Consider the following 121,896-nt stretch of genomic DNA (forward strand, 5'->3'; position numbering starts at 1 on the left):
TTTTGATTAAACTTTCTATAGAAATAAACTTTTGACAAAATTTTCTGTAGAAATAAAATTTTGACAAAATTTTCTATAGCAATAAAATTTAGACAAAATTTTCTATAGTAATAAAATGTTGACAACATTTTGTATAGAAATAAATTTTTGACAAAATTTTCTATAGAAATAAAATTTTGACAAAATTTTCTATACAAATAAAATGCTGACGAAATTTTCTATACAAATAAAATTTTGACAAAATTTTCTATACAAATAGAATTTTGACAAAATTTTCTATCCAAATAACATGTTAACATTTTATTTATGTGTTAGAAATAAAATGTTAACAAAATATTCTATGGAGATAAAATTTTGACAAAATTTTCGATAGAAATAAAATTTTGAAAAAATTTTCGATTGATATTGATTAAATTTTCTATAGTGATAAAATTTTGTTTAAATTTTCTATAGAAATAAAATTTTAACAAAATTTTCTATAGAAATAAAATTCGACAAAATTTTCTATAGAAATAAAATTTTGACAAATATTTTTTTATAGGAATAAAATGTTGACAAAATTTCCTAGAGAAATTTGTACCAAATTTTCTGTAGAAATAGTGACAAAATTTGCTATAGAAATAAAATTTTGACAAAATTTTCTATAGAAATAAAATTTTGACAAAATTTTCTATACAAATAAAATGCTGACGAAATTTTCTATACAAATAAATATTTTCTATACAAATAAATAAAATTTTGATACAATTTTGATTTTGATTTTCTATAGAAATAAAGTTTTGACAAACTATTCTATGGACATACAATTTTGACAAAATTTTCGATAGAAATAAAATGTTGACAAAATTTTCTATAAAAAAAAATTGTGACAAAATTTTCTATACAAATAACATTTTGACCAAGTTTTCTATCGAAAAAAAAATTTCTATAAAATAATAAAATTTTGACAAAATTTACTATTGAAATAAAATTTTGTTAATATTTTCTAAAGAAATAAAATTTTGACAAAATTTTCTATAGAAATAGAATTGTGACAAAATTTTCTATAGAAATAAAATTTTGACAAAATTTCTATACAACTAAAATTTTCTACAGAAATAAATTTTGACAAAATTTTTTATACAAATAAAATGTTTACAAAATTTTCTATAGAAATAAAGTATTGACAAAATTTTCTACAGAAATAAAATTATGACAAAATTTTTTATAGAAATAGAGTTTTGACAAAATTTTTTATAGAAATAACATTTTCTATAGAAATAAAATTTTGACAAAATTTTCTATAGAAATAGAATTTTGACAAAATTTTCTATAGAAATAAAATCTTTACAAGATTTTCTATAGAAATGAAATTTTACAAAATATTCTATAGGAATATAATTTTAACAAAATTTACTATAGAAATAAAATTTTCTATACAAACAACATTTTGACCAAGTTTTCTATAGAAATAAAATGTTCTATACAAATAAAATTTTGACAAAATTTACTATTGAAATAAAATTTTGTTAAAATTTTCTAAGGAAATAAAATTTTGACAAAATTTTCTATAGAAATAGAATTGTGACAAAATTTTCTATAGAAATAAAATTTTGACAAACTTTTCTATAGAAATAAAATTGTGACAAAATTTTCTATAGAAATAAAATTTTGACAAAATTTTCTATACAAACAAAATTTTAACAAAATGTTCTACAGAAATAAATTTTGACAAAATTTTCTATAAAATAAAATTTTGACAAAATTTTTTATACAAATAAAATGTTTACAAAATTTTCGATAGAAATAAAGTATTGACAAAATTTTCTACAGAAATAAAATTGTGCCAAAAATTTTTATAGAAATAGAGTTTTGACAAAATTTTTTATAGAAATAACATTTTCTATAGAAAACAAATTTTGTCAAAATTTTCTATAGAAATAACATTTTTACAAGATTTTCTATAGAAATAAAATTTTGACAAAATATTCTATAGAAATATAATTTTAACAACATTTTCCATAGAAATTTACTATACAAATAAAATTTTGACAAAATTTACTATAGAAATAAAATTTTGTTAAAACTTTTTAAAGAAATAAGATTTTGACAAAATTTTCTATACAAATAAAATTTTCTATAGAAATAAAAATTTGACAAAATATTATAGAAATAAAATTTTGCGAAAATTTTCTTAGAAATAAAATTTTGACAAAATTTTCTATAGAAATAGAATTATGAAAAAAGTTTCTATAGAAAAATCTTTTGACTAAATTTTTTATCGAAATAAAATTAACAAAATTTTCTACAGAAATAAATTTTGACAAAATTTTCTATAATATAAAATTTTGACAAAATTTTTTATACAAATAAAATGTTTACAAAATTTTCTACAGAAATAAAATTGTGGCAAAATGTTTTATAGAAATAGAGTTTTGACAAAATTTTTTATAGAAATAACATTTTCTATAGAAAAAAAAATTGTTTTTTTTTTTTGATCTCAGCTTAAAGCCATGCATTGACTAAACTACAAGTGTAGCTTAACCAACAGAGGAAAAGTATGCTTGTCAAATTTATTTGGGAAAAGCCCTATAGACTGCAAGATGGTTGGATGTACAGCTGTTTCGGAATTACCACATTCCTCATCAGCATCCTCTACTTGCAGCAAAACTATCAACCAATTATCAGAATAAATTCGGGTAATTCACTCAACCCAAAGTGAACTACACTTGAACCTCCCGAAAAAGGGTTTGATAGTCGGCTACTGCCTAAACAAATTTGCCAGCATATCTCTTTTCCTTTTGACAAAATGGTCTATAGAAATAGAATCTTGACAAACATTTTCTATAGAAATAAAATTTTTGCAAGATTTTCTATAGAAATAAAATTTTGACAAAATATTCTATAGAAATATAATTTTAACAAGATGTTCTATAGAAATGAAATTTTCTATACACATAAAATTTTGACAAAATTTACTATAGAAATAAAATTTTGTTAAATTTTTCTAAAGAAATAAGATTTTGACAAAATTTTCTATACAAATAAAATTTTCTATAGAAATAAAATTTTGACAAAATTTTCTATAGAAATAAAATTTTCTATAGAAAGAAATTTTGACAAAATTTTTATAGAAATGAAAATTTGACAAAATGTTATAGAAAAAAAATTTTGCGAAAATTTTCTTAGAAATAAAATTTTGACAAAATTTTCTATAGAAAGAGAATTTTGAAAAAATTTTCTATAGAAAAAATTTTTGACTAAATTTTTTATCGAAATAAAATTTTGACAAAAATTGTCTAAAGAAAAAAATGCAATTTGCATTTGTGTAGTTTAAATTAATCTTATTTAATTTTTGTAATGTTTTATTTTTTGTTTTAATTTAATTTAATTTAATTGTTTATATTTACATTAGTTGTTTTATTTATTTTTTTTTTTTTTTTTGTAAAACTGATTCAGTTAATTCAAATTCGTGATTCTCACAAATTAAAAGTAAAAAAAAAAATTGCCAATGCCATGACCATTGTAACACACCATATGAAACATTCTCAAATGAAGATATTTTTTAAATAAACAATTCATATTCCAAAAGAAAAAACTCCCAAAAGATGTATCCATGATTATTTTTATATCTCAGATTGAGTTTCAAGTGCCCAAAGGAAAAAATCAAATGGGAATTTAAAGTTGAATGTACTTCATCATCGTCACTCTAAAACAATGAAGAATACAAGCATAATGAATAATATGCAATTTGCCTATAATCAAATTACACATGCTAAGTTTCAAATAAAGGGATTATGGTGGTCCTTATGGTAGATAAGACTCAAGAGGCAAATTTCATGGTAAATCAAATTAAGAAAAGTTTTGTGAAAACTACCATCTACAGTTCAGTAATTATGATACTCAAGATGGGTTATTAAAATGGGGTGAAAATGATTTCACTACCAATAAAACACTTGAACTCATGTTGGAATAAATTTAACAGTCATGGTAACACAATGCACCCCTATATTCTACAAAATTGGCCTTCACTTAGCAAGAGCCCACTAGATTTTTTGCTTGTGTTTGGTTGTAAAAGCCCTGTTGTCCAAAAATATACAAAATAAAATTAAATATAAACAAATCAGCCATTAGTTTTCTCAGAATTCCCCTCGTCTATTACAAAATTTAGTAAAATCCCATTGACTCGACATACTAATCGAACAAACGACCACCTTCATTGCTTGCCCCCATGATGATGATGATGACCTCAATTGTTGTGAAACTTTGTAACAAGATTTGTGTTGCCAGCAAAAAAAAACCGCTTAAACTATTGTGGTTTACCACTAAACCAAAATAGTTTCATCTCATTATGGTCCGCCGTATTGCGGTGAGTGCTCTAAGTAATTGTAATATGAAACATGTGTAGTGTTTTTTTTTTTTAGTTTAAATTTAATTTTTAGATATTTATTTCAATATTTTGACATTGCTTTGATTTAGTTGAATTTCAATAGCTTTTCATCTTTTTTGTTTTTTTTTTTTTGGTTTGGCAACAGATGCTGTACTCAAAATTTTGTAATATTTTGTTTTTCTTTTAGAAAATGCCGACAATTATGAAAAATTACAAAGTTCTTAGAATATTAAATTTGTAACAAGTATATACGGCTGTAAGTTCGGCCATGCCGAATCTTATTTACCCTCCACCATGGATTACGTAGAAACTTCTACTAAAGACTGTCGTCCACAATCGAATTACTTGGGCTGTGGTAATACTTGCCGTTGGCGACGTATCTTAAAACTCTTCTAAATTGTAAGTCAGTCCACACGGTGTATAGTTAGAAACAAAACAAAAACAATAAATACATACATATATAATTCATATACATATATAATGATCGGTATATATAGGGGAGTCTATAAATAGTTACGAACCGATATGAACTGTTGCGTGGTTGTTGTCGTTGTTGTAACAGTTTTTAATGTAGTTTCATCCATTTTGTTCTATGCTTGTGTAGTTCAGCTGGTAGCCAGATCAAGGAACTCTGCGACAAGGATGGGGAGTGTCCAGAGTGATCTGGTAGTGAGACGGGTAGGCTTAGCTGGGCAAGCAAAAAGGTGACGAGTGTCATGTGGCCCTTGATTACATATGGGACACACGTCAGCTACGCTGCTATCAATCACTTATAAGTAGGAATTGAGGCGGCTGCACTTGCCTCATCTTAGTCGGGCCAAAACTACCCGTGGTCTGCCGTGGGAGGTCTCTCCTCTGGTGCTATGGGCGGCGGTCGGACTCCGAGAACAGGATTAACCTTGTAGTTTCTCACCGCTTCAGCTACAGTATCCTCATGAATCATGTTCAGACCTGTCTGGTTGCTGCCTTATCTAGAGGCTCTCTCTGGATCTCGGACTCTAGAAGGTGAAGATCAACCCTTACATTCCTGGGTGGAGGTTGTCTATCCACAAGATGGTGATTCGGATGACAACTTCGATGGCAACCCAAGCGGTACTGCTTTGACAACATGTAATTGTGTCGACGCACTGGGATGATCTTGGTCTCCGCATAAAGGTGATCCAGGGGTGTACTGCGGAGACATCCTGTTGCGGTTCTAAGGGCAGCGTTCTGACAGGTCTGTATGTTATTCCACTGCGTATCGCTCGTTTGAGGTGTCCGCACTGGCGCTGCATATTTTACCACTGACCGGCCAATTGCCTTATATGTAGTTAACAAGGTTTCTTTGTCCGCACCCCAAGTGCTGCCGACAAGCGACTTGAGGACCTTGTTTCTACAGCAGAGCTTATCACAAATTGCAGTGGCATGGACGGACGACTTATAAAGGCTGCCGAATGTGACCCCGAGAATCTTGGGGTAATTTGTTGTTGGAATTGTTTCGCCATCGACTCTGACATTCAACTGCCTGCGTACTTCCGCCGTCCATGTAGTGAATAGTGTGGCTGAGGATTTGGTGGGAGATGTCCTCAAATTTCTTGCAGTGAAATAACTGGTGAGATCAGCGAGGTAGACATTTAATCGATAGCAAATGTCATCAACAATGGGCCCGGATGCCATGATTGTGCAATCGTCCGCATAAGACACAATCTCGACGACGTCAGGAGGGGGTGGAATCGTGGACAGGTAGAGGTTAAACAGTGCCGGAGATATCACCCCGCCCTGGGGAACTCCCTGTTTAACTCTACGGGGTTTTGACTTCTTGTCCCTGAATTCCACGTACGACTGGCGTCCACACATATAATTCAGAACCCAACGCTTCGTTCCTGCCGGTAGGGATGTGTTCTCGATGTCCTCGAATAATGTGGCATGGTTGACCGTATCGAACGCTTTCGATAGATCAAGCGCCACGAGGACCGTCCTATGACACGGCTTGGGCTGATTAAGTCCCCTATTGATATGTGTCGAAATGGCATGTAAGGCTGTCATCGTACTATTTACCTTACGGAATCCATGTTGATGGTGGGCAGCTGGAAATTTCTCCACAAGGCTGGGGGGGGAGTAGTGCCTCAAGTGTCTTGGCTACTGGCGAGAGAAGGGATATCGGTCTGTACGATTCACCTTTACTCGAATCTTTGCCTGGCTTCAGTAGTGGAATCACTCTTCCCATCTTCCAGACATCGGGTATAATGAGTGATTCCAAGGACAAATTGAGGAGTCTGGTCAGGTACTCAACTCCCAGTATTCCCAGATGCTTCAGCATTAGCATTGAAATTCCGCCGGGGCCTAGCGCCTTAGATGGTTTCGCGCTGTTGATGACATTGGTAACTTCGGCTGCGGTAAATTGTGGTGTGTCGTCGGCTCGGAGACCACGTATGCGACGAGTGGCTTTCCTTTTCGCTCTATCACTCTCGGGATGCTCGACAAACAGTCGGTTGAAGTATTTGGCGCATCTCTTCGGATCAGTCACAGTCACGTCGCCAAAGGTGACTGAAATCCCATCATCCCTTGTAGCGGGGTTCGAGAGGGCTCTCACTGTTGACCACAATTTACCAGTTCCTGTGCCTAAGTTACATTGCTTCAGGTGCTCTAACCAAGTGTTCCTCTTGTGCTCGTCGACTATCTTACTAATCTCTAGATTTAGTTCTCTGATTCTAGGATCAGCAGGATTAGCACGACGGCGTTCATCACGCTCGTCTGCGAGTCCCGCCGCTTCGGCTGGGAAGTTGGGCCACACTTGGGCAATTCGACCAGCGGGTATGAAGCGAGCGGCTGCTGCGATGATGATGTCCCGGAACGCCCTCTGGGCAACATGAACATGAGAGGGGGACGGGAGCTCACTGAAGCGGCAATCGGTGCGTGGTAATTAGGGAGTCAGAATTGAAATGAAATTTTCTCCTTCAATAGGCTCCGGATGTCAAATCGGTTTATATAGGGGCTGTATATAACAATGGACCGTTATGGACCAATTTTTGCATGGATGTTAGAGGCCTTATAACATATAAACATCACGTACCGAATTTCAACCGGATCGGATGAAATTTTCTCCTTCAAGAGGTTCCTGAGGTCAAATCTGGGGTCGGTGTATACGGGGGCTGTATATAATAACGACCGTTTTGGACCAATTTTCGCATGGTTTTTAGAGGCTATATACTTACACCACGTGCCGAATTTCAACCGGATCGGATGACATTTTCTTCTTCAAGAGGTTCCAGAGTTCAAATCTGGGGATCGGTTTATATAGGGGCTATGTATAATAATAGACCGTTATGGACCAATTGTTGCATGGTTGTTAGATACCATGTACCAAATTTCAATACGATCGGATGAAATTTGCTCCTCCAAGAGGCTCTGGTGGTCAAATCGGGGGATCGGTTTATATGGGGGCTGTATATAATAATGGACGTTTTGGACCAATTTTCGCATGGATGTTAGAGGTTGTATACTAACACCACGTACCGAATTTCAATCGGATCGGATGAAATTTGCTTCTCTTAAGGGCTCCGAAAGCCAAATCTGAGGATCGGTTTATATGGGGGCTATGTATAATTATGGACCGATTTGGACCAATTTTTAGATGATTATTAGAAACCACATACTAACACCACGTACCAAATTTTAGCCGGATCGGATGAAATATGCTTCTCTTAGAGGCTCCGTAAACCAAATCTGGAGGTCAGTTTATATGGCAGCTATACGTGAATGTGGACCGATATGGCCCATTTGCAATATCATCCGACCTACATCAATAACAACTACTTGTGTGAAGTTTCAAGTCGATCGCTTGCTTCGTTCGGAAGTTAGCGTTATTTCAACGGACGACGGACGGACGGACATGCTTAGATCGACTCAGAATTTCACCACGACCCCGAATATATATACTTTATGGAGTCTGGGGAGCAATATTTCGATGTGTTACAAACGGAATAACAAAGTTAATATAACCCCCCCCCCCCCATCCTATGGTGGAGGGTATAAAAAATAGAGGAAGGGATATATCATATAAATAGACGTTTTCATTTTTTTGCCCCACGTTGGCTGCCGATTCACTATTTAGGTATAGATTTAACCTCTGTACTCAATCGTTTATTATAATTTTTTTTGTTCTACAATATGACGACCATTATGAAAAATTATAAAGTTCTTAGAATATTAAACTTATGGCTTAGTCAATAAATTTTTATTTTTTTTTCAAAATTTTTAAATTTAGCAGTTGTGTACAAAAATATGTTTTTATTTCTATTAATTCCATTAGAGCCTATTTATAATCTGTAGTATGAATATAGATCAAAAAACAAATTCAAAAATCTTGCAATTTTTTTCTTTTCAAGAAAAATAGTAAGGCGATTGGCTTTTTATTGGGTCAAGACTACAGTTTTAATAGAATGAATTTTCAAGGTTTTGCGAATTTTCACATAATACATGCACCCGATTTCAGTACTTTGTTTTTGTTATAGCCCTTGCAAAAATAAAACAATAATAATTTCAATCATATATATATACTTTGATATATATCAAGATAGTTGCTTAAAAAAAATTAAGAAAAATATATTCAAGGTCAACTATCATAGAAAATGCCACGCGATTTCTAAACACTAAAACTATAGGATAGGGAGGGAAGATTGATAAATTATGAAATGAGGGGCATGAAAATTTACTAAACATGTGCCTTAACTTATGAAATCATTCCAAAAAAAAAAAAACAATAAGTAAAAACAGAACAAAAAAACAGAATTTATAACGTAAATAAATTATAATATATTTTCGAAATAATGCATAGTATGGCAGCAGGCAGGCAGACCGACGGACATCTATATATTCATAAAAACCAAGACCTACCATTTTGATCAATTTGAAAAAAAATCTCTATGTGATTCTCGATAATATTTTGTGTTTTTCTTTTTCGGTGTGAAAATATATACCTTTAGGGAACCGGCAACATGTTTATTTTCATACATAAATTAATCTACCACATGCTATAGTCGCCAAAGCTATTAAACACGCAATTTTTACTGAATAGCAAAATTAATTTTCCACGTTCTATGAAATTTTTGTAAATTATATTTTTTGTTTTTGTAACAAAAAAATAAAAACATTATGGGAAAATTAATGTCTACAATTATGAACAAAGAAAAAAAATAATAATTATGGGGGGTTCTCTAATCTCACATGAGTCACAAAATGAGAAAATTTTTCTTTGAAACATTTCCATAATAAAAAATAAGCAATGAGATCCTATTTTGGGCGAAAACTCCGAAATAAAATATATAAAAGTTTCTTAAATTAGCATAGACATGCACAAAGAATTGCCTCACAAAAAATCACAAAAGAAAGAAACTTCCCCATTACTTCCCCACGTTGGGCGCCAAAAAACTTTTAACGAAGTAAAACACTTTACACAGGTGAAACGTATCCACTTGGATGTACAAAAACAATTTTCTAAGGAGTGTTCCAAGATAATTGCAAGACATATTTACAAAAAAGGTCTATCAGTTTAATCTGGGCTTTCTTCAATTAGCATAGACATGGACAAATAAAAAAAATTACAAAAGTAGGATTTTAACCAACACTTCCCCAATACTTCCCCACGTTGGGCGCCAGAAACCTTTTAACGAAATAAAACACTTTATACATGTGAAACGTATCCACTTGGATGTACAAATACAGATTTCTAAGGAGTGTTCCAAGATAATTGAAAGACATATTTACAAAAAAGGTCTATCAGTTTAATCTGGGCTTTCTTCAATTAGCATAGACTTGGACAAATAAAAAAAATTACAAAAGTAGGATTTTCATTTATTTCATTTCATTTATTTATTTATGTCTATGGATTACATAACCCTTACAGACTACGCATAATATTTCATTAAAATAATAGTAAATAATAAATAATAAAAAAATGTAAATACAATAACCTTTAATGTATTAGGGAGTATAACAAATGTTTCAATTTATACTTAGTAAAAGTAAAATCCAAGAACTCGTTATAAGTATTAAAAAGTCTCATTGCCTTAGTTAATGGCTCATTTGTAGCATAAGAAGTAGAATGTGTATTTATATGAAAAGGGTAATAGTACCGAAGAGAACGAGGTGGCGTATTGAAATTAATAAGATGCAAAAGTTCTGGACAATCAATAGAAGAACTTACAATTCCTTGCAAGAATACCAACGAATCAATCTCTCTACGAGAGCGCAAAGACTGCAACGAAATCAATGCACATCTACTCACATACGATGGCATTGGATGTGAAAAATTAAGGGATTTCAAAGCAAATTTGACGAATTTCTTCTGTACACTTTCAATGCGATTAATATGCTTCAAAGCATTAGGGCTCCAAACAAATGAACAGTACTCTAACTTAGAACGAACATAAGCACAATACAAGATCTTCTTGGTATACGGGTCAGCAAACTCATCAGCATTCCTTCGAATAAAATATAGACTAGAATACGCTCTAGGAATAATATAATTCAAGTGATCCGAAAAATTCAATTTAGAATCAAAAACAACTCCTAAATCCAATTTTCCATTCACAGATTCTAACAATTGGCTACATATAGTATAATCAGATATAACAACATCCCTACATCTATGAAATACTAATTTCTGGCATTTTTTAAGATTAAGTGGAAGCCCATTAACCAATGTCCAGAAAGACAATCTATCTAGATCCTCCTGCAATTTAATTACATCAACAGAGTTCCTTATGCAACTAAAAATTTTTAAATCATCTGCGTACAATAGATAATTGGAATGGAGAAAACAACTAGAGACATCATTAATATAAATATTAAAAAGTAACGGCACAAGGACACTTCCCTGTGGTATTCCAGACTTCAGAACATAAGACTGGGAATAGCAACCTTCACAGTCTACAACACACATTCGGGATGACAAATAAGACCTTAACCAACACAACAATTCATATTGAAAACCAATTTTAGATAATTTATGTAATAGGAGATTATGAGGAACTTTATCAAAAGCCTTAGCAAAATCAGTATATATCGCATCAATTTGACGCCCTTTTTCAAAATTCGAAATGCAAAACTGTGTGAAAACCGTCAAATTAGTAACTGTTGACCTACCATGGAAGAATCCATGTTGTGCAGGACTTATGTAAGCCCTAAGCATAAATAACAATTTATCATTAACAATATGTTCTATTAGTTTGGCAACATTAGATAATTTAGATATAGGTCTATAGTTTGTTACATTACTCTTCTGACCCGATTTATAAACAGGAACTACAATAGTATACTTCCATTTCTGCAAGAAAAAACCAGACTTCAATGATTTAGAAAAAATAATCTTTAAGGGCAATATTAAAGATCTTGAGCATTTCCTTAGTAGAAACGATGAAAGTCCATCAACATCATTACGAAAAGATATTGAAAGTTTATCAATAGCCGCCAGGACATCATTATCATCAATACAAATCTTAGAAAGATTATCACAAGAAGAAATATCAGTAAAATTAGCTTCATCGAATGTTATCAAATTTTCATTGAAGTTCGACATGAAAAATTTTCTGAAAAGTTCCGCCGATTCATACATCGAATTAGAAGACACGCCGTCGAAGGCAACAGTAGCAGGAATAGATGAAATACCTCTTTTCGACTTTATAAAAGACCAAAACCGTTTTGGATTACTTTTAATAGAATCATTATAACCCAAAATATACTGGTTATATAAAAATTTGTTCAAAAAATTAAATTCTCTACTATAATGGTGATACATTTCCTTATCGCCTTGAGCATTACTAGACTTAAATTTATTATAATATTTATTTCTAAGATTCTTTAACCTTTTCAAACCTCTGGTGTACCAAGGGAGCCTATGCACCCTAGGCTTAGCTCTAGGAACATTGTCCAACAAAATATTATTGACAATACCAAGAAAAGTCTCATAACAAATAGCAACAATATTACTGTCCAATATAGAAACCCAATCCACAGTTTCAAAAATTCTGTTTAGCATATGGAAATCACAATTATCAAAATTGTAACCTCTATCACGACTCTCTTGCACAGGTACATATTGATAGAAATCTATCAGCAAATTTAATGCCATGTGATGATTATTAGGTGGAGCAAGTGGAAAAACACATTCCAAAACTGAACTGACCAAATCAGCACTCACAAATATCAAATCCAGCATCTTCAATAATTTATTGAACACACCGTTTATCTGATGCACATCCAGACTGAATAGAGAATCTAAAAAGTAAATTTCATAGTCCTTATTGACATTAGACGGCATATAGTACTCAGCATCATAAGCCTTAGACCAAACCACAGAACTCAAATTAAAATCTCCTACGTAACAGCATCTATCAGAATCTAGCATACAATCAGTAAAATGTAAAAAGTTTTGAACATGGCCTCGATATAAAGTTTCAGAAGAGTTAGGAGGAATGTAAGAAGCACAAATAAATAATCGTCCATTCAATGTATCAACAATAACTGACAATTGGTCAAAAATTAAATTCCCATCTTCTAAAGGAACAAGCTTGGAAGTGATATATTTTCTTACCGCTATCAATACACCACCTCCTCTACTACATCCAGTAGTTACACTATCTCTATCTTTTCTATAAACAGTAAACAAGTTAGGATTAAAAAACTCATTATCATAAAATTCACTTGTCAACCAAGTTTCAATTATAACATAAATATCAAAATCACATTGCGATGTGAAACAACTAAACAAAGATGATTTAGTTCTCATTCCGGAGACATTATGATAATAAATACTTAACGAGTTAGATCTCAGATTACATCCTTTGATGACTTTTTTGCACGAAAATCCTTAAAAGGCCTAACTTTAACATTTGTTGTCCACAGTTGTGGCTTAAACAAATCAGAATAATAGACTGGGGAGATTCCAAGTTTAAAATTGATAAATTTTAAATCATTAATAGACACATCTTTTTTAACCAACTTATAGCAAGACAAATTACTTTTATCTATTTTCAAATATTTAGCTACATATTCAATTATATCATTCTCCGTTACAGTCGATTTAAATGCAGACAAGTGTACCCATCTTCTCTTAACTACTACATCAAGCTCACAATTAGTATTATCACCAACAACAACGCCAATATTTCTATTACGTCTCTTCGTTACATTCACAGGCAAAGCATCATTTAAAACAGATGGGAGCTTATCAACCTTAGATACAGGAACAACATTTCCAAGTTGCATATTATCTACAGCATAATCTTCAATAGCTTCTCTGTTATAAGGCATTCTCACATTCTCTGTCATAGTCACATCAGCAGCAACAACATCATTGGACCCAACATTAGAGATAACATAATTCTCTTCCCTTGTTGTAGTCTCAACAGTCATAGGCACATCAGCAGCAGCAGCAACAACATCATTGGACCCAACATTAGAGATAACATAATTCTCTTCCCTTGTTGTAGTCTCAACAAAACTCAAAGCTTTATCAGCAGCAAGAGTAACTCCATTTAGATTAGGAGATAAACTCAATTCATTACTTACTCTCAGCGAGAGCGGAGGAGAACTATTGGATAACATACTATTACGATCCAAACAGGTTTTCTCAGATAACTGAGCCACTTGTGAAGTATTGTTATCCAAGTTATTATTAATAAACTTAGATAACATGCGTTTCATTTCTTGTAAGTCATAAGACATAAGGCTTATTTTTTTCAACAAATCACTTGACGCATGCAGACAATTGTCACAATTGTATACTATATTATCAAATTCTGCAAGAGCAGAAATAACTTTATCATTATCAACATTTGCACAAAGTTTATGAAATTTTCTTTTACAAACAAGGCAAACTATTTCACAGTTCATTTGAATAGTTTTAAAGCATTTTGAACACATATAACTATGCGGCTGCATTTTATACACAACTGATCAGAACGAGTGACACTAGCTGACTGATTTTAACCAACACTTCCCCAATACTTCCCCACGTTGGGCGCCAGAAACATTTTAACGAAGTAAAACACTTCACTCAGGTGAAATATGCCCACTTGGAAGTACAAATATACCACTTGGAATTACAATACATTAAAAAAAATACGAATGCAAAATGTATTTGAATGTCTTGCGTTGGGCGCCAGTCAATTACAATAATAATTAGAAAAACTACTCATTCATTCATAAAAATATTTAAAACATTTATTAAAAGGAATAACTATGTAAATTTGTATCAACCATGCGTTGGGTGCCATCAAATTTTTAAATAAATAATTTTTCTTTATTTTAAAATAATATTTTGTCGGAAGTTTATTTGTTTGATTTTATTTCTATAGAAAATTTCATCGAAATTTTATTCCCAAAGAAAATTTTTCTGAAATTTTACTTCCATAGACTATTTTGGGGAAATTTTATTTTCATGGAGTTTTGCACTTTTTGCCTTCAGCTCGGTATCAAATGACCATCGTTTATAGTCACATGAAAAATGTTGTCGATACTTTTTGATAATTTTGTATCCTACAAAAAATATTAATTCATACATATTTAAAATTTTATTAACAAAAAGATAACTATGAAAATCTGTTTCAACTATGCGTTGGGCGCCATCAAATTTTTAAATCAATTATTTTTCTCTATTTTTAAAGAACATTTTGTTTATTTTAAAGTTTATTTCTTTAGAAATTTGTGTGATTTTATTTCCAAAGAAAATTTTGCTGAAATTTTTTTTCCAAAGAAAATTTTGCTGTATCAACCATGCGTTGGGCGCCATCAAATTTTTAAATCAATTATTTTTTTCTATTTTTAAAGAACATTTTGTTTATTTTAAAGTTTATTTCTTTAGAAATTTGTGTGATTTTATTTCTATAGAAAATTTAATCGAAATTTTATTTCCAAAGAAAATTTTGCTAAAATTTTATTTCCAAAGAAAATTTTGCTGAAATTTTATTTCCATAGACAATTTTGGCAAAATTTTATTTCCATGGAGTTCTTCTCTTTTTGTCTTCAGCTCGGTAACAAATGGCCATCGTTTAAAGTCATATGAAAAATGTTGTCCATTTATGTTTCTAAAAAATTTGTTTGTCACATTCATTTTATTTATTTTTTAACTATTCAGTCTATTGAATACATTCCTTACAGACTAGCAATTCTACAAAAATTGAAAAATCTAATTCTAAGTTATTATTTAAGTAATTAAATTCCCTTAAAATTTGCTCCAATTCTTTGGCGAATTTTGTTAAAATTTATTTTGTAACAAGTTTTTATCTATATTTTATGTATTTAGAATGTATATATATATATATATTTTTTTTAATGTTTTAGTTGAAGTGTTATTTTATAAAATTTTCTTTCGAATTTTTTTTACCATAGCAAGTTTGGTAGAATTTTATTTCTAGAAACATTTTGCCGACAAATTGTTTCTAAAAAGAGTTCAATTTGTAGTTTTTTTTCATAAATTTTGTTTAAATTTTTATTCTGTAGACAGCCCCACGTTGGGCGCCAACCAATTTCATTTTGATTAAGATTGAGTTCTTCGCTATAAAATTGTCATCTGTTATATTATCATATAAAAAATTGTGCCGATAAATTGTTTCTAAAAAGAGTTTTTTTTATTTTTTTAAAGTGTTTTAGTTAAAATTTTATTTTATAAAATTTTCTTTCGAATTTTTTTTTACCATAGCAAGTTTGGTAGAATTTTATTCCTAGAAACATTTTGCTGACAAATTGTTTCTAAAAAGATTTTTTGTTAAATTTGTATTTTTTTATAAATTATGTTTAAATTTTTATTCTGTATGCAGCCCCACGTTGGGCGCCAGACAATTTCAGATTGATTAAAATTGAGTTCTTTGCTATCAAATGGTCAACTGTTATATTATCATATAAAAAATTGTGCCGATAAATTGTTTCTGAATAGAGTTTTTTAGTTTTTTAAAGTGTTTTGGTTAAAATTTTATTTTATAAAATTTTCCTTCGAATTTTTTTTTTACCATAGCAAGTTTGGTAGAATTTTATTTCTAGAAACATTTTGCCGACAAATTGTTTCTAAAAAGAGTTTTGGTTAAATTTGTATTTTTTTTTACATAAATTATGTTTAAATTTTTATTCTGTATGCAGCCCCACGTTGGGCGCCAGGCAATTTCAGTTTGATTAAGATTGAGTTCTTCGCTATCAAATGGTCATCTGTTATATTATCATATAAAAAATTTGCCGATAAATTGTTTCTAAAATGAGTTTTTTAGTTTTTGAAAGTGTTTTAGTTAAAATTTTATTTTATAAAATTTTCTTTCGAAATTTTTTTTACCATAGCAAGTTTGGTAGAATTTTATTTCTAGAAACATTTTGCCGACAAATTGGTTGTAAACAGAGTTTGTGTTAAATTTGTACTTTTTTTATAAATTGTGTTTAAATTTTTATTCTGTATGCAGCCCCACGTTGGGCGCCAGACAATTTCATTTTGATTAAGGGTTGAGTTCTTCGCTATAAAATTGTCATCTGTTATATTATCATATAAAAAATAGTGCTGATAAATTGTTTCTAAAATGAGTTTTATAGTTTTTTAAAGTGTTTTAGTTAAAATTTTATTTTATAAAATTTTCTTTCGAATTTATTTTACCATAGCAAGTTTGGTAGAATTTTATTTCTAGAAACATTTTGCCGACAAATTGGTTCTAAAAAGAGTTTTTGTTAAATTTGTATTTTTTTTTTTATAAATTGTGTTTAAATTTTTATTCTGTATGCAGCCCCACGTTGGGCGCCAGACAATTTCATTTTGATTAAGGGTTGAGTTCTTTGTTATAAAATGGTCATCTGTTATATTATCATATAAAAAATGTTGCCGATAAATTGTTTTTTAAAAAGAGTTTTTGTTAAATTTGTATTTCTTTTTGTAAAAATTTGTAGTTCTTTAAAAATTAGTTTGAATTTTATTTCTATAGAAAATTTGATTGGAATTTTTATTTCTAAAAAAATATTTCTTTGAGATGAAATTCTTAATATCGCGATTGAAGAATAAATCTATTTTTTGTCTGTGTATATATAACTTTTGTTTAAAGAAAAATGTTAGAAATGTTATATTATTATTTCGATTTTTATTATTATTTATTTTATAGGAACTGGTTTGATTTTTTTCTATAGAAAATTTGCTTGAACCTCGAGCTTGTCAAAAACATGAATTTTTTATTATAACAAAAAGGTCGACAAAGAAGCAAAGAAAAAAGAAGAAAATTTGTTCGATAATTTATTTTAACTAATATTGAAGCAATCGATTATTTATTGTATTATTATCTATTTATAATTATTTTGAAGGTAAAACGAAATTAATGAAATGAAAAAAATCTTGTAATTGTATAAGAATCATAATTTAGAACTTTCTTATGATTTTTCCGATTATAATTATAGTTGGATTTGACTCAATATTTAATCTTAGGTGACTACTTTTTTTTAATTTGACTAAAAAGTCACTAATATCGCTTAAATTTTTAATTCAATTTCAGTCAACTTTTTAAATGGGGTGATTTCTTCTGTGCATAATTGTTGTTTTTTTTGAAATTTTAACCAAATTTTCTATGAACTACAAAAAATAAAATTTACTTAGAAATAAAATTCAAAAAAAAATTCTAAAGAAATTTATTTTAGCTAATATTGAAGCAATCGATTATTTATTGTATTATTATCTATTTATAATTATTTTGAAGGTAAAACGAAATGAATGAAATGAAAAAAAAATCTTGTAATTGTATAAAAATCACAATTTAGAGCTTTCTTATGATTTTTGCGAATATAATTATAGTTGGATTTGACTCAATATTTAATCTTAGGTGACTACTTTTTTTTTAATTTGACTAAAAAGTCACTTATATCACTTAAAATTTTAATTCAATTTCAATCAACTTATTAAATGGCATTATTTTGGTGATGATTTCTTCAGTGCATAATTTTATTTTTTTAATTTTAACCAAATTTTCTATGAACTACAAAAAATAAAATTTACTCAGAAATAAAATTCAAAAAAAAAAAATCTAAAGAAATAAAATTGCGAATTGTATTTATTTACACATTTTTTTTAAATTTATTTCTACATAAAATTGCAAATTTTGTTTCTTTGGAAATTTTTGTGAATTTTATTTCTACATAAATTTTATTTTATTATTTTTTTTTTAGTTCATACAAAATTCGGTTGACATTTTATTTTTATAGAAAGTTTTGTTAAAATTTTTAGTATCATAAAAAAAATTTATTAATTTTTTTTTTTATTCTATAGAAAATTTCATTGAAATTTTATAATTTTTCCTTTTTTGAGAAAAATTATTTCGAGAATAATCTCGATTTTTTTCTATGCTTGCATAAAAAATTTCTTTAATTTTAGATATATATACTACATTTTTATATGGCAATACCGCAATAAGTGGTAATTTATTATTTTTGTATTTGTTATTGTAATGATTCCAATTTTAATTCCCACTTACACTAAAAGTGAAAATACAAAAATACAAAAAAATATTGGTCACCAAGTAAGGAAATTCAAGATTAAAAAAAGAAAAATATTCTATGTTACACCAAAGAAAAAGTGACCAACACTAAAAGGCAAAGGCGTTAGTCACCACACACAGTGGGGCTACCCGATACACCCTCTTGATACCACTATTCATCACAACTTAGCATCAAACAAAAGATTCAGCAACATTTGTATCCGCCTGTAATTATCCATAGAGTGTGAAACACTTGTGTGTGTGTTGCCCATGGCAAGACTTTGTAGCCCCAAACATAGGCCAGTTTCAGACTCAAACAACCGACAAAGTTTCCAACCAGCCGGTCGTCCACCCGACAACCATCAGCAGCTGTTCCATTGGTGTTGTGTCTGACAACAAACAAACAGCCCCAAATGCTGGTACTTTGTTGTTGCATTGTGACTTACAAACTAAATGACATGGACTTGATTGCTGTGTTTGGGGAGGGGGGGTTGTTTTGTTTTGTTTACTAGCTGGTTTGCCTGCCAGCCGCTACAATTGCTGAACGCCTGTCTGTCTATAATACATGTTGTAACTGTGATGTATGCCACAATGATGCTTACGAACAATAAGAAATGCCCCAACAATGTTCACACCACACCATCGCTATCTACTTGAGGAGGAGGTCGACTCCATTACCATCAGCTGAAAATAGGATCCAACAGCAGCTCCCCTTCCGAACAGCTTCCATCAAATATCGAATACAAGCAGCTAGTCGGTTAACCAACCACCTATCCAGATATCCACCAACTGGTTGTAACTCCTTTGTAAATAAATTCATTTTGATTTTAGATCTGTCTGGATTTATGTACTATGCCAATTGAGTGGTGTTGTCGTGTTATTACATTTTGATTTGATTTTTATTTCATTTCATTTGGAATTGAACACAAGAGCCGTTTTTAGGATATTTTCGATGCCAGTTGTTTGCACTGAGGTCGTTAGACAAAGACAGTGGTTTGCAGCGGACGTATTCCACAAATCTGCAAGAGGGACCAAAGGAAAAGCGGGGTCGTTTTTGTGATCTAAAAATATAAACAAAAATAAGACATCGCAATAAATCTCATTTATATTAAAATAGAAAAGCGAAATCGTAACAAAAGTATCCACGAATTAACAAAATTTTGACAAAATTTTCTATAAAAATAAAATTTTGACAAAATTTTCTATAGAAATAAAATTTCGACAAAATCTATATATATAAAATTCAATCTATGTTTGTTTATTTGTTTGTTTGTTTGTTTGTTTGTTTGTTTGTTTGTTTGTTTGTTTGTTTGTTTGTTTGTTTGTTTGTTTGTTTGTTTGTTTGTTTGTTTGTTTGTTTGTTTGTATGTTCCGAGTTGGCTCCGAAACGGCTGAACCGATTTACTTGAAACTTTCAGAGATCGTAGGGGGCGTTCATGTGGTGAAAATAGGGTACCTCATTTTTTGACACCTGGTCGCGGAGGGGGACCACCCCTTCGTCGGACTTTTTGAAAATTGGACCAAAGTTGACCGATTTGCTTGAAATTTTCATTGAAGATTGGGGTTGGCATCTAGGCATAGATCCGCTACTTTATATTTCGATATTTGGTGGCGGAGGGGGACCTCCCCTTTGTTCGACTTTTTTTTAAAGTACAGCGAAAAAACTAAAATTCTCTAAATTATCTGAGATTTACAGAGAACATGTGGTGAGGTTATGGAATTAATATGGGGTACCCGATGATTTCATATGTGGATGGGGAGGGGGACTTCCCCCTTGCCCTACTTTTTGAAACTTGGAACAAAATTATGCGATTTGCTTGAAATTTTCATTGAATGTTGGGGTTGGCATCTAGACAAAAATCCGCTACATTATTTTTCTATATTAGGTCGGGGAGGGGGACCACCCCTTTGCCCGAATTTTTTTTTTGTTTGAAAGTACAAACAAAACTAAACTCCCCCGACTGAAATTTTACGGAAAAAATGGGTTATGAAATTTATATAGGTTTATGAAATTTTTATAGGTTCTTGATTTTTTAATAAAAATAAAAAAAATAATAGGGAGACATCCGCTTCTCTTAAGTACATACAGAGAAACAATTAAACTTTTAGCGAGTTACTTGAAATTTACAGAGGACTGGGGAGAGGTTACGATATTAATAGTTGATACCTGATTTTGTGATATTTGGACGGAAGAGAGGCCGCCCTTTTAGGCTTATAATTTGCTTGACATTTTCTGGAACGTTTACAAAAGATAAGCTACATCACTTTTAGGTATTTAGTCGGGGAGGATGTCCTCCTCTAAAACTGCAAAAAAAAAACAACAATTCTTAAGTTTTCTTGAAATTTACATAGGCAGTGGGGGAAGGTTATGAACGAAGAGGCAACCTTCCTTGCCCCACACTTGAAGGAAAGTTTCAAGAATATTCAGGGAAGGTTAGGGGTGCTATTCACTACGGTGTTTGTCGATATTGTATCGGGGAAAGTGACGTCCCTTTAAAACAATAGAGCAAAAATTAATCATCGCCGATCTACTTGAAATTTACAGGGAACGTGGGAGGAGGTGATTAAATTTATACATGATTTTTAAATTAGTATATGATTTTTCGATATCTGGTTGGGGAAGGGGAAAATTGAAATAAACTTTGTCGATTTACTTCGATAGAATTTATAGGGACCATTAAGTAGTTGCGAAATTAATATAGGGTAAGTGATAGTCCGATATCAGGTCGGAGTGGAGTGAAGGTTTTTTTTTTCTTAAATTGAAAGTAGAGGGTTGTCCGTAAATTGGAACTCGGTACATAATTTTATGATTTTTGCACAGGCTTCTGCCAGACTTCTTTTTAGTAAAGAACTTAAATTTACATGAAATTGGCAGCCAACGTAGAGGGTGCATCATTTTCCAACATTTTAGCAAATGTTAATGAGGTAACATTTTTTACTATTTTTGCTTTTTCCGATTTATTGGATGGGAAACAGTAATTCTTTGTATGTTATTATAATATAGTGCTTAATTTTCAGATATGTTGAGGAGAAGGATACCTTTCCTTGACAAACCACACTTAAAATTCACAAGAAATATAGAAAAAGGAACACCCTCTCCCGCCGTATGTGTACCTATAAACGAAAAATCAAGTAGTCCGATTTGTTTAAAAGAATTCAAATCTTTTCGAATTTGTTTTCAGCACGAAGGATATAGTTGACTAAATTAACGTAAAATATTCTTCCAAATATGCTTCGGAAGGCGCAGCGAAGCGGGCCGGGTTACGCTAGTTATCTATAAAAATAAAATTTTGAAAAAATTTTCTAAAGAAATAAAATTTTGACAAAATTTTCTATAGAAATAAAATTTTGACAAAATTTTCTATAGAAATAAAATTTTGACAAAACTTTCTATAGAAATAAAATTTTGACAAAATTTTCTATAGACATAAAAATTTTGACAAAATTTTCTATAGACATAACAATTTTGAAAAAAATTTCTGTAGATATAACAATTTTGACAAAATTTTCTATAGACATAAAAATTTTGAAAAAATTTTCTATAGAAATAAAATTTTCTATAACAAAATTTGACAAAATTTTCTATAGACATAAACATTTTGACAAAATTTTCTATAGACATAAACATTTTGACAAAATTTTCTATAGAAAAAAAATGTTGAAAAAATTTTCTATAGAAATAAAATTTTGACACAATTATCTATAAAAATAAAATTTTGACAAAACTTTCTAAAGAAATAAAATTTTGACAAAATTTTTTATAGAAATAAAATTTTGGCAAAATTTTCTATAGATATAAACATTTTCACAAAATTTTCTATAGAAATTAAATTTTGACAAAATTTTCTTTAGAAATAAAATTTTGACAAAATTTTCTATAGATTTAAGATTTTTTTCAAAATTTTCTAATTAAATTTTTACAAAATTTTCTTAAGAAATAAAATTTTGACAAAATTTTCTAAAGAAATACAATTTTGACAAAATTTTTCTATAGAAAAACAGTTTTGACAAATTTTTCTATAGAAATAAATGTTTGACAAAATTTTCTATAAAAAAACTGATGAAAAAACTTTCTATATAAATAAAATTTTGACAACATTTTCTATATCAAAAAAATTCTAACAAAATTTTCTATAGAAATAAAATCTTCACAAAATTTTCTATAGAAATAAAATCTTCACAAAATTTTCTATAGAAATAAAATCTTCACAAAATTTTCTATAGAAATATAATTTTGCAAAATTTTTTATAGAAATAAAATTTTGACAACATTTTCTATAGACATACCAATTTTGACAACATTTTCTGTAGATATTAACATTTTTTCAAAATTTTCTATAGAAATAAAAATTTTCTATAGAAATAAAATGTTGACAAAATTTTCTATAGAAATAAAATTTTGACAATATTTTCTTTAGAAATAAAATTTTGACAAAGTTTTCTATAGAAATAAAATTTTGACAAAATTTTCTTTAGAAATAAAAATTTGACAAAATTTTCTTTAGAAATAAAATTTTGACAAAGTTTTCTTTAGAAATAAAATTGTGACAATATTTTCTATAGAAATATAATTTTGCAAAATTTTCTATATAAATACTATTTTGAGAAAAATTTTCTACACAAATAAAAGTTTGACAAATTTTGCTATGGAAATAAAATGTTCACAAAATTCTCTACATAAATAAAATTTTGACAAAAATTTCTATAGAAATATTTTTTTACAAATTTTTTTATAGAAATAAATTTTTGACAAAAGCTTCTAGACATAAAAATGTTGACAAAATTTTCTATATATAAAAAGTGTTCACAAAATTTTCTATAGACTTAAACATTTTTCCAAAATTTTCTATAGAAATTACATATAGAAATTACATTTTCTATAGAAATAAAATTTTGACCAAATTTTCTATAGAAAAAAAAATTTTGTGAAAATTTTCTATAGAAATAAAATTTTGAAAATTATCAAAAGAAATAAAATATTGTCAAATTTTGCTTTAGAAATAAAATTTTGGCAAAATTTTCTGAACCCGTCTACTTGGTTTTAATTCAACATGATTTTAAATGAATTCCATACCATTTTGTTGCCAATTCCAACCCACTGTACTGTATGACAATTTTCCCATTGAGACTAATCAACCAACTAACTACTTTTATAAGAAATATTTCGACTAGCTTTGTTGGTATGACCCGAACAACAAACCTAGCCAGCCGATCAGCCTGAGCCGAGGCAATTGTGTGCAGTTGTTGTAGCTTGAGAAAAACAACTTCAATGTGTGTATCGTTGTTGTTGCTTGTCATTCCATCAGTTAGTCGACGTAGATTTTCTTCGTAGTTATTATTGTGATCGTCTCCATATGGTGTCGCCATTAAGCTTTGAGCGCTCAATGCGTAAACATATACACATTTTAGGAAAACAACGGGAAGAAAACAGTCAATCAGCCGGGTTTTGGAAATTAAAAAAAAAAAATATAATAACGAAATTGTTTTGATATTTTTGTGTACTCTTAAATAGAACAGAAGAAATATATCTGGTGTGTTTATTTATTTATTTGAATGTGAAGAAGTGAAGAAAACCTATATAAATTAATAATTATTTATGTAAATATTTTTCTGTGGAAAACATTTATAACAGTGGGAATTTATAATATTATACATATAAAAAATATTTAAACTTAAAACCCTCACAATGATAATAAATGTGATAAAATATATAATGTAACAAAAATTTGATGTGATATTCAAAAACGAAACAAAAATATTTGTTAATTATGGAAAAGTGAAAGAGATTTAAGGAAAAAAAACAAATAATAATTATAAAACCTAACTTATTATAAAATAGTTTAAAAAACAATTACAAAATTATTACAAATTGTTATTATGGAATAGTCAATTTTTTTGTTTTTTTGTTAAATATATGTTTAAATAAAATCCAATTAATAAATTATATATTAAAAACCATTATCACAAAATACTCTATTTTTTGTGAAATAAATCATTAACAAAAAAGAATTAGTAAATTATAAAAATAAACTATTTTTATAAAATAGTAATGAAAAAATTTTTAAACAAATGTTTAAATAAAACAACAAACCAAATATTATACAAAAATATTTAAAAAAATAAAGTTAATAAAATATATGATGAATCTTTTTGTAACAAAAATGATGTGATATGCAAAAACGCAACAAGCATTTGATAATTATGGAAAATTTAAAAGACATTCAAGGAAAAAACAATTAATAAATAAAAAAGGAAGCCTTAGTGGCCTAATTTTTTATTAAATAAATCTTTAAATAAAAAACAATAAATTTTAAAAAATCGTTATAACAAAATAATCTATTTGTTTGTGAAATAAATCTTTAACTAAAAACGGTTTGGTAAATTATAAAAAAAATATTTTTTATTATATATTAATCAAAAAAAAAAAATTAATAAAATAACAAACAAAAAATTATAAAAATATATAAAAAAAATCTTATATAAATGTAATAAACTATGTGATATTCAAACATGAAACAAAAAAAATTGACATTTATGACAAAGTGAAAGTAAAAGAGATGTAAGGAAAAAACAATAAATAAATTATAAAAAATCACTATTATTAAACATTCTAAAAATTTGTTAAATAAATATTTTAATAAAAAAACAAGTAATAATTTATATAAAAAATCGTTAATATAATTTTTTTGTTAAATAAATCTTTAAATAAAAAAAAACAATTATAAATTATCAAATAAAATTTATATAAAAAATCGTTAATATAATTTTTTCGTTAAATAAATCTTTAAATAAAAAAACAATTATAAATTATGAAATAAATATAAAATAATCTAAATTTTTGTTGTTAAATACAACTTTAAATAGAAAACATTAAATAAATTATAACAAAGTCGTTATTATAAAATAAAGTAAATGTTCTTGTTAAATAAATATTTCAGCAATTTAAGTAAAAAAATTATAAAAATAGTTATAAAATTTTAATCTAAAAAATTTTAATAAATCATTACATTAATAAATAATCCATAAAATATATAAAATATTTATATATAAAATATATAAAATATTTATATTTAAAATATACAAAAGTTGTTGAACAAATTATGGTAAAGTATAAAAAATAGTTATTATAAAATTGTAAAATAAAAAACTTAAATATATTATTAATTAAATAAACAATCAATAAAATATAATATAAACTGGTAAAATATAAAAATATATAAAATATTTATATATGAAATATAAAGTCTAAAAAAGCTGTTGAGTAAATCATGGACATTTCAAAATATAAAAATAATTAATTTATGAACTAACAAAAATAGTGCAAAATACATCGATTACCACAAACATAGTTTATAAAGAAAACATTAAACAAAAAAAAAATAATAATTAAGCAAAAACTTAAAAGATTAAAAATTTACATTTTTAAGCAATATAATCGATGTCTTAATGAATTCTTCAACCTTAATCTAATGTTTATCACCAAATTTAAACCCCAAAAATGAAAGAAACAAGTGATTAACCATATAAATAAAATAAATACATAAATATTTATTAATTTTCAAAAACATTTGTATACCAACAATCATAAATTTAACACTTAATGAACATGAAAATTGTAAAAAACCCCAAAACGACACCATAATGAAAATGCCAAAACTGAATATCACTATGATCTAAAAAAAAACAGCTCAATGTTCAAAAGAAAAATTAAAAATCTAATAAGACATGACTACATTTGGATATTATTAATGCAATAAAATTTTATAATTAATGGCCTTTTGTGCACTTATTCGTTCAAATATAATACAAGAAAACACGAAACTATTAAAATCTTAATTTAATGTACTTAAAGCCATTAATCAGTCACAAGGAGAAAAATATGAAAAAAAAACAAAAGTGCATTAAAATTTTGGTTAAAAAAATTAAATTAAACATGGAATAATTTCAAAAGTTTAAAAAGAAAACAATTGATATGCTATTAAACATATGGTCTTGCATATGGATATTTGATTGATATATAAAAAACATATTCATATTAATTATATATAAGGGTGGAACCACAATTCGTATATGAGAAGATTTCCAAAGAAAAATAATATAATATATTATTATAACTAGTAATAATAATAAATATGAATATAAAATTAATAATAATAATTATAACATAACATTCTCAATTAATCAGCCAAAAGAAAAAAATTTAAAAAATAAATTTCATTGATGTTTTGATATTTAAATGAAAAATTAGGCTTCAATTAAACGTGGAATAATTTAATAATGTTTTAAGAGCTTTATGGCTATTTGATTGATATACAAAAAAATCATATTAAATATACATTAGGGTAGAATGACAATATGAGAAGATTTTCAAAAAAATATAATATTTTTAATTAATCAGTCAGGTGAAAAAAAAATTATCGAAATACACAAAAATTCGTTAAAAAAATTCGTTTATTTTTTTATTTATTATTTTTTTTTTTTATTTCAAAAAAAAATTATTAATGTAAACATGGAATAAATTCCAACATTAAAACAAAAAAAAACAATTCCTATGCCATGAAACATATGGCTGTAGTGGCATTTGATTGATATATACATCAAAAATTCTTATTAAATATAAATTAAAGCGGAATCACAATTATATGAGAAAATTCTTTAAGAATTATATTTTTTAAAACTTATGGTCTTATTATTTATTCGTACACTATAAAAAATGTTCTCTTAGATCCTAGGTTAGGTTAGGTTAGGTTAGGTTAGGTTAGGTTAGGTTAGGTTATGTTAGGTTAGGTTAGGTTAGGTTAGGTTAGGTTAGGTTAGGTTAGGTGGCAGCCCGATGCTCAGGCTCACTTAGACTATTCAGTCCAGTGTGATACCACATTGGTGAACTTGTCTCTTATCACTGAGTGCTGCCCGATTCCATGTTAAGCTCAATGACAAGGGACCTCCTTTTTATAGCCGAGTTCGAACGGCGTTCCACATTGCAGTGAAACCACTTAGAGAAGCTTTGAAACCCTCAGAAATGTCACCAGCATTACTGAGGTGGGATAATCCACCGCTGAAAAACATTTGGTGTTTGGTCGAAGCAGGAATCGAACCCACGACCTCGTGTATGCAAGGCGGGCATGCTAACCATTGCACCACGGTAGGTCCTAGGATTGGATCTTCCCTTAAGAATTTTGGTAATGATTCCAAACCAAAGGTGCTGTTTCTTTAACCCTCTAATGTCTAATTCCGCCTTTAGGCAGGCTTCTTTAAGTCAGGATGCTTTTCGTAAAACACACCTTAGGGCAACAAAAATGGGTAAAATAAAAATAAAACTTAGTTAAAACTGATCTAGAGGCTTTGCAGCATATACTGAAGTTTACCGTACAAATTTTTCTTCGTTTTCTTGATTTTGTATCGTTAGCATTGATTATTAATCAGTTGGCAAAAAAATTGGGGCTTTAATTGGGGTTAAAATTAGGAAATTGTTTATACCTTACGGATACTCTGTTATAAGTTAATGCATTTGTTTGCAACACCCAGAAACAGACGAAATAGACATATGGTGTCTTTGGCAATATTGTTCAGGGCTGGTCTCCGAGTCGATGTAGCTATGTCCGTCCGTCTGTCTGTCAGTGAACACATTTTTGTGCTCAAAGTTCAGTTCGCAGTTTTAGTTCAATCGACTTCAAAATTGGCACAAGTTTCTGTTTTGAGTCAGAATAGAACCCTGTTGATTCTGAATGAAATCGGTTCAGATTTAGATATAGCTCTCATATATATCTTTCACCCGATATGCACTTATATGGTTCCAGAAGCCAGAGTTTTTCACTAATTTGCTTGAAATTTTGTACAAGTACAAGTAGTAGTAGAATAGTCACGTATGCTAAATTTTATTGTAATCGGTTCAGATTTAGATATAGCTCTCATATATATCTTTCGCCCGATATGCACTTATTTGGCCCCAAAAGCCAGAGTTTTTCATTAATTTGCTTGAAATTTTGTACAAGTACAAGTAGTAGTAGAATAGTCACGTATGCTAAATTTTATTGTAATCGGTTCAGATTTAGATATAGCTTCGATATATATCTTTCGACCGATTTACACTAATATGACCAGAGAGGCCAATATATTCAAATATTCCCTCCTTAATTTAATGAAAAAATTATTAAGTAACAAATATATACAGCAGTAAGTTCGGCCGGGCCGAATCTTAAATAACCTCCACCTTGAATCAAATATAATAGTTTCCTTTGAAAATTTCAGGGGATTTGATGGGAGATATTTTCCCAATCAGATCAGTTCAACCAGTACGCTTCCCGAAGATAAATGTAAGATTTTACTATGAAGACTAGATAGAAACCCTAGGAGTTAAATCGGGAGATCGGTCTAACGGGGCCTATCCCAAAAACATTGTAGGGATACGCACAATATTCAGCACATCTATTTGTAGTTCTAGAATCTAGACCCAAATTGAAGGGCCGGTTTATAAGGGGCCTATATCAAAAACTGTACCGATACACAATATATTCGAAACATCTTTATATGCCTAGATTACTTCTAGATTTACAATTTCAGGCAAATTGGATAAAAAGTACGGATTCTAGAAGCGCGAGAAGTAAAATCGCGAGATCGGTCTATATGGGGGCTATACCGAAACATGGACCGATACTCACCATTTTCGGCACACCTCTTTATGGGCCTAGAATACCTCTAGATATCCAATTTCAGGCAAATTGAATAAAAGCTACGGTTTCTATAAGCCCAAGAAGTAAAATCGGGAGATCGGTCTATATGGGGGCTATACCAAAACATGGTCCGATAATCACCATTTTCGGCACAAATTTTTATATGCCTAGAATACCTCTAGATTTCCAATTTCTGGCAAGTTAGATAAAAACTACGGATTCTAGAAGGCCAAGAGAAAAATCGGGATATCAGTCTATAAGGGAGCTATACCAAAACATGGTCTGATAATCACCATTTTCGGCACACGTCTTCATGGTCCTAGAATACCTCTAGATTTTCAATTTCAGGCAAATTGGATAAAAAGTACGGATTCTAGAAGCCCAAGACCCCAAATCGGGGGATCGGTTTATATGGGAACTATATCAAAACCTGGTCTATATAGGGGCTATGTCAAACCATGGTCTGATAATCACAATTTTCGGCACACCTCTTTATGGTCCTAGAATACCTCTAGATTTTCAATTTCAGGCAAATTGGATAAAAAGTACGGATTCTAGAAGCCCAAGACCCCAAATCGGGGGATCGGTTTATATGGGAACTATATCAAAACCTGGACCGATATAGCCCATCTTCGAACTTGGCCTGCGTTCAGACAAAAGACGAGTTTGAGCAAAATTTCAGGACGATAGCTCCATTATTGGAGACTGTAGCGTGATTACAACAGACAGACAGACGGCCAGACGAGCATGCTTATATCGTCTTGGAATTTCTCCCTGATCAAGAATATGTATACTTTATATAGTCGGAAATCGATATTTCGATGTGTTACAAGCGAAATGACAAACTTATGTTATTATACCCCCGTCACCATTCTATGGTGGTGGGCATAAAAATTATGAATTTTATTTAAAATAAAAAAATTTCTTGTGCGAAATCCCCTACAAATGAGTCAGTTTCCGTTTATCCTTGAAATCCTTCTTCAATTACCTTATAACATCTCTTCACGTCATCATGTTAGTTACATCTCGTCCAAAAAAAAATCTAATTGATTACAATGATCTTCACAGATAATTACATAAAATACAATACAATCGTTAAAAATTATTTTCACCGCTATAGCCTTAGGCTAAATTTCAAGTGAAACAAATAAAAAACCGCAATAAGCCAAAAATATGACCCAATAACTAAAGAAACTGCAGAAACAAACCATACCAAAAATCAACCACAAAAAATCCAAAGCAATGAAATCAATGTCCAATGATGATGATGATGATGATTGCCAATAATAAATGAATGACATTGTTGAAATACAACCAAAAAAAAAAATATTTACGTTTCATGTGTGAAAGATATGGTGAAGAAGTAAATCAGTTTGAGAAAAAAAAAAAAACAAAATAATAAAAAATGGTCAAAGAAAACAAAAGTCATCCAAAATAATTCCAAATACGAGAGGTTGTCATGAAACAAAAGAAATTCATGAGGATCATCAGAAGGGCATATTAATTGGCTTTTGTTTGGCGATGAATGTATAGTGAAGAAAATAGGTTTTATGCTAAGGAAAATTTATTTAAGAAACTTGTAAAAAAAACAGATCATATAACTTAAGCTCAGACAGTAGAGGATTCGAACCTTGCTTCTGAGGACCGCCATATAATTATTAATCCTTGTCTAATCTCATTAATAAAGCTAGTGATCAGTGTTACTCTTGTGCCACTTTAGAGTCACATTTGCCACTTTTTCCAAGCGATGACACTTGTAGGCAACTTTTTTTCACTAAATGTCATAATTTTTACATGTTTGTGCCAACCATAGACTATAGACTTTAGATAGATGAGCCATGAGTGTCAAACTATTTTTGACAGTTCCGAAGATTAAGAATAAACGAGAAAAATAAGAGCACGCTTACAATCTCTTTCGTTTTCCTTTCTGTAGTTTGCCAATTTTACACAAAATTAGAACGTTTATGATGTACCAGAGGATTTATAAATAAATTAATATATTAAACGTTCATATTTGAACAAAAAATTGTGACCAAAACCGCGAAAATACGAAATTTAATTTTGAGCAGCATTGCTCTTTACGATCAACACAAAAGCAAATGCACGAAAATTAATGTTTGGGACCGACTCTTTACGAAAAAATCAAAACGAAATGTCAGAAAATTAATTTTTGGAACTGACACATTTTTTTAAAGAGAATAGTGGATCATCTATCTAAAGTCTATAGTCTATGGTGCCAACTATTTGCCTTTTTGCCACTTGTTATACCCTCCACCATAGGATAGGGGGGTATATTAACTTTGTCATTTCGTTTGTAACACATCGAAATATGGCTCTAAGACCCCATAAAATATATATTCTGGGTCGTGGTGAAATTCTGAGTCGATCATAGCATGTCCGTCCGTCCGTCTGTTGAAATCACGCTAACTTCCGAACGAAACAAGCTATCGACCTTTAAACTTGGCACAAGTAGTTGTTATTGATGTAGGTCAGATGGTATTGCAAATGGGCCATATCGGTCCACTTTTACGTATAGCCCCCCATATAAACCGAAGCTCAGATTTGGCTTGCGGAGCCTCTTGGAGGAGCAAAATTCATCCGATCCCGTTGAAATTTGGTACATTATGTTAGTATATGGTCTCTCACAACCATGCAAAAATTGGTCCAAATCGGTCCATAATTATATATAGCCCGCATATAAACCGATCCCCAGATTTGGCTTGTGAAGCCTCTAAGAGAAGCAAATTTCATCCGATCTGGCTGAAATTTGGTATATAGTGTTAGTATATGGTCTTTAACAAACATGCAAAAATTGGTCCATATCGTTCTGTAGTTATATATAGCCGATCCCCAAAAATAATCTACCAAAATTTTATTTCTATAGAAAATTTTGTCAAAATTTTATTATTCTAGAAAATTTTGTCAACATTTTATTACTTTAGACAATTTTGTCAAAATTTTATTTCTATAGAAAATTTTGTCAAAATTTTATTTCTATAGAAAATTTTGTCAAAATTTTATTTCTATAGAAAATTTTGTCAAAATTCTATTTCTATAGAAAATTTTGTCAAAATTTTATTACTAAAGAAAATTTTGTCAAAACTTTATTTTATAGAAAATTTTGTCAAAATTTTATTACTATAGAAAATTTTGTCAAAATTTTATTACTATAGAAAATCTTGTCAAAATTTTACTACTATACAACATTTTATCAAGATTTTATTTCTATAGAAAATTTTGTCAAAATTTTATTTCTATAAAAAATTTTGTCAAAATTTTATTACTATAGAAAATTTTGTCAAAATTTTATTACTATAGAAAATTTTGTCAAAATTGTATTTCTGTAGAAAATTTTGTCAAAATTTTATTACTATAGAAAATTTTGTCAAAATTTTATTACTATAGAAAATTTTGTCAAAATTTTATTACTATAGAAAATTTTGTGAAGATTTTATTTCTAAAGAAAATTTTGTCAAATTTTATTTCTATAGAAAATTTTGTCAAAGTTTTATTTCTACAGAAAATTTTATTATTATAGAAAATTTTGTCAAATTTTATTTCTATAGAAAATTTTGTCAAAATTTTATTTCTATAGAAAATTTTGTCAAAATTTTATTTCTATAAAATATTCTGGCAAAATTTTATTACTATGGAAAATTTTGTCAAATTTTATTCCAATGGAAAATTTTGTCAAGATTTTATTTCTATAGAAAATTTTGTCAAAATTTTATTACTATAGAAAATTTTGTCAAAATTTTATTACTATAGAAAATTTTGTCAACATTTTCTTACTATAGAAAATTTTGTCAAAATTTTATTTCTATAGAAAATTTTGTTAAAATTTTATTACTATAGAAAATTTTGTCAAAATTTTAGTTACTGTAGAAAATTTTGTCAAAATGTTATTTCTATAGAAAATTTTGCCAAAATTGTATTTCTATAGAAAATTTTGTCAAAATTGTATCTTTATAGAAAATTTTGTCAAAAGTTTATTTCTATAGAAAATTTTGTCAAAATTTTATTACTATAGAAAATTTTGTCAAAATTTTATTACTATAGAAAATTTTGTCAAAATTGTATTTCTATAGAAAATTTTGTCATAATTTTATTTCTATAGAAAATTTTATCAAAATTTTATTTCTATAGAAAATTTTGTCAAAATTTTATTACTATAGAAAATTTTGTTAAAATTTTATTTCTATAGAAAATTTTGTCAAATTTTTATTACTATAGAAAATTTTGCCAAAATTTTATTACTATAGAAAATTTTGTCAAAATTTTATTACTATAGAAAATTTTGTCAAAATTTTATTTCTATAGAAAATTTTGTCAAAACTTTATTACTATAGAAAATTTTGTCAAAATTTTATTACTATAGAAAACTTTGTCAAAATTTTATTACTATAGAAAATTTTGTCAAAATTTTATTTCTATAGAAAATTTTGTCAAAATTTTATTACTATAGAAAATTTTGTCAAGATTTTATTTCTATAGAAAATTTTGTCAAAATTTTAGTACTACAGAAAATGTTGTCAAGATTTTATTTCTATAGAAAATTTTGTCAAAATTCTATTTCTATCGAAAATTTTATCAAAATTTTATTTCTATAGAAAATTTTGTCAAAATTTTATTACTATCGAAAATGTTGTCAACATTTTAGTACTATAAAAAATTTTGTCAAGATTTTATTTCTATAGAAAATTTTGTCAAAATTGTATTTCTATAGAAAATTTTGTCAAAATTTTATTTCTATAAAAAATTCTGGCAAAATTTTATCACTATCGAAAATTTTGTCAAATTTCATTTCAATGGAAAATTTTGTCAAGATTTTATTTCTATAGAAAATTTTGTCAAAATTTTATTACTATAGAAAATTTTGTCAACATTTTATTACTATAGAAAATGTTGTCAAAATTTTATTTCTATAGAAAATTTTGTTAAAATTTTATTACTATAGAAAATTTTGTCAAAATTTTAGTTACTATAGAAAATTTTGTCAAAATGTTATTTCTATAGAAAATTTTGCCAAAATTGTATTTCTATAGAAAATTTTGTCAAAATTGTATCTTTATAGAAAATTTTGTCAAAATTTTATTTCTATAGAAAATTTTGTCAAAATTTAATTTCTATAGAAAATTTTGTCAAAATTTAATTTCTATAGAAAATTTTGTTAAAATTTTATTACTATAGAAAATTTTGTCAAAATTGTAGTACTGTATAAAATTTTGTCGAAATTTTATTACTATAGAAAATTTTGGCAAAATGTTATTTCTATAGAAAATTTTGTCAAAATTTTATTTCTATAGAAATTTTGTCAAAATTTTATTTCTATAGAAAATTTATTATTTACTTATTTAATCGATCTTTTTTTTAATATATACCCCGTATGGACTAACTTACAATTGAGAAGACGGTATGAAGAAGTTTTAAGATACCTGGCAATCGGCAAGTGTTACCGCAATTCGATTGTGGATGACAGTCTTTACTACAAGTTTCAATGCAATCCATGGTGGATTCGGCCTGGCCGAACTTACGGCCGTATACACTTGTTTTTATTAATATGATTTATGCTGTAATATTTTTTTTTGTTAAGTTGTCAAAATTTTATTTCTTTCTACAGAAATAAAATTTTGACAAAACTGTCTATAGATACAAAATTTTGTATAGAAATACAATTTTACCAAATTTTCTATAGAAATAAAATTTTGCAAAAAATTTCTATAGAAATAAAATTTTGGCAAAATTTTCTATAGAAATAAATTTTTGGCAAAATTTTCTATAGAAATAATTTTTTTAGATATTTTTCGATAGAAATAAAATGTTGACAAAACTTTGTATAGAAATAAAATGTTGACAAAATTTCCTATAGAAAAAATTTGACTAAATTTTCTATAGAAATAAAGATTATGGATGTGATTTGTGCTTTAACAAATAAATAGAGCAACATATGAGCGCCTGAAAGTATGTAAAATATTTCGATCAAATCCTAATATTCAACCACATATTTATATTTTAGTTAGGAATGGGTGTAATTAGGATATTTTATTAAAGACCTGGATTTTTCTACGGAAGCTTGTGCCACTTTTTTGTTCCAAGTTTTAAAAATTATTATGCCACTTATTAATAACCCTTTCGCGTGAAAACCATGTAGCCTAGTGTTACCATTAATCAAGCGTAACATTGTAATTTAAAGAACTTCTGAATCCAGTCATGCCACAAGAAATAATTCATCATGAATTTGATCACATTTTTCTGTTTTCTTAAAACCAAAAAGAGAAAAACACAAGCGTAAAGACAAATAAATTCTCAATAATTTAGAAATTTTCTTAATGGATGAATATGTGGACTTTAGACACGACCCAACCACAGCCAGTCATGGTCATAATTTCTGTCCATTAAATTTTAGGTACCATCACAATGCGATGATTATGATGAGTGGAGCTTGCTTCACATCGATGAATCTCAGGAGGGTCTCATGATCTCCAGATGATTCATCTAATTTGTATTGATTGCTTGATGATATGGACAGACAAATTGATGGTCGGACGGACATGCACAAGAGCATAGCTCGTGTTGCTGCCATTTATTTGTATCTGGGAATATTAGGGACACTAAAAACAAAGAGGAATGAGAGGTGCTATATAATGAAATATAGGCCTTTTGTATGTTTTGGTTGCCTTCTAGACCATTGAAGTAGCTGTCGTTGTACCCGTCATGTTAGTTATTAAAAAGGGGCAAGGGAATGAAGAAGAACAAAAATTTTAATTTCCAAAAATTTTTCAACTCATAAATTTTGTCCATCTGTCCGATTAAAAGGTTTGAACACCAACAATTGTTTCATGTGATAGATGATGATCGTCATCATCGTCAGCTCCATTTAAGCAATAACCATCCCATTATATTCAAATAAATATCATAATTTAAGGGGGAACACTATTTTTGGGTGGAAAATATTTGAGGAATTTTTATATGAAGATTTCCAGGAATTTGCGAAAGACTGTTAGAAAAACAAAATCTTCTTTCTCTTAATAATAAGAATACAAATATGAAAGCGACCTATTGGAATCCAATCATTTTTTATTGAATGTTAAAAAAAATAAAAATTATGTTTGAATCACTTGGTGTATTAAAGGTTTAATTGTTGTCGACTTTTTTTAAAACAAAATAAGTTAAATTGAGTAAAAACTACAATAAAAGAAATCTCGAATTAAATATAAATTAAACCATAACAATATAAAGTTTATAACCTAACTATAAATTAAAATTTATTTAACACAGAAACAAAAAATTCACGTAAATTTTTATAATTAAAATTTTAATTGAGCTTTAAAAAATATTCAATTACAAATTTAATTGATTTAACAAATTTTTTAATTGAAACAAAAATCAATCACAAAAATTAATAGTATTAATTCATTTTTTAATTAACTTTCAATTAATTTTTTAATTGATATTATCATTTCTGTGATCGAGGACATTTCAATTAAAAACTTAAATGGTTCAATTAATTCCGTGATTGAATCCGAAAAAAAATTGTGTGAATGTGAACATTTTTCATGCAAAAAATTTAAATAAGCTAAAACAACATTGGAAAATATTAATTTAAATGAATAAAAATTAAATAAAGTTATACAGAATTACAAAATTAATTTATATTAAATATAATTTAATTAAAATAATTTTACATTAAATTAATTTTAATTTTATTAAAATAATTTTAAATTAAATAATATATGCATATAAAAATTATAAGTGTAACAAAAATATATTGAATTAAATATAAATTAAAGAATATTAAAGTTGTTTAATCGAAAAAAATAAATTAAAACAAAGGTCTTTTTAAATAAATAAATTTAATTAAATCAAATTATATTAATTAAAGTTAAATAAAATTGCAGTAACCTAAATAAAATGAAAAACTAATTTCGCTAATTTAGAATAAAATTTTAAATAACTAAAACAAATTAAACTGAAATTAACTAAAAAATTAAAATTATTAAAAAAAATCAATTAAATAATTCTCCAAAATGTTTTATCATATAACGAAAATTAAAATTTCATTTACCAAATTTCTTTTTATTTTTAACTCCCAGTTAACAATATTAGTTACATTAAATTAAAATTACAGCAAAAAATATTTTCATTTTATAAGACATTTATGTTTTTGTATTAGGAAAATTAAATAAATAAATATATGAAATCAAATAAATGAAAAATTAAACTATACATAAATTGAAAATTAAACTAAACATAAATTGAAGCATAAATAAATTATATAAAATTATTTTCACTCAAATACAAAATCTATATAAAGTAAAATTGTTTTATTTAAAATAAATGTTAATTGGAAAAAATTAATTTAATTAAAAATAATAAAATTAAATTAGACTAAATAAAGTAAAATTAAATTACACTCCTTTATAAATAATTTTATAAATATCATACAAATAAACTGAATTAAATTAAACGTAAACTTAATTAAATTAATATTTAATTAAATTAAATGTGTTAAAATGTTTTCAAATATCTACATTCAAGTAAATTGAATTAAAATATATATGGTTAAATAAAATTAAATTAAAATTAAATGTAATTAATGGACAATTGTTGTACATAAAGCCAATGAACATAATTAATTTAATGAAATGAAATTAAATTCGTTCGATTAAATTAAAAACAAATACACTAACATAAAAATCTTTAATCTTTAATAAAAAAAGCTATATTTTTTACTATTCAATTAAACTAAATAAAATAACAAAAATAAACTACAATACTTTAAATTATTAAAAAAAAAAACAAATCTTTAATAAAAGAAACTATAATAAATTATTTTCATTTTAACTAAATAAAACAACGAAAATACACTAAATAAAATAACGAAAAAAGACTAAAATACATTAAATTAACATTTATTTAATTAAATTTGGAATTACAAATGTATGTTAATTAACCCATAAATGCACAAGATCACATATTCCTCCGAAAAAATATGTATATTGAATATAAACATCTGCATAACACATTTAAAAAAAATATGTTGTGGTAGTATTTTAACACCTACAGTGTCCATTAATCTAAGTTTTTATTTACAAATAAACAATTTGAATTTACTAAAGGATAGAGAATAGAGATATTTTTACACTACACAATTTTTTTTTTACCAACATTACTTTCATCTCTGGTAAATATTATTTAATTTTCATTTTTTTTTTTTTTTTGAATTTTTGGTCAAAATTCGATTTTTAATTTTGACTGCAGAATACTTACAAATTTTCCGGAAAAACATATTTTTTAGAAATAGCGTTATGATATACCTTATACAACAAACTTGACTTCATACAATTCGGTCAAAATTTTAAGACGAAAAAATTTTTTCTGGTTGTATCTTAAAAGATACAATGCGCATTTCAGGGTTAAGGCCAAATGTGTGTTATGTAAAAATGTAATTTAAACATAAGATCGTTTTAAAACAAATTAATTAGATTAAACGGAATTAAATAAATTTAAATAATTAACATAAATTAAATGGAAAACAAAATGTCTTTAATCAAAATTAGTTTAAAATAAATTAATTTTTAAATAAATCTGAACTAAATCAAATTAAATTCAATTTAATTAAAATAACATTAAATTATCTTAAATTAAATTTTAAAATTATTTAATATAAACTCAAATACATTTAATTTAATTAAATTTAATAAATATTATTAAATTATATTAAATTCAATGCCCCTTAGAGTTTGAATTTTTTCTTCAAAATATTTCGTCATCTACCCAAAATTAATTTCAATTTAATTAAATTAAATTCAATTTAATTAAAATAACATTAAATTATCTTAAGTTAAATTTAAAATTTTAAAATTATTTAACATAAACTCGAATACATTTAATTAACTTGAATAAATATTATTAAATTAAATTTTTTGACCCCTTAGAGTTTAGAATTTTTTCTTCAAAATATTTCGTCATCTATTCAAAATTAAAATCTCAATTACCATATATCTTTTATTCTTAATTCCTAGTTTATCATATATAATTAAGTACTTGTGGTTCCACCTGTTTAGCAAATACAAACTTCCGCTTCATATAAGCCAACAATGTAATTTATGAAAATATTTTCAGTCGAATAAATCTAAAACAATGAATGTGAAAATATTTGTGTGAACAAATAAAGCAAACACAAAAACAAAACACAAATAAACTTTCATATAAACCGATAAACAAAATAAATCAACTCGTATACGGCTAAATATTAAAAATTCAATAAACTATGGCTGCTACTTTGCAACATTGTAACACGGCCACAACGTCCTCATCACCTTTGAAATCGGCCAGCAGTACCTCACCAAATCCCCAGCTCAAACGTTTGGTCTATTCCAAATATCGTGAATTGTTAGGATCATATAATGATCAGGCCAATGCCTATATCGATACATTACCTTCATACATGGTGCAAAAAGATAATGGATTTAATTTGGACTCATCAAAATCATCTTCGAATAATAACAGCAACAAGCAGGGAGCCATCACTACCATTCATTTAACCTCATCGCCATCATCGTCGTCACCTACATCGTTTTCCCAGGGAGGTGGAAACAATGAATTGTAAGTGCGCAAAAATCTTATTTCTAAAAACAATATGAACAAAAAAACAACAAGAAACGAATAAGATAAAATTTAAAAATATAAACAAAAAAAATATTTCTAAAAAAAAAATAAAAACAACATTTAATTGTATCATGATTTGCGGGTTTTTACAAAAAAAAATTAATAAAATATAGATCTTAAAAAGGTCTAAAACAAATGTTAAACACATAGATATTTTTCAAAAAAAAAAAATAAGATAAGATGGAGAATGATAATTTTTGTATGACTTAAATAAATAAAATAGTTTACAGATTAAATACCAGATATATATTTTTTGTTGGCAGCAAACCTGAAATGCATTCCAAACAAATGTTAGGGACAAGGAAATAGATAAAAACGAAATATTTTTGATACTAGATGCTGAAGATGGAAATTTTATAAAACGCAATGGAATGCGAAGACAAGTGTTTTTTTTTTGTTTTATGGAGAATTTTAATTTATCAAGATTTTAATTTTAAAAATTAAAATTTGATTATTAGAAAAATTTTAAAATTATTATAATTGTTTTATAAGACCAACGAATGTAAACAAAAGAAGATTATACAAGGAAATTAGAATCCGACAAGGCTTGATTTTTAACAATGTATGATAACCACGGTTACCAATCGTCCCAAAACAAAACTACCAAAATTTGAAGAAAATCTTATCAAAAATCTATCAAAGAAATATTTCTGTAGAAAATTTGTTCACAATTTTATTTCTGTAAAAATGTATCAAAATTTTATTTCTATAGAAAATTTTCTAAAAATTAAATTTCTGTAGAAAATTTTGTCTAAATTTTAATTCTATAGAAAATTTTGTCAAAATTTTATTTCTATAGAAAACTTTATTTATATAGAAAATGTTGTCAAAATGTTATTTCTATAGAAAATTTTGTCAACATTTTATTTCTATAGAAAAATTGGTCAACATTTTATTTCTATAGAAAATTTTGTCAAAATTTTATTTCTGTAGAAAATTTTGTCAAAATTTAATTTCTATAGAAAATTCACTCAAAATTGTATTTCTATAGAAAATTTTGTCACAATTTTATTCCTGTAGAAAATTTTATCAAATTTTTTTATACAGAAAATTTTTTAAAAATGTTATTTCTATAGAAAATTTTCTCCAAATTTTATTTCTATAGAATATTTTCTCAAAATTTTATTTCGATGGAACATTCTCTCAAAATTTTATTTTTATAGAAAATTTTGTAAAAATTTTATTTCTATAGAAAATTTTATCAACATTTTATTTCTATAGAAAATTTTGTCAACATTTTATATCTATAGAAAATTTTATCAACATTTTATTCCTATAGAAAATTTTCTAAAAATTTTGTTTTGTCAAAATTTTATTTTTAGACAAATTTTGTCAATGCTTTATTTCTATAGACAAGTTTGTCAAAATTTTATTTCTGTAGAAACTTTTGTCATAATTTTATTTCTATAGAAAATTTTATCAAATTTTTTTTCTACAGAGAATTTTCCAAAAATGTTATTTCTATAGAAAATTTTGTCAAAATTTTATTTGTATAGAAAATTATCTCAAAATTGTTTTTATATAGAAAATTTTATCAAATTTTTTTTTCTACAGAAAATTTTTCAAAAATGTTATTTCTATAGAAAATGTTGTCAAAATTTTATTTCTACAGAAAATTCTCTCAAAACTATATTTGTATAGAAAATTTTGTCACAATTTTTTTCCTGTAGAAAATTTTATCAAATTTTTTTTTACAGAAAATTTTCTAAAAATGGTATTTCTATAGAAAATTTTCTCCAAATGTTATTTCTATAGAAAATCTTCTCAAAATTTTATTTCTAAAGAAAATTTTATCAAAATTTTTTTCTACAGATAATTTTCTAAAAATATTATTTCTATAGAAAATTTTCTCCAAATTTTATTTCTATAGAAAATTTTCTCAAAATTAACAATGTGTGATAACCACAGTTACCACTCATCCCAAAACAAAACTACCAAAATTTGAAGAAAATCTTATCAAAAATCTTTCAAAGAAATATTTCTATAGAAAATTTCGCAACAATTTCATTTCTTTAGAAAATTTTATCAAAATTTGATTTCAATAGAAAAATTTGTCAAAATTTGATTTCTATAGAAAATTTTGTCAAAATTTTATTTTTAGACAAATTTTGTCACAATTTTATTTCTATAGAATATTTTGTAAAAATTTTATTTCTATAGAAAATTGAGTCAAATTTAATTTCCATAGAAATTTTCATTTCTGTAGAAAATTTTGTCACAATTTTATTTCTATAGAAAATTCACTCAAATTGTCTTTCTATAGAAAATTTTGTCACAATTTTATTCCTGTAGAAAATTCTCTCAAAATTGTATTTCTATAGAAAATTTTTTTCACAATTTTATTCATGTAGATAATTTTATCAAAATTTCGTTCTACAGAAATTTTTTTTAAAATGTTATTTCTATAGAAAGTTTTGTAAATATTTTATTTTTGTAGAAAATTTTTTTAAATTTTATTTCTATAGAAAATTTTGTCAAAAGTTTATTTCTATAGAAAATTTAGATTTCTGTAGAAAATTTTGACAAAATTGTATTTCTATAAAAAAATTTGTCAAAATTTTATTTCTATAGAAAATTTTGTCAGCATTTTATTTCTATAGAAAATTTTCTAAAAATGTTATTTCTGTAGAAAATTTTGTCAAAATTTTATTTCTATAAAAAATTTGTCAACATTTTATTTCTTTAGAAAATTTTCTAAAAATGTTGTTTTGTCAAAATTTTATATTTAGACAAATTTAGTCAACATTTTCTATAGAATATTTTGTCAAAATTTTATTTCTATAGAAAATTTTGTCAAAAGTTTATTTCTATAGACAATTTTGTCAAAATTTTATTTCTGTAGAAATTTTTGTCAAAATTTTATTTCCTTAGAAAATTTTATCAAAATTAGTTTCTACAGAAAATTTTCAAAAATGTTATTTCTATAGAAAATTTTGTCAATATTTTATTTCTATAGAAAATTCTATCAAAATTGTATTTTTATAGAAAATTTTGTCACAATTTTATTCCTGTAGAAAATTTTATCAACATTTTTTCTACAGAAAATTTTCTAAAAATGGTATTTCTATAGAAAATTTTCTCCAAATTTTATTTCTATAGAAAATGTTCTCAAAATTTTATTTCTATAGATAATTTTATCAAAATTTTTTTTCTGCAGAAAATTTTCTAAAAATGTTATTTCTATACAAAATTTTGTCAAAATTTTATTTCTATAGAATATTTTGTTAAAATTTTATTTCTATAGAAAATTTTCTCAAAATATTATTTCTATACAAAATTTTCTCAAAATTTTATTTCTAAATAAAAATTTGTCAAATTTTTATTTCTATAGAAAATTTTCTCAACATTTAATTTCTATAGAAAATTTTGTCAAAGTCTAGGGGAAATTAGGGAACTTTTTTGGTCCTGTTGGGGAAACCGAAAATTTTCCCTGGCAGCATTGAATACGTTAGTTTTGAGTCCAGCCTTCGTGTCAAATATTCTTATTGACTGCCTTACATTAAACTTTTTAATTTATATTTTTTGTCAATGTGGCCAAATTTTCATGATTTAAATCATTTTTTGCTTACCCAAAATTAGAAAATAAATTTTACATAATAGAAGTATTTTTGAATTCCATACGAAAAAATAATTGATAAATTTTTTAAAACTCAGTAGATTTTATCCAATTTGTGTCCGCATTTATTTTTTATAACATTTTAAAAAGTTTCGTACACAAAATTAATTTATCAGAATACGGAATATTCTTTGTTAATTATCTAACTGATGGAGAACACTTGCCCTATGTTGGGCGCCAAATTATGAAATCAAAATATTTTTAATTATTTACATTATAGTAATACAAAAAGATGTGTGTTTTCAACAAGGAATGAGTGTTTTAATGACTCAACATATCTGCTCGGCGTTGGGCGCCAAATTTAAAATAATTTTTAAAGCCAGTTTATTGCTATAAGAACTTTTTCATGTAACGAACAACACCTGGCCCATAAAATAACAGAAAGAATTATTTTCTGCAATTTTTAATTATTCCCCACGTTGGGTGCCAAATTCAAAATTAGTTTTGAAGCCCGTTTATTGCAATAAGAAATGTTTCCTATAAAGAAAACCACAACTTCTGTAAACCAACAATTAACAATAAAACAATTAATGATGTTTAAAACAGTTTCTTCAACTTGACTAATTTTTTTAAAGCATATGTATCATGGGACCACTTGCAATATATTTCATATAAATTATTAATTTATGTTTATTCCATATAAAAAAGTCATATGCATCGGATAAAAATCTTCTTTCGGCTTCGGCTATTTCTTTTCATAATTATGTAATAACATTTAATCTAACTAATGCAAAAATGTTACCCCTTGCGTTGGGCGCCAAACTAAAAAATCTAAATATTTTTTATTTACATTAAAGTAATACAACAATTTGTGAGTTGTCAACAAGGAAAGAGGTCTTTAACGAGCCTATATATCTGCCCAACGTTGGGCGCCAAAATTTAAATTACCTATTTTTTCTAAAAGAAATGTTTCCTTTAGTGAACAGCACCTGGCCTGTAGTAAAACAACAGAAGGAATTATTTATGTTTAGAACATTCTCTTCAATTTGTAATGACCCATTATATGTGCCCCAAGTTGGGTGCCGCAGGCAATATTATTTTTGAAAAATTTTGTTAATAAAGTTGTACCATGAGACCACTTGCAAGATATAAATTTTTCAAACAAAATTTTCCCAAATAAACCCAAATTTTCTTTTATTATGGAATAACTTTGTTTTTGAGAGCTTCATCTACAATCTATTAATTAAAATATTGATCTTATTCATATCGGATAGAAATTGTTGTAGCACTTTAAAATAATTAAGATATTAATCAAATCTCCATAATGTATTACAAAATGTAATTGATGTTTATTCCATATAAAGACAAAGCCATATGCATGACCGGTTAAAAGTTTACATCGTTTCGCCTGAAGGTATCTAATAAAGTTCTTCTGGACTACTGACTGAATGGATTATTTCACATATTTCACTGTTGAGTGTATAAATCTTCCATATTTTATCATTATGTCATAACATGAATAATTTTCATTTACTGACTTCATTGTGGGAATAAAACTAAGTACATTTATATATGGGGTACTCCACGAGAAATCAGATGATTAAAATCTAAAATACATTCGGATTCAGTTCTTTGCCCAATTAATATTACAAATTTGAAAATATGACATATGTAGTTTTTAGTTTTCAGTAAAAAAATATTAAAATTACGTAGATATTAGTTTTCTGGATTGTTCCTTTTGTTCGATTAGTTTGGGCTCTTTCGAACAGCAGAAAAACATGTAAGTCCACATACACATTTTTCCTCTCGACATTTGCGTCCTTCCGTCTTCGTAAAAAATCAAGAAAACTAAAATCTCTGTAGTTCTGATTTGTTGTGGACTGCCTCATATATAGTTTGAAAAAATATTTCTCCTCCTCATGACAGATCCATAACTACATCAAACACTGTCATCTCCATCACTCTGCTGTATATGAAAATAGTTTTTTTTTTTGTCGAGACCATTATCTAGACATCTATCTGAATGTAGCAATAGCTACATCAATGACTTGCCCTTGACTTTGAAAATGGAAACACTGAAAGGAAAATCTAAAATATTTGCTTTATTTTCTCTTGGATACAATGACTACAATCCAGACATTATTATATGTGGGCTTATTCTTCATGTTCAGTGTTGGTGCATGGTAAAGTTTTTGTCTGTCGCCAAAAGAGTGGAATGTTGGCTGTCTTACTTTAAGTCCCCTTGGAATAGCAATGTGCATATTCCCCCCTACACAAAAATAGAACTTCCAAACTTATGGAGGTGTCTGATGGCGGACCAGCCATGTGACAGCAGTCGTCAAATAAAGTGGTTTTCAGGAAACATGAAAATGAATGAATAATGGATGGACAGACAAACTGACGGTTTGCAATGTAGTGACAATGAAGTAGGAAAAAACAACTAAATGAAGCCTGCCAGTAAGACAAGTCAACTAAGAAATAAGACATAAATGAATTGACATTAAATGAATAAGCAATGACTGGAACATGAACTAGTTTTAACGAATATAAAATATTATTCATGTCTTTGAGGTAGTTTTTTGTTTTATATGATGAAAAGAGAAAAGAAGACATCGAAGTTGGGCGCCACATTTTAAATTATTATTTTATTGTAACTCTACCACACAATAATTTTCAGCATTTGAAAATATTAAAGCCCTATATCACTTATAGAAAATACCTGTCCCACTTTGGGCGCCAATGTAAAACAGAATGAGGTAGTTAACTTCCAAAAAAAAAAATATTCTACGTCAAAAATTATATTTTATTAAAGTTTTGAAATAAAAAAATAACCCAAAAATGATTTTCAACATTTGAAAAAAATTCAAACCCCTATATCACTTATAGAAAATACCTACCCACGTTGGGCGCCAAATAAAGTATTGAATATGATTTTGTTTTACTTCATTGTTGAACAGCACCTTGTGTTTTTCGGAAAATCATATTTATTTGTAGTAGTGGTTATTTTTGGCAGTAGTTAACTTTCAAAAATATTCTACCTACATTGGGCACCAAATTCAAAAATTATATTCTATTGGTGAAAAATTTAACCCAAAATAGTTTTCAGCATGTGAATATATGAAACGCCTTTCACTTATAGAAAATACCTGCCTCACGTTAGGCGCCAAATAAAAAATTTAATATGATTTTTAAACAACACTTTGTGTTTTTCGGAAAATCAGGCTTGTTTGTAGGAAACAATAAGGTATTTAGTTAACTGCCAAATTTAAAAATTATATTTTATTAATTATTTAGCCCGAAAGCAATCAAACGCCTATATCACTTATAGAAAATATCTACCCCACGTTGGGCGCCAAATAAAGTATTAAATATGACTTTGTTTTACTTCATTGTTAAGCAGCACCTTGTGTTTTTCGGAAAATCTTATTTATTTGTAGTAGTGGTTATTTTTGGCAGAAGTTAACTGTCAAAAATATTCTACCTACGTTGGGCGCCAAATTCAAAAATTATATTCTATTGGTGTTTTTTAAAAAGAAAAATTTAACCTAAAATAGTTTTCAGCATGTGAATATATGAAACGCCATTCACTTATAGAATTCCCACGTTGGGCGCCAAACAAAAATTGAATATGATTTTTTTAACAACACTTTGTGTTTTTCGGAAAATCAGACTTGTTTCTAGGAAACAATAAGGTAGTTAACTGTCAAAAAATTCTTCCCACGTTGGGCGCCAAATTTAAAAATTATATTTTATTAATTATTTAGCCCGAAAGCATTTCAGCATTTGAAAAAAAATCGAACGCCTATATCACTTATAGAAAATACCTGTCCCACGTTGGGCGCCAAATAAAGTATTCAATATGATTTTGTTTTACTACATTGTTAAACTATACTTTGTGTTTTTCAGAAAATCAGACTTACTTGTAAAAAAGAATGAGGTAGCTAACTTCAAAAAAATATTCTACCCACGTTTGGCGCCAAATTCAAAAATTATATTTTATTAATGTTTCGAAATAGAAAAAATTTTGTCCGAAACCGTTTTCAGCATTTGAAAATATGAAACGCCTATCTCTTATAGAAAATACCTACCCCGCATTGGGCGCCAAATAAAAAATTGAATATTATTTTTTTTTTACTTTATTATTAAACAACACTTTGTGTTTTTCGGATAATCAAATTTATTTATAGTCGTAATTATTTTTGGCAGTAGTTAGCTGTCAAAAGTAATCTACCTAGGTTGGGCGCCAAATTCAAAAATTATATTTTATTAATGTTTTCAAATAGAAATATTTAGCCCGAAAGCATTTTCAACATTTGGAAATAACAAACCCCTATATCACATATAGAAAATACCTGCCCCACGTTGGGCGCCAAATAAAGTAAGGTTTAAAACAGTTAAAACTAAACAAAAAATAATAATAATTAAATTCGATTTGTTTGTATATAAATACAACATGGTTTATAAGATAAGCGCACTTTTCTAAATATATATGAATTGTTTTTTTTTTGTTGCCAATAAGTCTCTACACAATCATAAAAGGCGCAGAAATGGAGGGATTTTGTATATATTTTTAATGAAATAAACATTCAATTGAAAAAGTATTGAATATGATTATATTGTGTTTTTCAGAAAATGAAACTTGTAAAATAAAATGAGATTGTTAACTTCCAACAAAATATTGTACCCACGTTGGGCGCCAAATTCAAAAATTATATTTTATTAATGTTTCGAAATAGAAAAATCTAGCCCAAAATCATTTTCAGCATTTGAAAATATCACTTATCGAAAATACCTGCCCACGTTGGGCGCCAAATAAAAAAATTGAATATGAGTTTTTTAATTTATTGTTAAACAACACTTTGTGTTTTTCGGAAAATCAGATTTAGTTGTAAAAATATTCTACAAAGAAAAAAATATTTTTTGCCTTCAATCACGAAATTAATTGATCCAATTAATTTTTAATTGAAATTACTTTAATTACATTTACAGAAATGATATTATCAATAACTAAAGTAAATTAAAAAATTAATTGGTCCATTTAAAAAATTATTCGTTCCAATTAATTTTTTGTGATTGATTTTTGTTTCAATTAAATACACACAGAAAAAAATATCACCAAAATTGTTCCAATTAAAATTTTAATTGAATTTTAAAAAATAATCAATAACAAATGTAATTGGTTCAACAAGAAATAAATTTTTAATTGAATACTTTTTAAAATTCAATTAAAAATTTAATTGGAAAATTTTTTTGTGATATGTTTTTCTGTGTACCCACGTTGGGCGCCAAATTAAATAATTATATTTTAGTAATGTTTCTAAGTAAAAAGAAATTTAAAATTTTTACAACATCTTTATATACTCGTATAGCAACTAAAAGTTCCATTGATACCGAAGGCATTGATACAGAAAGCCCTCTTTTTCTTTTAAAAATAAAATTTCCAGATTTTCTTACCTGTATCTATTGAAAAAATGCCTCAAGAAAAAGATTTTCCTCTTTCCATTAAAAAAAGAAAAATCCATATTGTTGATACATAGTGTGTCTATATTTTTCCTAAGTGACATTTATGAATACATTTTATACACAATCTCTAATGAAATGATGTTATTGGCATGAAATCAAAGAGTATATTATAATATACATATAGAAAAAATTATTATTATAAATCTAATATGACGCATCATAATATTGAGACATTTTTATAGCTCAAAGTTATTCGGTATCTTATTAATAGCAAATAATTAAAATTTTGAAACATTTTAAGTAGTACAAAAACTACATAATTGATGGTGGGCCAATTAAAATTCTATACACCAGCAATAAAGTTAATGGACATTTCTTTTGAATGTATGGACTCTAGCACACCGATGTATATTTAATATAAAAATTTTACTATAATCCTTGCACTTAAATGATCATGACTTCATCATACAACCAGTTTACCACTCTAGCTGCTATGATATTAATTTTTACAATTTTTTGAATATGGGTGCGAATAATTAATATTAATTTTAAAATTGATAAGGGACTTGGGTACGTATGACAAATATTTTCTAGCGTATGTATATTATAATATGCATTTAATACATATTAGCAGATAATTATGTTGTATTAATATTAATGTAAAATAAAAACTAATATTAATGCAAACTAAAAACTCATGTAATCGATATAAATTCATGTTTATCCTTGAAGGAAACATAATTCAGGAAGATTTATTCATGAATTTGATCACTTCTATAAATTGTACAATTTCATGGAAAGTAATTTACTATTTATTGCTTCAAATAATTCCCTCTCTGGATCAGCTTTTAGTAAATAAATTACAAGAATTGATATTAATAGAAGAGATATATGGGTGCGTATAATTTATATTAACAATGAGAAAATCCACAAGAGCGTATGATAAATAACAATTGTCATAATGCGTATAATTTATATACTTTTCAAGTGGTCATTTTCGAAAACAACAAAAAAGGGTCAGATTGTATTCAATTTTTGTTAAAAAATGAACATCTATTCATTTTTACTTGCCTTGCTACTGGAAGAAACCAACCGCGGATTAATTCTTTTTATACCCTTCACCATAAGATGGGGGTATATTAACTTTGTCACACATCGAAATATTGCTCTAAGACCCCATAAAGTATATATATTCTGGGTCGTGGTGAAATTCTAAGACGATCTAAGCATGTCCGTCCGTCCGTCCGTCTGTTGAAATCATGCTAACTTCCGAACGAAAAAAGCTATCGACTTGAAACTTGGCACAAGTAGTTGTTACTGATGTAGGTCGGATGGTATTGCAAATTGGTCCACTTTTACCCCAGCCCCCATATAAACGGACCCCCAGATTTGGCTTTCGGATCCTCTAAGTGAAGCAAATTTCATCCGATCCGTTGGTATATGGTCTCTAACAACCATGCAAAAATTGACCCATATCGGTCGATAATTATATATAGCACCCATATAAACCGATCCCCAGATTTGACCTCCGGAACCTCGTGGAAGAGCAAAATTCATCCGACTCGGTTGAAATTTGGTACAGGGAGTTAGTATGTGGTCTCTAACAACCATGCAAAAATTAGTCCATATCGGTCCATATCGGTCCATAATTATATATAGTCCCCATATAAACCGATCCACAGATTTGGCTTTCGGATCCTCTAAGAGACGCAAATTTCATCCGATCTGGCTGAAATTTGATACGTGGTGTTAGTATATGGTCTCAAACACCCGTGCAAAAATGGGTCGAAATCGGTATATAATTATATATAGCCCCCATATATACCGATCCCCAGATTTGACCTCCGGAGCCTCTTGGAAGAGCAAAATTCATCCGATCCGGTTGAAATTTGGTACATTGAGTTAATATATGATCTTTAACAACCATGCAAAAATTAGTCCATATCGGTCCATAATTATATATAGCCCCCATATAAACCGATCCCCAGATTAGGCTTCCGGAGCCTCGTGGAAGAGCAAAATTCATCCGACTCGGTTGAAATTTGGTACATTGAGTAAGTATATGGTCTCAAATACCCAAACAAAAATTGGTCGAAATCGGTCCATAATTATATATAGCCCCCATATAAACCGATCCCCAGGTTTGACCTCCGGAGCCCTTTGGAAGAGCAAAATTCATCCGCTCCGGTTGAAATTTGGTACACTGAGCTAGTATATGGTCTTTAACAACCATGCAGGACTTGGTCCATATCGGTCCATAATTATATGTAGCCCCCATATAAAACGATCCCCAGATTTAACCGGAGCCCCTTGAAGGAGCAAAATTCATCCGATTCGGTTGAAACTTGGTACGTGGTGTAAATATATGTTCTCTAACAACCATGCAAAAATTTATCCAAATCGGGCCGTAATTATATATAGTGCCATATAAACCGATGCCCAGATTTGACCTCCGAACACGGTTGCCACTCGAACCAAGAATAATCTACCAATATTTGGAGTAAATTCTACCAAAAAACTACCGAACAAGAAAATCTTCTACAGAAAATTTTGTCAAAATTTTATTTCTAAAGAAAGTTTTGTCAAGATTTTATTCCTATAGAAAATTTTACCAAAATTTTATTTCTATAGAAAATTTTGCCAAAATTTTATTTCTATAGAAAATTTTGCCAAAATTTCATTTGTATAGAAAATATTGCCAAAATTTTATTTTTATAGAAAATTTTTCCAAACTCTTATTTCTATATAAAATTTTATTTCCATAGAAAATTTTGTCAAAATTTTATTTCTATAGAAAATTTTGCCAAAATTTTATTTCTATAGAAAATTTTGCCAAAATTTTATTTCTATAGAAAATTTTGGGAAAATTTTATTTCTAAAAAAAAAATTGGCAAAATTTTATTTCCATAGAAAATTTTGGCAAAATTTTATATATATGAAATTTTGTCAAAATATTATTTCTATAGAAAATTTTGTCAAAATTTTATTTCTAAAGAAAATTTTGGCAAAATTTTATTTTTAAAAAAAAATTGGCAAAATTTTATTTCTATAGAAAATTTTGCCAAAATTTTATTTCTATAGAAAATTTTGTCAAAATTTTATTTGTATAGAAAATATTGTCAAACTTTTATTTCTATAGAAATTTTGCCAAAATTTTATTTTCATAGAAAATTTTGGCAAAATTTTATTTCTATAGAAAAAAAGAATTCTATCAAACGGTAGATTTGACCGGAGCCCCTTGAAAGAGCAAAATTCTTCCGATTCGGTTGAAAATTGGTACGTGGTGTAAATATATGGTCTCTAACAACCATGCAAAAATTTATCCGTATCGGCCCATAATTATACATAGTTCCATATAAACCGATGCCCAGATTTGACCTCCGAACACGGTTGCCACTCGAACCAAAAATAATCTACCAAAATTTGGAGTAAATTCTACCAAAAAACTACCGAACAAGAAAATCTTCTACAGAAAATTTTGTCAAAATTTTATTTCTATAGAAAATTTTTTCAAAATTTTATTTCCATAAAAAATTTTGTCAAAATTTTATTTCTATAGAAAATTTTGGCAAAATTTTATTTCTAAAGAAAATTTTGGCAAAATTTTATTTCTAAAGAAAGTTTTGTCGAGATTTTATTTCTATAGAAAATTTTACCAAAAATTTTATTTGTACAGAAAATTTTGTCAAAATTTTATTTCTAAAGAAAGTTTTGTCAAGATTTTATTCCTATAGAAAATTTTACAAAACTTTTATTTCTATAGAAAATTGTGCCAAAATTTTATTTCTATAGAAAATTTTGCCAACATTTCATTTGTATAGAAAATATTGCCAAAATTTTATTTGTATAGAAAATATTGCCAAACTTTTATTTCTATACAAAATTTTGTCAAAATTTTATTTGTATAGAAAATTTTGACAAAATTTTATTTGTATAGAAAATTTTGCCAAACTTTTATTTCTACAGAAAATTTTGCCAAAATTTTATTTCTACAGAAAATTTTGCCAAACTTTTATTTCTATAGAAAAAAGAATTCTACCAAACGTAAAAAATCTACCATTTTTGTAGAATTCTATCAAGTGTGGTAACCGTGCCTCCGAAAACTCTTGGAGGAGCAAAATTCAACCGATTCGGTTGAAATTTGGTACATTGTGCTAATATGGACCATGCCAAAATTGGTCCATATCGGATATCTCGGCAAGTGTTATCGCAACCCAAGTAATTCGATTGTGCATGACAGTCTTTAATAGAAGTTGCTACGCAATCCATGGTGGAGGAGACATAAGATTCGGCCTGGTCGAACTTACGGCCGTATATACTTGTTTATATGGGTGCGTATAATTGATACTAATAGAAGGGATACATGGTGCGTATAATTTATAATATTAAAGAAGAAACCAAAATAACCCATAAGAGCGTATGATAAATAACAATTGTGGCAATGCGTATGACTTATATACTTTTAAGTACACATTTTCAAAAACAAAAAAAAGCCATATTATATTCGATTTTTTTAAGTAAAAAAAAAACACCATCAACTCTATTTTACAGCCCTCGTTACTGTAAGATACCCACCACGAAATCGTATAAAATACATTTTTGTCAAATAATAAAATTTTCTATTCTCTATTATAATATTAATATTTTTACTTAGTATTTCAAAATGTCTTTAGACCATAAAAATTTTGAATTTTATATAAGAATAATATACAATCTTAAAAGAAATTGTGATGACAACCAATAAGCCTACACTCTGTCTAAAAGATTAAAAATAAATTTAAGAATAATGAATATTGAATTTTATTCATTTTGAGAAAGAAAATGGAAGACGATTTTGTCGCAACAAATGCGCAATAAGCTAATTTTGGAAGAATATTTACAATTTGAATATGGAAGCTGCCCCAAGAAAATTTAAGAAAACTTTGATTTTTGTATCAAAGTGGTTATTTATTATATTTCTTTCTTTTTGTGTGAGACAAAAAAAAATTGAGGAAGGCATAGGAAAATGTGGCAAAAATTTGTTTTGGTTATTGAATTTTTTTCATTTTCCCAATTATTTTGTTATAAATTGCGCAAGGTGCAAAACGTTTACTCATGATTATTATTTTTAAAATAAATTTCATATAATTTGGCAAAGTTTGTAAGGGGAAGGCCAGCTGCGGTGCTAGCTGTAAATCTAAAAATATTTTTATAGCATATCGAAAACAAATCTTATCATCATCAGTGCATACTAAAGACCAATATAAGGAAGTGGTTGTAACAATCTATGAGTGGGGAAAATTAGTCACACAACAAATGTGACTAAGGTGAGAAAAGTTTGTGTAATAGAAAATCGCCTATCGGCAATGCTAAACGTATTTTTATTTTTTGGAGAATGCCCAAGATTTCATGAGCCATATTAATTCAATTTATTTTATTATCTTTTTAATATACATCTGTTAATTTGTTTTTTTTCTTTTAATGAAAATATAATTAAAGTTAAAAAGATCTTAAAAAAAAAATTTTTTTTCAAAAGACATAAAACATCTGCCTAAATTTGTTATCTTAGTTCCAAATGATATATTGAAATATATATAGAAAAATATTTAAGAAAATATTCCAGCTGCATTTAATATTTTTGCAATTGTTTATTTTTTCTTTAAATTCCATATTCCTAAAAACAACAAATGAATGATCCACATATAATATATATGATTCATTTGCGGCCAAACAAAAAGAAAGGCATAAAAAGAATAAATATATATACATTTTAAAGCCAAACATTATGATAAATTGTTTTCTTCAAAAACAGAAACTTTATTTTTATTTTATACGCATAATGTTAATGATATGGATCATAAAAAATTTTCCGTATTTACTAATGTTTTCTTGTCTACCATGACACTTATCTGAAAGTATCATCCAATTTAGTATCAACGATAATATAATTTTGAGTCATCGGAAAAAATTGCATATACAAAAAAAAAAAACGACCACCAAGAATGGAATTATATAAAAAATACACCATAATTGTAATATTCCACATTTTTTTATAAATATATAGCACCAAAAAATGTTCAGAAAGTGTTTAGTTCATACAAGAGAAATACAAGTTCATACAAGAAATAAATTGTAAGACATTTATATGCTTTTGTATAAACCTGTATCATAGATGCGTATAATTGATATTAATAGCATTAAACTAAAATCAACAGTTGCGTATGATAAATAAAAATTATTTTTGGTACTATAGTGCGCATAATTAACAATAACATGGAAACAAACTCAAAAGTTGCGTACGATGAATAAAAAATGATAAAAGTACCATAGTGTGTATAATTAATAATAACATGAAAACAAAATCAAAGATTGCGTATGATGAATAAAAAATGATTTAAGCGCATGAAATAAAAAATGAATTAAGTACCACAGTGCGTATAATAAATAATAACATGAAAACCAAATCAAAGGTTGCGTATGACGAATAAACATTGAATTAAGGTACCACAGTGTATCACATAATTGCCCGATTTTATTCATGAATGTATGCACTACGTAAATAATCATGGTGATAAGATGGGAACCTGAGTAACATAAAGAGACAATAAGGCGAGATGAATAATCACCTTGTAAAAATAATTCCAAATTTATTCCACTTTAAAAGTAGGAAATGTTTGAAAAAAAAATTGACAAAATTATTCGATAGAAATAAAATTTTCTATATAAATAAAATTTTGACACATTTTTCTATAGCAATAAAATTTTGAGAAATTTTTTCTACAACAACAAAATTTTAACAAAACTTTTCTATTGAAAAAAAAATTGACAAAATTATTGTATGGAAATAAATTTTTGACAAATTTTCTAACGAAATAAAATTTTGACAAAATTATTCAAACGAAATAAAATTTTTTAAAAAAATTTCTTAGAAATAAAATTTTGAGAAAATTTTCTATAGCAATAGAACTTTGATAAAATTTCTATAAAAATAAAATTTTGACCGAATTTTCTATAGAAATAAAATTTCGACAAAATTTTTCTATAGAAATAAAATTTTGAAAAAATTTACAATAGAAATAAAATTTTGACAAAATTTTTTATAGAAATAAAATTTTGAGAAATTTTTTCTATTGAAATAAAAATTTGAGAAAATTTTTGATAGGAATCTGATTTTAACAAAGATTTCTATAGAAATAAAATTTTGACAAAATTTTTCCATTGAAATAAAATTTTTTTACAGGAATCAAATTTTGACAAAATTATTCTATGGAAATAAAATTTTGAGAAAATTTTTCTGTAAAAATTTTGGAAAATTTTCTATAGAAATAAAATTTTGACCAAATGTTCTAAAGAAATAAAATTTGGCAAAACTTTCCTATAGAAATAAAATTTTGACAAAACTTTTCTATTGAAATAAAATTTTGAGAAAATTTTCTTAGAAATAAAATTTTGAGAAAATTTTCTATAGCAATACAATTTTGAGAAAATTTCTATAAAAATAAAATTTTGACAAAATTCCATAGAAATCAAATTTTGGCAAAATTATTCCATTGTAATAAAAATTTGAGAAAATGTTTGATAGAAATCAAATTTTGACAATGTTTTCTATAGAAATAAAATTTTGACAAAATTTTTCTATAGAAATAAAATTTTGACAAAATATTTCTATAGCAATAAAATTTTGAAAAAATTTACAATAGAAACAAAATTTTTAAAAAATTTTTCTATAGAAATAAAATTTTGAAAAAATTACAATAGAAATAAAATTTTGACAAAGTTTTCTATAGAAATAAAATTTTGACAAAATTTTTCCATTGAAATATAAATTTGAGAAAATTTTTTATAGGAATCAAATTTTGACAAAACCTTCTATAGAAATAAAATAGAAATAGAAATAAAATATAAAATTTTAACAAAAAATTCTATAGAAATAAAATTTTGAGAAATTTTTTCTATAGAAATACAAATTTGAAAAAATGTTTCCATTGAAATAAAATTTTGAGAAAATTTTTCTATAGAAATAAAATTTTTAAGAAAATTTTCTTAGAAATAAAATTTTGAGAAAATTTTTTATAGCAATGCAATTTTGAGAAAATTTCTATAAAAATAAAGTTTTGGCTAAATTTTCGATAGAAAAAGAATTGAAAAAATTTTCTATAGAACTAAAATTTTGACAAAATTTTTCTAAAGAAATAAATTTTTTTAAAAATTTACAATAGAAATGAAATTTTGACAAAATTTTTCCATTGAAATAAAAATTTGAGAACAGTTTTGATAGGAATCAAATTTTGACAAAATTTTTTCATTGAAATAAAAATTTGAGAAAAATTTTCCATTGAAATAAAAAATTGAGAAAAATTTTTGTAGGAATCAAATTTTGACAAAATTATTCTATAGAAATAAAATTTTGAAAAATTTGTTATAGAAATACAATTTTGAGAAATTTTTTCTATAGAAATAACATTTTTGAGAAAATTTTCTTAGAAATAAAATTTTGAGAAAATGTTCTATAGCAATGTAATTTTGAGAAAATTTCTATAAAATTAAAGTTTTGACCAAATTTTCGATAGAAAAAGAATTGAAAAAATTTTCTATAGAAATAAAATTTTGACAAAATTTTTCTAAAGAATTAAAATTTTTAAAAAATTTACAATAGAAATGAAATTTTGACAAAATTTTTCCATTGAAATAAAAATTTGAGAACAGTTTTGGAAGGAATCAAATTTTGACAAAATTTTTACATTGAAATAAAAATTTGAGAAAATTTTTCCATTGAAATAAAAATTTGAAAAAATTTTCCATTGAAATAAAAAATTGAGAAAAATTTTTATAGGAATCAAATTTTGACAAAATTATTCTATAGAAATAAAATTTTGAAAAAATTTGTTATAGAAATACAATTTTGAGAAAATTTTTCTATAGAAATAACATTTTTGAAAAAATTTTCTTAGAAATAAAATTTTGAGAAAATGTTCTATAGCAATGTAATTTTGAGAAAATTTCTATAAAAATAAAGTTTTGACCAAATTTTCGATAGAAAAAGAATTGAAAAAATTTTCTATAGAAATAAAATTTTGACAAAATTTTTCTATAGACATAAAATTTGAAAAAAAATTACAATAGAAATGAAATTTTGACAAAATTTTTTCATTGAAATAAAAATTTGAGACAATTTTTCCATTGAAATAAAAATTTGAAAAAATTTTCCATTGAAATAAAAATTTGAGAAAATTTTTATAGGAATCAAATTTTGACAAAATTATTCTATAGAAATAAAATTTTGAAAAAATTTGTTATAGAAATAAAATTTTTAGAAACTTTTTTATAGAAATAAAATGTTGACCAAATTATTCTATAAAAATAAAATTGTGACAAAATTTATTATAGAAATGTTGAGAAACGCTTTTATAGAAATAAAATTTTTACCAAATTATTCTATAGAAATAAAATTTTGACAAAATTTTCTATAGAAATAAATATTTGAAAAATATTTCTATAGAAATAAGATTTTAAGAAAAATTTCTATAGATATACAATTTTGAGAACATTTTCTATAGAAATAAAATTTTGAGAAAATTTTTCTATACAAATTATATTTTGAGAAAATTTTTCTATAGAAATAAAATTTTGAGAAATTTTTATATAGAAATAAAATTTTGACAAAATTTTCTATAGAAATAAAATTTTGACAAAATTTTCTACAGAAATAAAATTTTGAGAAAAACAAAGTCGATATTAAGTCAATATCTTTAAAATTTTTATTTTTCATACCAAAATATGTAAAATTTGTAAATTTCTCTTATTGGTACATGCTAAAAATATTTAAAATGTTACCCAAATAAACTGTCGCTGTTAGGGAAATAATAAATAAACTTCTAAAATAAAATAATAAAAAATTTCTTTCGAAATCTCTAAAAATTGGAGTGTAAATCACTTTTTATAAGGCAAATGAAAGTTAAAATCTACACGCAAAAAAACTATCACCAATATCTTTCCAATTAAAATTTTAATTGAATTCGAAAAAAATCGATTCAAAATTTAATTTCGACAACAAATTTGGTAATTGAAATAAAAATCAATCACAAAAAAATTAATATTCTCTTAAAATGTTTCCCTATTCTGAAATCATATATATAAAAATCTATCTGGGTATACAAATCTGTCAAAAATTGATTTTTCCCCATAAAATTTCGAGTATTCCATCAATTTTTTCAAATTTGTGTCTAGCAGGAACGATATCAAATCATATTGATACAAGGTTGCGTATGATCTATATTAGTTCAGAAACAACGGTTACGTATAATTAATATAAATTCTTGTAAGTGACACAATGCGTTTACTCTTATAATTTTACCCTACTATGAAAAGTCATTTACAAAGTGTTGGTGGATTTTAAAATCTGTAATATATGGAAAAGGTTTGCAAAATTTTACATGTTACATCAATTTTATTCAATTTTAACAAAGAGGAAGCATTTCTTATCGGATTAGGCTTCATTTCAAATTAAAACAGGGTTGCCTATGATTTATATTTATGCAGAATCAAAGGTTGCGTATAATTAATATGAATTGCGTAGGCTCATAAGAAAAACATACTCTGAATACCCATTTAATAAAATCAAAATGTTGATGGGTATTCAAATTTGCCAGACATGGATTTTTTTTTTTCATTTAATTTCACGCATATCATTAACTTTTAAAGCAAAAATTTAGCAAAGAGGGGGCTTTCTTACTATTTTACAAATCATTTACACTTCAAAAGCTGCGACCAGGAATTTTTATTTAGATATATATAAAAAATAAATGAAAATACGATAATTACTAATCTACATATTATATGCATAGCCTATGGCTAAGAATAGTGATTTATGTAAAATATATACAATTCTATTCACCGACAGTAATGAGAATGTACACGGATAAATTATTTTATTTAACATTAATTAAGCTAGATAAAATCTCGAGAAAATACTTAATGGTTTATAAGTGTGGATCGAAAAAATTATGCTTTATTTTAACTACACAAGGAGTTCTTTTAATTTAATTTTTTATAACTCTCTCTCTCTCTCTTCCCGAATTTTTAATGGGAATGTTTAACTTGTTTGTTTCAAACACGTTAGAAAGAGGGTAAGAATTAATAAAATGATACAGATTATTCAAATTTTGTAGGAAAAAAAAAATACTAAATCCATTTTAGAAAAATTGCGAATTTTTGCACATAACGCTTGTCAAATGTTTCAGACAAGCGTTAGAAGGCATGATTAGTCAGGAAAAATTATAAAAATTACTTATTTGGCATAAAATCACAAAATTTTTTAATTCACATTTAACCCTCTCATGCCCAATGTTGCCCATAGGAATATTGTGCTTATATGATTCTAAGTCCGGTTATTTTTATTTGTTCGGTATGCAATTTTTTGCATTATGTGACGAACCAGGATAGCAAGGACTTTGAGTTTTTTCATTTCATGTGTGTGTCAAGACTAACATGTATAGCGCATATAAATTTTTTAGACCGGTGTATTTTAATTCGAGCATGAGAGAGTTAAAACACTTAATTCGCATGGCACCTTAAGAACTGATACAAATTCTCTGCAACGTCTGTTGAAATGGTGAACATCCATCCTAAAGGGTGATACGGTCAAAATTTGGTCAAGGGAAAACGCGTGTAAATCGGTGAAATCGTTTATTTAAAAAATCAAATTAAATTTCTTTTTCAAGTTCAATTAGTATAAAATTCAGGAAAAATATTCAGTTAGGCTTTCGCTTTTCCAAATCCGAATTGCCGGGCCTCACGCTTGACACCTGCCATCAGATTTTGTACAGCCACCTTGTCCACCTTCTTCGCCGCAGAAAGCCAGTTTGCCTTGAACTGCTGCTCGTCCTTAGCAGTTTTTTTGGTCTTCTTTAGGTTCCGCTTGACAATAGCTCAGTATTTCTCAATTGGGCGGAGCTCTGGCGTGTTGGGAGGGTTCTTGTCCTTGGGAACCACCTGCACGTTGTTGGCGGCGTACCACTCCATGGCCTTTTTACCGTAATGGCAAGATGCCAAATCCGGCCAAAACAGTACGGAACAACCGTGTTTCTTCAGGAAAGGCAGCAGACGTTTATTCAAACACTCTTTCACGTAAATTTCTTGGTTGACAGTCCCGCAAGCTATGAAAATGCTGCTTTTCAAGCCACAGGTACAGATGGCTTGCCAAACCAGATATTTCTTTGCGAACTTTGACAGTTTTATGTGCTTGAAAATATCTGCTACCTTTCCCCTTCCTTTTGCCGTATAAAACTCCTGTCCCTTACGTCGTCCATTACCACGCAGTAAAACTTCGTCAGCATCGTCGTGTACAGCCTCCGGGTTCGTGCTTTGGCCGTCGTATTTTGTTTATCATCGCGATTTGGAGTCACTACCTTCTTGTAAGTCGATAGTCCGGCTCGTTTTTTGGCTCGATGCACGGTTGTAGACGATACACCCAGCTTATTTGCGGCATCTCGGAGAGAGAGGTTAGGGTTTCGCTTGGAACTACCGGCAACTCTCTTTGTCGTCTCAGCGGCTTCCGGTTTTTGATTTCCCCCCGATCCAGACTTCCTGGCTGACGACAAACGTTCCCCAAACACTTTAATTACATTTGTAACGGTTGATTTGGCAACTTTTAGCGATTTTGCCAGCTTTGCGTGCGAGTAGCTCGGATTTTCGCGATGTGCGAGCAAAATTTTGATACGCTGCTCTTCTTGCTTGGACGGCATTTTGACAACTGAAGAGTGAATTCCAAAATCAAAATAGGAGCAACATTCTACACACACACTTTCAAAATGAGGGGTGTTCAGGGTTTTTAAATGCAAAATTGAAAGAAATACGTCAAGTTTATATTGACCAAATTTAGACCGTATCACCCTTTATGACAAAACCATATTTAATTCATCGCTTCTGAACCATTTTTGCACCTCTTTCGGATCCAATAAGAAAAATTTTCACTACTTTTTTGACGACGCTTTTTTTTTTTGCTGGGACGTTTAGCAATTAAGGCTTATTTTATGAAAATAAAACTTGTCTTTCTTGGGTCATCAAACCTAAATCGTAGTTTCCTTTCATATTAAATGACACGAAATTTCATTTCAATGTATGCCACTAACCGGTCATTGGTTTAAATATTTTTTTGTTTTTAATTTCTCACCCTATTTAGTTTTATACAAAACTCCGCAGATAATTATCAGCGTTTTGTCTTCCCAAAAAAAAAAAAAAAATATTAAACCATAATAAGCGACAAAATTTGCAATAGCCTGTCATATTTGAGTATTTTCTTGCGTAAATAGGTTACCCACTAACCACACTGATGACACTTTTTGCGGATCTAAATGTCATTGAGGGAAAATCCATTCAATGTGAAATGCTTTTACAGGTTTTCTTGAGGTGAGATTCAGCGAACAAGAATAATTTCTTTTTATGGCCCATAACTACACAACAGGCATTCCAAAAAAGACAGGTAACAGACACTCTCTGCCCACTGGAACAAGAAGAGTCTTTTGTTGCCTTATGGCTGCAATGTATATATGTATGTTGGATTTCAGTTGGGTATGACAGGTTGCATGTCATGTTGCAACAAAATGAAGAAAGATTAAAAATAATAACAACAACTTATGTTAAAGAAACGACTTGTCTTGCTTACTTGAGTAAAAGAAAGAAAAAGTTAAGCCAGAGTATTTTAAAATCTCAGCAATGTTAAATCGAAAACAATTCCAAAATTAATTGGGTCAGTGTGATTCGCAAAAACCAATATCAACATAGCCATCAGAAATTCCGATAAAAACCAGTAAGGAAACGCATTATGGACGGGTCAATCAATAATGAATATTGACAATTGGGAAAAATGGAATTCATATTCAATTCTCACAACCGGTTACAAAACAAAAAAGAGTTTCATATTAACAAAATAAAAATATATTAAGAGGTCAGTGAAACCATCAAAGTAATAACAACTTTTCTTTAATCACGAAATTAATCCAATTAATTTTTATTTATTTTTAATTGAAATTGTTTCAATCACGAAATTGATAAAATCAATCACCAAAACCAATTAAAATATTTTTTTGTCCAATTACAATTTTAATTAGTTCAAATAACTAGGTGATTGAATTTTGTTGTGATTTAAATTCCTTGAATCATGAAATAACCAAAACCAATTTAAAAATTAATTGGTACAATTAAAAATTGGTCTAGGATCCCTTTAAAAATACGGATGAAATCGGTTCGCTTACATTAAATCGAACTAATGTGTCCACTACTTTTGAGACCTTTTACCTTCGTATTAACAAGTCAACAATTGCCGCACCTGAAAATATGCTAAGAAATTTTTCTATAGTGGGTAAATCGGCTTCATTTAGAAAATTGATGTAACGTGTGAAAATACTAATTAATTTTGTAATCAATTATACTTTTTGTACTATTGTACTGTGATTGATACTATTATTTTCGTGATTCGAGCAGTTTTAATTAAAAAATAATCGGATCGGAGTTTTATCTGAAGAAAAAAATTATTTCGGAAGAAAAAAATAGTTTCCGAAAAGTAATTTGGAAGACAATAGTAATTGCTTCCGAAGGAGAAATCAATAAGCTAATCACGAAGGAAGAGACAATAGCTTTCACAAGAAACCATAAGTACTTTGAAAGACAATAGTAATTGCTTCCGAAGGAGAAATCAATAAGCTAATCACGAAGGAAGAGACTATAGCTTCCACATGAAACCATCATTTATGAAGTAAGCAAACATATTGTACAGTACTTTTTTTGTAAAGTTTGGTCCAGGATCCCTTTAAAAATACGAAAGAGATCGGTATGATAACATTAAATCGAACTAATCTGTCCACTACAATAATTTTGAACAATTTTACCTTGTCGGACCATCGTATTAACAAGTGAATTAACTGTACAAGTGAACGCCTGAAAATATGCTAAGAAATTTTTCTGTAGTTCATAAATCGGGTTCAATTAAAAACTTGATGGAAAGTGTGAAAAATTAATTAATTTTTTTAATCAATTATACTTTTTATACTTTTCTTTGATTGATTCGGTTTGGAGTAGTAGCCATTAAAAAACAAATAAATAATTGGATCAGATTTTTATCTGAGCATAAAATTTATTTCAAAACAAAGAAATAGTTTCCCAATCTAGAATTCACAAAAATATTTTGGAAGAAAAATTTTCTATCTATGGAAAGACAAACTAACTACCCAAAAAGTAATTGCTAAAATTTAGTGCAGTAGTTTTCATAAATGTTGGTCCTTGGTCCAGGCAATAGCTTCTGAATCTAGAAGTCAAGAAAGTACTTTGAAAGAAATATTTATTTTATGGAAAGAACAAAAACCTCCTAAAACGTAAGTCATTCTAAAGGAGAAAACAATCAACTAAAGCATATAAGACAAAGCCAATCTTCCACAAGAAGCAACAAATTTTTAATAAAAATTTCTATAGACCAAAAATTTGACAAAATTTTCTATAGAAATAAAATTTTGATAAAAATTTCTATAGACCAAAAAATTGACAACATTTTCTATAGAAATAAAATTTTGGAAAAATTTTCTATAGAACTAAAATTATGACAAAATTTTCTATAGAATAAAAATTTTGACAAAACTTTTCTATAAAAATAAAGTTTTGACAAAATTTTCTATAGAAATAAAATTTTAACAAAATTTTCTATAGAAATATAATTTTGACCAAATTTTCTAAAGAAATAAAATTTTAACAAAATTTTCTAAAGAAATAAAATTTTGACAAAATTTTCTATAGAAATAAAATTTTAACAAAATTTTCTATAGAAATAAAATATGGTCCAAATTTTCTATAGAAATAAAATTTTGACAAAATTTTTCTATAAAAATAAAGTTTTGACAAAATTTTCTATAGAAATAAAAAAAAATTTGACAACATTTTCTATAGAAATACGATTTTGACCAATTTTTTTTTTAAAGAAATAACATTTTGGCAAAATCTATATATATATAAAATTCAATCTATATTTGTTTATTTGTTTGTTTGTTTGTTTGTTTGTTTGTTTGTTTGTTTGTATGTTCCGTGTTGGCTCCGAAACGGCTGAACCGATTTACTTGAAACTTTCAGAGATCGTAGAGGGCGTTCATGTGGTGAAAATAGGGTACCTCCTTTTTTGACACCTGGTCGCGGAGGGGGACCTCCCCTCCGTCGGACTTTTTGAAAATTGGACCAAAGTTGACCGATTTGCTTGAAATTTTCATTGAAGATTGGGGTTGGCATCTAGACAAAGATCCGCTACTTTTTATTTCGATATTTGGTGGTGGAGGGGGGCCACCCCTTTGTTCAACTTTTTCTTTAAGTACAGTGAAAAAACTAAAATTCTCTAAATTATCTGAGATTTACAGAGAACATGTGGTGAGGTTATGGAATTAATATGGGGTACCCGATGATTTCATATGTGGATGGGGAGGAGGACCTCCCCTTTGCCCTACTTTTTGAAACTTGGAACAAAATTATGCGATTTGCTTGAAATTTTCATTGAATGTTGGGGTTGGCATCTAGACAAAAATCCGCTACATTATTTTTCGATATTTGGTCGGGGAGGGGACCACCCCTTTGCCCGAATTTTTCTTTTTTTTTTTTGAAAGTACAAACAAAACTAAACTCCCCCGACTGAAATTTTACGGAAAAAATGGGTTATGGGTTATGAAAAATAAAAGGGCATAGGGAGACATAGAGCAAAATTTAAACATCGCCGATCTACTTGAAATTTACAGGGAACGTGGGAGGAGGTGATTAAATTTATACATGATTTTTAAATTAGTATATGATTTTTCGATATCTGGTTGGGGAAGGGGAAAATTGAAATAAACTTTGTCGATTTACTTCGATAGAATTTGTAGGGACCATTGAGTAGTTGTGAAATTAATATAGGGTACGTGATAGTCCGATATCAGGTCGGAGTGGAGCGAAGGTGGCGGGAGGGTTCCCTTTTGTCCGTTTTTTTTCTTACATTGAAAGTAGAGGGTTGTCCGTAAATGGGAACTCGGTACATAAAGGGTGATTCTTTTGAGGTTAGGATTTTCATGCATTAGTATTTGACAGATCACGTGGGATTTCAGACATGGTGTCAAAGAGAAAGATGCTCAGTACACACAAAAAAATTTTTTTCTGATTCAATCACGAAATTAATTGATCCAATTAATTTTTTAATTGAAATGTCTTCAATCACAGAATTGATAGTATCAATTAAAAAATTAATTGACAGTCAATTAAAAAATTAATTGATCCAATTAAATATTTAATTGATACTATTAATTTGTGTGATTGATTTTTATTTCAATTAAAAAATTTGTTGAATCAATTAAATTTTTAATTGAATATTTTTTAAAACTCAATTAAGATTTTAATTGGAAAAATTTTCGTGAAAGTTTTTTCTGTGTATGCTTTGACATTTCATCATGAATAGACTTACTAACGAGCAACGCTTGCAAATCATTGAATTTTATTACTAGAAAAGTTGGCAGAAAATCCGCTTTTTTATCGACAAATTTTGTTCAGCGATGAGGCTCATTTCTGGTTGAATGGCTACGTAAATAAGCAAAATTGCCGCATTTGGAGTGAAGAGCAACCAGAAGCCGTTCAAGAACTGCCCATGCATCCCGAAAAATGCACTGTTTGGTGTGGTTTGTACGCTGGTGGAATCATTGGACCGTATTTTTTCAAAGATGCTGTTGGACGCAACGTTACGGTGAATGGCGATCGCTATCGTTCGATGCTAACAAACTTTTGCCAAAAATGGAAGAACTGAACTTGGTTGACATGTGGTTTCAACAAGATGGCGCTACATGCCACACAGCTCGCGATTCTATGGCCATTTTGAGGGAAAACTTCGGAGAACAATTCATCTCAAGAAATGGACCGGTAAGTTGGCCACCAAGATCATGCGATTTGACGCCTTTAGACTATTTTTTGTGGGGCTACGTCAAGTCTAAAGTCTACAGAAATAAGCCAGCAACTATTCCAGCTTTGGAAGACAACATTTCCGAAGAAATTCGGGCTATTCCGGCCGAAATGCTCGAAAAAGTTGCCCAAAATTGGACTTTCCGAATGGACCACCAGACGCAGCCGCGGTCAACATTTAACCAGACGCAGCCGCGGTCAACCAGACGCAGCCGCGGTCAACATTTAAATGAAATTATCTTCAAAAAGTAAATGTCATGGACCAATCTAACGTTTCAAATAAAGAACCGATGAGATTTTGCAAATTTTAGGCGTTTTTTTTTTTTTTAAAAAGTTATCAAGCTCTTAACAAATCACCCTTTAATTTTATGATTTTTGCACAGGCTTCTGCCAGACTTCTTTTTAGTAAAGAACTTAAATTTACATGAAATTGGCAGCCAACGTAGAGGGTGCATCATTTTCCAACATTTTAGCAAATGTTAATGTGGTAAAATTGTTTACTATTTTTGCTTTTTCCGATTTATTGGATGGGAAACAGTAATTATTTTATGTTATTATAATATAGTGCTTAATTTTCAGATATGTTGAGGAGAAGGATACCTTTCCTTGACAAACCACACTTAAAATTCACAAGAAATATGGAAGATGGTACACCCTCTCCCGCCGTATTTGTACCTATAAACGAAAAATCAAGTAGTCCGATTTGTTTAAAAGAATTCAAATCTTTTCGAATTTGTTTTCAGCACGAAGGATATAGTTGACTAAGTTAACGCAAAATATTCCTTCAAATACGCTTCGGAAGGCGCAGCGAATTAGAAATCGAATTTTAACAAAATTTTCTGTACAAATAAAATGTTGACAACATTTTCTATAGTAATCCTACACTGTAATTATAAGTCTTTAAACTTGTTGGGTAGGTAGAAAATAAAATTTTGACAACATTTTTCTAAAAAAATAAAGTTTCGACAAAATTTTCTATAGAAATAAAACAAAATTTTGACAAAATTTTCTATCGAAATACAATTTTTACCAATTTTTTTTTAAATAAAATTTTGGCAAAATATTCTATAGAAATAAAATAAAATTTTGACAGAATTTTCTATAGTAATCCTCGCACTATAATTATAAGATTTTAATATTGTTGTGTAAGTAGAAAATAAAAATTTGACAAACTTTTTCTATGAAAATAAAGTTTTGGCATAATTTTCTATAGAAATCACATTTTAACAAAATTTTTCTATACAAATAAAATTTTGACAACATTTTCTATAGTAATCCTGCACTGTAATTATAAGATTTTAATCTTGTTGTGTATGTTATGTACTCAATAAAAATGAAATGAAAAAAAAAAATCTGACAAAATTTTCTATAGAAATAAAATGTTGACAAAATTTTCTACAGAAATAAAATTTTGACAAAAATTTCTATAGGCCAAAAATTTGACAAAATTTTCTTTAGAAATACAATTTTGACAAAATTTTCTAGAAAATTATTCTACAGAAATAAAATGTTGACAAAATTTTCTAAGAAAATAAATTTTTGACAAAATTTTCTATAGAAATAAAATTTTGACAAAATTTTCAATAAAATTAAAATTTTGATAAAATTTTCTATAGAAATATAATTTTGACAAAATGTTCTATAGCAATAAAATGTTGACAAAATTTTCTACAGAAATAAAATGTTGACAAAATTTTCTATAGAGATAAAACTTTGACAAAATTTTTAATAGAAATCAAATGTTGATAAAATTTTCTATAGAAATAAAATTTTGATAAAATTTTCTATATAAATGAAATTTTGACAAAATTTTCTATAGACATTTTGACAAAATTATTTCATCTAAAAGTAAAATAATTATATATAAATAAACAATAATACAGTAAATAATTGATTGCCCCAATTGAAAAATGAATTTAAATTTTCGACCAAAATCAATTAAATTTTTAATTTTACCAATTAAAAAAAATATGGAAAGTACCGACTAAATAAATATTGTTTTTTTAAACAAATACATTTGTTATTTGTAATTAATTCTGTGATTGATACTATCATTTTCGTGATTGTAGACATAACAATTAAAAAATTAATTGGATCAATTAATTTCGTGATTGAATCAGAAATGAACAATTTTGGTGTGTAGTCAACCCGAAATTCCCCTTTATTACAAAGTACTTTCTTTAAGGAAAATGTATCCCAAAAGAATGATAATCATACACTCAAAAAAAGTGAACTCTCTATTTCACTAAAGCCATATTAACTTTATATTAGTTCATAGAATCATTATGTTTGGAAAAAGTTTATTTTAGTCAAATAATTTTTTGCGTATGTTAGTTAAATGAACTAAAAAACGGGAAAAAGTTATACACAAATAAAGCATAAAGATTTCCTAATTTCGTATTTCTTACAAAATAGTTCATTATTTCTTAAAATTTGTAAATTTTACCAAAAATGTGTCCATCATGAACTTCGTATGTCACTAAAGACATTCTTGCAATTTTGAACTCCAAGATTTCTCTTAAAACTACAAAATTTTCCTTAACTACCGAAAAAATTTAGTTATGTCTAATAAATTTTCTTGAATTTGTCGAAAAATATTTACTTATTTTTGCCATATCGGAGTGATGCCAGCTCTTGTAATACCGTTTAGTTAAAATTTTCTAAAAAAGTTCCAAATTTTCTAAAATTAATCGAAAGTTATCTTTCCTGGTGGGTTCAGTGTAGAAATATTTATTAATATTATTATTTATTTATTTTTTTTTCAATCTTTGTCTAAAATTTCGTTCCTTAAAAGAGAATTTCGTGTTTGCGGATATATTTCCAAAATTATATAGAACAAAAGGAAATATTTAAATGGAAATTACCTTATTTTGGTTAATTTGTTCTCCAAATTTTAAATGCAAACAATAGATGCTTTCCAGCATCATTAACAAAAGTCTTTTTTAACCATATACAGTCAATTTAATTTCCACAAATGAAGTCGTGCTTTTATTATTTATACCAAAAAAAATTTTTCTCAGAGAAATATTATTGCGATTTCTGTGTATTTATAGTAATAAGAACAAACTACCATTAAACATTTATTTCATGTTTACAAACATGGACATTGATTATACGCTTGCTTGCATTAAATATTTCCTATAAAAAAATATACGTAAGTGCGAATATATTCGTATAGCCATACATATGGCGACACAAAGTCCTACAGAAAAAAACTTGATTTTACCTTTTGTAGTTTATATACTGAAGTCTTAGGCGAGTAACTCGAAACAAAAACGTTTTTATTATCAAACATATGAAACAATATAGTGACTCGATATTGATATATCTTAAAACTTTCTTCCTCTTGTCGAAATATTTGAAAATATTACTTCCGGTTTTTGAAACCCATTCAAAAAAAATCAAAAAATTAAATAAAATAAATTTTCAAAATATTTAAAACCCACTCTGAAAGAAAATCATATCATTTATGGGAAATTACCAACATATGTATAGTGAAGAGCCATAATAATTGACGTCACAAACAATAATTTTTAAATTCGATTTAAATTCAAATAGACAAGCGACATGGCTAGTGGTCTAAATTTCTCTATTAGATGCTGGGATATTTTTGTATAGAGCAGATATAACAATGAACACACAATGTTTTAATATACGAGAATGGTCCGAAAAGTACTACGCCTCACCGCCTGATGGAAAGATTATCGTAAGAGCATATCGACTATCGACTTTCTGAAGAACATGAAGTCAAAATTTCAGCCAGATCGGTTCTTAGTAGTACGATAAACAGGTAAAGGGTGATACGGTCAAAATTTGGTCAATATAAACTTGACGTATTTCTTTCAATTTTGCATTTAAAAAACCTGAACACCCCTCATTTTGAAGGTGTGTGTGTGTGTAGAATGTTGCTCCTATTTTGATTATGGAATTCACTCTTCAGTTGTCAAAATGCCGTCCAAGCAAGAAGAGCAGCGTATCAAAATTTTGCTCGCACATCGCGAAAATCCGAGCTACTCGCACGCAAAGCTGGCAAAATCGTTGCCAAATCAACCGTTACAAATGTAATTAAAGTGTTTGGGGAACGTTTGTCGACAGCCAGGAAGTCTGGATCGGGGGGAAATCGAAAACCGGAAGCCGCTGAGACGACAAAGAGAGTTGCCGGTAGTTTCAAGCGAAACCCTAACCTCTCTCTCCGAGATGCCGCAAATAAGCTGGGTGTATCGTCTACAACCGTGCATCGAGCCAAAAAACGAGCCGGACTATCGACTTACAAGAAGGTAGTGACTCCAAATCGCGATGATAAACAAAATACGACGGCCAAAGCGCGATCCCGGAGGCTGTACACGACGATGCTGACGAAGTTTTACTGCGTGGTAATGGACGACGAAACCTACGTCAAAGCCGACTACAAGCAGCTTCCGGGACAGGAGTTTTATATGGCAAAAGGAAGGGGAAAGGTAGCAGATATTTTCAAGCACATAAAACTGTCAAAGTTCGCAAAGAAATATCTGGTTTGGCAAGCCATCTGTACCTGTGGCTTGAAAAGCAGCATTTTCATAGCTTGCGGGACTGTCAACCAAGAAATTTACGTGAAAGAGTGTTTGAATAAACGTCTGCTGCCTTTCCTGAAGAAACGCGGTTGTTCCGTACTGTTTTGGCCGGATTTGGCATCTTGCCATTACGGTAAAAAGGCCATGGAGTCGTACGCCGCCAACAACGTGCAGGTGGTTCCCAAGGACAAGAACCCTCCCAACACGCCAGAGCTCTGCCCAATTGAGAAATACTGGGCTATTGTCAAGCGGAACCTAAAGAAGACCAAAAAAACTGCTAAGGACGAGCAGCAGTTCAAGGCAAACTGGCTTTCTGCGGCGAAGAAGGTGGACAAGGTGGCTGTACAAAATCTGATGGCAGGTGTCAAGCGTGAGGCCCGGCAATTCGGATTTGGAAAAGCGAAAGCCTAACTGAATATTTTTCCTGAATTTTATACTAATTGAACTTGAAAAAGAAATTTAATTTGATTTTTTAAATAAACGATTTCACCAATTTAGACGCGTTTTCCCTTGACCAAATTTTGACCGTATCACCCTTTATACAAAAATCGACGTTTTGTCCACAAAAAAGCCCATAAATTATTTTTTTTTTTCCAAAAAAGTCGAAAATCGATTTTTTTCTCAAAACAATGTAGAAAAGTCGAAGCCGGCCTTTTGTAAACTTCAACTTCGACAAATTTCACAATCAACTAAAATGTGCGAACTGACTTTATTTTGATTTAATTTTCTGACAATTGACTTGAAAAAATATTGCAAAAAAAAAAGTCGAAAATCAACAAAAAAAAGTCGAAAATTCCAACACAAGAAGTCAATTTTTCCACATTTTGAAAAAGCGAAAAGGTCGAAAATTCGACTTTGCGAAAGTTTCCTTATCCAAATTTTTCAAAAGTCGAAAATTCGACTTTGTCAAAATTTCAAAGTCGAAAGATCGAAAATCGAAATTTCCCAAATTTTTCAAAAGCCGAAAACAGAAACAGAAAAAAAATTTTCGAATTTTTAAAAAGCCAGGAATTCAATTTTTCAAACGTCGAAAACATAAAAAAGAATTTTCCGAATTTTGAAAAAGCCAAGAATTCGAAAATTCAAAAAAATCTATTTTTTCAAATTTAGGAAAAACAAGAATTCGAAAAGTCGAAATCTCAAAAAGTCAACGTTTCGAATTTAAAAAAAAAAAGTATTTTTTTTAAGCCAATTACTTATGGTATCACCCTCGTAAAACGAAAAGATAAATGCATTTTTCCCATAGAAACTCTAGCAGACATGTTTATAGTTTCTTTCTGGCAAATTTTGGCAAACGTATGCTGATTTCACACGACAAATGTTCCCTGTCATAGATAAAATATTGAAAAGTAAAAAACCACATTATTTCAATATTCAATTTTTCGAAACATTTTCAAATACCATTCTAAGCGATTTGATATCTTAAGTTTGTTTGTTCTCTTGCAAAGAAATCGATCTGGTGATATAGCAGATAACCAGACGCGACTAGAACAGACGTCTTAACAAGTTGGAGGTTGTTAACTGTCAGACAGCAGCCACCAACAGTAGCCTAGTTTCCAGGGTAAAAAAAAAATTCAACCTTTGCACCTTGCTTACCAAATAGCCCTGAAAACAAAACAAAAACGCAAATCTGCTACATCTGTGGGATGGGTGGATTCCATCCAATTGCTTCACCCACATTTTTCTTTGTTTTACTGTAAATTCTGCTTTATAATGATATTTAGTCTTGTCTTAGATATTTTTCAATTGTCAATCGTTAATGTAGCCCGTTAACCAATGCATACAAATTAGAGCATCAACCACAATGTCGATTTGTGGTGACGCAATTTAAGTAAATCGCCTCGATTTAGTCTACACCACAACACCAGCAGCCAGCCGCAATGATGAGATGGACGGACGGACAGACGGACGAACGAATTGTCGGATCAAAGTTTTAATGAAACCAAGTCAGTGGCAAATTGAATTGCGGTTGTTTTCCTTTAACATACTTTCTGAGAACTGAAGCTGACTGTTGTCATTATTCGTCGTCGTCGCTAATGGCCGCGTCAAAAACCTCTTAATAAGTAAGTCATTATTATTATAAGGGAGAGCGCCCATATAATTTTGTAACATATTGTTGACAGTTAAATTGTTGCCAACTAATTGTTGTCAACAACCGTGGCTGAACGTTTTACGATTTGGTCTAAATGGTTAACGATGGGAATTTGCGGTAGTAAAAGATTTCCAAGCGGAGAAAAGGTTACACAAAATTAGATTACCTGAATCGTGGAACGTTAATACTTTTGAAGACTGGAAATAGAACAAAAATTCTATAGAAAATGTTTGCAAATTTTTTTTTATAGAAAATTTTTGCGAAATTTTATTTCTATAGAAAATGTTTACAAAATGTATTTCTATTCTCACAATTTTGTCAAAATTTTATTTCTGTGGAAAATTTTAACAAATTTTATATCTATAGAAAATTTAAGCAATATTTTATTTCTATAAAAAATTTTAGTAAAATTTTGTCAAAATTTTCTATAGGAAATTTTCTCAAAATTTTGTTTCTATGGAAAATTTTATTTCTATAGAAAAATTTTGTCAAAATTTTATTTCTATAGCAAATTTTGTCAAAAAATTTATTTCTATAGAAAATTTTGTCAACATTTTATTTCTATAGAAAATCTTCTCAAAATTTTATTCCTATAGAAAATTTTCTCAAAATTGTATGTCTATAGAAAATTTTCGCAAAACTTTATTTCTATAGACAATTTTGTTAAAATTTTATTTCTATAGAAAATTTTTGCAAAATTTTATTTCTATAGAAAATTTCCAAAAATGTTATTTCTATAGAAAATTTTGTCAAAATTTTATTTCTATTTCTATTTTCTCAAAATTTCTATAGACAATTTTGTTAAAATTTTATTTCTATAGAAAATGTTTGCAAAATTTTATTTCTATAGAAAATTTCCAAAAATTTTATTTGTTATTTCTTTAGAAAATTTTGTCAATATTTTAATTTTATAAAAAATTTTGTCAACATTTTATTCCTATAAAAAATTTTAGCAAAATTTTATTTCTATAGACAATTTTGTTAAAATTTTATTTCTATAGAAAATTTTGTCAAAATTTTATTTCTATTGAAAATTTTCTCAAAATTTTATTTCTATAGATAATTTTGTTAAAATTTTATTTGTTATTTCTTTAGAAAATTTTGTCAATATTTTAATTTTATAAAAAATTTTGTCAACATTTTATTCCTATAGAAAATTTTAGCAAAATTTTATTTCTATAGAACATTTTTGCAAAATTTTATTTCTATAGAAATTTTTTGCAAAATTTTATTTGTCAAAATTTTATTTCTATAGAAAATTTTTTCAAATTTTTTTTCTATAGAAAATTTTGGCAACATTTTATTTCTATAGAAAATTTCCAAAAATTTTATTTCTTTAGAAAATTTTGTCAATATTTTAATTTTACAGAAAATTTTTTCAACATTTTATTTCTATAGAAAATTTTCTCAAAATTTTATTTCTATAGAAAATTTTCTCAAAATTTTATTTCTATAGAAAATTTTCTCAAAATTTTATTTCTATAGAAAATTTTCTCAAAATTTTATTTCTATAGAAAATTTTCTCAAAATTTTATTTCTATAGAAAATTTTCTCAATATTTTATTTCTAAAGGAAATTTTAGCAAAAATTTATTTCTATAGAAAATTTTAGCAAAATTTTATGTCTATAGAAAATTTTCGCAAAATTGTATTATTCTATAGAAAATTTTAGCAAAATTTTATTTCTAAAAAAATTTTTTTAATTTTATTTCTATAGAACATTTTGCCAAACCTTTCTTTTCCCAATTTTTTCAAAATTTTATTTCTATAGACAATTTTGTTAAAATTTTATTTCTATAGAAAATTTTGTCAAAATATTATTTCTATAGAATTTTTTTCAAAATTTTATTTCTATAGAAAATTTTCTCAAAAATTTATTTCTATAGATAATTTTCTCAAAATTTTTTTTCCATGGAAAATTTTGTCAAAATTTTATTTCAATCGAAAATTTTAGCAAAATTTTATTTCTATAGAAAATTTTGTGAAAATTTTATTTCTGTAGGAAATTTTGTCAAAATTGTATTTCTATAGAAAATTTTAACAAAATGTTATTTCTATAATTTTTTTTTCAAAATTTTATTTCTATAGAAAATTTTCTCAAAGTTTTGTTTCTATAGAAAATTTTCTCAAAGCTTTATTTCTAACATATAGAAAATTTTAGCAAAATTTTATTTCTAAAGAAGATTTTGCCAAAATTGTATTTTTCAAAATTTTATTTCTATAGAAAATTTTGCCAAAATTTTATTTCTCAAAAAAATTTTCTCGAATTTTTATGTCTATAGAAAATGTTCGCAACATTTTATTTTGATAGGAAATTCTGTCAAAATTTTATTTTTATAAAAATTTTCTCAAAATTTTATTTCTATAGAAAATTTTTGCAAATTTTATTTTTATAGAAAATTTTCTCAAAATTTTATTTTTATAGAAAATTTTCTCAAAATTTTATTTATATAGAAAATTTTGTCAAAAATTGTATTCCTACAAAAGATCTCAAAATTTTATTTCTATAGAAAATTTAGTTAAAATTTTATTTTTATAAAGAATTTTATCAAAATTTTAATTCTATATAAAATTTCATTTCAATAGTAAATTTTGTCAACATTTTATTTTTATAGAATATTTTGTTACAATTTTTTTTCTATAGACAATTTGTCAAAATTTTATTTATATAGAAAATTTTGTCAAAATTTTGTTTTTATAGAAAATTATGTCGAAATTTTATTTATTTCGAAAATGTTTGCAAAATGTAATTTTCATAGAAAATTTTGTCAAAATTTAATTTTTATACAAAATTTTGTCAAAATTTTATTTATATAGAAAATTTTCTCAAAAATCTCAACTGAGACATTAATTGGAAAAATTTTCGTGAAATTTTTTTCTGTGTAATTTAAAACATTTCTGTATAAAAGATTAGAAATCTGCACCTTTTTATTGTAAATTTGATGTACGATTTTTTCGTTACTTGAAAATTGAACTACCCAGCAAAAAAAGCGTCGCCAAAAAAGTAGTGAAAATGTTCTTTTTGGATCCGGAAGTGGTGTAAAATTGACGCGTTGAATTCAACATGGGCTTGTCATAGGACGGATGTCCACCATTTCTACAGCCGTTGCACTGAATTTGCATCATTTCTTAAGGTGTGATCCGAATTCAGTGTTTGGATGTGAATCAACAAATGTTCACCCATGTTCCGATATCCCCTTTAATTCCACTTCCACTATTCACGTCAAACCTACGAACGTGAAAATTTGGTGTCTTAATTCCACGTTCTTTTTTGAACTTTTCTGTAACCAACTGGGTTGCACAAATCACCCAAAAATTCACTAAGGCGGAAATCAAAATAAATGGAATCAATAGACTTATTATAATTTAAGATTTTTTTAATTAAAAATGACGTAGATTTAATAAAACTCATGTATTAAATATAAAACATTTCAATTTTTTTACGCGAGTACTTTTTTAAACCGGAAATACACCCATCTTGGACATAATTCAATTTTCACCAAGACTTTTGCAGGTGAATTGATTTCACGAAAATTCCAGTGAAAGTGGATTGTAGGACACGAAAATCGTGGAATTGATTCACATTCACCTGGAAGTGGATTTGGAAACATGGGCAGTTGTAATATTTTGACAAAGAAATAATTTTTTATGACTTTTAATGCATTCCAACACTTTTCTGAAACGATAGACCTCAAACATTTTCAGAAATTCACAATTTTTGTAAAACGGATTTAGCATTTTGTTCGACAAATTTTAAATAATTTGTACCATTTTATTAATTCTTAGTATGTTTTGAACCGATTTGAAATATGAAAAAGCGAGTTATAAAAATTGAATTAAAAGAACTTCCTGTATAGTTGAGAAAGAGAACATCTTTGGGAGGACATTCTTGGAAGTGTTTTTAAAGTTGTGCCTTTAGAAGAACTTCCAAATTTTTTTGCTGGGTAATTTTAAGTTAATTTTATGTATTTGTATGGAGCACTACAATAAAAATATAAAACATAAAATTCACCTAAACCATTTTTTTATTCCCCCTTATTTTATGGGTGAACCTATAGTTATTTCGTGCACTCTATTATAAAATAGTTTTAAGCTATGTCGAATGGTATATTAATCTCTCTATATATTTCCACATTTATTGCAGGTATGGATCTGGTCAACGCATGCCCGGACAATCGACCTACGAAGCCCCAGCATGCGTTCAAAATGCCATGACTAGGGACAAAAAACCTTTCACATACACACCCGGTGGCATTGATCTCTCACAAATCAAATCGGAACGTATGGCCAAACGTTTAGCACGTAATGCCTGTGCTGAAGGAGCTGCTGGCAAATCACCACAAAATCGTCCAGTCGGACAACCCATGTCGCCTGGTAGCCCTGGCAGTGCAGCTGCCACAATTGGCGCTGCCGCCATGGGCATGCCATTTCAAGTATTGCCACCTAGTCCCCATCTAAATACGGCAGCCGGTAAGAATACAAATGGTGGCAGTGCCCCGGCACCTCCCCCACCACCACCACCATCCTCTTCCAATTTATTAAACACAGGCTCCAACTTGGCACCCCAAATGAATGGTAATAGTATGAATGGCGCCCGTGGCAGTACACCCAGTTCACCAAATATGCAGCGTAAAATACCGCCAGCACCACCATCACAACGTTTTGAGCCACCACCACTGGGATTCCGGCCAGAAATTAAAATTCCTCCAAATCCAATGGCTGGTTTGCGTAAAGTACCGCCACCGGTTGAGAAGAATACCTTCTGGAAGGATGAATACAAAAAGAATAAAGTAGGCAGCGATGATGTTCAACAACCAAGAGTAGTAGAAGCCCCAACACCGGCTGTTCCAATGGGTAACAGCAGGTCCTATACAGAAGAGAACGACAGCGTTAACGGTTCTAGTAGCACCACACCGCAAACGAATGCCAGCAATGGTACTGAAAAAATAACAACAAATGGTGAAACGAATTTTAAAACAGACAACAGCGATTATATTGATGGTGAGAGAACGAAGAGAATGTGTGATCGGAAAATCGCCACTAAAAAAAAACAAAGAAATGCGAAAATCCGAAAAGATCAAATGCTTCATATTATTATTTTTTTCTTATTTATTTATTTATTTAATTAAAAACAATTCATACAGTCTCTGGTAATGGTTGTTGTCTCCGCTTAAACTAATAATACCCCCTGAAAACAAAAGCATTCGAAATTTTTAAATTGGTAATGGGTCATTTATTTTTGTTTTATTTTCAAATAATGACTTAGGTAAACGGACAAATTAAATATCATTTTTTTTTTAATTTAATTCCTTTAAGATAATGTTGTCGTCTTACCATGTTTTATATTTATTTGTATGCTTTCTCCGTCTATAATTGGAATATTAAAAAATCGAGGTAGCTCCGACATCATCCCAAATTGAAAGAAGATTTTTTCTGAGGAACAAAATTTTAGACAAGCAAAATTTTCTTTTGACTCTAAAAAAATTCGAATACAAAATATTAGAGTTAATCGTTGAATCCCTTATCATAAATTCCGGTTCATTTGCTCTTAACGAATAGTCTAAGTGAGCCTGACAATAAATCTGGCCGCCACTTTAACCTTCCTCTTAAAGAAAATGCTTAATAAAAATGAAAAATTTTCTACAGAAAAAAAATTTTACAAAATTTTCTATAGAAATGAAATTTTTACAAAATTTCGTATAGAAATAAAATTTTTTGTAAAAATGAATTTTTGGCAAAATTTTCTATAGAAATGAAATTTTGACAAAATTTCCTACAGAAATAAAATTTTGACAAAATTTCCTATAGAAATAAAGCTTTGCCAAAATTTTCTAGAGAAATAAAATTATAAAAAAATTTTTTATAGAAATGAACTTTTGACAAAATGCTTAGTAAGAAAGTGGAATTTTATTTTGCCTAAAATTTCGTTCCAAAAGAAAGAATTTATTTCTTTGAGTGTAGCCTCAATTAATAAATTTATATTCATTTAATTACTTGAAATTTTCAAAAGCCGTAGAGGACGATCATTTGGTGGTTCCTCATTATTTAATATCAGGTCGGGGAGCGGGACCTCCTCTTGCCCGACTGTTAGAAACTTGAAAAACAATGTTTCACAATTTTCTTGAAATTTTCATTGATGGTGGAGTGTGGGCTCTAGGAAAAAAAATCCACTATCTTTTTTCGGTATTTGACCAGGGCGGGGGTCCCCTCCCTTGCGAGACATTTTGAAACTTGAAGAAAAGTTCCCTGATTTTCTTGAAATTTTCAGTAAATCACTTGGTATGTTTTCAGATTTTTGATTTTTTAATATCTGGTCGTGGAAGGGAAATCCCCCTTTGGAATAGTGAAAAATCTACACATTTTTGGATTTCCTTGGAATTTATAGGGACCGTGGGGAAGGTTATGAAATGAGTAAAGTATACTTGAATTTTTGATATCTGGTCGCGGAGGGACACCCGCTGTTTTGAAAATTTAAAGTTTTCCGATGTTTTTGAAATTTACAGGGAAGGTAGAGGGTTGCCCCTTAAGTGGAACTAAATACTCAGAGTTTTCATATTTGCACGAGAAGGGAAGCTACTTCTCTACAGACTTTTTTGGAGTAAAATTTACATGAAATTGGTAGGCACCATTAAGCGTGCTTCATTTTCTTGTACATGTGAGGGAAAGGTATCTCCCCTCACCTGATATTTTAAAAAATAATATTACGTTCAATTTTTTATTTATTTTGCCTGATTTTTTTTTTGCAAAATTTAGAGTTTCTTATTCAGTACACATCGCATCGATGTTATCAGCTTGCATTTTGCTAAAGTGACGTTTTCTCTATTCACGATCACGGCTGCCACTGTTTGTAGATTTCTACCATAAATCGTAGATTTTTTAATGTTTGGTAAATTGGTAGAATTCTAGACTTTTTTATAGATTTTGTAAAATATTCCTCTACAAAATTTGCCAAAATTGTCTACAGAAATAAAATTTTGACAATATTATCTATAGAAATAAAAATTTTACAAACTTATATATAGAAATAAAATTTTGACAAAATTTCTATAAAAGTGAAATGTTGACAACAATTTGTATGAATATAAAATTTTGAAAAAAATTTCTATAGATATAAAACATTTTGACAACATTTTTTATAGAAATAAAATTTTGAAAAATATTCTATAGAAATAAAATTTTGACAAAATTTACTACAGAAATAACATTTTGACAAAATATTCTATAGAAACAAAGTTTTGACAAAATTTTTTATAGTAATTATATTTTGACAACATTTTCTATAGAAATAAAATTTTGACACAATTTTCTATAGAAATAAAATGTTGACAAAATTTCTATTGAAATAAAATCTTGACAAAATTTTCTATAGAAATTATATTTTGACAACATTTTCTATAGAAATAAAAGTTTGACAAAATGTTCTATAGAACAAATGTTTAACAAAATTTTCTATTGAAATAAATCTTGACAAAATGTTCTACAGCAAAAAAAAAATTTACACATTTTTCTATAGAAAGAATTTTTACAAAATTTTCTACAGAAATAAAATTTTGACAACATTTTCTATAGAAATAAAACATTTTGACAAAATTTTCTATAGAAATAAAATTTTGAAAAATTTTCTATAGAAATAAAATTTTGACAAAATTTACTATAGAAATAAAATTTTGACAAAATATTCTATAGAAATAAAGTTTTGACAAAATTTTGTATAGAATTTATATTTTGACAACATTTTCTATAGGAATAAAATTTTTACACAATTTTCTATAGAAATACAATTTCGACACATTTTTCTATAGAAAGAATTTTTACAAAATTTTCTACAGAAATAAAATTTTGACAAAATTTTCTATAGAAATAAAATATTTTGAAAAATTTTCTATAGAAATAAAATTTTGAAAAATTTTCTATAGAAATAAAATTTTGAAAAATTTTCTATAGAAATAAAATTTTGAAAAATTTTCAATAGAAATAAAATTTTGACAAAATTTACTATAGAAATAAAATTTTGACAAAACATTCTATAGAAATAAAGTTTTGACAAAATTTTGTATAGAACTTATATTTTGACAACATTTTCAATAGAAATAAAATTTTGACACAATTTTCTATAGAAATAAAATGTTGACAAAATGTTCTATTGAAATAAAATTTTGACAAAATTTTTTATAGAAATAAAATTTTGCCAAACTTTTCTATAGAAATAAAATTTTGACAAAATTTCTATAGAAAAAAAATTTACAAAATTTTCTTTGGAAATAAAGTTTTGACACAATTTTCTATAGAAACAAAATTGACAAAAATTTCTTTGGAAATAAAGTTTTGACACAATTTTTTTAGAAAGAATTTTTACAAAATTTTCAAAAGTTTCTATAGAAATAAAATTTTAATAAAATTTCCTATAGAAATAAAATTTTGACAAAATCTTCTATAGAAATAAAATTTTGACAAAAATTTTTATAGAAATAAAATTTTGACAAACTTTTCTATAGAAATAAAATTTTGACAAAATTTTCTATAGAAATGACATTTTGATAAAATTTTCTATAGAAAATAAATTTGAAATAAAATTTTGACAAAACTTTCTATTGAGATAAAACATTTTGACAAAAATTTCTGTAGAAATACAATTTTGAAAAGCTTTCTATAGAAATAAAATTTTGACAACATTTTCTATCGAAAAAAAATTTTAAAAAAATTTTCTATAGAAATAAAATTTTGACAAAATTATCTATAGAAATAAAATTTTGACAAAATTTTCTATAGAAATAAAATTTTGACCAAATTTTCTATAGAAATAAAATTTTGACAAAATTATATATAGAAATAAAATTTTGACAAAATTTTCTAGAGAAATAAAATTTTGACAAAATTTTCTATAGAAATTAAATTTTGACAAAATTTTCTATAGAAATAACATTTTGACAAAATTTTCTATAGAAATAAAATTTTGACAAAATTTTCTATAGAAATAAAATTTTGACAAAATTTTCTATAGAAATAAAATTTTGACAAAATTTTCTATAGAAATAAAATGTTCTCAAAATTTTCTATAGAAATAAAATTTTGACAAAATTTCTATAGAAAAAAAATTGACAAAATTTTCTTTGGAAATAAAGTTTTGACACAATTTTTTTAGAAAGAATTTTTACAAAATTTTCTACAGACAAAATTGTCAAAATTTTCTATAGAAATAACATTTTAATAAAATTTCCTATAGAAATAAAATTTTGACAAATTTTCTATAGAAAAAAAAAATTGAGAAAATTTTCTATAGAAATAAAATTTTTACAAAATTTTCTATAGAAATAAGATGTTGACACAATTTTCTATAGAAATAAAATTTTGACAAAAATTTGTATAGAAATATAATTTTGAAGAATTTTCTATAGAAATAAAATTTTGACAAATTTTCTATAAAAAAATTGACAAAATTTTTTATAGAAATAAAATTTTGACAAACTTTTCTATAGAAATAAAATGTTGACAAAATTTTCTATAGAAATGACATTTTGATAAAATTTTCCATAGAAAATAAATTTGAAATAAAATTTTGACAAAACTTTCTATTGAGATAAAACATTTTGACAAAATTTTCTGTAGAAATAAAAGTTTGGAAAGTTTTCTATAGAAATAAAATTTTGACAACATTTTCTATTGAAAAAAAAATTTAACAAAATTTTCTATAGAAATAAAATTTTGACAAAATTATCTATAGAAATAAAATTTTAACAATATTATCTATAGAAATAAAATTTTGTCAATATTATCTGTAGAAATAAAATGTTGATAAAAATTTTATATGGAAATAAAATTTTGACAAAATTGTCTATAGAAATAAAATGTTGACAAAATTGTCCATAGAAATAAAATTTTGACACGATTTTCAATAGAAATAAAATGTTGACAAAATTTTCTACTTCTATTTTGACAAAATTTTCTATTGAAATGGAATCTTGACAAAATTTACTATAGAAATAAAATTTTGACAAAATATTCTATAGAAAAAAAGTTTTGAAAAAAATTTGTACAGAAATAAAATTTTGACAAAATGTTCTATAGAAATAAAATTTTGACAAAATTTTCTATAGAAATGAAATTTTGACACAATTTGCTATAGAAAGAATTTTTACAAAAATTTTCTACAGAAATAAAATTTTGACAAAATTTTCTATAGAAATAAAATTTTGACAAAAGTTTCTACAGAAATAAATTTTTGACAAAATGTTCTATAGAAATAAAATTTTGACAAAATTTTCTATAGAAATAAAATTATGGCAAAATTTTCGATAAAAACAAAATTTGAGCAAATGTTCTATAGAAATAAAATTTTGATAAAATTTTCTATAGAAATAAAATTTTCATAAAATCTTCTATAGTACTCATAAAATCTTATATAGTACTCCTTTTTCACCACGTGTTTTTTTTTTGTCAATATAGGTATTTCCCCGAATTTTTCGGAAAAAGGAACATGTTGTGTTCGCCCGGAACCATTGTATGTTTCGAAGGCTTTATCTTCTCCCTTAACAGCGAGAAAGTCAAAAACAAAGGCCGTGATGAATCAATGGGAATTTCGAAAATAAATTAAAATCGTTTGGATATTTTAAGGATTATTTTATTATCGAATATTCCATTAAAAATTTAATGATTCGACTAATTGTACAATTAATCAAATACCAAAATTAATTGTAACAATTATCCAATTAAAAACGATCAATTGATTTTTTAATTTACTCATCATTTCTATGAAGAAACTACAATCAAAAATGAATTGTATCAATTAATTTTGTGATTGTTGACAAAATCGATTTTTTTCTTTCGATTTAGTTAGATCATGTTAATCAAGTGGCAGCCTTAAATTTGTAAAATATCACAGGCGGTGAATTTCTGAATGTGTGATGTCCGATTCTAAGGTTAGCTCAATAACAAGGGAATTTCTGTTTTTAGCCTAAATCGAACCGAACCGAACTACGTACCCCATGTTAATACCCTACCCTGGATGACATTAGAAGACAGTTTTCATTGTATAATGTGTATGTGTTTGTGTGTGTCTGCTGTTGTTGGTTTTTTTTTCGTCCTAGATTAAGATTTACCATTTATTTTATTTTTTAGCTTTGATTTCAGAATATCCTCAACCTTACCATCAATAAAATAAAATAAAAAAAAAAACAGTTTAAACTTCATCATTAACTCAAAGATCATCATAAAATTTCCAGCGATTTAATTTAAAAAAAAAATAAAACTATCTCAACTATTAACTGGTGATGGCGCATAAACCACGGCAAAATACTTACTCATCATATACCATGTAGAGCGTTTCTTATCCTAGGACTATAAATTTATAGACACTGTACTACTTTTCTAATGCCCTACTAATAAAAACAAACCGAACCTTATACTAACCACCAAATTTAATCCAAACCCTTGCCTTGAAATCCATAGCATAAATCAAGAACTAATGGTGGTTATTTTTTCTCTATCTCTCTATCCCTTATGGTTTTTTTTTTTTGCTTCTTCTGTGTCACAAAAGGTTTTAAGAAAACGATGCCCTCCACGACTACGAATAAAATGCAAGCAAATCAAACGAACAACGACCAAGAAGCTATGAAGACGCCACCAGCAGCATCCTACTCATCTTCATATCAAGATTCAGAGAAACCACAACAACAAAAATCACCCCAAACAACAAGCCCCGATACCCAATCCATTACACGACCCACACCACCCACATCGCCACAGCAACAAGGCAATTTCAAGCCATCATCACCATCAACATTTGTCACCATCAATCAGGTTGAACGTGAGTCTGCGACTCCACCCGCAGTTGTCAGTTCCCCGAAACCTGTAACACCCCCATACCAAGCCACTCATATACAGACAGAAGCCCAACAAAAGCAGCAATCACCAAAACCCGAATTTCGTAGTGTGGCAGCAGCGTCACCCCAAGCAGTTGCTGTCAATGCCTTCAATCGGCAAACAGATAGTCCGCGTTCCATGGAGAATGCAACACCGCCTCGAGTTACGGAAAGTCCATTTAGGCTGGCCCAGCAACAAAGGCCTGCCGTTGCTATGTCACCGTTAGCCCAAGAACAGCAAATGGCTCCAACATCGGGCGCCACAATTTCACCAAATACCCAGCAGGCCCAAACAGTACCATGGCGCACTCAACGTGGTCAAACACCGCAACAACAAGCCCCACCATCGGCCCAATCGCACCCTCAACCTTTCTACGGCAGTATGCCACAACAACAACAACAAAGAACTCCCGATTTTAGCACTCAAACGTCACCCTATCAAGGGCCAAAACCGGTAAGTAGACACTGTTTGAGTGAACACAAAATAAAATTTCATTAAAATTGATCGAAGGCAAATTGTTATTGATGTACACTGAAAGAAACTTCACATAATATTCTATAGAAATAAATTTTTTAAAAAATTTTCTATAGAAATAACATTTTGACAAAAATTTTCTATAGAAATTAAATTTTGACAAAAATTTCTATGGAAATTAAATTTTGATAAAATTTTCTATAGAAAAAATATATTGACAAAATTTTCTATAGAAATACAATTTCGACAAAATTTTCTATAGAAATAAAATTTTGGCAAAATTTTTTATAGAAATAACATTTTGACAAAATGTTATATAGAAATAAAATTTTGACAAAATTTTCTATGGAATAAAATTTTGACAAAATTTTCTATAGGAATAAAAGGTTGACATAATTGCAAAAGAAATAAACTTTTGACAAAATTTTCTATAAAAATAAAATTTTGACCAAATTTTCTATAGAAATAAAAGGTTGACAGAATTGCTATAGAAATAAACTTTTGACAAAATTTTCTATAGAAATAAAATTTTGACTAAATTTTCTATAGAAATACAATTTTGACAAAATTTTCTATAGAAATACAATTTTGGCAAAATTTTCTATAGAAATAAAATTTTGACAAAATTTTCTATAGAAATAAAATTTTGACAAAATTTTCTATAGAAATTAAACTTTTGACAAAATTTTCTATAGAAATAACATTTTGACAAAATTTTCTATAGAAATAAAATTTTGACAAAATTTTCTATAGAAATAAAATGTTGACAAAATTTTCTATAGAAATAAAAGTTTGACAAAATATTCCATAGAATTAAAATTTTGACACAATTTTCTATAGAACAAAATTTTGACAAATTTTTCTATAGAAATAAAAGTTTGACAAAATTTTCTATAGAAATAAAACGTTGACATAATTGCAATAGAAATAAAATTTTTACAAAATTTTTATTAAAATAAAATTTTGACAAAATTGTCTATAGAAATAAAATTTTGATAAAATTTCATATCGAAAGAAAACGATAACATAACTTTCTATAGAAATAAGATTTTCACAAATTCTTCTATACAAATAAACTTTTGACAAAATTTCCTATAGAAATAACATTTTTCAATTTCAATTCAATTTTTGAATTCGTCTTTATTAGTCTTCATTTCTCATTATAATTACAATGTTTGGATGAGATTTTATCTTTTAGATATTGCTACAAATAAGATTATTCATCAGAGATATTAACAATATGTTTCAATCTATATTTATCTATATATTTTTAAAGGGAAAATTAGGATAAAACCTTTATATACATTATCATAATCAGTTCAAATATTTTGGAATATGTATGACTATACAGGGATATTGCGGGAATAGCCACGATAAACATACGACTTCCAATTTGATAATTCTAATGATTGAAGTATTAATAAAAGTCTTATTCGCAGCAAGACCTTATCAGCGGATAAGGAGAATATTTTGCTTTGTTCATGTAATTAGAATTAAGCATGGCAAGAAATTCTTCCAATTTCATGTATCCTGTTTCGTTGTGGAGTATAGATGTAGAGTATCTCCAATGCTTATTATTTATCATCTTTAGGCATTTGTTTTGAAGAACTTGCAACTTTTTCAAGTGCGATTTTGCTGCTATGCACCAAATTGGACACGCGTATGTAATAGAAGGTCTAATTACACTTTTGAATAGCAGATTTTTATTTTCGTGATTGAGATACGAGTTTCTGTGAAGTAGTGACCATAAAGCAGTGATAGTTTTGAGCACCTTTTGGCGGATATCATCAATGTGTTTGCCAAATGTGAGTTTTTTATCAAGTGTGACGCCTAGATATTTTACACTACCAGATATAGTAATTCTCTCATTACCAAAGTTTAGACAACGCCTGGGCAGACGTTTGGGAGATTTATTAAAAGGGAATATAATTGCCTGGGTTTTGGCTGGATTGATTTTTATTTTCCATTTAGTAAGGTATTTGCTGCAAGCTGTTAATCCTTTTTCCATCTTTTTTAGTAAGGCTTTCGTAAGCTTGCTGGAGGTGATTAAAGCCGTATCGTCCGCATAGTAAGCCGTTTTAATATAAGATGGTGTTTTAAAATCAGATGTGAAAATGGACACAACATTTTGCCAAAAATTTTCTATAGAAATTAAATTTTGACAAAAATGTCTATGGAAATTAAATTTTGATAAAATTTTCTATAGAAAAAATATATTGACAAAATTTTCTATAGAAATACAATTTTGACCAAATTTTCTATAGAAATAAAATTTTGGCAAAATTTTCTATAGAAATAACATTTTGACAGAATGATACATAGAAATAAAATTTTGACAAAATTTTCTATAGATATAAAATGTTGACAAAATTTTCTATAGATATAAAATTTTGACAAAATTTTCTATAGATATAAAATTTTTACAAAATTTTCTATGGAATAAAATTTTGACAAAATTTTCTATTGAAATAAAATTTTGACAAAATTTTCTATAGAAATAAAAGGTCGACATAATTGCAATAGAAATAAACTTTTGACAAAATTTTCTATAGAAATAAAATGTTGACAAAATTTTCTATAGAAATAAAATTTTGGCAAAATGTTCTATAGAAATAAAATTTTGGCAAAATGTTCTATAGAAATAAAATTTTGACAAAATTTTCTACAGAAATAACATTTTGACAAAATTTTCTATAGAAATAACATTTTGACAAAATTTTCTATAGAAATAAAATTTTCTATAGAAATTAAATTTTGACAAAATTTTCTAGAGAAATAACATTTTGACAAAATTTTCTATAGAAATAAAATTTTCACAAAATTTTCTATAGGAATAAAATTTTGCCAAAAATTTCTATAGAAATAAAATTTTGAAAAATTTTTCTACCGAAATAATATTTTGACAAAATTGTCTATAAAAATAAAAGTTTGACAAAATATTCTATAGACTTAAAATTTTGACACAATTTTCTATAGAAATATAATTTTGACAAATTTTTCTATAGAAATAAAAGTTTGACACAATTTTCTATAGAAATAAAATTTTGACAAAATGTTCTATAGAAATAAAACGTTGACATTATTTTCTGTAGAAATAAATTTTTGCCAAAATTTTTGATAGAAATAAATTTTTCCAAAAATTTTCTATAGAAATAATATTTTGACAAAATTTTCTACAGAAATAAAATTTTGACAAAATTTTCTATAGAAATAAAATTTTGACAAAATTTTCTATTGAAATAAAATTTTGACAAAATTTTCTATAGAAATAAAACGTTGACATGCAATTATGTCATAGAAATAAAATTTTTACAAAATTTTTTATTGAAATAAAATTTTGACAAATGTTTCTATAGAAAAAAAATTTTGATAAAATTTCATATAGAAAGAAAACGTTAACATAATTTTCTATAGAAATAAGATTTTTACAAAATTTTCTATAGAAATAAAATTTTGACAAAATTTTCTTTAGAAATAAACTTTTGACAAAATTTTATATAGAAATAAAATTTTTACAAAATTTTCTATAGAAATAAAATTTTGACAACATTTTTTATAGAAATAAAACTTTGACAACATTTTTTATAGAAATAAAATTTTTACAAAATTTTCTATAGAAATAAACTTTTGACTAAATTTTCTATAGAAATAAAATTTTGACAAAATGTTCTATATAAATAAAATGTTGACAAAATTTTCTATAGAAATAAAATTGTGACAAAATTTTCTATAGAGATAAAATTTTGACAAAATTGTCCATAGAATAAATATAATAAAAAATGAATGGATAGACGAACAAAAAATAAAATTTCATCAAGGATTTTTTTCAATTTAATTTTTAATTTCACGTGAAAAATTTTTAGAAAATTTTTGAATTAAAAATTTTATGGATTTAATTAATTTAATTTTTAATTGAAACATAAAAAAATACACCGAAAATATAATTTGAATTTTTTATTGTGATTTTTTCAATTACGGAATAGATTAATCACAGATCTCAATTAAAGAAATAATTGATGCTATGAAAAATTGAATTAAATTAAGTAAATTTTATTTAAAAAAAAACGAACATAATTAATAAACATCCCAGCAAAAAAAAAAAGAGTTTCCAAAAAAGTAGTTTGAATCCCCATTTTGCGACTCGGAAGTAGTGCAAACTTGTATCATTTCCAATGAATTTTACATGGACTTTTCATAGGACGGAAGTACTCCGTTTTTGGATCCTTTGCATTGCTTTAGAAGTTTTGCCTCGGAAGTTCATTTGAATGAAGAAATTGATTTTATTTTTTTTATTTGAATTTTTACAATTTGAAAAACTATTTCGCTCCGACCAGGGGTTGCACCTGGGCTTGTTGGCACCAGAACACCTTAGCACACTCAGTCTCAAATGCCATTGAACACAAAAAGTCGAAACGCAATTCAAATGTTTGTGATATGATCGTAGTATGACAACAAGGCATAACATTGAAACTACTTACCCAGATGTTCTTTATTAGTATGAACAAAAAAATATATGGTTATATTATACATCCTTTTTATTTTGTTATTTTCGGCATACATTTTTTTCATTTAAACTCCGTAAAAATTTAAAATTCACGTAATTTGCAAAAAATAACTTCCATGGAAATGAAAAAGTTATGCCCCGTGGGCATAAAATTTTTAATTTTATTTTTATTGTTTTTTTTTACTTTTTTGTTGATTTTCTATTATTTTTTGCGACATTTAATTGTCCAAAATTTAAATTTTGCTTTTATATCTCCAATAGTTTATTTTCTATGACTGACCCAAAAGAACTTCATCCGAAGTGGAAAAAAAATTTATGGGGAATTTCGGATGCTCTTTAAAAGAAATATTTGTTGAACAACTTCCAATTTTGTTGCTGTGACAATATTATAATTTGTTTATTTAATTGAAATGAAACAGTTTCCTTTATCAGCAGATACTCTGCTAATGTAGCTGATATTTTTACTACGTAAATTAAAAAAAAAAAATTTTTAGTGTATATTTCCAATTTTGTTTTCTTTGGCTCGAAACTTTTTCTCTCAACGTAGATCCCGAAAAAAAATTAAAACATTATTTTTATTTTTAGACAAATGTGGGTTCTCTGTATATAGCACCCTTAGCTGCTCCCATCGAGCCTCATGCTCAACATATTGTTCGTCAACAAATGCAACAGCAGTCCCAACGTGATTCACCCATGCGTCAAATGGGTTCAGCCCAAGCACAAACACCCAATCAGCAATTACGTTGGATGAGTTCTCAGCCCAAGCAAACAGAACAGGCACCATGGGCACGACCCGAAGAAAATGGCAATGTGATGCCTTCATCATTGAATCGTATGAAATCTCCACCGCCATCGCAACAGGTACCGTTCCAAAGTCAAGTACCCCAACCGCAACCCCAGCAGCAACAACAACAACCCTATCAGCAAATGTATCAGCCTTATAATACAGGCAATGGTTATACCAATCAGCCGATAACTCAAAATTTCGGAGCTCACCATAATACACCAACTGGTTTGCGTTTACAAATCAATACAAAATCGATTCAAAATACCAACAACAACAATCAAAGTGGTCCTAGGGTAAGAGAATGTGGTATAAGTAAATACACAGAAAAAAAATTTGGTTTTCTTTTGGTTTAATCACAAACAAATTTTGATTCAATTAATTTTTAATTGAAATTAGTTCGATCACGAAAATTGTGACATTAATAACACACAAAAAAACTTTTACTGATTCAATCACGAAATTAATTGTTCCAATTAATTTTTTCATTGAAATGTCTTCAATCACGAAAATGTTTGTATCAATCACAGCTTTAATTGGACATGAAAAAATATTTACAAAATTAATTAATTTGATTTGAAAATTTCAATTAATTTTTTAATTGATTCAATTAAAAATTTAATTGATGTTATTTGAAAAACCAAATTAATTTTTTTAATTAAAAACGTAACTATTTTCAATTAGTTTCTAATCTGAATTTTTTAGTTTTTAGTCTGATTAAACAATGGTTTGTTGGAAATAAGTTTTTATTTAAAAATTAAAAAAAAAAACAAAAATCCGTCCTTTTTTGACTGACTTAGTCTTCCGTTTTGACATAAAAAGTTTATTTTATCAATTAATTTGTTAATTAAAAATGTTTAATCATTGGCTTTATTAACTTAATGCTTTTATCTTGATTAAAAAGATAATTGTATCAATTAATTTCTTAATTGCAAATTAATCGAAATTAACCAAATTATCAAATTAATTTTAAAAAATCACTTAAAAGAACCATTCTTCAATCAAATTCTCCAATTCATTTGGTCTTTTATTATACAAAAATAATGAGAACAATTGGAACTAATTATTTATTTGTTACAATTTATAATAATAACATAAGTAATAAAATAAAATAAATAAATAACTAAAAAATTTAATTATTTTTTTAAATATTAATTAAAATTTTATTTAAAACAAATAAAAAAGATACAACATCAAATATAACCAAATGATGAAATAATATAAAAAATCACTTAAAAGAATCATTCTTCAATTAACTTCTCATTCATTTGATATTTAAATATAAAAAATAATGAGAACAAATGGATTTTAGGTCGATAACCTAATTATTTATATATAATAAATTGTAATTATAATAAATTAAATAATTAATTAATAAAGTACAATAAATAAATAATTTAAAAAAATTGAATTAATATTTTTAAAAAATTTTAATTAAAATTTTAACTGAAAGTAATAAAAAAGATACAAAATCGAATATAACCAAATTATGAAATGAATTAAAAAAAAACATTTAAAAGAATCATTCTTATTTAATTTTTAAACTAAAATTTTTTAATTTATTTTTTAAAAACTTTTATTTAAAAAAAATGTAATTAACATTTTTGATTGTATAGGTTCCAATTATAAATTAATAGAATTCATGATTTTGCGACTGAAATTAAAAAAAAAAAAAAACTTTTTATGTATATAAAAATGTTTTCAATCACGAAATTAATTAATCCAATTAAACATTTATTTTTATGTGTATAAAAATTTTGTCAATCACGAAATTAATTAATCCAATTAATTTTTATTTGAAATTTCTTCAATGATAATATCAATCACCTACGTCAATTATAACTTTATTTGGTCACTTTAAAAAATTATTTCATATAATTAATTTTTTTTATTAAAAAAAATAGTGTAATCAAATAAATGTTTAAATATATTAAATATATTTTTTTTAATTACATTAAAATTTTAATTGGTAAACTTTTTGCAAAATTTTTTTCTGTGTAGATTAATCAAAACTGAAATCAGTTTCGAAGATTAAATAAATTCTACAACTTTTCTTTTTTACAGGAACGTATTATTCCCATTCAATTGGAGCAAACTCCTACATACACACCAGCTCAGCCTAGTTTCAATACTCCTTCATCCTATGGTCCAGGCAATGCATGTAAGTAAACTTGTTAAAGAGATCAAATTATATATTAAACAAGTAAGTAAAGTATAAAGTCGGGCGGTGCCGACTATATCATACCCTAAACCACCCCCAGTGAATTATTAAACATAGGCTTGGGAGATAAACCGCATTTCCTTATTTATGAATATTAAGAACTACATGTCTATTGCAATTTATCACAATCTGAACAGAAACGCCTGATATTAGGAGCTATATTTGGTTTTACACTTACAGAGTTAGGTTAGGTTTGATGTAGTGGCAGCCCGATATATCAGGCTCACTAGACTATTCAGTCCATTGCGATACCACAGTGGTGAACTTCTCTGTTATCACTGAGTGCTGCCCGATTCTATGTTCAGCTCAATGACAAGGGACGTCATTTTTAAAGCCGAGTACGAACGGCGTTCCACATTGCAGAGAAACCACTTAGGGAAGCTTTGAAACACTCAGAAATATCACCAGCAGTACTGAGGTGGGATAATAAACCGCTGAAAAACTTTTTGTAGTGTTTGGTCGAAACTGGGTTTGAAACCCACGACCCCGTGTATACAAGGCGGGCATACTAACCATTGCACCACGGTGGCTCCCACCTACATAGTAAGTAGCCCACTAATATTGAGTTCATTATTAAAATAAATAGGAAATCGCCCAATTAGTGTGGAATAATGTAGTTAAATTTGTGAAAATCGGGCAATATATTTATGTAAGAGCTATAAGTAAGTCTAATTTCGATCGGCTGATACATCTATATTTGAAATTTGAGTGACATATGTCAATAAATAAGAGATTTAAGTACAAATTTAGGAAAATCGAACTGTGCATATATATATATATATATATATGGGAGCTATATCTAAATGTGAATCGATTTGGATGATATTTTGCAGGTTTTATTGATACCAGAGAGAGTTACCTTGTGGTAAATTTGAGTAAGATCGGTAAATAAATAAGGCCACTAGGGTCAAAATTAAATTTATTAGGGGCAAATTTTTGAAAATTGTGGGATACATATATATGGGAGCTATAGCTAAATCTGAACCGATTGGGATGATATTTTGCAGGTCTGGTTGATATCACTGAAGGTTACCTTGTGCTAAATTTGAGTAAGATCGGTTAATAAATAAGGCAGGTTTGGTTGATACCACAGAAGGTTACCTTGTGCTAAATTTTAGTAAGATCGGTTGATAAATAAGGGTTTTATGACCAAATTTGGCAAAATCGGGCGATACATATATATGGGAGCTATAGCTAAATCTGAACCGATTTGGATGATATTTTGCAGGTTTGGTTGATACCACAGAAGGTTACCTTGTGCTAAATTTTAGAAAGATCAGTTGATACATAAGGGTTTTATGACCAAATTTGAGAAAATCGGGCGCTACATACATCTAGAATCTATATCTAAATCTGAACGACTTGGATGATTTTTTGCACATATTGCTAGTATTATGAAAGATTATAGTAAGGCAAGTTTAACTAAGATCAGTTGATAAATAAGGGTTTTATGGCCAAATTTGGCAAAATCGGGCGATACATATATATGAGAACTATATCTAAATCTGAACCGATTTTGATGAAATTTTGAAGACTTGAAGAGCGATAAAAAATATTACCATGTGCTAAATTTGACGACAATCGATAAGTAATAAAGCGCAACCTGACCCCATTTGTAGATATCGGGCGATACATATAAAGGGTGATTCTTTTGAGGTTAGGATTTTCATGCAATAGTATTTGACAGATCACGTGGGATTTCAGACATGGTGTCAAAGAGAAAGATGCTCAGTATGCTTTGACATTTCATCATGAATAGACGAACGATCTGCCACAACGTCGAATTTTCAGTGAATGGGCCCTAGAAAAGTTGGCAGAAAATCCGCTTTTTTATCGACAAATTTTGTTCAGCGATGAGGCTCATTTCTGGTTGAATGGCTACGTAAATAAGCAAAATTGCCGCATTTGGAGTGAAGAGCAACCAGAAGCCGTTCAAGAACTGCCCATGCATCCCGAAAAATGCACTGTTTGGTGTGGTTTGTACGCTGGTGGAATCATTGGACCGTATTTTTTCAAAGATGCTGTTGGACGCAACGTTACGGTGAATGGCGATCGCTATCGTTCGATGCTAACAAACTTTTTGTTGCCAAAAATGGAAGAACTGAACTTGGTTGACATGTGGTTTCAACAAGATGGCGCTACATGCCACACAGCTCGCGATTCTATGGCCATTTTGAGGGAAAACTTCGGAGAACAATTCATCTCAAGAAATGGACCGGTAAGTTGGCCACCAAGATCATGCGATTTGACGCCTTTAGACTATTTTTTGTGGGGCTACGTCAAGTCTAAAGTCTACAGAAATAAGCCAGCAACTATTCCAGCTTTGGAAGACAACATTTCCGAAGAAATTCGGGCTATTCCGGCCGAAATGCTCGAAAAAGTTGCCCAAAATTGGACTTTCCGAATGGACCACCTAAGACGCAGCCGCGGTCAACATTTAAATGAAATTATCTTCAAAAAGTAAATGTCATGGACCAATCTAACGTTTCAAATAAAGAACCGATGAGATTTTGCAAATTTTATGCGTTTTTTTAAAAAAAAAAGTTATCAAGCTCTTAACAAATCACCCTTTATATGGGAACCATATCTATGATCCGATATTGATCCGATTTTTTCCAAATTCAACAGCGTTTGCCCTTGTGCCCCAAAAGCACTCTGTACCTAATTTCATCATTTGGCAAAATTTTCTACAGAAATAAAATTTTGACACAATTTTCTTTAGAAATAAAATTTTGACAAAATTTTCTATAGAAGTAAAATTTTGACAAAATTTTCTATAGAAATAAAATTTTGACAAAATTTTCTATAGAAATAAAATTTTGACAAAATTTTCTATAGAAATAAAATTTTGACAACATTTTCTAAAGAAATAAAATTTTGATAAAATTTTCTATAGAAATAAAATTTTGTCACAATTTTCTATAGAAATGAAATTTCGTCACAATTTTCTATAGAAATAAAATTTTGACAATATTTTCTATAGAAATAAAATTTTGACAACATTTTCTATAGAAATCAAATGTTGACAAAATTTTTTATAGAAATAAAATTTTGACAAAATTTTCTAAAGAAATAAAATGTTTTCAAAATTTTCTATAGAAATAAAATTTTGACAAAATTTTCTATAGAAACAAAATTTTGACAAAAATTTCCATAGATATAAAAGGTTAACAACATTTTCTATAGAAATAAAATTTTAACAAAATTTTCTATGGAAATAAGATTTTGTCACAATTTTCTATAGAAATAAACTTTTGACAAAATTTTCTATAGAAATAAAATGTTGACAACATTTTTCTATAGAAATAAAATGTTGATAAAATTTTCTAGAAATAAAATTTTGACAAACTGTTCTATAGAAATAAAATTTTGACAAAATTTCCTATAGAAATAAAATTTTGACACGATTTTCTATAGAAATAAAATTTCGTCACAATTTTCTATAGAAATAAAATTTTTACAAAATTTTCTATAGAAATAAAATTTTGACAAGATTTTCTATAGAAATAAAATTTTGGCAAAATTTTCTATAGAAATAAAATTTTGACAAAATTTTATATAGAATAAAATTTTGACAAGATTTTTTATAGAAATAAAATTTTGACAAAATTTTCTATAGAAATAAAATTTTGACAAAATTTTCTATAGAAATAAAATGTTGACAAAATTTTCAATAGAAATAAAATTTTGACAAAATTTTCTATAGAAATAAAATGTTGACAAAATTTTCTATAGAAATAAAATTTTGACAAAATTTTCTATAGAATTAAAATTTTGACAAAATTTTCTATAGAAATAAAATTTTGATAAAATTTTCTATAGAATAAAATTTTGACAAGATTTTCTATAGAAATAAAATTTTGACAAAATTTTCTATAGAAATAAAATGTTAACAACATTTTTCTATAGAAATAAAATGTTGACAAAATTTTCTATAGAAATAAAATTTTGACAAAATTTTCTATAGAAATAAAATTTTGACAAAATTTTCTATAGAAATAAAATTTTGACAAAATTTTCTATAGAAATAAAATTTTGAAAAAATTTTCTATAGAAATAAAATGTTGACAAAATTTTCTATAGAAATAAAATTTTGACAAAATTTTCTATAGAAATAAAATTTTGACAAAATTTTCTATAGAAATAAAATTTTGACAAAATTTTCTGTAGAAATAAAATTTTGTCTCAATTTTCTGTAGAAATAAAATTATGTCAAAATTTGCTATGGAAATAAAATTTTACAAAATTTTCTATTGAAATAAAATTTTGACATTGTATCAAAAAAACTTGATAAAAGCTATAAAAGGGTATAAATTAAAATCCTGAAATTTAATTTCATTACGAAAGATATTATTATTTTTACACTTTCAAACTAATCCATTTGGTTTTTTGTTACTTACAGCTCCTGGCTATGTAATGCGTACTCCCAATCAATTTGTTGATCAAGGCTACAATAATTATGGTACTCAAGGAACACCACAGCAACAATTGAATGCTCCACGCATGGTGCAACAGCATCAGCAGCAAGGCAATAGTATGAATCCTAAAACTCACATTGTACCCATTGCCGTTGAAAACAATAATGAGGGTACACGAGGACCCATATCGAAAGCTCCCATCGTTATACAAAAGTAAGTTGAACTTGTTAACAAAATGTGACTAAACCAACTTACACTCAAAGAAGAACATACTTTTCTAAGGAATGAAGTTTTAGGCGAAATAAAATTCCCATTTCGTATTTAAGTATTTTCTTTAAGAGCTAATATTTTTATTTGTTGTTTTTTAAAGAAAATTTTTAAGCCTCAAATAGGAAATTCTTTAGTCTAAAATATCATTCCTCAGAAAAGTGATCTACTCCTTTCTGTGCAGAGAAAGCTTTTCTTTTTCTAGAATTCTTACTTATAGAGCTATGCACTAACCTCAAATATGTGTTTGTGATTTTGTAAATATATTTAAAATTTAAAAGCTTTACTATATATGCTATTTTAATAATCCTAAGCTTTTTCTTCTTTTTCTTATATTATTTAATTGCTAATTTTGCCCCAAAAATGCTTTCAAATAATACCTGTTTTTAATAATCACAAAAATAAAACACAAGTGGGAATTATAATCTGATAGTACATGACTGTCCCCTTGAGGCTGAGATTAGATTTAGAAAGAATCGACTCAGGTAGCTGTTTTTTCTATATGTAGTATATCAATGATATAAAAAAGAATCAATCATATGTTTATCATCATCGATTAGAATGCATCCGTCTTAGAATTTAATTCATATTTCATAAATATAAAAATGTTTTTTTGTTTAAAAATCTACATAAAAAGCTTTGTTGAGGTGCATTTTAAAAATTCTATTAAAAATTACATTCAATAAAACGATTTTAATTTTAAAAATCAAAACCTGAATCTGCTTTGAAAAAAATTGACTTGATATTAAAGATAATGTAGCCTAAATTTGAGGATAAAAAAATCATTCTAAATTCTAATTTCAAAAAATTTTTTTTTTTTTTTTCTAAAAATTATGATATATATCCTACACTTAAAATCGAATTTTTTGATATAAGACAAATGGCTTTTGACAACATTTTCTATAAAATTTTATTTTATATAGAAAGCATAATTATTTTATTTTCTATAGAAATAAAGTTTTGACAAAATTTTCTATAGAAATAACATTTTGACAAAATTTTCCAGAGAAATAAAATTTTGACAAAATTGTTTATAGAAACAAAAGATTGACAAAATTTTGTATAGAAATAAAATTTTGTATAGAAATAAAAGGTTGACAAAATTTTCTATAGAAATAAAATATTGACACAATTTTCTATAGAAATAAAATTTTTACAAAATTTTCTATAGAAATAAAATTTTGACAAAATGTTCTATAGATATAAAATTTTGACAACATTTTTTACAGATAGAAAATTTTTACAAATTTTTTATAGAAATAAAATTTTGACAAAATTTTCTACAGAAATAACATTTTGATAAAAATTTGAATAGAAATAAAATTTTGACAAAATTTTTTTAGAAATATAGAAATAAAATTTAGACAAAATTTTCTATAGAAACAAAATTTTGACAAAATTTTCTATAGAAATAAAATTTTGACAAAAATTTCCATAGAAATAAAATTTTGATAAAATTTTTTATAGTAATAAAATTTTGACAAAAATTTCTATAGAAATAACATTTTGACAAATTTTCTAAAGAAATAAAATTTTGATAAAAAATTCCATAGAAATAAAAGGCTGACAACATTTTCTATAGAAATAAAATTTTGACAAAAATTTCCATAGAAATAAACGGTTGAGAAAATTTTCTAAAGAAATAAAATTTTGATAAAATGTTCTATAGAAATAAAATTTTGACAAAATTTTCTACTGATATAAAATTTTTACAAATTTTTTATAGACATAAAATTTTTTCAAATTTTTTACAGAAATAAAATTTTGCTAAAAATTTTCTATAAAAATAAAATTTTGATAATAATTTTTATAGAAATAACAGTTTGAAAAAACTTTCTATAGAAATAAAATCGTGACAAAACTTTCTACAGAAATAAAATTTTGTCAAAATTTTCCACAGAAATAAAATTTTGATTAAATTTTGAATGGAAAATATAGAAATAAAATGTAGACAAAATTTTCTATAGAAACAAAATTTTGACAAAATTTTCTATAGAAATAAAATTTTGACAACATATTCAATAGAAATAAAATTTTGACAAAATTTTCTATAGAAATAAAATTTGATAAAAATTTGAATGGAAATAAAATCTTGACGACATTTTTTAGAAATATAGAAATAAAATGAAGACAAAATTTTCTATAGAAATAAAATTTCGACAAAATTTTCTATAGAAATTAAATTTTGACAAAATTTTCTATAGAAATAAAATTTTAATAAAAATTTGAATAGAAATAAAATCTTGACAAAATTTTCTATAGAAATAAAATTTTGTCATAATTTTTTATAGAAATAAAATTGTGACAAAATTTTCTATAGAAATAAAATTTTGACAAAATTTTCTATAGAAATATAGAAATAAAATTTTGACAAAATTTTCTATAGAAATATAGAAATAAAATTTTGACAAAATTTTCTACAGAAATAAAATATTGTTAAAAATATGAATAGAAATAAAATTTGGATAATTTTTTTTTAGAAATATAGAAATAAAATTTAGACAAAATTTTCTATAGAAATAAAATTTAGACAAAAATTTCTATAGAAATCAAATTTTAACAAAATTTTCTATAGAAATAAAATTTAGACAAAATTTTCTATAGAAATCAAATTTTAATAAAAATTTCCATATAAATAAAATTTTGACAAAAAATTCCATAGAAATAAAATTTTGATAAAATTGTCTATAGTAATAAAATTTTGACAAAAATTTCTATAGAAATAAAAAGTTGACAAAATTTTATAATAAAAATTAAATTTTGACAAAATTTTCTATAGAAATATAAAAATAAAATTTTGACAAAATTTTCTACAGAAATAAAATATTGATAAAAATATGAATAGAAATAAAATTTTGATAATTTTTTTTTTTTAGAAATATAGAAATAAAATTTAGACAAACTTTTCTATAGAAATAAAATTTAGACAAAAATTTCTGTAGAAATCAAATTTTAACAAAATTTTCTATAGAAATAAAATTTAGACAAAATTTTCTATAGAAATCAAATTTTAACAAAAATTTCCATATAAATAAAATTTTGACAAAAAATTCCATAGAAATTAAATTTTGATAAAATTTTCTATAGTAATAAAATTTTGACAAAAATTTCTATAGAAATAAAAAGTTGACAAAATTTTTTAATAAAAATAAAATTTTGATAAAAATATGAATAGATATTTTGACAAAATTTTCTACAGAAATAAAATTTTGACAAAATTTTCCATAGAAATAAAATGTTGACAAAATTTTGTATAGAAAAATTTTTTTTACAAAATTTCCTATAGAAATAAAATTTTGACAAAATTTTCTATAGAAATAAAATTTGTACAAAATTTTCCAAAGAAATAAAATTTTGACAAAAATTTCCATAGAAATAAAATTTTGACAAAACTTTCTATAGAAATACAATTTTGCAAAATTTTTTATAGAAATAAAAGGTTGACAAAATTTTCTGTAGAAATAAAATTTTGATAAAAATTTGAATAGAAATAAAATTTTGACGAAGTTTCTATAGAAATATAGAAATAAAATGTTGACAAAATTTTCTATAGAAATAAAATTTTAACAAAAGTTTCCATAGAAATAAAATTTTGATAAAATTTTCTATAGAAATAAAATTTTGACAAAATTTTCTATAGAAATAAAATTTTAATAATAATTTGAATAGAAATAAATGTTTGCCAAAATTTTTCTTTTTAGAAATATAGAAATAAAATTTAGACAAAATTTTCTATAGAAATAAAACTTTGACAAAATGTTCTACAGAAATAAAATTTTTACAAAATTTTCTACAGAAATAAAATTTTGACAAAATTTTCTATAGAAACAAAATTTCATAAAAATTTGAATAGAAATAAAATTTTATAAAACTTTGTATAGAAATAAAATTGTGACATTTTTTTTTTTTAGAAATATAGAAATAAAATTTAGACAAAATTTTCTATAGAAATAAAATTTTGACAAAATTTTCTATAGAAATAAAAATTTTACAAATTTTTTATAGAAATAAAATTTTGACAAAATTTTCTACAGAAATAAAATTTTGATAAAAATTTTCTACAGAAATAAAATTTTGATAAAAATTTTAATAGAAATACAATTTTGACAAATTTTTTTTAGAAATATAGAAATAAAATTTAGACAAAATTTTCTATAGAAATAAAATTTAGACAAAATTTTCTATAGAAATAATATTTAGACAAAATTTTCTATAGAAAAAAATTTTTACAAAATTTCCTATAGAAATAAAATTTTTACAAAATTTTCTATAGAAATAAAATTTTTACAAAATTTTCCAAAGAAATAAAATTTTGACAAAAATTTCCATAGAAATACAATTTTGACAAAATTTTCGACAGAAATAAAATTTTTATAAAATTTTCTATGGAAATAAAAGGTTGACAAAATTTTCTAAAAAAATAAAATTTTGATAGAAATTTGAATAGATATTTTGACAAAATTTTCTATGGAAATAAAATTTTGACAAAATTTTCTATAAAAATAAAATTTTTATAAAATTTTCTATAATAACAGCATTTTGGAAAAAACGTAACCTAAGTTTGAGGATACAAAATTCATACCAAATAATTTCACAAAATTTTGTTATATTATTTTGACTAAAACTTAGAATATATGTCCTACACTTAAAATCGAATTTCTTTGATATAAGTAAAATGGTCTTAGATAAAGGTTACAATCTCAACAAATTCAAGTCATTTTTTCACAAAATTGGATAACATTTAACTTTGTCTAGATGATATAACATATAGAAAAAATTCTACTAACATCTTCTTTACGTTTTTTGTAAAATCTGGCTTTTTTGAATCGAAGCAAAAAAAATGAAACAAGATCTAATCTCACATTTTCTCTCTTATCACCATATATCTCATATTCATATCCAACAAACATCATCAACAACAACAACTAATTCTTATTTTAGCGATCTACGTACACCACCCGTACAATCGAAATCTTTTAGAATTTTGCAAAAAATCACAGATACTGATGGCAATAACGATGATTCAGGAAATCAGCAACGTAATGACACATACATGGATGCTGAACCACAATTACAGCGTCCCACATTTGCTCGACAAATGAGTGCTCAACAGGCTAGAAATAGTCCCACTGTTGAGCAAATGAGACGCATGAAAATTGGACATGAACAAGGTAAGATAAATAAAAGCACATAAAAGTATCCAAAAAAAACGAAACAATATTGCATATGAAATGAATTTAGGACATTTTTCAAATCATGAAAAAATTACAAGGTGATTCATAGTGGAAATAAAAACTAAATATTAGGGTAAAATGATAAGGGGGAGTTTATATAAATTAGCAGCATGATTAAAATTAATAATTTTTTTGATTTAGTCAAAGATATCTCTAATCAAAATATATTAGATAAGATCGAAAAGTACCAAAATTCGTATAGGCTCATATAGGGATTTGTACATTAATGCCCATCAAATGGATGTGTATGAGGAAAGTAGATTTATAGTTCAATTCAACTTTTTTTTAATATGGTAGTTAAACTTTGTTGTAAATCGGTGTATTTTCTTTTAGTACTGGATACAAAATTTGTATATGCTACTATAAATAGACCGACAAAATATTAACAAAATTTTTTCATTTGATTTTGAAAATATAATTGATTTTGAACAAATAATCAATTCAAATTTTATTGTTTTTGAAAAATATAACCAAATAAAAATTTAATTGATTTAATTATTTTTTTACTCAATACAAGAATTAGTCACAGAAAAAAAAATATGTTTTTTTTTCAATCTCGAAATTAATTTATCAAATTACTTTTTAATTGAAGTTTCTTCAACCACAGAAATTATAGTATTAATCATCTAAGTCAATTAAAAAATATTAATTGAAACAAATAATTTTTGTGATTGTGATTCAATTACAAAAATTTGTTGAATCAATTAAATATTTAATTGCAATATTTTTTTAATTCCTTTAAAAATGTCAATAGGATTATTGGTGCTAATTGCTTCTGTACATCCAAACTAACTTTTTATTTTGGATCAATAATTTTTTATTGAACTTGGTAATTGATACTTTCAATTAAAAATTGAATTGTATTAACGGATTTTGTGTTTTGAAGACAAAAAAATATTTTTTTCCTGTATATCGTTGCACTGGTCTTCTACAAGGGCTTTTGTTTTTAGCAAAGGGGGCGGCAACATTTGTATGAGCTATGCAGAACATAGCTGCATTGATGTCCTAACCAGACCATCTCGTAAGATCAAATCTCGCCAATATAAGCAGGTAGACTTCACGTTTGCCACAAATGGTAGAACTCTACCAAAAATGGTAGGTATTTTACAGTTTGGTAAATTGGTAGAATTTTTATGTTTTTCCAAACATTCCTCTACAACTAAGAGGTACTTCACAAATTTCCTCTGGAAATAAAATGTTTAAAATATTTTCTATAGAAATACATTTTTGAGAAAAATTTTCTGTAGAAATAAAATGTTTAAAAATTTTTCTATAGAAATAAATTTTTGACAAAATTTTCTGTAGAAATAAAATGTTGACAAAATTTACTATAGAAATAAAATTTTCACAAAATTTTTTATAGAATTTAAATTTTGAAAAAATTTTCTATAGAAATAAAAATTTGACGAAATTTTCTATAGAAATATTTTTTTTGACGAAATTTTCTATAGACATACAAATTTTGACAAAATTTTCCATAGAAATAAAAATTTTGACAAAATTTTCTATAGAAATACAATTTTTTAAAAATTTTCTATAGAAATAAAATTTGCAAAAAAATATATATATAGAAATAAATTAAAAAAAATCTATAGAAATAAAAATTTTTAAACAATTTTCAGTAGAAATAAAATTTTGACAAAATTTTTTATAGAAATAAAATTTGTAAAAAAATTCTATAGAAATAAAATTTAAAAAAAAAATTAATATAAAAATAAAATTCTGTCAAAATTTTTTATAGCAATAAAATTTTGACAAAATTTTCTATAGAAATAAAATGTTGATAAAATTTTGACAAAATTTTCTATAGAAATAAAATGTTGATAAAATTTTCTATTGACAAAAACATTTTTACAAAATTTTCTATAGACATAAAAAATTTGACACAATTTTCTAAAGAAATAAAATTTTGACAAAGTTTTCGATAGATATAAAATTTTGGCAAAACATCTGTATAGAAATAAAATTAAAAAAAAAATCTATAAAAATAAAATTTTGACAAAAGTTTCTATACGCATACACATTTTGACAAAATTTTCTATAAAAATAAAATTTTCACAATATTTTCAATAGACATAAACATTTTGACAAACTTTTCTATAGACATGAAAATATTGACAAAATTTTCTATAGACATAAAAATTTCAACGAAAATTTCTGTAGAAATAAAATTTTAACAATTTTTCTATAGAAATAAAATTTAGACTAAATTTTCTATGGGACAAAAATTTTGACAAAATTTTTTAAATACATAAAAATTTTGACAAAATGGTCTATAAAAATAAAATTTGGACAAAACTTTCTATAGACATAAACATTTTGACAAAATTTTCAATAGACATAAAAATTTTGACAAAAATTCATATAGACATAAAATTTTAACAATTTTTTCTATAGAAAAAAAATTTTGTAAAAATTGTTATATTTACAAAATTTTCTATAGACATACAAATTTTGACGAAAATTTCTATAGAAATAAAATTTTGACAAAAACTTTCTTTAGACATAAAAATTTTAACAAAATTCTCTATAGAAATACAATTTTGACTAAATTTTCTATGGGACAAAAATTTTGACAAAATTTTCTAAATGCATAAAAATTTTGAGAAAAATTTTCTATAAAAATAAAATTTTGACAAATCTTTCTATAGACATAAAAATTTTTACAAAATTTTCAATAGACATAAAAATGTTGACAAAATTTTCAATAGACATAAAAATTTCTATTGAAATAAAATTTTAACAATTTTTTATATAGAAATAAAATTTTGAAAAACTTTCTATAGACATAAAAATATTGACAAAATTTTCTATAGAAATAACATTTTGACAAAATTTTCTATAGGAATAAAATTTTGACAAAATTTTCTATGGGACAAAAATTTTGACAAAATTTTCTATGGAACAAAAATGTTGACAAAATTTTCAATAGACATAAAATTTTCTATTGAAATAAAATTTTAACAATTTTTTGTATAGAAATAAAATTTTGAAAAAACTTATCTATATACATAAAAATATTGACAAAATTTTCTATAGAAATAAAATGTTGACAAAATTTTCTATAGATATAAAAATTTTTACAAAATTTTCTATAGACATAAAAATTTTGACGAAAATTTCTATAGAAATAAAATTTTAACAATTTTTTCGATAGAAATCAAATTTTGAAAAAAACTTTCTATAAACATAAAAATTTTGACAAAATTTTCTATAGAAATAAAATTTTGACAAAATTTTCTATGGGAAAAAATTTTGACAAAATTTTCTAATTACATAAAAATTTTGACAAAATTTTCTATAGAAATAAAATTTTGACAAATCTTTCTATAGACATAAAAATTTTTACAAAATTTTCAATAGACATAAAAATGTTGACAAAATTTTCAATAGACATAAAAATTTCTATTGAAATAAAATTTGAACAATTTTTTATATAGAAATAAAATTTTGAAAAAACTTTCTATAGACATAAAAATATTGACAAAATTTTCTATAGAAATAACATTTTGACAAAATTTTCTATAGGAATAAAATTATGACAAAATTTTCTATGGGACAAAAATTTTGACAAAATTTTCTATGGAACAAAAATTTTGACAAAATTTTCTAATGAAATAAAAATTTTGACAAAATGTTCTATAAAAATAAAATTTTAACAAAATTTTTTATAGACATTAAAATTTTGACAAAACTGTCTATAGACATAAAAACTTTGACAAAATTTTCTAAAGAACTAAAATTTTACAAAATTTTCAATAGAAATAAAATTTTGACAACATTTTCAATAGAAATAAAAATTAGACAAAACATTGCTATGATTTTTTTATTGAAATAAAAATTTGAATAAAATGTATTTCGGAACACACAAACACTGCAAAATAAGTTTTTTTTTGTAGTTTTTTGTTAAAATTTTCTTCAAATATTGGTTTTTGTCTCGAATGGCAACCGTGGTTGAGTTTTGATAAATTGAAGTTTCTTCGAATTCACAATTATAATTTTTTTAATTTTAATATTGATTTATTTATCCAATAAGATCATAAATAATCGCCCTACCAAATATTAGTTACTATTTGAATAATTTTGTACATATTATTTTTAAAATTGCGCTTATATTTAATCATTCTTTTTACACAGCTGATCTGTACAAATGATAGTATTAGTACCTCACGGCTTAGATATCCAGTACTAAATGAAAACAAGCCTACAAAACATTCCATATGGGCTCACTTTGCCGGCGATGCCAGATTGATTTTTTATAAATCACAATAGCAGTTTATTGTGAATAACTTATGCGATTAAATTTGAAACACACATAGTAAAGTTGAACAAATAGATTAACTCTGTCACTTTGTCAGCAAAAATTGGAAGAGAAAATATTTCTTTAAATCTGAAAACAGCTTCCATATTTTTCCCAAAAAGAAATTTTCTGCTCAAAGTAATAGGCTTCTTTTGTAATTTGGCAAAAATTATGCACAAAGTTAAATAAAATGTAAATTTGATTTTGAGATTGATTGTACAATTAATTTCATACCGGTTCGGAAACGGTTTTACAACATTTGACTGCTTTTAATTTCATGTTATTGGAGAAAATAATCACAATAAATAGCTATTGTGAATGGTAGAAAAGTCAAGCTATCAAAATGCAATCAGGCAATATCGTTGGGATTTGACCTGCTGATTTGTTCTCAGGTTCCATATATGAAATATAAAAAAAAAAACTATTTTTTATTATAAATGAAGAAATTAATTAATTATAGAAATTAAAATATAATTAGTATAGTTCAATTAGGAATAAAGATTTCATTTTTTATTTTATTTTTTATTAAAAGAAACGAATTTATTTCATTATATATCTCGTTTCATATCATTTCATGATTTTTCATATTGTATAGCTTTGATCCTTAGAAGGCCTTGGCTGCGTTTACCGAATTGAATCAGTTAAGACTGGAGTCATGTTTTAATCAATACCAATATCAATTTACTAAAAAAATCCAACAACAAAACAATAATAATAACAACAACTTTAATAATATTAATTAATTATTAATAAGCCAATAACAGGACTAAATAAGTAATGAAATATATTTCAATTAAAATATAAGAGTCTTCTATTAAATGTATAATGTATGTTGTTTAATTTCTCTATTTTTAGGTAACTCAACACCACAAACGCCTTCGCAATTTAATCAGCAGCCACGCCCATTTTACAATAGCAATAATGGTAACAAAGCTAAGAGCCATTTTTCTTATCAATCGTAGCCATCTCATGCATGGATTATTTTAAATCTGTTTGTTTTTACGTCTTATTTAATTTTTAGATTATGTACCACCCAGCGAACAGCAAGTTCCTGAACCAAAAAAATATACCGGTAGCGCTATACCAAGTAGATCATTTAAAATTTTACAAGCCATGACACAGCCAGAAAATGCTGGTAAGTTTTAATATTTAAGTGAGAGTTAATAATAATTTTCCTTTCCTGAAAAGAAAGTCCATTTCAATGTAGTCTTATAAAATGGAAGATATTTTCTTCTTTTTAAATAAATATTTTTTCGTTTTATTCTCGTTAATTCAAACCCTACATACCTACTATTTTCTTATTAAAAATCATTTCTCATTTGTATATATCGCTCATTTTTCATAATTTTATTTTCTCTCTTTTTTTATTAGTAGCCTTTTATTTCTCTCTCTCTCTTTCTCTCATCTACATCATGTCTTCTAAACATTTGTCTCATGTGCATATCCAATCAATATATTATTAATTTTAGTTAAGGATGACTAGTGAGAGTACAAGAGAGTCAAATCAAGATTTTTTAAAGTGAAAATTTCACCTTTTTTCAAATGCAACTTTTTTTTTATAAGAGAAAAAAAGTGAATATGAGTTTCTTTCAAACATTTTCGTTTAATTTATTTAATTATTTTTAGTTTGCTGTTTACTTTATAATTTTAATATAAATATAATTTTTGTAATAATCTTTTAATTAGAATAAGAATATTGTTTCGCTCCATCCATTAAGTTCATGCGTATATTTATTAATCCATTTAAGATAATTTTTACTAAAACAAAAAATTTGAGATGATTGCATGTGTGATACTAAAAGTTTTAAATTGTAAATAAATTAAAAAAAAAATGCGTTTGTTTTTTTTATTAAGTCTTTTGAAAGATATATGTACTTACATATGGATTAGTAGAGAATAAACAATGTCACCGAAAACTTTTCAATAAAACGATCCAATTATTTTTATTTTTTTTAGTTGAAACAAAAACTCTCATGGAAATAATACAATTATATATTGCGACCAAAAGTTACGCCCAAAATTTTATTTCTATAGAAAATTTTGTCAACATTTTATTTCTATAGAAAATTTTGTCAAAATTTTATTTCTAGATAAAATTTTGTCAAAACTTTATTTTTATTTTTCTGTAGAAAATTTTGTCAAAATTTTATTTCCATAGAAAAATTTGTCAAAATTTTATTTCTGTAGAAAATGTTGTGAAAAATTTAGTTCTATGAAAATTTTATCATATTTTTTATTTCTATAAAAAATTTTCTCAAAATTTTCTTTCTATAGAAAATTTAGTAAAAATTTTATTTCTACAGAAAATTTTTTTCAAAATTTTATTTCTATAGAAAAAAATTTTATTTCTATAAAAAATTTTCTCAAAATTTTCTTTCTATAGAAAATTTAGTAAAAATTTTATTTCTACAGAAAATTTTTTTCAAAATTTTATTTCTATAGAAAATTTTGTCGAAATTTTATTTCTATAGAAATTTTAGTCAAAATTTTATTTCTACAGAAAATTTGTCAAAATTTTATTTCCAAAGAAAATTTTGTCAAAATTTTATTGCTATCGAAAATTTTGTTAAAATTTTTTTTCTATAGAAAATTTTGTCAAATTTTATTTCTATAGAAAATTTTGTCAAAATTTTATTTCTATAGAAAATTTAGTCAAAATTTTATTTCTACAGAAAATTTGTCAAAATTTTATTGCCATAGAAAATTTTGTCAAAAAATTTTTTTTCTATAGAATATTTTGTCAAAATTTTATTTCTATAGAAAATTTTGTCAAACAAATTTACTTCTATAGAAAATTTTGGCAAAATTTTATTTTTATAGAAAATTTAGTCAAAATTTTATTTCTACAGAAAATTTGTCAAAATTTTATTTCTATAGAAAATTTTGTCAAAATTTTATTGCTATCGAAAATTTGGTTAAAATTTTATTTCTATAGAAAATTTTGTCAAAAAACTTTACTTCTATAGAAAAATTTGCCAAAATTTTATTTTTATAGAAAATTTAGTCAAAATTTTATTTCCATAAAAAATTTTGTCAAAAATTTAGTTCTATAGAAATTTTGATCAAAATGTTATTGCCATAGACACTTTTGTCAAAATTTTATTTCTGTAGAAAATGTCAAAAATTTATTTCTAAAGAAAATTTTATCAAAATTTATTTCTAAAGAAAATTTTATCAAAATTGTATTTCTATAGAAAATTTTGTCAAAATTTTATTTCTATAGAAAATTTTGTCAAAACTTTATTTCTATAAAGAATTTTGTCAAAATTCTATTTCTATAGAAAATTTAGTCAAAATTTTATTTCTACAGAAACTTTGTCAACATTTTATTTCTACAGAAAATTTTGTCAAAATTTTATTTCTATAAAATTTTTTTTTGGAAATTTTGTCAATTTTTTTTTTTTAAATTTTGTCAATTTTTTTTTGGAAAGTTCGTCAAAATTTTATTGCTATAGAAATTTTTGTCAAAATTTTATTAGTATAGAAAATTTTATCAAAATTTTATTTCTATAGAAAATTTTGTCAAAAAAACTTTATTTCAATAGAAAATTTTGTCAAAATTTTATTTCTATAGAAAATTTTGCCAAAATTTTATGTCTACAGAAACTTTGTCAAAATTTTATTTCTCCAGAAAATTTTGTCAAAAATTTATTTCTACAGAAAATTTTGTCAAAATTTTATTTTTGTAATATTTTTGGAAATTTTGCCATTTTTTTATTTTTTGGAAATTTAGTCAATTTTTTTGGAATTTTTGTCAAAATTTTATTTCTATAGAAAATTTTGTGAAAAAATTATTTAAATAGAAAATTTTGTCCAAATTTTATTTCTATAGAAAATTTTGCCAAATTTTATTTCTACAGAAACTTTGTCCAAATTTTATTTCTACAGAAAAATTTGTCAAAATTTAATTTCTACAGATAATTTTGTCAAAATTTTATTTCTATAGAAAATTTTGTCATTTTTTTTTGGAAATTTTGCCAATTTTTTGGAAATTTTGTCAATTTTTTTGGAAAGTTTGTCAAAATTTTATTTCTATAGAAATTTGTGTCAAAATTTTATTTCTACAGAAAATTTTGTCAAAATTTTATTACTATAGAAAATTTCATCAAAATTTTATTTCTATAGAAAATTTTGTCAAAAAAAACTTTATTTCAATAGAAAATTTTGTCAAAAAAAACTTTATTTCAATAGAAAATTTTGTCAACATTTTATTTCTATAGAAAATTTTGCCAAAATTTTATGTCTACAGAAACTTTGTCAAAATTTTATTTCTCCAGAAAATTTTGTCAAAAATTTATTGTTGTCGTTTTTTTTTTTTTATTTCAGCTTAAAACCATACATTGACTAAACTACAAGAGTAGCTTAACCAACAGCTTATTTGGCATAAGCCGGCTATCAATGTAAAACCTTTTTTCGGAGGGTTCAAGTGTGGTTTTTGTTGGGTTTAATAAACTGCCTGAATTTATTCTGATAATTGGTTGATAGTTTTGCTGCAAGTAGAGGATGCTGATGAGGAATGTGGTAATTCCGAAACGTGCGTCCATCCAACCATCTTGCAGTCTATAGGGCTTTGCCCAAATAAATTTGACAAACATTCTTTTCCTCTGTTGGTTAAGCTACTCTTGTAGTTTAGTCAATGTATGGTTTTAAGCTGAAATAAAAAAACGACAACAATGCTTAAAGAACAAAACCAACAATAACAAAACAAAACAAATGGAAAAAGAAGAGGAGGCACGCTCAAAATAAACCCAGCCATGTGAATTCAAATCGATGATTTGACAGTGGCATAGGAAAAGAGATATGTTTGTTTCGAATTTATTTGGCATAAGCCGGCTATCAATGTAAAACCTTTTTTCGGAGGGTTCAAGTGTGGTTTTTGTTGGGTTTAATAAACTGCCTGAATTTATTCTGATAATTGGTTGATAGTTTTGCTGCAAGTAGAGGATGCTGATGAGGAATGTGGTAATTCCGAAACGTGCGTCCATCCAACCATCTTGCAGTCTATAGGGCTTTGCCCAAATAAATTTGACAAACATTCTTTTCCTCTGTTGGTTAAGCTACTCTTGTAGTTTAGTCAATGTATGGTTTTAAGCTGAAATAAAAAAACGACAACAATGCTTAAAGAACAAAACCAACAATAACAAAACAAAACAAATGGAAAAAGAAGAGGAGGCACGCTCAAAATAAACCCAGCCATGTGAATTCAAATCGATGATTTGACAGTGGCATAGGAAAAGAGATATGTTTGTTTCGAATTTATTTGGCATAAGCCGGCTATCAATGTAAAACCTTTTTTCGGAGGGTTCAAGTGTGGTTTTTGTTGGGTTTAATAAACTGCCTGAATTTATTCTGATAATTGGTTGATAGTTTTGCTGCAAGTAGAGGATGCTGATGAGGAATGTGGTAATTCCGAAACGTGCGTCCATCCAACCATCTTGCAGTCTATAGGGCTTTGCCCAAATAAATTTGACAAACATTCTTTTCCTCTGTTGGTTAAGCTACTCTTGTAGTTTAGTCAATGTATGGTTTTAAGCTGAAATAAAAAAACGACAACAATGCTTAAAGAACAAAACCAACAATAACAAAACAAAACAAATGAAAAATTTATTTCTACAGAAAATTTTGTCAAAATTTTATTTTTGTAATACTTTTGGAAATTTTGCCAGTTTTTTTATTTTTTGGAAATTTAGTCAATTTTTTTGGAATTTTTGTCAAAATTTTATTTCTATAGAAAATTTTGTGAAAAAATTATTTAAATAGAAAATTTTGTCCAAATTTTATTACTATAGAAAATTTTGCCAAATTTTATTTCTACAGAAACTTTGTCCAAATTTTATTTCTACAGAAAAATTTGTCAAAATTTAATTTCTACAGAAAATTTTGTCAAAATTTTATTTCTATAGAAAATTTTGTCATTTTTTTTGGAAATTTTGCCAATTTTTTCGGAAATTTTGTCAATTTTTTTGGAAAGTTTGTCAAAATTTTATTTCTATAGAAATTTGTGTCAAAATTTTATTTCTATTGGAAATTGTGCCAAAATTTTATTTCCATAAAAAATTTTATCAAAATTTTGTCAAAATTGTATTTCCATAGAAAAGTTTGTCAAAATTTTATTTCCGTAGAAAATTTTGTCGAAATTTTATTTCCATAGAAAAGTTTGCCAAAATTTTATTTCTATAGAAACTTTGTCAAAATTTTATTTCTACAGAAAAGTTTGTCAAAATTTTATTTCTATAAAAAATGTTGTCATTTTTTGGAAATTTTGCCATTTTTTTTTGTGAAATTTTGTCAATTTTTTTGGAAAGTTTGTCAAAATTTTATTTCTATAGAAAATTGTGCCAAAATATATTTCCATAGAAAATTTAGTCAAAATTTTATTTCCATAGATAATGTAGTCAAAATACTAACATTCTGTTAGCATACTTGTAGGCTTTTTAGTGAAAACAATATCATGGTGAAAATGTCAAAAAGCACCGCTGTAAGATGTAATTTTTATAGTGTTTTGCATCGTTTTTATTGATTTTCTATTTTTTTTTTTACATTTTATTTTCAAAAATTTAAAATTTACTTAAAATTAGTATCCCTGGATTCACCCTTGTGAGACATTCCCATTTTATGTTATCGTGTATCTCATATAGGTAGGAAGTGACATTTTTATACCCACCACCATAAAATGGTGACGGGGGTATAATAAGTTTACCATTCCATTTGTAACACCTCGAAATATCGATTTCCGAAGTATATATTATTGATCATGGAGAAATTCTAAGACGATATAACTATGTCCGTCTGTCTGTCTGTTGTAATTACGCTACAGCTTTCAATAATGGCGCTATCGTCCTGCAATTTGGCACAGATTCGTTTCTTGTTTGCAGGCAGGTCAAGTTCGAAGATGGGCTATATCGGTCCAAGTTTTGATATAGCCCCCATATAAACCCGATTTGGGGTCTTGGGCTTCTAGAAAACGTATTCTCTATCCGATTTGCCTGAAATCTAGAGGCACTGTAGGACCATAAATAGGTGTGCCGAAAATGGTGTATATCGGTCCATGTTTTGGTATAGCCTCCATATAGACCGATCTCCCGATTTTAGTTCTTGGGCGTCCAGAAACTGTATTTTTATCCGATTTACCAGAAATTGGAAATCTAGAGGTATTTTATAACCACAAATAGGTGTGCCGAAGATGGTGCCTGTTGGTCCATGTTTTGGTATAGCCCCCATAAAGTCGTATCTCCCGATTTTTCTCTTGGGATTCTAGAAACCATAGTTCTATCCGATTTCCATGAAATTGGCAATCTAAAGGTATTTTAGGACCGTAAATTGGTGTGCCGAATATGGTGTATATCGGTCTATGGTTTGCTATAGCCCCCATATAGACCGATCTCGCGATTTTACTTAGGACAAATTTTACTAAAATTTCTTTATAAATATTTAAAAATTCGTAATTAAATATTTTTTTTTAATTTCGTTTAATAATCTTAGAATCTTAAATAACCTGAGATTTCATATTTATTAAAAGTTTATTTATCTATTTTTTTTAGTATTTATAACCATAATAAATAATTAAAATAAATAACAAAATAATAGTTGGGTAGTAACAAATATATATATATATTTTTTAATTTATATATAATTTTTTGTTAAATAAATTTATTCAAATTATTTTATATTAATTAAATGAAATATGTGAGTTGTGTTTCAATTACCAAAAAAAAAAATAAATGGATCAAAAAAATTGTAATTGTAGCTAAATTATGTTTTTCGGCGAATGAAAAAAACTATCTTTCTGATTCATATATCTATAAAATATGTATAAAAATGTAATTCTATATTTTTTTTCGAATAATTTAGATTTGATAATTTAGGGGAAATATTATCTATTTTCAATCGACTCTTGGAAAAAAAATTATCTAAAATGGATTTCTAATTCACCATGGCTTTGTTTCACATTGTTTTTCACCACAAATAAAAAGCTCTGCTTTATTCACCATATAGAACACCAATTTCACTAGCCACCTAAATCCACTAGCACCACCACCACCACCGACATCTTTACGAGATCTATGTATCTCTTACATTGTATTACCTATATTCCACCCCTCTGATCTGATCATTTCATAAGATAATTCGGTATCGTTTTGTGTCAAAATTCTTACTGATTCATCATCGATTAAAATGTTTATATCATTTTCTTTGTTCTTCTCTTTTTCCCCCCTTGCTGTACTTTTTCGCAAAAACACATATATAAATTGGTGTGAAATTGATAAAAAAAAAATATATATGAAAAAAAAATTAATCATTGATTGTGATGCAAATTAGGTGAAGTAGAATGTCCACAGGAAAGTAACGATGATATCAACGATGAAACAAAATTTGAAAGTCATAATGATTCATGTGCTTCATCGTCGGTAGAACCCACTAGTTCCACAACATCCATGTCTTCATTAAGTTCCACAGATTCCATATGTTCAGTACCTTCACACTCATCACCATCACAGCCATTAGCATATCCCGCATATCCATATGGTTACCCTTGGTATCCACCCCCACCACCACCACACCATCAATGTGCCTTGCCCACATCTAATAGTGGTGAAAATATAACAAATCCACCCTGGCCATATCCATATGGTGTGCCAGCTTCTCCAGTTAATGGAGAAACGGTTAATCCAACAAATTGGCCCTATCCATCTCCTTATGGTATGCCTCCACCACCACCGGCCCCTAACAATAACGCAAATGGGGAAAATACCCAACAGCCTACATTTCCCCCTTACCCCTACTATTATCCTTATTATCCTATGCCTCCACCTATGCCACCATTTCCACCACATTCACAAGGTACAGAATATGATCCACAAAATCCCTATGCTCCCTATATGCCACCACCACCACCTTACCATGCCTATCCATATCCAGTACCTCCAAATTATAGTCAAACTCCTTCTTCTAGTAGGGCCAGTAGTGTATTACCCGATATTATTATTACTCCCAGTACCGATGATATTCCCTCAAAAGTCGTCCTTAAACATCACATTAAGGTGGAAAAAGAAAAACCCACGCAAAAACGTAGTAGTTCTGTAGACATAGAAGATGTTTCCAGTGTGAAATCTCCGAATCCAACTTCTACTCCCGAGGGTTCCATAGTTGATATTCTAACACAACATTTACAGAATATGACCAATGGATCACAATCCAATCCCAAAACCCCCAAAGCCAAAGATCATGCAACGAAATCCCAAAAGCAGAAACCCCCAGCGGTTCAAATTACCATGGTTAAGAATGGAAAAGACCATGAAGATTCAGATTCTGATTCATCGGTGGACTCAGATGCTACAACTAAGCAATATGGTTCCCAAAATCCCAAAGATGGTGCAGTACCATTACAATCCATTAAATCAGTAACAAATGTCCAAATATACAATGCCCAAGAGTCTGAGGAAGAAGAAGACGATGATGATGAAGATGATGATACCACAGCCGATGGCGAGAGTGATGTATTCGACGAGGAAGCTGAAGAAGGTTTTGTTTACGAAGACCATGACGATCAACCGAACTCCGAATGTGAAGAATATATCGTTGATGATGGCCTTAGTGTTATCTATGAGGAAGAGAGTGACTTCGACAAATCCTTTGAGGTTAATAGACCTCTGAAGAATGGAATACCTATGGAGGAATTGGATAAATGTATCGAAGAAAATGACTCTGATTCCGATGATGAGGCCAATGATGCCGAGGAAAATTGTGATACCAACTCTGTAACGGTTCGTTTACCTTTGAAGTTCTCTTTCACCAAGTCAACTAATTCTGACCCGGTAACAACTGTTGAGGTTGGCAAGTCGTCCATAGAAGATCGTAGAAATAGTATAACACTCTCGGAAAAACCTTCCAACTCTTTTAAGGTAGCCACCTTGGATTCGGAGTCAGATTCGGATTCTTGTGAAGTTAGTGTTACCATATCTTTATCGTCACGATCAGGTTCAGTGGATAGCAAAGAGGGAAATCGTAAAAATATGTCCGAAAAATATCCCATAGAAGATATGCCAGAACCAGAAAAGGTTTTACCCAAAATTACCAACAATGAGGAGGAGGATGGAGACGAGGATGTATCCTTCTCATTCTCTCTTAACAAACGGAATAAATTCGTGGGTCAAACCCTCAATGGCGACCTTACCAATAATATAGCCCAAGTTGAAGAGGAGAAGCCCAAAGAAGAGGAATTATGCCAGAATGTAGAAATACCCCAGAAAGAGGAAACTAGTCCACGTAAACAATCTACCGAAGAATTGGACTTTTTTGCTACCCTAATGGCTACGAAAATGCAGGCACAAAAGATTAAGGAGCAGTCGGCAAGTTATTGGGGAAAATCAAAAGATTCCAACGATCAAGATACTAAGGATGAACAAAATGCTCCGGCGAATGAAACGGACTCAAAGCCCTTAAAAGATGAGGAACTTAAAGCTCATACTCCTGCGAAAGAAACCGACTCCAAACTCTTAGAAGATGAAGAACTTAAAGCTCGTACTAATTTTTGGGCTAAGTATTCAACCAATAAAACTTCCAATGAGATCAAGGAAGAGGAAATCAAACCCCAAAGTACTCCAATCGAAAAGGATTCCAATCCTTGGGATACTTCTTCTTCTTCTAACAATGATTCTCATACAACTACAGAGGAAACTCATACGGTTGATGATGATGATGACGATATTGAAGATATCTGGGCAGATCGTGAAGAAATTCCTATAGTTCGCAAAGATAGCCAGAAGAGCTATTGGGATAATTATTCCAAATCCTCAGGAGACAATGAAACAGAATCTTCAAAGCAAAACGAGAACAACCATGGGGACACCATCAATTCCGATGAAATTGAAGATATTTGGGCTAATCGTGATGATGATTATACACCTGTGAGTAAATCGAAACCAGAAATTGATGTACAATTGCATGAAGAGGAAGTCATAGATATATGGGCTGATCGTAATGAAGATGTAGTCGCTGTTAAAAATTTAGCAAAAAAGATAGACTCATTGGAAACAGCCAGAGATTCCTTCTGGTCTACAGTAGCTGAAGCTAATAAAGCCTCTGGTGAAACTCAAGAGAATGATGACGATTTTTGGTCTAACGTAAAAGTGCCCAAACGTAAATTGAAATCAGAAATTATGACAGAAATTTCTTTCAATCCCACTGTATTGAGATATAGCATAGATGAGTTGAAATCCAATTCATTGAAGCCTTCTGTACACATCCAAGAAGAAGAAGAAGAAGAAGAAGTAGAGGAAGAGGAAAAACAACCAGAAGTTGTCTCTCAAGACCTAGAGGAGGAGGAGGAGGAGCAGAAGGAAGACGAAGTCGATTTCTGGGCCCAAATAGAAGAAGCTAAACAAGAGTCCTCAATTCAAGATAAAGACCATTCATCCAGGTATGAAGATCCAATCCCCTCGGATCCAGTTCAAACTGTTTATGATCCCCTCAAATATCCCGAAGAACCCAGAGAGGTGGATACCGATGAAGAAATAGACTTTTGGGCTGAACTTGACGCCAATCGTCTACCCGATGATGCTGATATTACCTTCCATAGAGCTGCCACATTTTGGGCTTCTCGAGATCGTAGAAACTCTATCGATGAGACACCCTATAAACCAGTTCTACCAAAAGCTTTCCCTGCCAAAATACCAGATGATCCATCAAAACAAGATGAAGGTATTTGGGCTACTTTGGAAGCTCACAAGGGTGAGGATCCTGTAATAGTTGATCCATTGGAAGAGGAAGAAAAGCAGTTAGCTGGAGAATTTGATGAAATGTCGCAACAACCGGGAATGTATGAAGATGAGGAATGTGCAGAACCCATAGAAACAACAACAGATACTGGCTATTGGAATACATCCTCTTCAGAACCAGCGGAAGTTTATACAGAGCATATAGCCCCTGCTCAAGCGGAAACCACTACTTCTATCTGGCCAGCTCCTCCTTCAACAATGCAACAGGATTTGTATGTGGACAATATGCAATACACTGCTCCGGTTCAAGAAACTTCACACTCAGAAGTTTGGAATAATACTGACCAACCACAATATTATGTAGATAATTCCATTCTACAAGATGCTGGAACAAATGGTTTGTGGACAGAAGCTCCACAACAAAATGAGGAACCTGATTTCTGGGCCCAAATTGACAAGAGCAAAACGGAATTGCCAGAGAAAGAGATATCCTCAGATAAGGATGATTTAGAAGTTAAACGCAACAATTATCGCAAGGCTATGGCATTTTTCACCACCTCCATAGATGAACCCAAAGAAGGACCTAATAATCAAACAGAAACAACAAATGAAAAATCTAACCGTAATTCCTATATAAATGAGGAAAAGGAAAAATCTCAAGCCAGCACTCAAGAAGTCACTCCACAGTTACCACAACCAGAGGAAGAGAAAAAGGCCAGTAAACCCCCCAAGAAAGAAGCCAAATCCAAAAGCAAAAGTAAATCTCCTAAAGGTAAAGCTAAGGCTCTTGCACCCAATACTAATACTACTACAGAATTGCCAGAAGTGTATGTAGAACCCACATTGGACTTGAAACGTTTACCCAATGGTCTACCCGATTTAGGGGTTAATAAATTTAATGAAGAGCGCAAGATTTCTGTGCGGGATCGCATTTCTGTCTTTGAAAGTGGCCCTGCAAGTGAAACTGCAGAAGCGAATAAAAATACCTTGAATAATCAATCCTTGTCCGTCGATAGTTCGGTGACACGACGCAGTTCTCTTTCACGTAATAGCTCAAGTCAAAGATCCGAATCCGAAATAGAGGAAGATGACTCAGGAGTTACAGACATGAATAAGCTTTCGGAAACCGAAACAGAATCTGGTAGCTTCCCGGAGCTACGTAAAATGTCCTCATATCAGAGAGCTGCAACACATTCACGTCTTTTCAAGTTGCTGCAAGATGATACCGAAGGTTTGGAGGATGGCAATGGAGATAACAAAAATGTGGATGAATTCCAATTGAGGCCGAGCCGTAGAAAGGTGGTCCATAACGTTAGTATTACACGTAAACAAAATCCCAAAGCTTTGGCCGAGGTCGAAACCATGTCTCAGAGAAGAGAACGTCTCTCATTGCCCTTGCGTAAGAACACCAGCATTGATGCGGACAATCCCTCCACTCCGAATAGTCCAGCATCACCCATTATGGATCAATCCGCCAACCAAACTGTCGTAAGCGATAAATTGGTTAGCGAATTGGTTCAGAGTTTACTATTGAAGAGCGATAGTTCGCATTTGAGAAAACTGCCTATGGAAAAATTACAGGCAGCTGCCAAACGAGTCCTGGAGGAGGAATTGGATTCTCTGGATAATACCTCAGTTGATTCCACACCTTCTATGACACCAAATGATCATAAGAAAGATCGATCATATGCAGACTACTACAATACATGGTCCGATGCCAATGGCTCGGGAGATGATGTAATACCCTCGAAATCATTCAAAACTTCTCTACAAGATTCACGCCGAAGTCCCTGGACTGTAAGATGTCCCCGTGTCTTAAGTTCCAAAACAATAAATCGTGATTTGGCCAGAGTTACTGAATCGCCAGAGATTTTCATGCGTAGTAGTATGAGCCCCGATTGTTATCGACAATCGCGAGAGAACTCTGTTAGTAGATGGAGAAAAACGTAGTAGTAGTTATATATCAGGGTTAACAAGGGAAATCGCTGTAGGACTATAACCAAAAAATTGTTTTTGGGGGAAATTAGTGCATAAGCTTGTAAATATTACTGCCATAAGTATGTTAAGGGAGACTATGGGGTGTGAGTGGATGGCTAACTACAATCGAATAGAGAAAGGTTTGGTAAGATTCACAAAAAATTGAGCCAATGAACCTACGAGTATTTCGTAACTATAATGAATGCATTCGTTATTGTAATGAAATTTCTAGTAAAAATGAAATATTTCATTTTATTACAGAGAGAATATTTTTTGGTGAAATTGAAATTTTCATTATTGTAATGTAATAATTCATTAATTTAATGAATTGTACAAAAAATATTCATAAATACAATGTAATTTTTCTTTATTGTA

General features: G+C 27.1%; 1 protein-coding gene across 1 annotated transcript; it reads left to right on the plus strand.

Annotated features, from left to right (window-relative positions):
• The first annotated feature begins 24,210 nt into the window (after nt 1-24,210).
• Nucleotides 24,211-121,621, plus strand: LOC142224503 (uncharacterized). Its single transcript, XM_075294282.1, has 13 exons — nt 24,211-24,368; nt 39,633-40,115; nt 77,911-78,767; nt 85,300-86,078; nt 91,189-91,683; nt 93,452-93,548; nt 98,011-98,239; nt 98,707-98,778; nt 103,235-103,464; nt 108,683-108,751; nt 108,849-108,966; nt 115,840-115,892; nt 116,147-121,621. The coding sequence occupies exons 2-13, from the start codon at nt 39,781-39,783 to the stop codon at nt 121,492-121,494; spliced, it is 8,682 nt and encodes a 2,893-aa protein (XP_075150397.1). The 5' UTR covers nt 24,211-24,368; nt 39,633-39,780; the 3' UTR covers nt 121,495-121,621.
• Nucleotides 121,622-121,896: the final 275 nt, after the last annotated feature.

This window comes from Haematobia irritans, chromosome 2 (genome assembly GCF_050003625.1).
Source record: "Haematobia irritans isolate KBUSLIRL chromosome 2, ASM5000362v1, whole genome shotgun sequence".
NCBI classification, from domain to species: domain Eukaryota; kingdom Metazoa; phylum Arthropoda; class Insecta; order Diptera; family Muscidae; genus Haematobia; species Haematobia irritans.

Bases quoted from the DNA above. Each gene is read 5' to 3' on its own strand.
- LOC142224503 (XM_075294282.1), top strand. From the start codon at position 39,781: ATGGCTGCTACTTTGCAACATTGTAACACGGCCACAACGTCCTCATCA. The intron at 40,116-77,910 runs GTAAGTGCGCAA...CATTTATTGCAG, and splicing joins GGAGGTGGAAACAATGAATT to GTATGGATCTGGTCAACGCA. The intron at 103,465-108,682 runs GTAAGATAAATA...CTCTATTTTTAG, and splicing joins GAAAATTGGACATGAACAAG to GTAACTCAACACCACAAACG.